The sequence below is a fragment of the Mytilus trossulus genome, chromosome 4 (genome assembly GCF_036588685.1).
Source record: "Mytilus trossulus isolate FHL-02 chromosome 4, PNRI_Mtr1.1.1.hap1, whole genome shotgun sequence".
Lineage (NCBI taxonomy): Eukaryota > Metazoa > Mollusca > Bivalvia > Mytilida > Mytilidae > Mytilus > Mytilus trossulus.
In genome coordinates, this window is record NC_086376.1 from 38477851 (window position 1) to 38619836 (window position 141986).

The 141986-nt window shown below is 31.5% G+C and overlaps 2 protein-coding genes across 2 annotated transcripts; both read left to right on the plus strand.

The window, feature by feature from the left end:
* The first annotated feature begins 20561 nt into the window (after window positions 1-20561).
* Window positions 20562-86710, plus strand: LOC134713908 (neuronal acetylcholine receptor subunit alpha-10-like). Its single transcript, XM_063575186.1, has 6 exons — window positions 20562-21003; window positions 74936-75123; window positions 80733-80777; window positions 83732-83844; window positions 84784-85319; window positions 85787-86710. Exons 1-6 carry the CDS (start codon window positions 20928-20930, stop codon window positions 86371-86373), a joined length of 1545 nt encoding a protein of 514 aa, XP_063431256.1. The 5' UTR covers window positions 20562-20927; the 3' UTR covers window positions 86374-86710.
* A 37520-nt stretch (window positions 86711-124230) lies between these two features.
* On the plus strand, window positions 124231-137402 carry LOC134716594 (neuronal acetylcholine receptor subunit alpha-10-like). Its single transcript, XM_063579606.1, has 6 exons — window positions 124231-124258; window positions 126442-126686; window positions 128623-128667; window positions 130099-130208; window positions 134913-135448; window positions 136798-137402. The coding sequence occupies exons 1-6, from the start codon at window positions 124231-124233 to the stop codon at window positions 137400-137402; spliced, it is 1569 nt and encodes a 522-aa protein (XP_063435676.1).
* The last annotated feature ends 4584 nt before the right edge of the window (window positions 137403-141986 follow it).

The window sequence follows — 141986 nt, forward strand, 5'->3', positions numbered from 1 at the left end:
AATGTCGCATTTTATTTGAATAGTAAGTACATTTGTAGGTTTTAAAATGTTCAAATATCGTAAATCCACTAAAACGTATGCAAGAGGTATAGAAGGTGGGGTGGGTGGGGTAGAGATCGCTCCAAAAAACGTCAACCCGGTCGTATTGTTGTGTAGGTGCAAGTAGAAGTCTGCAACCGGGTGCGGGATTTACTCGCTGTGTTGAAAACCCATTGGCGGCTGTGTTTTTCTTTTTTCTTTTTTTGTCGGGTTGTTGTCTCTTTAACACATATTCCCCGTTTCCATTCTCAATTTTGAATTAGGACACAAAAAACGAAACCCATGGAAACTTCAAAGCGAGACCGAACATGCAGGTTTTCAGTAATCATTGTACACGTACATGTAAATCAGTCGGTATAGTGTTAATGTAAGTAAGTAAATAGTAGGTAAATAGTTTATTATAGTGTCGTCATGATCCAATATACTTCATCATATACAATATAAAAATCTTTAAAACCATATAAGATCCCTGCCTTTAAGACATATGAGACATTTTCATCCTTTTTAAACCAAAAAAATATATACTATTATGTGATAGAAATATTTAAATAATAAAACTTAATATGCGCGCACAAAACGCAGCAATCGCAATTGATGATATTATCGTACCTTGGGAAAGTAAATGACGATTTCACGGTGGGCATGGTTGTCCTGCGAGAGAACTTTCTGTGCTGGTGATTCGGTCCTGACGGGTGCTGTTGATCAATGATTTTTTTTTAACGAAGACGAAAATGATGATTTTTGACGTTTTCACTCATAAAAAATGGGAGAAAACAGTTGAGATTTTTCAACTTTGTTTCTTATGGGTTCATATATAAACCATTAAAAAGTTTATCCTCTAAACTGTTTCAGTAAGCGTAACACAAAAATGCTCATTTTCAGAAAATCTCGAACTGAAAAATAAAACAAAAATGCTCATAGAGTCCACTTTCTATACCGCAATCCACACGACAAAACTGTTTTGTGAAAAAACATTACAATTTATTAAAACTTAGCATTTTCTCAATTTATTCATGTCCTGATACTGTGCTGGTGGGTACTGGCATTGTGCTGGTGGGTCCTGATACGGTACTGGTGATTTTGGATACGAAGTTGGTCATATTTGAAACAAATGTTACAAAATCAATAAAATTGGTCAGATAATTGTTGTCAATAGGATCTATGACTCCTATTTTAGCTCTTGTGCATCCATTTGGCTGTTTAATATGTGTTTTCAACTGATCGTAACTTGTATTACATAATTACATAAAAGGGCAACATCTTTTGTCCAATATCAGATAACAATATATAGTATCTAAAATAAGAATAGTTTTATTAAGATATTAAATGTCCCTTACTTGATGCTTCAACAATGATCAAAGCCCATGCCGCATATACATGTTTGTTAGCGCTCCGCATACCCGTCCACACTTCCAACCAACCAACCCTCCTCATTTCCTCCTTCATTGTTACAGTGGTGGTGCACCAACACAACAATTTATCACATAAAATAATAACACAAATTAAAGACACACATTATTGAACAACGAATGCTTGCAGGTACTGAAAGCTAGTTCAAAGCCGCATTTTCAACTAATAGATAAACCATCGTTTGTTTATGTGTTACATATTTGTTTTTCGTTATTTTTTTTTACATAAATAAGGCCGATAGTTTTCTCGTTTGAATTGTTTTTCATTGTCTTATCGAGGCTTTTTATAGCTGAATATGCGGTATGGGCCTTGCTCATTGTTGAAGCTTGTGCTTTCAACAGTTATTGTCATAGTTATTTTTACATAAGACTTGTAAAGGAATTAAGAAGGTACCAAGAAATATTTTACAGTTCAATTTAATGATCACGAATGGAAGGAAATAGTAGGAAGTTTACATAGTTCATAGTACAAAAACAATTGATAGTATTTTTTGGCGAAAGACTAATACGCTTCTTTGCATTATATAGAATAGCTCTTCTATAAAAGAATGCAAAACAAAAAAAACTTTGATTGACTTGCTTGCTACATGTATATTTGCTTGGATGTTTTCAAACAATAGATAGGCGGAGTTTCAATACTGGGATTTGATTGGTCAAATACAAACTGACAGGAATTGAAGTTAATGTTTATTGTCCAAACAAATTCTAGTATATAGTATACAGACTACTTACCTGTCGTTTACAAACATCCAAACAATCATAGCAAGCAATTTAATCAATGGTTTGCTTTGCATATATTTATAGAAGAGCTGTAAATTCTAAAAAAAAAATTCTTGTTGTCGTAGATGGTTAAATCCTCAACAAAATCTTAATAACTTTGTTGGAGCGAATAAAGGTTTTAAATAAAATTTTCGTGGACCTTTTAGCTTCCAACCTGACGAGGCATGTAAGTTGTTCGTATGCTGTTGTTCCTGACACACGGGAACTTTCACATTTCCATCTTCTTTTCTGAAATATTTTAACCAGCTCATACTTTACAGGATTGTTATTCTTATGACCGGACGAGAAGCATGCTAATTATTTGGACTATCATCTTTCTGACTTTAATTACTATATCTTTTAATTGTCATTATTAGCTCAAATATTCCTACACAATTATATTTTGGTTTAAACTGTATGTTTCTGCTAATCCGATAATGGACTTCGAATCTACGTGTCAAAGACAGTTTTAGCAGATTATCTGAACAATGGACAATAATTGCTTTATCCCTTATTACATGTATTTCTTTGTCATTCTGTTTTATATACTTCTTAGAAATAATTTATATTCAGTTTTGGATAGGTTCTTAAACCGTAAACACCGGACTCAATATTGTGACATCGTTTATATTCTTGTTGGATCGTTTATTAAATTGTTAAACTTTATGCCGACTTGAATCTTCAGTTTAATACCCAGCAAATAGTCTGGCTATACATGGTGTTTAGAGACTCGTGAGTGTTATCTTTTATAGATCAACACAAGATTCCGTTACCTCCGCAGCCAAGCGAAATTTCCCCAAGGACAAGTGACTAGTTTACCCCAGATTTATCATATTTCGGATGAACTATATTTGGACAGTACTATTAATACAATGGATTATTACGGATATTCCTTAAGACCAGAATGGATGTGGAATTATACGCCGTATCGCTTTTATCCAGAAAGAAGAGAGTTTATTAGAATGTGTGGAAAATGTAAAGGCAACATCCCAACGAAGGTTTGTGTGCCGCTAGAAATTCAAAATGCTTCAAATGTCAAAAACCAGGACATTTTGCACGACAGTGCTTCACTCGTGTTGGTCGAGTTAAAATTCATAAGAATGAACTGAAAACTGTTTCAATTTCGACACAAACAGAAAATTGTAACAATAAGAAATCTATTAAGAAAAAGGAAAGAGATTCTAAAAGACTTCAAGATTATTTTGATCGAAAACGGACACTTCAGGAACTTCCATTTAACAAAACCGGGAATACTGTCTTCATTTCAACTATCAATAGTGATTGTTTTCTAAGGGACCAAATTGAAACTTTAAAAACGCAATTGGAAGACGAAAATTTCATCTATTCGTCTACATTAATGGAATTGTCAAGAAAACTAGAAAATACTCGGAAGCTTCGAAGTACAATTAAAATTCGAGACGCTAAAATTATCGAACTGGAGTACACCGTACAAAGATATGAGAAAGGACACGACAAAATAACAGACTATATCACTGAGATAAAAGTAGAAAAAGAAAATTGGAAATTACAGTGTAGTGATGTTTCAGAAATGTACAATGCAGTTAGAAAAAGTGAACTTGATTTAAAGGCAACTTGCAAAAATTACGAACATGAACTAGAACAATTGAAAAACAACACTCGAACAAATTCAGGAAATTATCATCAAAAAAGGCGTAACTATCAATACCGTGGAAGACGATATCAGTTAAAATTCAAATCCCGTGGACGTGATTCTAGACGAGAGGGGCAAATATGACCGGACGAGAAGCATGCTAATTATTTGGACTATCATCTTTCTGACTTTAATTACTATATCTTTTAATTTTCATTATTAGCTCAAATATTCCTACACAATTATATTTTGGTTTAAACTGTATGTTTCTGCTAATCCGATAATGGACTTCGAATCTACGTGTCAAAGACAGTTTTAGCAGATTATCTGAACAATGGACAATAATTGCTTTATCCCTTATTACATGTATTTCTTTGTCATTCTGTTTTATATACTTCTTAGAAATAATTTATATTCAGTTTTGGATAGGTTCTTAAACCGTAAACACCGGACTCAATATTGTGACATCGTTTATATTCTTGTTGGATCGTTTATTAAATTGTTAAACTTTATGCCGACTTGAATCTTCAGTTTAATACCCAGCAAATAGTCTGGCTATACATGGTGTTTAGAGACGCGTGAGTGTTATCTTTTATAGATCAACACAAGATTCCGTTACCTCCGCAGTCAAGCGAAATTTCCCCAAGGACAAGTGACTAGTTTACCCCAGATTTATCATATTTCGGATGAACTATATTTGGACAGTACTATTAATACAATGGATTATTACGGATATTCCTTAAGACCAGAATGGATGTGGAATTATACGCCGTATCGCTTTTATCCAGAAAGAAGAGAGTTTATTAGAATGTGTGGAAAATGTGGAAAGCAACATCCCAACGAAGGTTTGTGTGCCGCTAGAAATTCAAAATGCTTCAAATGTCAAAAACCAGGACATTTTGCACGACAGTGCTTCACTCGTGTTGGTCGAGTTAAAATTCATAAGAATGAACTGAAAACTGTTTCAATTTCGACACAAACAGAAAATTGTAACAATAAGAAATCTATTAAGAAAAAGGAAAGAGATTCTAAAAGACTTCAAGATTATTTTGATCGAAAACGGACACTTCAGGAACTTCCATTTAACAAAACCGGGAATACTGTCTTCATTTCAACTATCAATAGTGATTGTTTTCTAAGGGACCAAATTGAAACTTTAAAAACGCAATTGGAAGACGAAAATTTCATCTATTCGTCTACATTAATGGAATTGTCAAGAAAACTAGAAAATACTCGGAAGCTTCGAAGTACAATTAAAATTCGAGACGCTAAAATTATCGAACTGGAGTACACCGTACAAAGATATGAGAAAGGACACGACAAAATAACAGACTATATCACTGAGATAAAAGTAGAAAAAGAAAATTGGAAATTACAGTGTAGTGATGTTTCAGAAATGTACAATGCAGTTAGAAAAAGTGAACTTGATTTAAAGGCAACTTGCAAAAATTACGAACATGAACTAGAACAATTGAAAAACAACACTCGAACAAATTCAGGAAATTATCATCAAAAAAGGCGTAACTATCAATACCGTGGAAGACGATATCAGTTAAAATTCAAATCCCGTGGACGTGATTCTAGACGAGAGGGGCAAATATGACCGGACGAGAAGCATGCTAATTATTTGGACTATCATCTTTCTGACTTTAATTACTATATCTTTTAATTTTCATTATTAGCTCAAATATTCCTACACAATTATATTTTGGTTTAAACTGTATGTTTCTGCTAATCCGATAATGGACTTCGAATCTACGTGTCAAAGACAGTTTTAGCAGATTATCTGAACAATGGACAATAATTGCTTTATCCCTTATTACATGTATTTCTTTGTCATTCTGTTTTATATACTTCTTAGAAATAATTTATATTCAGTTTTGGATAGGTTCTTAAACCGTAAACACCGGACTCAATATTGTGACATCGTTTATATTCTTGTTGGATCGTTTATTAAATTGTTAAACTTTATGCCGACTTGAATCTTCAGTTTAATATCCAGCAAATAGTCTGGCTATACATGGTGTTTAGAGACTCGTGAGTGTTATCTTTTATAGATCAACACAAGATTCCGTTACCTCCGCAGCCAAGCGAAATTTCCCCAAGGACAAGTGACTAGTTTACCCCAGATTTATCATATTTCGGATGAACTATATTTGGACAGTACTATTAATACAATGGATTATTACGGATATTCCTTAAAACCAGAATGGATGTGGAATTATACGCCGTATCGCTTTTATCCAGAAAGAAGAGAGTTTATTAGAATGTGTGGAAAATGTGGAAAGCAACATCCCAACGAAGGTTTGTGTGCCGCTAGAAATTCAAAATGCTTCAAATGTCAAAAACCAGGACATTTTGCACGACAGTGCTTCACTCGTGTTGGTCGAGTTAAAATTCATAAGAATGAACTGAAAACTGTTTCAATTTCGACACAAACAGAAAATTGTAACAATAAGAAATCTATTAAGAAAAAGGAAAGAGATTCTAAAAGACTTCAAGATTATTTTGATCGAAAACGGACACTTCAGGAACTTCCATTTAACAAAACCGGGAATACTGTCTTCATTTCAACTACCAATAGTGATTGTTTTCTAAGGAACCAAATTGAAACTTTAAAAACGCAATTGGAAGACGAAAATTTCATCTATTCGTCTACATTAATGGAATTGTCAAGAGAACTAGAAAATACTCGGAAGCTTCGAAGTACAATTAAAATTCGAGACGCTAAAATTATCGAACTGGAGAACACCGTACAAAGATATGAGAAAGGACACGATTAAATAACAGACTATATCACTGAGATAAAAGTAGAAAAAGAAAATTGGAAATTACAGTGTAGTGATGTTTCAGAAATGTACAATGCAGTTAGAAAAAGTGAACTTGATTTAAAGGCAACTTGCAAAAATTACGAACATGAACTAGAACAATTGAAAAACAACACTCGAACAAATTCAGGAAATTATCATCAAAAAAGGCGTAACTATCAATACCGTGGAAGACGATATTAGTTAAAATTCAAATCCCGTGGACGTGATTCTAGACGAGAGGGGCAAATATGACCGGACGAGAAGCATGCTAATTATTTGGACTATCATCTTTCTGACTTTAATTACTATATCTTTTAATTGTCATTATTAGCTCAAATATTCCTACACAATTATATTTTGGTTTAAACTGTATGTTTCTGCTAATCCGATAATGGACTTCGAATCTACGTGTCAAAGACAGTTTTAGCAGATCATCTGAACAATGGACAATAATTGCTTAATCCCTTATTACATGTATTTCTTTGTCATTCTGTTTTATATACTTCTTAGAAATAATTTATATTCAGTTTTGGATAGGTTCTTAAACCGTAAACACCGGACTCAATATTGTGACATCGTTTATATTCTTGTTGGATCGTTTATTAAATTATTAAACTTTACTCCGACTTGAATCTTCAGTTTAATACCCAGCAAATAGTCTGGCTATACACTAGTAAAAGGTGCAACCAATGAATTGAACACAAGTTAAAAATTCAACAATAATATATAATTCATACTATGTGTCAATTTGTTCGAAAAAAAGTCGACCCTGCTGCCTTTCATAACTTTATCCGTATACATATATTAATAGATTAACAAAAGGCTGCTACTGGTATTTTTGTATTAAAAATTATCTTACCTCCTTTACATTTCTAGGAATATGATTGGTTAAAATCGACCTCGTGGAGATCGTGTATATTCAATATTAGGTTAGTAGGGAGGCGGGGCTTATTTCAATATTAGGTTAGTAGTGAATTTGCGACTTAGGCACTGTTTGATTATTTCAAATATTGAAAGTTCTGTTTAATATTGTTATATCAAGGTTGTTTATCATAAATATTTATCGTTTACATTAGTTTTTTTTAGTGCATATCAATTGAAGAAGGTTCTTAAAATTGAACACCTGAACACTTTAATACAGAAATAAGGAGATGTGTTATGATAGCAAATAAGACATCTTTAGTCTAAATGCAACAAATAAAGATATGGAATTTACTGACCATGTATATATCATATTAGGTCACTAACACACTATGTAACTAATATTATTCGTTGTAACGAGAATATTTGTGGTGAATGGAAACTGTAAGGGTCAAAATCTTAAATTGCTTATAAATGTTGCTGGACCCAGTTTCGTTATCTGATCTGAATTTTCTGAAATGTGCAAGGTAGATAGACATTTTGTTTTTTTTTACTCGGTAAGTTTTGCCCTAATTGCTTGAACTTTTGCAATATTAAAGTCGATTTCAATGAGTGTGTAGACAAAGGTAATATCATTGATTGTTCACAAACAAATGTGTTTTAAGCTGATTAAAACATATGATTCAAACGCTCAGTAGGTCCTTTGTTCTATCTTTTTGCTCTCCATTTGTATGCAAAACCTTTAACATTTTTATTTTATGGGTTATTGTTGAAGGTCGTACGATGACGTATGGTTGTTAACACATACTTCCTTTGGTTTCTTATGGAAATTTGTCCATTAACAACAAACATACCACATCATCTTCTTTATATAAGTATTGTATAAATTACAACGTATTTTGGTGATCTTGCAAAATGATCGTAATCCCGAAAATCGTAAACACATTTTCTTATCTTAAAAGGGGGCAAGAAGGGTTCCATTAACACACTTTATAAACTTCCGTAATCTTCTAAGCTCTGACTTTTTTTTTAATTTGCTCATCGATTTCCCAAACTCTTAGACTAGATATAGAGCATTGACAAGGGCCTAATAGTATTTTTTCAAGGTATAATTTTCTGCTGTCTTTCAACAATTGACATTCTAGCAGATAATGAAATTCATCTCTTTTGTTACCAAGATTACCATGTTGACATAAACCAAAGTGTAATAAAGTGTCGTCAATCCAGCAAACGATCTAATAGTACATCCTAAAGTATGTACTAGTGGCCTCAGGCCGCATTTTTCGTATATCTTCACTATAAAGACAAAAAAAGTAAAAGTTATTTGGAAGTTCGTAAATTTGTACTTTTATCTATATATAAATAATCCAACAAAACAATCCGAACCCATTATCGAGTAACACGACTATAAATCATGTAACAAATACCCTCCTTCCTTTCTTTCTGTGGTTTTTTTTTCAGTTTGACAGAAAACAAATTTCAAAGCTTTAGAAATATCTAAAAGTGTTTTGAAGATATTGTTAAATTCAATATTGAAATCAGATTCTGATTTAACTTTTCCTGATTATGCAGTGGAACCAATCTGATACGGCTATTTGTAGAGTATTAAAATCGAAATATATCATTTTGTGTTTCCATTTATTAGATTAAAATATTGACAATATGAAATCATTCCTGAAGCGATGACTTCATGAGTAAATTGAAATTTTATTAGGTTCGTTAACTGTTACATCATACGTCATTGCATCCTGAAATCATTATTACTGGTGTAGAGTAATAGCATAGTAATGACAGCTGTATCAAAATTTAGTAATAATGGTTTCAGAAATCAAATATTCCACGTCAATGGTTATATAACTAAAGGATGATAACTGGCCTGATTTATAACAGAAGACAATTGTTATTTAGTTGAGGAAAATTTAAATTAAATGCCAAAACTGAACCTAGTTTGATTTAAATTGAATGTTATCGTAGATAATGATATATTTAGAAATGAAAAATGAAAATTTTAGAATGTATTCTCAAATAAACCTAGACACTTATTACTTTATTTGATTTGATACATAGTTTCAAGTTGATTGGATATTTGTTTCTGTCTTTTGTGCATTTAATTAGATTTTAAATCTTTGAAAGGTTTATCTTGTAAAAGAAAGAAGATGTTATGCCCATCTGAATTTGTGATTGCTGTCTTTTTTTTGTGAAGAAATCATTAATTTTTGTTATTGCTTTAACGAAAAAGTAACCAAGAAAAGCAGCAGAACAATACAAATATTCATAGCAAGGAAAGTTGGTCAGGTGACGTTAAAGAAAAAGAGTTAGTGAACACATAATTATCTCCCTTGATTTGTTTTTAACAGTTTCACCTTGGACAGCAGGCTCTACCTTATTGTATGATCTATTGATTTTTATAGAAATTAAGCAAACAGTGTGCTCCCTGTTTATTTTACAACACATTTTAAAATATTTTTATTAATCTGACTTTTGTTGCTGAATATTACTTCTTTTATCCCATTTCATTTGTCGATTAGAAAAACTTCTCAGATGATTGATTATTCAAACTCTACTCAACACTGCACGTGGCCTGTTCCAGTACCAAGTCAAGGATGTTGCTTTTGGATTTCGATAGTATATCGAATGTATTGTATTTAGTCCTTAATGTTTGGGGTAATTACAGATCTAAAATCAGATCTGGCTTAAGCGTATTCGCAGCTATTCTAGACCCAAGTCGAACTCTTCGTTTTATTCAAATAAAAACAACGAAAGTGATTGTGATTATTCAAAAACTCAATGCCTTAATTGATTGAAAGAAGAATGTGACTTAAACCATGATGGATTCTAAAATGTAGAAAGCCATTAATTCAGAAAACACCATCAATAAAGTTCTATTTACCTCTTTCTTCGAGACGGTGTTGTCTGTTTTATCAACCAAAAAGAAATAAAACATATTGTATTTGGTGTCTATGTCTGGTTATTATCTTATTTTTAATCAGAAAAGAATACTTTCAATCTAATACCAAACAGGCAAAAAAGATGATGTCATAGGCTGTTATCTCAACGTATAACAATATCAAAACTGAAATTGGCAACATTATTTATTTATTCAGCTGATCACTTCAAATTGTTTATTCATCTTAATTTAACAAATTTATTGTGTTTGCTGCTCAAATAGAAATAATTACACATTTATTTATTGACAACGTTACAAAATTTATAATGATTTACAAAATTATAAACGAATGAGTTCATGTAACACTAAAATCATATCACATGTTGAATGATCTTAGAACTGCTCAAATTATCATGCTTCGGTTACGCCAGACATTCTCTAAATTCCATTTTGTTTTATTGCTGTGAATATCAATATTTGTAGGGAAACTATAATCGTCGGTTCGTGGTAAGCGGAAATTACGACCTTAAAAATATGACATACGTAAAAATTATTGTTCTCTTTAACTGAACCAAATAAAACAACGTAATATCACTATATAAATCATGCAAAAGAAACCAACGAAAATAAAAGGATCTTCATGCAGTTACTTATGACTGCGATGTTACAATATAAAATGAATGAATACCATTTGTTTTTCTTAACGTATTCAATATTTAAACAGTTTTTGTTTCTTTCGTATCTATCAAATTTTATTTATATAATCTAGTTTTATCTCGTCACATATTCCTTTGCTTTTCGAATTAATGACCTCATCAGTAGTTGTCATAATATGTCATATTTTCAAATTTGTATTGTTAAAGACAAGATTTTTTGATAGTTTATGTTTGTTTTATTTTTCTTCTTCTTGGAATAGGTATTATACACTAAGACTTGAGAAATTGTATAAACAGTTGTAACTGATAAGTCAGTATTCACCTATCATTTCGAAGTATGTAAACACACCCTTGTTCTGTTTGAGTTGCTTTTGCTTCAATTGTCCTTTTCATGCTGTATTACTTGATGTATTAAGCATGTATTACTTACCCTGGATTCCAGTGCACTCAGTTCACATCGGTTTAAAGGGGCACTAGCTGTCAAATTCATGGTCACCAATTTGACTCAAATTCTCATATTTGATTAATAACAATGTAAAACATTTATCCAATCTATCAAACGTTTAAAATAAACAGTTTACAGAGCATGGGGTAGATGATATGTAGGTTCGTTTCGTGTGTATTTAAATCCAGACGCCATCTAATTAACTATCGATTTGACCTCAGATGACCATATAAGCGATGTAAACACAAATAAAGATATGAATAGGTTAAACCAGCACGTGCAATTGGATTTTTATAGGTCTGTTTGATTTGAATTTATAGATTAAAAATAGAAGTTACTCATTGTTTTTAACCGTATAAGAAATAATTTATGTGGATCGAATTAGTAATCAAATGATTTACCGTAGTTTCACTTTCATTGTTGACATTTTTTTTCTTTAAATAACCAGTTCACGTACAATGCATGCCTTGTCAGTCTCTAGCTAGGGGGTTAAGTTAAGTTCACATGAATACCGGTTAGAATGATGATGACGTTTTCACTTGCAAGTAAATCAGTCAAAAATTATGTATAAACGCTTATTTCAACAAAATTAAAGAAAATTGATTGCTAAAAGCAAATTATTATTTCATTATTCCAATTTAATTAATGATTAATCTAAAAAAAATAGATACTTAATTTTTTTATATATATCGTAGCTAGTGCTCCTTTAATGAAGGGGTCGTGTTGCTCATTGTTTAGTGGTCTGTCTATTTTAATGTTTACTGTTGAGTTTTTTGTGTCGTTTGTCGTTGTAGCCATGATATTTAAACTTGTGGTATTTGATTGTCCTCTTGATACATGTATATAAGATATTCTACTCTTAGCCCTTTTATTGATTCGCTCTAGAAATACACTACAATTTTCTATGTTAACCAGAACAATAAAATTTCATTTAATCCAACTCATGCATGCCTCCATTGCATTATCTTTTAAGCATTTTTTAGCTTTTTTAAATAACACTTTTGTTGAACCATTAACTTACTCAACAACAAAATAATGCAAATGCAACATACTAGGAAACAGACATTTAGATCAACTGGCTTCATCAGATTTATATTGTAAGTTCTTTATTACTGACCGCGTACGGATCCATAGAGGGTTAGTAAAATACATAGGGGTGACGCCGAAGTATTTTATTCATTCTTTTTGGTCCTGAGTAGTGAACCGTATAACACGTTTATCGCACCAGTGACTTTCTGTGGCGTTTTGTAGAAAAATAAACAGTTGCAACATTAATTAGTTTAAACATATTTTACTGTTAAAAAAAATTGATTAGTTTTTGAACTTAGTTCCGTCTTCTCTATACAGTAATTATAGATGACGTTAACATTAACAGAAGACGGGACTTCAAGAACCCCCAATTAAATTAACTAACTGTCTACGGTTCATTATTTCACCACGGGTAAATTATCACATTGTGATTTGTTTAACGCCGTCACGTGGTGACCCCCTGAGGATACGTAGGAGGTGAGTTTAATTAAAAGGCGTTAAACCATTGATAGAAACGGTTGTTAGAAATTTACAACTTTGTAACTTTATAAACGACGAGGTTCTCGTTGAAAAGGATATTTTATTAGGAATTTGTACAGAGAATTCGAGTAATTTCATTGTTAATGCAATAATACTTTATTTCAAATGGGCTATTTGGAAAATACGTAATAAATGCAAATTCGATAAACTTAAACTGAATGTGCAGTGAGTCCGTACAGGTTATGCTAAAAATGCACATGAAAAACGAATTAAAATTTCTTCTGCTACGCTCGGATATAAAGTATATATGCAAAACGAAAATTAAACTCTTTATCGAAAAAATTTAGGAAGATGTACTTAGTTCAACTGCTCTAAACAAAAGGTGTGTTCGATTCCATATATACCTATCTTATTGTATATTGTGTATAAAGTAGTGAACACTATGTTATTATAACAGAAAGAAAAAAAACAGTATCTTTTATTGTAATTATTATTTGAATCTATGTCTGTGCATATTAGTTACATAAGTAAACTACCACATATATTATCCTTCGTAATACATTAGTACTCACCACATGTGCTTTATCCTTTTTTATAATCCATATATATATATATATTAAAGAATACTTTCAAATTCTGTTCAATCACATCAAAATTCTTCAGTAAACAATAACTTACTTTCGCAATCAAATTTTAATGTATTTCCAGTTTAAATCAACACATGTTTTGTTCAGTGAACCGGATATACGATAGTGATGTTATACAGTGATCATATCAGGTGGGAAAATCAATTGTAATTAAATATTATTATGTATGTAAAACTATTGTATAAACTCATTTGATAATTTCCCTGGTCAAGTGAGGATGTTAAAAAACAGGGGCCCCTTAGTATGCAACCTGGGCTACTTAGGTATTTATATAACAGGAAATGATTGAATAAAATAATTGTTATCGTTAAAAAAAAAAAAAAAAAAAAAAAAAAAAAAACTTTTGTGAGAAAAAAAAAAAAAAAAAAAAAGGCGTTCATGACGTCACGTCAACTGGGTATGGTGACTTCATCTATTTGTGCTGTTGCCACTGTGTTTCTTCGTTTATTTTCTACTTACGCAGCAGAAAAAGGACCTCGAGCGATACATTCGTTATACGGTTGACTACTGACTCCCGTCGGACCATAGAGTGTGAATAAAATCAATAGACTCGGCCTGTGGCCACATCCCTATTGATTTTACTAACCCTCTATAGATTCGTAGGGGTCAATTGATGATGGAAGTGTTTAATGACATTGACTGGCTTTTCCGCCCTCGTACGGTCGGCTGGTTGTCGGAAGGCGTTTGGTGAGCTTTAACATATTTTGTTACGTCGAGTCAGGAACAGGTGAGGACGCCACATGTAGGCCGCCATCTTGGTTTTGGTGAGGTATTTTCCTTTGGTTGACTTTTTTTTTGGTTATAATTTTCTTCACAACGGCTTCTCTCAAGGCCAGTTTGGTCAGCTTGGCAGCCCGCTATTCTCGATGATTGAGTACTGGTAGATAAGTCTTGAACGTACAAATGTAGTTATAAAGGTGACAGGAAGCATTATCATGACCAAATTCGTGAGGCAGTGAAATGAAGGTCAATCACCTAACACCTCGGACGTCAATCAGTATAACAATCCCCCATCTACAATGATTTTTAGAGTGCATTTTAACGCGGGAATATACGCCAATAACAACGTTTACTGTACAGTGTTAGAGTGGTTTCTGTCATCTAAGTAGTAAGTCGTTGATCATCTTTAAAAAGTAAACCCTCATCGAAGATAGCGGGTAAAGGAGAGCTGGTCCAGCACGTCTGTTCAGCTGTAATGACTGAGACGTGACTAGATTGAATGAATAAACAGGGCGAGGGTGTCAGTAGCGAACCATGTAACTTATTATAGGGGTCACCACGTGACGGCGTTTAACCAATGACAACATGATAATTTACCCGCGGTACGATAATGGCACTGAGAACATTTATACAATTATGTACAACCAGCTTGCTTTTTTTTCTGACAAAGCATTTCTTCTTAAAATATTTGTAAAATGTATAATTGTATTGTGTTGGTATTTCTGTGATTTTTTGTTGTTATTTTTTTTAATTATTCAAGGAATGACTTTTTTTTTCTGTCTATGAAGAAATAACATAGAAAAAAATGGTGCACATTGGGTAATGCGCGTAGCGACTTATTTAACAGTGTGCCCCACATTTTTAATGTTATTTCGAATAGACCGAAAAAATATTACAGTCATTTCTTATAATTTAATTCTAAATTCCATTTTAAACCGTAGAAAACCATGAAAAAACGTCACGGTCACATGACTAAATTATGTCTATGGGCTCATTAGAAAATATTAACGTCAGCCAATCAGAAAACACGTTACATTGTGATCCATACTCACTGCGTAAGACTGTACTTAATCTGTGCTAAAACAGGCACATATGTGCATTGTTATACCTTTGTTAACTTGTGAAACAAGCAGTGCAGATAGTGAATTGCTGTACTTTGTGGTTATACATTGTTTTTAATGGTTGCCAACTTGTATTCCTTTGTTATATTCTGTGCAAGCCTTTACTTTTATTGTGATATACATTATTTTCGCTATTTTACGAAAGTTTCTTTTATCCCGTCTGAAGAGTACATACTCAATGAAATAATATAGAGATCTTGTTAGCCGTCATGTAGATATTAGTTTATATTTCAGAATTTACATAGAAAACTTGAATCACTTACAATTGCAGATCACCTGGATCCTCATCCATGTTTATTGGGATGTCACATCTTCACTTACCTTACGTCGAAGTGTGTATTTTTTTTATCTGCATGGAAAAGGATAATTCTTTGTTGATGGTTTATCCTTCTGATTTTGACGTTTCTTGTCTATGTTTAGATACCATCTATTATCTACCTGTGATTATTTTTAATGATGACAACCATGTATTGATCAAAAGAATAATGTTCACTCTTCTTTTCTACTTTCAAACGTATTTAAATCATAATAAAATGCTGGTTTGATTTACTGTATTTATTTGAGTTACTGTGTCTTGTTTTATCTTTTGTATTTTATTGAAGTTTGCATACTTGATATATTTTATCCGCCAAAAAGGCTTCGTATAAGGATGTACTCTATTCCAGAAAAAAAAACTGTAAAGGTTTCAACATATGTCTTATCAATATTACATATATAGATAGACATTATTTTTTATGTGTATCAATAAGTACAATAGCAGTGTATGTAAAGTGCGGATCCTAAAATATCATTTTTACTGTATATGCCATAAATGTCTAATGTAGAATGATAAATAAACAGACGAACTTTTTTTAATTTTTGAAGAAAATGAAGAAAATGAGTTAAAATGTATATGTTCAGAAATACATAATACTAATAAAACAAAGTAAGAGATGCGAGCGGGGTTTTATCGCGCATAAAGCCATCCAGCTGTGAAATATATACCAAAATAGGTGAATATTTATGACATTTCACGAACAGATCGTGCAGGTGCTTTATAACTAACAGGTAAGATGTTGTTGCAGTAAAAAATATTCATTTTAATACAATTAATAAAGTTGTATAACGTAGAATATGTTTTGTCATTCAGTTTCTTCATATTTAACTAAATTCCACTATTCCACATTTTTACTGTGGAGCGAATCATTAGTATTGTATATGCGGTGCATTTTCACTGTATAATATTTTTTTTTATCTATTACAGCTCATTTCTTTAAGCATGTAGAGCAAGACTTTAGTTGACTTGCTTGCTTTTCTTATATTTGATAATCATTATGATAACACCCAATTTAATTCAAATATTGAAAATACAGGTTAAACTATCATATGCCTATTCATATTGTTTAAAAATGTCAATCTCATTTACAAAGTTTGTATAAACAATTAAACGACTTGCTCAATCAATAGATAAAGTAAGAGAAAGATTTGATAAAATTAACTTACGGAGGAAAGTTTGGTTTTAAAACACTCTAATAAATTCAATAGAAATAACATTTATTTCAAATGTATTCCATTTAGTTTCTTATAAAGCGTATAGGGATCTTTATCCTTATTTTTTTTTATCCATTTCCATGACACTTCACCACTAATTACGTACATCTTGATAAAGATTGAACCTTTGTTTTCCCGTTTAAAAGGTTTTACACTGGATCCCTTTATAACTTGCTGTTCGGTGTGAGCCAAGACTCCATATTGAAGACCGTATTTTGACGTACAATGATCTACTTTTATAAATTGTGACTCGGATGGAGAGTTGTCTCATTGTCACATACGACATATATATATGGCTCAAAAACGAAACGAGACATGATAAAAAGGGATAAAAAAATCCACGCTACTTTTTTAATATATTTATAATGGGCTTAATATGAGTCAGAATAGAGTAAAATAGTGGGTCGCATTTGGGTATAAGCGTGACGCCGGATTGCCGATTTTTTGCAAGCGTGACAGGTGAAAGTCAAATGATTGTGTCGTGAAAAACGAGAAATGAAGTCTAGCGGGACACGGATAATTACAAAGATGAGAAAAGAGGGACGAAAGATACCAAAGGGACAGTCAAACTCGTAAATCTAAAACAAACTGACAACGCCATGGCTAAAAATGAAAAAAGACAAACAGAAAAACAATAGTACAACTGCATAGTATAAGCGGGATACGGGAATCTGACAAATCAATAAGCGGAATACGGGAATCTGCCAAAACAGTAAGCGGGATCCGGGATCAGAACCCCCCAATGAGACCCCCAGAATAAGATATTGTTGCATATTCATCCTATTATTATAGTCATGCCTTCAATAACAAATGTATCCGATGCATGCATTTTTTTTTATATTTTTGGTCCCTTTTTCAATTTTGTGGGGTCCAAATTTATAGACAAAAGTCCTTTAATATACTTATATAGATATTTGGGACTCGTTGACATGCTGAATCTAACCGTGTATCTAGTTTGGGGATTTGTTGCCTAGTTGCTGAAATAGCCCACATAGAGTTCCAAAGGGTCTAAAATCAACAAAAATGAGTTGTAGCAATCATTTCGTGTAGAATAACCCAAATGTGTATGGTATTACCTCTGCGGTAGTATCCATTCGCGGATCTAGAATTTTTCATTTTGAGAATCGCTTTTGTTACAAGTTTGAAAAGCTATATATTTGATGAAGAATGAATGAGGAGTTTGTATTTCAATTTGAAAATACATGTATCATAAATCCTAAAGTCATCAACTAAGTTTTTTCGTTTGTTGCAAGTGCATTTATCACATAATTCTACAATAAAAATTCCTCGCATCTTTGAAAATTCTACATTAATAATGACTGCACTAACAGTGATAATTCATCGCATCTATAGTTAAAATGGATCGCTTTCAATAATCGATATGCTATATCATGATGCTTTTATAACACGTATTTGAACTTTAATGCTATGTTTGTATATTATAAAGACATATCACAATGAAAATATGTTAAAACTTATCTTCAAATCACTTAACTTGATATTTTCAAAACATAAACAAATACAGTTTTCCCATGATCCTTTATTCTACAATAGACATACCCGCATATAACAGTAAAAATGAACTAGCTGGATTCGCACTTTATATACACTGATAGGAGGATTTAAAAAATATTAAAAAAAAAAGAAGATACTTGATCAAAGAAAGATTAAACGTTCACATCAAAAACAAAACTAACTAAGGGTTTTCTTTTTTATATAAGGAAACAGGAATACCCTTTGATGTTTATTTATATATATAACCAAGATGTTACAGTACTTTACATTTTGAACAGTCTATGAAAAAAATTCTAGGCCGAAACGTCGAACTTGTGCATTGTCTTCAAAATTGATAAAAGTAAACCAAACTCATTGTGCTTTCAAGTACCGATTATGGTTGGTCGAAAAATTATCTTCCGCTGACTAATGGGATAGTGTAAATTAATCTCCTTCGTGTAAGCCCATTAAAATCAGAATTTTTACCTGAAGTATTAACACTCTTTTTATCCTAACCTGTGTTTTTAACTTTGTTAGAATAGCTTTGTGTAAAGTGAACATAGCAACACTCGTTTCTATCTTTTAGAAGTGCTTTGGTATTGTTTCTTTGGTCTTATACTCGTTTGTACAAGTACATATATATGACTTTTTACAATGCTAGTAAGATATATTAATCATGAACTTGGATAATTGAAACTTGTTTTTAAAGTCACTGTGTGTCAATAAGGTTTCTGTATTATATCGTTGGGTGACTGTCTCTTCGGTGTACATCACACTTTTCTTTTTTGATATACATGTACTTCTTATACTACTTGTGTAATGAAAGATATGTGTGTGTTCAACTCAGTTATTTTATTGTTGGGTGACTGTCTCTTCGGTGTACATAACACTTCTCCTTTTATTGATGTACATGTACTTCTTACACTACTTGTGTAATGATTATTATTCACAAGTATTATTGTGGAAGATAGGCCCTTTTCAATTTGACGGCCGACTTAGTGTTGTCAGTGATTCAACTTTCCGAGTCAAGAACCTGTAAATAAATGGTTAGCATTGGTTGCTGTCCATCATATTTGTTTCCATTTATTACTTCCTCATAAAGTCAGGAACATTAGTGAATTGTAAATTAGTCTTTGAAAAATACAAAATAAAACATATAAGAGAAACAACAAAACAAAAAGCAGCAATCAACTCATTATGTGTACTTTTAAGACTTTATCATGTGTAAGAATCTATGAAATTAACAGTTGAACGTATTGTTATAATGGAAACACACTTAACTTCCAAGAAGATGCAGTAATGATTTAGATTTACAGACGTTACACGGGACAGACATTTTTTTAACTATTTTGTAATCTTAAACAACAAATTTACACACAATATAAATAACAGTCTGGTGTACATCGATTAATGGGGATCTTTGACATTCAGTGACATCATCATGAGCATGCACTTTTAAACCATACTTTCAAGTTTCATTTTATAATGAAAAATAAAAAAAAACAATCCTTACACAAAGTTTATAACTTTCATTTTTAACTTACATATCTTTTAAAATTCATCTATTGCTTTGTTTCAGATTTTTATTGAACATTTCATTTCAAACTTAAAGTACAATTATCATGTCATTTGTTTTATATACCCATGACTTACTATATAAAGAAACGCCCACCTTAACTAATGTGCATCACTTCTAAGATGCATCTGGAATAATAGTGTTTCATTTTAAACTCGTATTTGTTCTTTAATCCTTCGATTGTACAAATAAATGTTTCTTCAAAGGACTTGTGATGAAAAAGATAAAAGGATATATATCATCAGCTGTGAATGCTTTAAAACAAATCAAAAACGAAACTGTTAGACAGATAACAAATCTATATAAAAAAAGTTCAAAATATAGCCTGTCAATCGATCATGGAAACCAATGCACAGATTTAATCATCAATATAAAGAAAATCTCTATGCTAAATAATTTGAAATTTATTCCGAAATTTCATAATCATAAATAATAAATCATTAACATTTCGATATCGGAATTAACATTAATAAAAATGTTTAGCATCATACAATGTGAAAATGGTATCCAGGATTGATTTTCATGGCGGTAAATTGCACTTATTTTTTAATTAGCCAATATTCTACGAGAGAACTTTGATTCAGTCATTTACAAGACATAATCCAATCTAAAGACGGACTTTTATGAATTTGAAATATTATAGCTGCAATTATGTGTGTAACGATTGTGATGGGATTTATGATTTTATCAATAGTTTAGTCAGTATCTTCGGTAGTAATGTTATATGCAATCTTATTAAACCAGAATTTTGTCAAGTAAAAGATACTAGAATTGTGTTGAGTATAAAATACCAGATTTTTGTTAAGTAAGAAAGACGTTTAACGGTGATTATTATTTAGAAAAAAAACCAGTATGAAGTTTACGTTCCAAGATGTTGGATTTCTATGGCTTATTGTATGTGAAAGTCTGCAATGGTGTACAGTTTTTGGTAAGTATAGTTTATATACGTTTAATAATAACATTCTAGATTTTGCTTTCAAATGGAAAAGTATTCAGTAGAATTTACGTAAATTTGAAGTATATCAAAAATAGTATAAAGTTTCTCTCTAAGCGTCTTTTAGAAAAAAAGTTATGCGAATACCGTTTATATTTGAGGTCGTCATTCATAAGAAGTGAAGAAAGGACGATAAAATATCTTTAATACATGCTTTTTCCACCAAAAATATGGATAACATCACTAGGAATACTATGTTTATTGAGAAGGGGGAGGGGTGTCAAGTTGAAACTTGTATATATGTATATTTCCTACAATTGAATTACCATATTTTCAAATTTGATTGTTTTGTGAAAGAGAAATACACGAAGAAATTTAGATTTATGTCAGCACATTTAATCTATATTTTCCTTTGTAAGATTTGTTTTATATACGTATTGATTATGAATGGATTAAGGTTATGTACTTAAACTTGTTGATATCAAATACGATTAAAACATAATTGAGCATTGAAAAATAAAGTTTTAAGACGTATTTAACGTATATACAACCCAGATATACACATCTGTTCAAACAACTACAGTGTATTCCAATAAAGAAATTTAGAAAAACATATTTTTAAGAAACAGCCAATCGTTATCAATACACAGCTTGGTCTGCGTAATTAAAAAATACGAAACCAAATTTAATTTTCTTAAAAAATGTTTTAATAAAAAAAATCTATCATAAAAATAATGCCAGTTCTATTGAATTCAATATGATATGCGCTACATTTCGTTTATGTGTTTTTAAATAGTCAGTCCACACACCTATTAAATTAAATGCTTATTGCACGTATTGTCCTTTAATTTCAATTATTTAAGCTCTTGATTTTGTTTGCGCTCTTTATTTTGTCACTTGATTAGAATTAGAAATTAGCTATTAGGGTCTGTTGAAAACAAAACCTTACGTCAAAAGAGATGATTTCAGTCCCAATAGTGAAGCATTAGGAAGCTGAAATCATCACTTCGTAAATTGTACGAACGCCATTACGAGTAGGTTGACCGTTATGGAATATATGTTATATACTGGATGATGTCGGATGTGTTCATTGTGTCGTAAATGAAGTCCCGTTAATTCCCCTTTCACGACTGTGACCTTTATATAGCTACCGAATTAGACTTTTTACCTTTTATTTTATGACATTTTTACCTATTATGTCTGTTTGTTTTGTTCACGTATCATAATCAATATTATTAAATTAGATGCGATCGTCGTACAAGTGAGAAGTTGAGCGTTATAAAACCAGGTTTAATCCATCATTTTCTACATTTGAAAATGCCTGTACCAAAGCAGGAATATGACAGTTGTTGTCTATTCGTTTTTGATGTGTTTTGTCATTTGATTTTGCCATGTGATTAGTGACTTTCCGATTGAATTTTCCTCAGATATCAGTATTTTTGTGATTTTACTTTTTAGTAAGGCATCACATATGCATATTTGAAGAGAAATGTAGATTCTTAGTACATGTATTTTGCTTAATTCTGCTGACGATTTATTCTCTTCGTACCGATATTATATGTCTGTCAGAATCTTCTTCATTTTTTTTATTTACACTCCGATGCTGACAACGACCAAGGTTTGTATTTGGACAACCTTTTAAACGATAGGTTGAAGATACCAAGGTACTCTCAAAGATTGGTGACATTTAAAGGCCATATGGCTTAAAATAACAACAACAAAAGGGACAAAAAGACGAACACCATACAAAACAAAAAATAAAAACATAGAGACGGATCAACACGAACCCTAAAAATCAATGAATCATAATATAACAACTCATATAATAATAGAGCAGCTGGTCAATAGTTAGTTTTTACTACTGATTTATAATACGATATTCAATTGATTGAATGTTGGTTGCCTAACGTCCAGTGGGAAATACTTCGTCCAGTTTTAGGACAATATGATAATCAAAATGCCTGGGTTTATTAATACATAATTGTTGCTTACAAGCAAATTACTAGACTTAGTTTTTAAACTGTTACACTGAAGACAGTCATTCATAAGTTTTTCAGTCATTACAAACTCTAGTTGACTTTTATGTTATTTTTGTGTCCCCTTTTACTTTTTGTACAGTGGTATTTTTTATTGTTGTTGCCTAATTCCGACTCATTTCAATGTTATATTATCGGATTTTAAAGACAAATGTGTCCATAGTATACGGATGCTTCACTCGCACTACCACTTTCCTGTTCAGTGGACCATGAAATAGGGATAAAACATAACAATTTAAAAAAAATATCAAAGGGAAACATGGGAACTAAGTTTCAAGTTGACTGGACTTCAAGTTAATAAAAAAAAACACTTCTTTTTAATATTCAGCCTGAAGCGGGACAGACGGAGTGGACGAACGAGCTGTCCGAAGAACATAATGCCCTTAAATATGGCATTAAAATAACAACAACAAAAAAACCAAAAAAAAACCAGACAAATGATAACTTTTACTGAGTCGGTAGCTATTAATTTGAATTAAACATGTAAACTCTTATGGCTGCAATGCTTTTAATGATAAATTCCTCAATTTCTAGCAGCTCTTTTGTCTCAAATTAAAATGACGTGTCATTCATTGCATGTAAAATCATCACCTTATGGTGTAGTTCTTCAAAGAAATCAATATACTTTTAATTGCATGAACGAGACAACTGGAATTTCGAATCCGGTCCAAAACAGTTAATCAGGATTTCACAAACAGACACAATGTATCCTCCTTTTTAAATTTCATTAATTTTTTTTTCTTAAACTTTTGAGTCAAAAAGTGTTGTACAATAATTACCAGTCATTCAGCTTTCATTTGATACCAACATCACTAATGTTTTCTACATACTTTGAAAGTTACACCGGGATCCCATGTTTATAGGAACTATATGTACATCTTTCCGGAATGTGCTTATACATTTTCGGGGCTGATAGAATTAGTGGTGTAACACCTTATGTTCTCCACTGGTTAACATTTGTGCTGTAACTTATAATGAGTGACATTCACGGGATTGATTTTTTTGACTTTCATTACATGTCTGTTGTTTAATGATATTGTTACCGTAGAATTTATTTTTTCCTATATTTTTTTACGATTTTGTACAATAATTTCATATTAATTCTGATGGTTTAGAATTGGTTTTTTATTATTTTTGTCTAGCATTAAATTATTTCTTCACTAAAAAACAAAAATGTGAAAAGGTTTGATCAAATATGGATGGAGCGCACAGATAAACGAACATTCATACGTTAGTTTTAAATAACTCACACATGATGTTAAGAATTTTTTGTTTGCATCTACCGATATGAGAAAAAAGAGTTGTGTCTTATTCTTGAAAGATTTATGGGGGTAGAACTTGGTTCAGGGAGATAACTCTTTAATTCAGTGATTCGTTTATAAAGTCAAGTTTCATCAATGTATAAAGCATTTACCTGAAACAGATTGGGAATAATCTATGTAACCGAGAAGCTTAGAATATTTTGATGAAAATGATTGACATAAACGTACTGGTGATTTAAAGAGTTATTTCCTTCAACATTGGTCTACCTCCTTAATGAGAAGTATCGCATTGATAACTTTAGCTCCCGCAATTTTTTTTTCTTTCAAAGTAGCGATATTTAACGAAATTTCACAATATTTGTTTCGAAAAAAGTAAAATAACAAAAATACTGAACTCTGATGAAAATTTAAAACGGTAAGTCCCTTATCAAATGGTAACATCAAAAGCTCAAATACATCAAACGAATGGACAACAACTGTCATGTTCCTGACTTGGAACAGGCATTTTCAAATGTAGCAAATTGACATTTGTTAATCGAAATTTAACTGTGTCTTTAAGTTAATGTGTCTTCTTTATCAATCTAACAGATGTAGGATATCTACAGATTACTAAAGAAGTATTTATCAAAAGACATTATAACCATCAAACAAATTAAATTGTTAAACTAAATGTAGCTTTATTTTGGGTAAAAATGACTTAGTTCTCATAGGCTATATGCTTTGAGTCATATTACGTTTGAACATGAGATCGTTTCCTAATACACGTATGATGTTTACAAATAATTAAAAATCTAATTTTTTTTATATGGGGACGAAGTCCCCTATTACAGTAGAAAATTAAAAAAAAAAATCGGGAAAATTTCCCGAATTTTTCATTGTACTAATGAACTCAAAATCGTTCAAAAATTGTTTTTGTCAGGTTTTTGAATTTCCGGATCGGCGCAGAAATCTACTTCCGTTTCCGGACTTGTTTACATGAGACTTTGAATAAAATGTATACTTATCAGTCTAAGAAAGGAACTAATACTAATTCATTTAAAAGAAAATGTTTGTTATTTAAAAAACGTTACCTGATGACACCGTCTCTTTGTTTACATTGAAAATGCCGTCATAACTTAAATAACGTCACAACTAAACTCCCTAACAACAGAACCAAAATCGGAAACGTTGCGGTATTTCCGTTTCTCTTTTTAACATTGTTGATTTAAAAACAAAAATCATAGACTTCGTCCCCATTCACAGGTAATTCCTGCCTCATATTATTTTTTTCAATAATTTGATAAGATACAAAAATCTCAGGAAATTTTATCTCTGCAGCTTCGACATATATCATGGAAAAAAACCTCAACAAAAATTCACTAAACTACTTCTGGTTACAACATTCGAAAATGTGGTAGTTTTGCCATTAAGACAACTTTCTACAAGAATCCAAAAGACACAGAAATTTACAACTATAATAGGTCATCGAACGGCCTTCAACATAAACAAAACCCATACCGCATAGTCAGCTATAAAAGGCCCGAAATGACTAATGTTAAACAATAACTGTTTCAGATAGTTCATTTAAAATACAAAATATATATTTCACTTTAAATCCTTGGCTTGGGAAATCAATTCAATTCCGTTAAAAAAAACCATTAATATTTAATGTTTCTTCTTGACAATAATAAAAGCAGAAGGATCGACAAACATCATTGTTTATGATGAAACATCATCTGTGTTTTTGGGTGGTTGATGTTGTTGATTCAGAGTCAATAGAATGATTCCGATTAATACCTTACAAATTCAAATCATATTAAATAGAAGTAAAACCATTCTCTCTCTACAATGAATTATTTCCAACTTTTTTCCAATGTTGCGTGTAGAGATTTTCGATATGCTACTAAAATATAATTTTTATATCTTTTCGTAGATGAAATTTGTCAAAGAAATGGAGGGCAAGAATTTTGAGAAATACCTCATGCAAAAGGTTTCATTCATTGTTTGTTTGTAAATATATTTATTTGCTTTACATATTGCTTTATACTTGTAGATATAAATTTTAATAAAAGAAATAGTCACCCAAATAAAATTTATATTTGCATAAAGTTGATTTCTTATTGTATACAATAATTATTCGGCTCACGAATATATTGGCTAAATAAAAGGCAACAGTAGTATACCGTTGGTCAAAAGTCATGAATCGATTGAGAGAAATTTAGTTGGCAAATTTCATGTGGGATGAGAACGAAGGGTGAAGTTCGAATCTCCATATGGAATTTACTGACCCCATATATATCGTATTAGGTTACTAGCAAACTGTGTAACCAATTCATCCTACCGACTATCTTAAAATTTAGTTAAGTCTTCAATACTTAGTATTAAGGACCTACTTTTATTGATTTAAACAAAAACAAATACCAACAATAATAACTTGTTAGCTTTAAATGTATTTATTTTTAAACTTCAATCGTTCATCATCAACTTCTTCGTCTGTTAAAACGTTTCAAATTGTTCATTACAGATACTTCCATTATTTTTTAAAAGGAGCGTAACACCACTAAACGTGTATTGAAATAAGCCCCGGCTAATAACCCCATATGGCATATACAGGGTCTTCAATGCTCAGTTATGTTAAAATATGGATAACATGTCTTTCTTTAGGTCTACTAACATATTCTGAAGGTAGGCGTACAAATGGAGTGTATCCGATTTATCAGTGTATATTCGTAGATAATATTAATAAGAACTATTGCATTTGGCGCTTGAAGTCAATATTCTTTTGAATATATACTTTAATTATTGCAATATGCATTGTGTTTAAATGTAATATCAGTATTTAGCTCTAACATAATCTTAAATCAATCCTAATTCTAACTTACTTTTGAAATGTAGTTTTTCATATATGACATCATTGTTGTGCTGTTTCAGAAATTTCATAAATTCAATGTGACGTAATTTTTGTGCCTTTTCGCCATCGTATGTGATGTCATTTTTATGATTTATTGCGTTGAGGCCTGGACTGAGTCGGATGTGTCTATTCTGTGTTGGTCTTAGCGTTATGTATTCGGGTTTAGTTTTCTGTAATTAGTTAATACTTCAGTTTTATCATGGTTATCTCTTTTATATTCATTTGATAAAATTTACTGTTTGCAATAGCATAAATTGTTCTAAATAATAAGGATGTTCTTATTCCAAGCATAAAAACATAGCCGTAAATTTCACAACCTTTTTCAACTTTTGATCTTCAGTGCTGTACACCTTTTTACTCTTTTTTTTCACTTTTTGATCTTTTATATCTGGACGTCACTGGTGAGTCTTGTGTGGACGAGGCGCGTTTTTGGCGTATTGAATTTTAAACCTGATGCTTTTTGTTATCTATAAATCATGTGTTTCTTTGTCTTATATGTTCTCCTATTTATTTGTATTGTAGAACTGTAATAATATGTTGTAATTTCAATGTTATATTTAACATGGCCATTAAAGTGCGAGGTTTGGCATGCCAAAAAGCCGGGTTCAACCCACCATTTTTTCCCATTTAAAAATGTCCTGTACCAAGTCAGGAAGATGGCCATCGTTACATTATTCATGTATTTGGTTTTGATGTTATATTTGTTATTCTCGTGGGATTTTGTCTGATGCTTGGTCCGTTTCTCTGTGTGTTACATTTCAGATTTCAGTGTTGTGTCGTTGTCCTCCTTTTATATTCAATGCATTTCCCTAGGTTTTAGTTTGTTACACCGATTTTGTTTTTTGTGCATGGATTTATGAGTTTTGAACAGCGTTATACTACTAGTTCATTTTCCATCGAACAAATATACAGGTTAAGTATTTCGTCATACACATGTCTACCTTCAAATGTTTTTTGGTTAAGCTATTGAAATGTTTACGCTGGTTTAAAACCAAAACAAATTGCTTTAAAAATGAACCACAATTCTGAAAACAGAGGAAAATACATAAACAAAGACAAATAACCCAAATAAGAAAAATATTGGGCAGACATAACACAATCCCGTAGAATAAATAGAACATTAAACACTAGAATTTCTACAATCTACACAGAAGATAATTCAGATCCCGAAAAAGGATATGAAGCAAACTGAAAAGTTCTTTGTGTTTATATTGTACCTTATGTAAAGACACATGAAAGATAACTTAAAAAAAATATTTAAAAGAATATGTTTTTTACCCTCTCATTTCAAAGTACAATCTATCTCATTAATGGGGTCAACCGTGTTCACACACATACATTACTGATATTATTTGTTTACCATTTCAGTCATATATGCTACAAAATACCAAGACAATGAATATCCTGTTGATTTTTCGGACACTATTCCCAAACGACAATTTCACTTTGCTTTGAACCTATATTGCATAAGTTCTAATCAAAAATCTTGTTTTAAACAAGTCTATAGAATAACAAAATAATACATCGTGGTGGTCATCATAAAGTCACTGGGGAACATTTATGTAAAACTGGACTGTATGATTAAAGCTGTTGTAATGATTAGGACATAGGAATTTTGATCACGCTGCTCGCCCATTTATATCAATACCCCGGAGATTCAAACACAATTACGGTAAAAAATAATGAGGGATTTATTTCATCTCACTCTGATTGTTTTTGGTGTTAATGACTTATTTGAGAAAGTTGTAATAAAGCCATTAGGTGATCGAAAGGAATATTGACTAGAAAAGGCGTCTACAGCAAACCTGATCACTTACCTTGTTTTTACTGAACACAGAAGATTAACTTCCATAAAGAAATTTCCATAAACACAACGGGGCATTGCCGGCTCATCTGCATATTTGAAAAAAATAAAATTGTTCATAAGATTTACAAATATTCTGTCCGCAGTGAAAAACCTAGGTCTTCAGAAATACTGTGAAACTGTTTAATCGTCTGGTGGTATTTATCCATGTGTGGATTCGAAAAAAAGATTGGTACTTATTTATCAGGTGATTGTATTATTGTGCTATGGTCTTTTTTTGTGTATTCTGGTATTTTATATTTCTTTACGGACTTTGTCTAATGCCATTTTATTTTTAATTTCTTTAATTATCATACTAAAAAATAATGGTGATCGCTTTCTGTATCCGAGGAATCTAACACCGGTATACTACTGTTACCTGTACTTATCCACCGGATCGGAATATCTAATGGTTGACATACCTTAGCTGTATTTGGCAAAACCTTTAGGAACTTTTATTCTCAATGATCTTCAACTTCGTACCTTATTTGGCATTTTAAACTTTTTTGAATTCGAGCGTCACTGGTGAGTCTTTTGTAGACGAAACGCGCGTCTGGCGTATATACTAAATTTAGTCCTGGTATCTATGATGAGTTTATTTTCGTCCTCGAGAAATCTTTCAGTTCGGCAGCCTAACAACATTAAAACAAGTAGAATCGATTTATGACTTTTGAACAGCGGTATATTACTGTTGCCTTTATTAGATTCTTACACATTTTTGACCGCTTCACACCTATATTTGACATTCTCACCTATTATGTCTATTTGCTTTGTTCACACATTTTTGTCAATAAAATGGAATTTTATGCGGTTGTCATACAATTGAGAGGTTCATCTTACTTTTAATCCAGGATTAATCCCTCATTTTCTTCATAAGGCAATACCTTTACCTATTCAAGAATTTGACTGTTGTCTTTCATTCGTTTAATGTGGTTAAGCTTTTGATATTTTCCGTTTGATGATAGACTTTCCGTTTTGAATTTTCCTTGTAGTGAGGTGTTTTTGTTATTTTTGTTTTACACAGCAATTGCAAGAAATGCTCTTTAACCTCGTTCTTTACTTTGTTTTGATTCAAACGTCAATGATCAGTCTGTTGAAGACAAAACGCGTGTCTGGAGTAGAAAATTTGAATCCTACTATGAACAGTTTATTAAGCGTAAAATACAACAATGTTTGTTTCATAGGAAAGAGTTTGATCAATGTGAACTGCTTGACCAGAACAGTTATCCTCCATATGTTAAGCTTATCACGACAATATCTAAATTACAATGACTTAAATTCAAGTTGTTTGATTCATTGTTGATTTGTTCTTGTCCTTGACAATTTTTAACCCTTTCAAATCGTAACAAATTTTGCAGATTAATTCAGGATAAATTATCCTTTGAAATACAAATCATATGCGATCTTCTGGAGGATACAATGTGAACAGTGTCACCCTGACGGCACTTGTGTAGCTGTGATAAAATTAATTTTGTTATTTTATATTTAAGAAGCAAGTATTGAGCGAATTCAGTATAATAAAGACGAGCTTTTGGACATAAAAGTTGTGACCAAAATTGCCTAGTAAGCAAACCCACCGTCTGTTCCTACTTACTAGATGTTTTATTTACAATCTATATAATAAATATTTCAGTATCTTATTTCTGTTGAGTTGAAAAAAAACGCCGGTGAAAAAAAATCCAGATTGATGCAAATTTGAAAATTATAAATCAATTTGGACACTTCCTTAATGAAATGCGCATCGTTGCATTTCAAAACAAACTTTGTTGCTGTGTCTTTCCCTATGTTTTTCTTGAAAAAATATTACATCTATTTATGATAAAATGGACGATCGTTGTCACCGTTTATACATCTGTCACATATTTATGACCCCTTATATTATATTTGTTCGCGTTTTCTAGTATATACTTGATGTTGCTGAGACAAAATTGGAGATTTTGTTATATGAACAATAAGTTTAGATATTCGTTTATTAGATTTGGACATTCTTTATTAAATAAGTACAATTCGTGGACAGTTCTTGACGTCAACGATCTAGGTAATTATTTTTTGTGGACACTGTTGTCATATTACGATCCAAATTGATGATATAAAAAGGCATGCGATATAAATGGGAAAAGAACCACGTATCCATGATGATGACTTTATACGTTTACCTAGTTTGTATTGATTTTTTTATATGAATTGACTGACGAAATACGTTTCTGACCCTCAAATCTCTTGCACTCCGTACTTTCATTGGCCTTTTTACTTCTAATTTTGGAGCCACCAATGAGTGACCACATTAAATCTAGCTGTTCTAATATATGCTTTGCTGTTATTGTTTGGTTCGACCTAAATTTCTGTATAATAAAAGGAGATGTTTAAATATATGTCAATGAAATATCAAAATAACCAAAAGACATATAAAGAGCAACACCCATTTTTGGATGACAGACATATATATATACAATAGTATTAGATACATAGTGTGCGTATGAACTAATACGGTATATATGGGGTCAGTAAATTCCATATGAGGTACGAGCAGAGCTTGAATCCCCTTATGGAATTTACTGACCCCATATATACCGTATTACGTTACTAGCACACTATGTAACGAATTTATCTTATCAAATTTAGACCAGTGATCTACCGAAATTAGCAAGTCGTCAACACTGTTAGCATTAAGCAACTGCTTATATTGATCCTACAAACACAGATGCCAACAATAACAACTTGTTAGGTTTAAATGTGTTTATGAATTTATTTCAATCTTATTCATCAATTTCTTCGTCGTCTGTTCAAACCTTTAAAAAACATTCTCAGCACCGTTTTGTTTTTATAAAGGGACGCAAAACCACTACGAACCGTGTATGAAAAAAGCTCCGCCTCCTTTCTAACCTTATATGGAATTTACATGGACGTAACGCCACTACTTACCGTGTATGAAATTAGACAGCCTTCCTACTGACTTAATATGAAATATACACGGTCTCCACGCGGACGCTTTTCGCCAATCTTATTCCTAGAAAAGTAAAGGAGGTTAGATAAGTTAATATATTGGTCGTCCCGTGTTTACAATATTGAGGAATACATTAACTGGAAAATGTGAATAAAATAATACTGGATAATTGCCGGAATATAGTCGGTTCCATGATGTCTGTTATCCTCTATTGAGTTATGAAACAGTGATAGTAAAAACTCAGCATTGTTTAAATGCAGTATAATAAGAAATGATTTTGTATTGGTAGATTAGAAAAAAACACGTCTGTAAGCTTAACTTCAATTTGAAAAGAAAGACAACGGGAAAATGACATTTACATGCAGAGAATTACCAGGTGCATGACTTTTTTCTGCACTCAAACTATTATTTATAACCTTCAATCGATTTCCCATTGCCAATTGTTCTTTAATTTGTTGAGATTGTTTATTAATGAGGCGAAATAGTGATATATGTTACTTATCTTTTGATTTGTTTTTACGATAGTTAATGCAGTGTAGACGTCTTATTTTGAATCTGCAGGCAAAAGTCTATATATTACTTCATCTTTGCACGAGTTAAAAATATATTTTCATTTGAACTTTTCAAGTGAGAGAAATTACGTTTTTTTTTTGTTCACTTCAACATAAATGCATTTGCTTTCTTATCATTTCGTAAATATTTTAAACTGATCCGTCGAGTAGTTTTAAATTCATAATCTTCTTTAACAATACATATATTGATTCTCAATTGTTAAATGTTGACTTTTAACTCGGATCTAATACCTTCTTATAAAACATTAGAGTCACTTCATAGATTACATTAGCGCCATATTAGTTGTGCGTTAATACAATCAGCTTTGAAAATCCTTCCGGCAGCTGTCAAGATGTAAAAACAAAACATCTTCCGTTCCTTTGATACTCTCCGAAGATCTAATCTGCAATATTGATTCATCCAGATTGATACAATTACCAATGTTTGATCAAAGTCCGGGTTAATATTGCTTGGAGAATTCTGGTGTTGCTGGTTGATTTGCTCTGGTGCAATTTTCGGTTATTTTGATAATTCATATCATTCTTTTTATTTACTACAATAATTGATAAAGAATCATATACTTTCGTTTTACTTGCATTTGGAGATAAAAATATTTTCTATTGTAAAATAATTTTTGTTTAATGGTAAATATTATTTTGAAATTTTAGACATAATTTGATTTAGTAAGACAAAACTGATAATTATTTTGTAAACAGGGTTAGAGTTTGTAAGAAAGGTAAATCATTATCTAATAAAGTTGATGCGGCTTTTTATTCACCATTTTTTTCCATTCCATTATTGCTTTACAATAAACAAAAAATGTTCGTGTTGTAGAGTTTGATCAAAATATATTGTTGTATGCGTTTGTTTTGTTTTCCTCTGTCTAGAATTAGTCAACTGCTTTTGCAGATAGGATTTTGATATACATGTATTTATGGTTTAGGATTCTTTTGAGTAAACCCTGATTAGTAGGAGAAATCAACTCCAAAAACCACATCAATCAGTATCTACTCGATTTACCTTCATAGAAAAAACTTAATAAAACATTTTGAAAGTCAAGGACGTATAAATCCATCGAAACGTTAGAAGTTGTGTCATCAACACGGATCTCAAACGCAGAACCAATGTTAGATTTTGTCGACTTTATCTGAGGGAGTTGAAATATATATTTCTTGTAAATTCATTAACTTGTCAATGGGGAAATAAGGGGGACTTGTTGTATTTGAAAGCATTCTCTCCTTTACGTGCTTCATTTCATTGACACATTACTTGTGCATTAAAGATTTCTAAATATATAAACTAGTGTTGCCAACGATTAAAGGGTTAACCGTCGGAAGGATCGAATATCGAATACCAGAAAGCTACCGGTCAACCGGACCTTTTTTTATTTTATTTTTTAATTTTGATAGATTTGATATAAATGTGAATTGAAATTTTAAAATGATCGACGTGCTAATTGGTAGAACAATTGTGCAGTAAATTGATTGGCATTGTTTACCTTTGAAAAGATACCAATTTTATAAAATTAATTAGCACAGCTTGCTAATGTCTGCTAGGGCAAACCCTTCAGGTAAGATAATTGGAATGAATGTATTTACAGAAAAAAGATGATTTCTTTACGATTACTTTCATAATCTCACATTAATTCAAATATTGTGAAGACCTACACTCAAATATGCCATCTTTATCGTACCAGGCAGAATCATTTCATAAACAAAGGAGCGACTAAAAATAAAGTAAATTGGTCGAAAGATTACGCAAGTAACATGATATTTAAAACTGTTCGATTTGACAACACTAATAGAAACATATAAATGAAAGCTCCTGTATTGGATATTCGACTTTCAAAAAGTAATGCCTGAAACCAGAGCTGAAATATAAGACCATCTGACTCTTTTGAGATTGCCTTGTTTCAGGGTAAAGCAATTTGATAACACATTATTAACAGTCTGCATCAAAAGGTGTAAGCGTATCTGATTTTATTCAATAATGCGTTATGATGATTCACTTCAACTTCATACCGACACAAAAGATTTTTTTGCATGACGCGAAAAACCATCGATGATTTAATTTTCTCTAAATCATCTGTGACTATATATAGCTATCAAAAGTAAAATCAGTCGAAACATATAAATTCTTCTACATCAGGGAAAAGATATTCTTATCAGCATTTAGCACTATTTTAGGACTTTTTTAGCTTTGAATTTTGTATTATGTCTTTATTGATTTGGCTTGAATATTTTTATGAGGATAGCGTCATTGGTGAGACTTATGAACTTATTATAATCGTTATATATGTTATGGCTTTAAACATCTGTAGGTCTATAGTCATGCTAGTAGACGTTCAGTCCCCAGTAGCCTCATTTTGTTTAGTTTCTTTTGTTACTTATTCTGAAATCAGACTCGGACTTTTTGTAAACTGTATTTTACTGTGCGTATTGTTTTGTGTTTGTTTTTTTTCTACATTGGCTAGAGGTAAAGGGGTAGGGTTTAGATCCAAAAAAAAAAAACATGTTTAATGCCGCGAAATTTTTGCGTCTGTCCCAAGTGAGGAGCATCTGGCTTTTGTTAGTCTTGTATGATTTTTTGTTATTCTAGTTTATTGCATATATGTGTGAGTTTAGTAGGACGTCCATTATCACTGAACTAGTATACAGTTTTGTTTATGAGCCAGCTGTAGCACCGCCTCCAGGTGAGGATTTTTTTTCTACATTGAATACCCATTAGTGGCCTTCGGCTTTTATCTGCTTTTTGGTGGTTGTTGTCTCTTTGACACATTCCATTCTCAATGTTATTCACATCTTGATGTACTGACATGTGCTAGCATTTTCGGTAAATATACGGTCTACTTCTTAACTGTAAGAATACTTTGAAACCCTTATGTCTTCGAACACTTAAGTCTAGATGTCATCTAGATGTCACTAACTAGTACTCACAGTATGTTTTGAAATGTAAGTTTATTGTTCTTTTCAATTTCGTTATTGGTTATGATTTTTAACTGACTGAAATCGAATGTCACATGTATTAACGAAACAACATTTTATGGATGCATTCATTTAATATATTATGTTATTGTGTTAGAACTAGCTTATGAAACTCCTTGATGCGAAGTGGACGTGTTTTGTCTGTTTAAGGGGAATTTGGTTCCAATTCCTTGAATTTTCACATTGTTTATTAAACTTTCCATTCAACAAGTGTAATAAGAATGACCGACTGATATCGACACTACACAAATTGTACAGTCAGCATGAAATTACAAACAACTAACATAATATTTTATTGGTCTTATTTCTTTGATACTAGTCGAATCTGTAATTTTACCAATTGTGACCTTTTACAGTTGAGTGTCAATCAATATGATGGGTTGTGCATATTTAGCAGGAGACATTGAAACTCTTCAACTTTTACTGTCTTTGATTTAAAAATCTGTTTCCCTTATGATCTGAAATCAATTTACAGGCAATTTATTTTCTTCTTCTTAAATGATCTTCAAAAACATGTGTCCTTTCTATGTGACGTCATCAGGCATGATCGCTTTTGTTCATGCCGTCACAATGGAATATTTACAGGAAAGCAAGGAAATTCGACATCATAATCTAACTTTGACCAATGATGAACTGTGATCAAACGAACCACACCTTGATTATATATAGATTCCACAACTGCAACAAGTGTTTTACGATATTTCTCCACTCTAGAGATTTAATTTTAATATTTAAAGCGCGAGGATTGACAAGGATTTTTGTGGATCAAATCAGTCAATCAAATTATTTACCTTTGTTTCACTTTCAATTCTGACATTCTTTTTCTTTAAATATCCGTACACGGACAATACATGCGTTATTCTGTCTCTTTCTCTTTCTACAGGGATAAATTGGAGTTCACATGCAAACAGGTTTAACGATGTTGAGTTTTTCACTTGCAAGTGAATAATTCATTACCAATTTTTATTAACTTAATTTGACAAAATTGAACCATTTTAGCTGCTAATTTTTTTTTATTATATCACTATTTCACTTTCATTAATGATTGAACAAAAAAATCATACTAAAAATTTGTAATACACCTCGTAGCTAGTGCCCCTTTAAGAGTAGAGAAATATTGCATTACACGAGTTACAGAGTTGGAATCTGTTTTTCTTATGATATCCTACCTTTTCATAGATTTGAGGAAAGTGTGTTCTTTTGATGTGACGTCAGCAGGCATGTCGCTTTTTTTCATGACGGTCACAATAATAAAATTGAGAAGAAAACAAGAACATTTAACGTCACAATAAGAAAATTCAGAAGAATTCAAGAAAAATCAACGTAACAATTGAATTTCAACCAATCATTTCCCATATTTTTCACTAGTGAGGAGAAATATTTTTCTCACGCCGGTCAGGTAATGAAAAAATAATCAATCTGTTAGGAAAAGGATAAATCGTGTAAAAATTAATAAAATTCGAGAAAGAATAAATATTATTAGCCTACTAGTATTTGATAAATCTAATCAAAAGTATGGAGTTATATTTGTCCTTTAGAAAATATACTGCATAGATAACTGATTACAGAACACGTTCTTGGTTTTTTTCGACACCCGTGTAGATATTATAAGATTCTTGATCGCTATATGATGTAAATGAAAATTCAATGCTATTAAGATATGTATCTGAATTTTGGTTTCAAGCGAATTTGCCTTTTTAGCCATCGCTTGTGGTACATTTATTTAATATATGCTGACTATGCTTTCATCTTGTCAATACTGATCAAGTTCTTATTGAACACGTTGTGAAAAATATCAAATAATGGAATCCAAAATTTAACATATTACCCGTTGTAATCTCTGAATAATATCATTTCAAATATTCTTTGATCAGAAAAAGCTAACGGTATAGAGTCTTACGGTTCGCTTTGAAATATTGTGATTTAAACGACATGGTCGTCTTTGATTTACATCTTAAGATGACATATAAATACAAATTATTGTCGTATCTAAAAGGATTTTTGATTGAAAAAAATCAAGTAAATCTGACATGTCTTTACAAAAACAACGGTGAAAAAGTGTCAATGAACTTTAAATAAACGCATTGTTCAACAATTACGTCTGCCAGAAAACTTATTTTATGGTCAATGGCAAGTATGAACTTAATTCAAAAAAAACATTTTAATTTGTACTCCTTCATCATTTTTTATTGTATTTATGGACATACTAACCGGTTGTGTATGCACACAGCAATTTTTAATACTACGAACAAGTATGAATAACGACATTGACTCTCCGTGAAGGTCTCGCACATATAAAGACTATGGTTTTCGCTTTTGTGGACATTTTGTTTATATTTTATTTTGAACAATCTTATTTTCAACATAAGGTTTTTAATGAGATTGAAAACAAAGATACAAAGATATGTCGATAAATAAAACAATCAAATTAAGATTGAATCTAGATCTTAAGTTATGCCTGACCAAACCAGAAAGCAACATAACGTTCTGTTATTCGTTTTAAACTTAATGACATTCAATACCTTTTAAGTTAAAATTATAATTATAAGGTCTAATTTGAGGAAGAAAAATAAAACAGATGGGGAATAGTAATCAGGGACAAAATTCCTTAATGACAATCACACCATATTAGAACTCTATAATACGTTATAATAACTCAGCTACAATATCAGATATATCGCAAGTTATCGATGGCATTTGTGTCCTGGAAGGTTTCGCGAGGTTTCGTATACTTTTACTCCTGTGCTTAAACAGTCTTACTTTTTGGGCATTTTCATTTGAAGGTTACTTGTTCTTTTATATCATATGCATTTATATTTTCTATTGAGCCCATATGTATATATAGATTCTTACATTGATACCAGTGGATTATCGGATTTATCCAATCGAGATAGTTAAATTATCAATTTTAAAGTCCGAGACGCCTCGGCGAGGACTTTAAAATTCATAATTTAACTATCGAGATTGGATAAATCCGATAATCCACGAGTAACTATGTAAGAATCTGTTTCTCTAATGATTTAAAAGACATTTTCTTTTTTTGTTAACCGAAAGTCCCTTTCGAGTGCCTTTCATATTGTATGAAGTTGTCAATTTCATTAACACCTGTTATCAAATTTTGATTCACCCAGTTAGCTAAAAAGGTCATGACCCTTAAAATCTTCCAATGATCTTTTGAGATCACCAGCAACCACACGTTGATTAAATTTTTTTATACAATGGGTTCGGAAAGGGATCAATTTCTATAGAATTAGAGAATCTGAATTATTGACAGCACATCAAATCTTGTAAAAAAAACCTGGAACAGTTTGAACTGCTGTATTTGGGTCTCGACATCCGTGACGTCTATGGAAATATATATTATGTGTTTCAAATACCTTGTACATTTTTTTATTCTATTTTATAGTTCGTGTCTATGTTTGATTCATTGTTGTCTGTTGTAAGTCTGTGTTCAGTTATTTCGTTGTTTTCATAGTTGGTGTGTCCTCGGTTTAAGTTGTAACCCGGATTTTTTTTGTCTCAATATATTGATGTCTTTATTTACTATAAAAAATCATAACGTTTGTATAGTAAACAACCCCAATTTTTTGGTTTGGTATAAATGCAGATTTCAAAAAACAATGAAACGAACTTGCAAAATGAAATCAAGGATATTTTTCAGTATCGTATACTCGGTACACAGTAAAATCAAATAATATTATCAAAACAACATTTAGAACTCGAAATATGTTTTGATAGCTGGGTATTCATGTAAAATATTATTACAAAACTACCACTAATTTATTCAACAAAATTATTGCAAATTCAGTTCTCTGATTGTCTGCTTAATGGATTTTTTTAGGCTTTAATATTATGAATTTTAATGTGCGGATTAATAATACCACTTTCCTTAGAGTATAGAAATAAATCCTAGACTAATTGTGAGTTAACAATTCTCTGTTTGTCTAGCTGTTGGAGGTGGGTTTTTTTCCTATTTGTTCCAACGATTATAAAAATAATCTATCATGTTTTATAATGGTTATCCATCATACATGCTTTAATTTCTCATATTGATTTTATTTAGTTACAGCTTTATTGTTAGTTTGTGTTTGGACACAATCAAAATGTTTGTTACTTAATTAGAGAGATCAGAATGATAGATCGTAATGTTTCATCAATCGAAACTATCTAGTAACAGGGTTAATGAAGTTAAACTCACCTTATGATTGCATTGTTTGGATGTAAACAAATACGAAACAACACGTAATGTTTCTGTTTATTTTCCCCACTATGTACATGACGAGATCCAAAAGGTTAACAAAATATATTCAAATGAATCTTAGAGTATAAATTGAACAAAACCAAATTCCATTTATGAAAAAAAAAACTTTATGTTTATTATTTAAACACCAAACAATATATAATCGTATCTGTATTCCGTTTTTACACATGCACATTAATATTTGTATTGATATACTATTCAAAATAACTTATACATTGAATCGTTAAGTAAAAGTGTTATTTGAGCGCTATCCCGTCCTTAGTGTGTGTAGTGTAATATATGTGTTGATTACTTATTGTTTCACCATTAACGCAGTAGAGATAAACATCAATGATACAATAATTTAACGACACAGCAATAAAAAAAAATATCTGAAGAGCATGATAGTATTCAATAATAGAAAGAAGTCTATTCAATAAACCTAACTCCTAATTCTTTACGAGTTTTAAGAATTTGCGAATCAATCAAATAGAGCTAAAAAATAATAAAAGAGGAAATGTACCAAAGTGACAGTCAAACTCATAAATCGAAAATAAACTGACAAAACCATGGCTAAAAATGAAAAAGACAAACAGACAAACAATACTACACATGACACAACATAGAAAACTATAAAATAAACAACACGAACCCCACCAAAAACTAGTGGTGATCTCAGGTGCTCCGGAAGGGTAAGCAGATCTTGCTCAAGATGTGGCACCCGTCGTATTTCTTATGTGATAACAAATCCGGTAAATAGTCTAATTTGGTAGGTCACATTCATGGAAGGGAAGGGGATTGTAGTTACGACGTGAGGAATATATCCGATATTATTTGTGAAACGGTTATTCCATTACGATCAACCAACTCGTGATGGCGTCCGTAAAATTAACGAAGGGATGATTTCAACATCACCATTTGAAACTCTTGGTTTAATAGCTTCCTTGTGAGCAGCAACCATCTATCAAGAAAATCATGAAAGTAAATGCAAGCACGGGAATGTCGTATCAATTGGAAGATTTATATCAGATATAATAAAATACGAGACAACTACTTTTTTTAGTTTTGAATTGGTTTTCTGTTAAGTTTTTTGACGGGCACCAACCTTTCCTTTTTTTAATTTGACATAAACAACGTTTTCTTAATTAATAAAACAAGGTTCTGTCCACCATTCTTACCTAGTCAGGAAAATGACCATTGTTATATTATACTAGTAGGTTTTTTTCTATGTGTTTTACATTAAAGTGTTGTGTTTCTGATGTGTCATAGTTCTCATCTTATATTAGATGTGTTTGTCTCAGTTTTCGTTTGTAACCAGGATTTGTTTTTTTATCAATCGATTTATGAATTTCGAACAGCGGTATATACTACTGTTGCCTTTGTCTATATAGTCATTTTTATAAATTTACTGTTTGCAAAAGTATGCGTTATTCTAAATACTGAGTATGTTCTTATCCCAGGCAGAAAACCTATGCCGCATAAGCCACATCTTTTTGTCACTTTTAGTCTCTAATGCTCTTCAAATTTGTTTTTTTTTACTTTCGAGCTTTATTTTTCATCTGAGCGTCACTGATATGTCTTGTGTAAACGAAACGTGCGTCAGGCATATTAAATTATAATCCTTGTACATTTTGATAGCTATCATTTGCGTGTTTCTCTGTTCTCATTGTTTTAATCACTTATTTGTATTGATGTCTTGTCATTTAATGTTGTAATTTATTGTTATTTTAAACATTGTCATAAAAGTGGGATGTTTGTCTTTTCACAAAATCAGGTTCATCCCAACATTTCTTTCTTAAAATGTCCTGTATAAGGTCAGGACCATTGCCATTTCTATATTTTAGTTCGTTTCTCTGTGTGTTCATTTTTGTTTTTCTGTTGTTCATAGTTCTCCTCTTATATTTGATGTGTTTCCCTCAGTTTTAGTTTGTAACTCGGATTTTTTTTTTCACAATCGATTTATGAAATTCGAACAGCGGAATATACTACTATTGCCTTTATCTATGTCTGCAGATTTTAGTTTGAGGTAAAACAGGATTTAAATTTGAGATAAAGCTCTAATTGTAGTTTGTGTTTGTTCACAATCTAAATATGGTTGTTACTAAATAAGAGAGATCAGATGTATCGTATTGTTTTATCAGTCGAATCTCTCTGACAGAAGTTATACTCAACTTATTATTGCATTGTTTAGATGTACACAGTTACGAATCAACACGTCATAGTTATATCGGTATTTATTATAATGTGTACATAAAAGACTCAAAAGGTTGGTAACATATATTCATACTAAACTCTTATGGTGTACTGTTATACCACTTTCCCAGGTTAGGGGAGGGTTGGGATCCCGCTAACATGTTTAACCCCGCCACGTTATTCATGTCTGTCCCAAGTCAGGAGCCTGTAATTCAGTAGACGTTTGTTTATGTGTTACATTTTTTTTTCGTTCATTTTTTTTACATAAATAAGGCAGTTGGTTTTCTCGTTTGAATTGTTTTACTTTGTCTTATCGGGACCTCTTATAGCTGACTATGCGGTATGAGCTTTGCTCATGGTTGAAGGCCGAACGATGACCTATAGTTGTTAATGTTTGTGGTATTTTGGTCTTTTGTGGATAGTTGTCTCATTGGCAATCATACCACATCTTCTTTTTTATTTTAATAAGTGTATGAACAAAACCAAAATATATTATCTTAGAAAGAGCTTTATATTTATCATTATTGAACAACAAATTGTTGATTATCAAATCGTGTTTCCTGACTTCCAACATATACACTATCTAAACAGGGTAGTACAGTATCCAATAATGTAAAGAAGCATTTCAATATAACTACAAATCCGTCACGAGTTTTTAAGATCAGCCGATGTATTAAATAGAGCAATTAAACGCCAATTCTAAAATTGACCTTGAATATTACAATACAACACGAGACAATCACTGACGAGGCTTTTGGCTTGATATTTGAATTGGTTTTGGAGTGAAGGTATTTTTGCGGATACCAACCTTTCCTGTTTTAATTTACATTTAACATAAACAACGTTTTGTTAATTAATAAAGGCTTATGTCTGAAGGCTTCAGTTTGATGTGTTAAGATACCGGATTTAAATTTGAATAATCCGGGCCGTATGAATTGCATTTGTGATAATGTTCAATCGAACGCAAGGAACAATTAGGTTTGTCAGTCACAATACAACATATATTGACAATGTATCAAATGGGATCCAAAATATTAACAGGTTGAACTGAAACCAAAAAAGTCATCGAGTGCCTTATTACACAAATTATTGGCTTCTCTATTTCTTCCCTCTAGCCAAGACGACATTGGTTATTAATTACGTTAGACGTTGTGAAGATACTTGCGACATGAATAGGCCGAAACTGAAGACGATATGAATCCTCACGTGTAATGAACAATTAAGAACAGTATCAAGCCATGCATTATATCGTTTGATACTACACCGATTTTAACATCTCTTTTTACGCCTTATTGCTTCCTTTCCATATTACAGAATCAATCAAATAACAATTGCTCCGTAAAGATCGGGCAAAGTTGATGTCAATTGGTGATAGGTATTCAATAATGTGTCCGTTTAAATGCTAGGGCTGTCACGTGATCTGACACATTTCATATCATGACTTGCAGGCATTTGGCTGCGTATTTTTTGAATATATAATGGAGTATTATTGGCATTGTAAAACTTCTTTGAGAGAAAGGCGTCATATTTTTATTTGTATTGTAATTTGTACTGAATATAAGCTATTCAGGAGCTTTGAGAAGTGCCAATTGTATCCCAAGAGAAGATGGAAATTTACAATTCGTTGTACAGAGAGATATCGGAATAAATTGAAATATCATTTTCATATAAGTAAGAATATATTGAATAAAGTAGCATTACGTTTTGAGAAGTGGGGCGGTTCGGTCTATGCATCTATTGCTGTCTTTGATGCAGTCAGGGTTACATGTAACTATTTAAATAGAACGTTTGATACATGCTTTGCTTCGACTCTAACGCACAATTTTGTCTTTAAATTTGTACATATTTTTTAAGGTTAGCTATTGTAAAATCCTTTTATCTGAATTGAGGCGAATAGATTTACAGTGAAAGTCGGTTGTATACTTCAATCTATTCCGAAAGAGTCGATTTCAGCCTTCCAATGGGGAATTATAAATTTCTTTTATATGTTTTCATCATAGGAAAACCTGCACCCAGTTTATTTAAATTATGTAACGTAACAGATATATCGTTTTCACTTTTGTATGAACATTTTTACTGTCAGATGATAACTGATTTGAAAACTATAGTAGTAGATCATGGGGTAGCTATTAAATATGTTGTATAGACGTTATTAGTATTGTCGTCATATTTTTGCTTCTTCACGTTCAATTTAAGATTTAAAAAATTTAATTTGAATTTTTGTTGTAGTTACAGTTCAGGTACATCCTTTAGCTATTTTTTCAATCTTTCAGACCGGTTTTGATTTCCATTATATCATATCTCGTATAATTAGAAATTATAAGGTATTAGTAAAAGTTTCAAGAATATTATTCTATAGATGACATAATTTTAATCACATTTCATAGAACTTCCACAAGGGAATCGGTCTTTAATAGATTTATTTTTTTACTGATAAAAAAATAGATTTTATATAACATGATGATGTGGTCTTATTTAAGAGTTCAACGCAATACATAATGAATATTATAGAGCACTATTAAATATCAAATGTTCATTGGTCAGACAAAGCAAATGTGATTGTGCTTTTACAATAGACATCATCAGTAATACATAGGGGAAATACCAACAAAACCTCATCAAATATATATACCAAGCTTATAATTTTAAACACCATAAACATGTTTCATTTAGAAAAGCCACATCTTTTTTTTATAACCAGTGACGCTCGAATTTAAAACATTATAGGTCAAATAAAGTACAAAGTTGAAGAGCCTTTCGTAATCCGATCACTACATCAACATGACTAGGTTTTCAATACTAAATAAATTATTTGTATTTATAAAAATGAAAAAGGGACAAAAATGATTAGCTTAAATATAATGTTTACTTTAAAGTATCGTTTAATTAGTTTGGTTACGGACTTAGAGTTTTGAATTTTGTCTGGAGTTCGTTTTTTTTTTTGTTATTTAACTTTTACTGATGGAATACAAATTACAAATGTCATTTTTTTTTATAGATTGATTAATATTTTGCAAGTTTTATATTTATTCATTTATGGTTACACTATATATCAGTACATAGAAGAATTGAAAATTGTGTTGCATGTAGCGCAGAATTCGTTTACCAAGATCACTTGAGATCAAGCCGGTTTTAATCTGGATTTGTGTTGCTCCGTCTTCCTTTTGATTTTTGTTATAAGTGTATTCTTTTATTTATTTTTATCATTTAGTTTTTCCCATTTTAATTTTATTTTGACTAATGACTATGAATGTCCCTTTGGTATTTTTAGCGTCTCTAATGTTGACTCATATCATAGAAGTTTTGTTATCAGTGCCAAATAATATCGGAAAAGTTTACTATCAGTACGAACAATTGTTCATGTTTTCATTTAGTACTACAAAATTAAAAAAAAAGCATATCACGTGAGTTACAGATATTCGAAGATTTTGGTTTTGGTAGGACTAAATTGGTGTTGAAGAGTAGTACGCTTTTGATTTGAAATAATAAGAACTGAATGAAATCTATTGTACATGTGTTGCTTTTAATGCTTTCTCGTTAGGGTTATTGCTAAAGATACATATATTCTATGTTTACAAATGCGTTTTGTTACCATTAGTTTTCCTTATGCAAATAGGTAATATAAAGACAACAGTAGTACACCGCTGTTCAATATTATTTAATCGATCTAACTGAAACAAGTACCAAACCTGCTTGCTATTTCCGCATCTGCAGGTTAAGTGTTTCAATTGATATAATAAACATTAAGAAATTTGGTCCTCAGTGCTCTTCAACTTCGTACTTTATTTGGCCTTTTTAACATTTTTTTTATTCGAGCGTCACTGATTAGTCTTTTGTAGACAAAACGCGCGTCTGGCGTAAATGTGAAATGTCAATCCTGGTTTCTATGATGAGGTTATCTTTAGATAACAAAACATCTTTTCGATCATTTATGAATTTGATACTTGCAATTCTACATTCATTCATAATAAACACTTTTGCTTTGATTTACAATCACTGTTGACATTTTTAGCCATGGCTTTGTTAGTTTGTTTCAGATGTATGAGTTGGCTGTCCCTTTGGTATCTTTCGTCCCTCTTTTAAGGTATACATAAATTACTGTGTGTTCTTTGGGTGGAAAGAGAAGAAGTCTACTATGAATTACACATTGTTCAAAAATAAAATATGGATAACATTAACAATGATACTCTTACTATCACGAACTGGTGGTTAGTTGCAATGTTTTAGTGTATCAACTGAAAGAACACACATTTGTATGTTAAAGTTAATATAAATGTCATATTTTAAATTCTAAACGCCTTCCAACTGATGTATTAAAGTGTGCATTAGTTTAAAGATAATTTATTGTTCAAATCAAATGAATTAGAACAGTGCATTGTTTATGTGAGAACCGAAAAATACATAATTTGCTGGATGTTTTCAATGACATTGACTGACTGGTAAGCCCCCGCACGTTCGGATTGGTACCCGAAGGCGTTTTGTAAGCATACATTTGTAACATATTTTGTCCTTAATTAATGATATACATGTATGACTGCGTAATTATACATACTATACAGTTATATGAATACATCTCAGCCAGATGTAGATCAAGAGCTTTTGATGCTGGTATATTGATATTTTACCTTGATTTTTGTTTTTAGTGGATTAATAAGACTTGAACATCAATAAACTACTGTTGCAATTGTTGAGCATTCTTGCATCGTATATAAGTTGTGCAATTATAACCAATGCTTATCATACAAAGACTCGACTACGTGATCGTACCTTTAGCAGATAAATACTTTATATATTGTTGCATCGTAATATAATATTTTCAACAGAAAGAAATAAAAAGTTAGCGTGAAATAAATTCTAATATTGCTCTAGTGCAATAAATCTTCAAAATTAACGACGTCATCAACGACAAAATCTTAGTTTAAACCAGTTTTTACTTTCAAATATTATATTGCTATACAATAAGAGGGTTATTGTATGCATATTGGGGTATATTGTCCCTCGTAGAACATATAAAGCCTTTGATAAAGTTTTGCATGAAGGCTTATTTTATAAATAAAGAAAAGTTGTTGTTAGTTATCTGTTTAAAATGTTGTTAAAGATATATATAGTAAAACTTTATTGTCAGTGAAAATTGACCCTAAATATGTAACTGACACTTTTTCATCTTTTATAGGGGTGAGACAGGGAGATATTTTAAGTCCCATCTTTTTCAACATTTTTGTAAATAATATTCCAGATATATTTGATGAGGATTGCTTTCCAGTTAAACTAAATAATACAAAACTCAATTGTCTGATGTATGCAGAAAATCTAATTTTGCTTTCGTAAACTACTAGAGGTCTACATATACAAGAATGTCTTGATAAACTACAGATTTAATGCAATAATTGGGGACTGGAAGTTAATATAACTAAATCAAAAAGATATAATTTTTAGCAATTCTGGTAGACTTCTTTCTACTTAATTTCATTTAAATAATACCCCTCGAACGAACACAGAAAATTATATCTACTTGGGTGTCAAATTGAGTATTAATGGCAAATTTACAGATCCCCAACACGAAATGTATATTAAAGGCCTAAAGGCCTTATTTAAACTTTAAAAAAAGTTTCTCAGGTCATAAACCAAAAATAAAAACTCTCTTTCATGCTTTTGACCATACAGTAAAATCAGTCTTAATGTATGGCAGAGAAATATAGGGTGACATTAACTTTCACAAACTAAACAATCAAGGGGATAACTATTTCAAAAAACTATGTTGAGACCTGGCAGTAGAGAAGGTTCATTTAAGCTTTTGTAAATTTATACTTTGATCAAGTAAAACAGCAACAAATATTGCATATATGGGTGAACTGGGCAGATATCCTCTATTTTTGGAGGTTTGATTAAATATGCTTAAAGACTATATACGTTTAAAAAATCCGATGATTTATTATTAAAAAAGGCTTTCAACCTCTCAAAATATATAAATGATGAGCAGAAAAGAGGTGGTATACCAGTATTCAAACTTTATTTAAATACTTTTGCACCAATGAAACTTATGCACTTTATTTAAAGGTAATTTAAAAAAGACTATTTATGTAAAAAGATGCAATCAAAATATGATTTAATATGGAGCTAAATAATGATTTAGAGGCAATAAACTATACGGTAACAAGCTTAGAATGTATAAACTTTTCAAAAGCAGATTTTGCTTAGAAAATTGGCTTTTCCAGGAAAATTTTAGATATAGAAATTACTTAAAAAATACCTTTTTGTTCAATAAACTGAATGTACCTTTTTCCTTTGTAATACTGGTTATTTCAAGCATTTCTGTCAAGTTTTGTCATAATCAGTTCAATAGTATGAGAAAAATCTGTATAACGAAAGACGATATCTACAGCTTTTCGAGCAAATTTTTTTTCGACAAATCCAAACCATACTGCATCAAGTTAGAATCAATGTGGACCAATAAATGATCAAATATCTATCTTATCTGCCTACAAACAGTTGACAATGATACACAAGATGATTTTAGGAAGATAAAATACCACTAATAAACCTCTTTGTCTTCTTTATAAGGTCTCTTGGGGTCAATTTATACCTCACATTTTCTCAAAATTTCAACTTTTCAGGCCAATAAATAAAATGATTGGGGTTACTTTCACTCATTTATGGTAGAAATGTTATAAGAAATGAGTAATTGAAGCATTTTAGCAGAATGAACAACTCCTTACTGTCTCCAAGGAGGTTTCAATAAGTTCTTACATAAAAATTAAATTTACGCCGCGTTCCAAAGAGAGACATAAAAGGCTTCTCTTTTAGTGAATAACTTGTCGGTACAACATTAAAAATAATTTCATCTACTTATAACTATATATTTATTTAAGTATAACAAAATCAACGGTACCAATTTTCTTGCACCAGATGCGCATTTCGACAAAATATGGCTCTTCAGTGATGCTCGTGGCCAAAATATTTGAAATCCAAAGCTTATATAAAAGATGATAAGCTATAATCCAAAGGGTCCAAAAAGTATAGTCAAATTCGTAAAAGGAATCAGAGCTTTCTAATATTTTGTAACAGCAAATTTTAATAACACAAAAAATCCGTACTGGGCTGGGATACCCTCGGGGACTAATAGTCCACCAGCAGAGGTTATTCCTATAACCTAGGAAAATGTTATATCATAGCAAAATATAAGAAATAAGGAGAAAAAGCCCCCCCCCCCAAGAAAAATAAATATATGCACTTAGTATGGCTTTTTCTGTCAACTGAATATTCATGGTACAGTCCTATTTCAAGACAATTTTCTCATAAATGTGTTTTGGAGACTCAATTCACTCAGAATATTTCATTTTTTGTATTATTTCACTTAAATAGCAAGAAATTTTAACACATGCGATTACTCACAAGTCCATAGGTGCATGTACAGCTTCCCATATTAGGTGTGAACCATCATTGATTTTCCCATATTAGTCTTTGTTAAATTTGCACTTTTCACAAATTGTGCAGAATTTATCTTTGTTTCAAATAAAGAAATACTTGGCATGAGTAAAGTTTTATCCTGTCCAGTTCTATAGAAAAGGTTTCACATAACATTTTATTGCATATAAAAAAATAACCATCATTGGAAGTTAACCTATCAAATTTCTCCCCTTATTCTATCTGTGTACAAGGTTTAGTCACCATGTAACCTCAAGATTACAAAATTTTCTATAGAAATCACAAATAAAACATAATGGTGTTTTGAAATACCCAAGACATATGTTTATGACACAGAAATAGTTTTACTGCAATAAAAATGTAGGATTAATTACCTACAACGGTCAAATTCAAGGGAATATTTTTTTTAACCTACTTTCGTATGCAACCGGATGTGACGTACCATGATTTGGTGGTATTACACCTTAACGAAATTCCGTATCAGTGCTCACGATTAAGATATTTAGAGAGGAATGTACAAAAATCTTACAGTGTCAGAACGTATCTGTAAATTGTGTGGTACTGAGGTTGAAGATGAAATTCATTTTCTTCTTCAGTGCCACAAACTTTTAAATATTTGTTTCAACTTTTTAAATGAAATAAAACAACGGGTTAAAAATTTGAGAGGTTAAGATATTGAATCACAATTTATTTGTCTAAGTCCTCTGGAGACTTTTTCATACTCAAGAATTATTGTGAAACACTGTGCTTGTTGTATTCTTCTACTTGTCTTAATAATTTATTTTTTTTAAACATTGTGTCTGAATCATATTGAATCACTTGTAATCATTTGTATGTAATTTATGTTGATTGTTCCGCTCCCTGTGGGCGCTTTGATTAGCAATAAAATAGATTTATTATTTATTATTATTATTATATTGCACTCGCAAGCTCGTGCAATATAAAATTCTACTCTGGACAATATTTCCCAATATTCATGCAATAACCCTATACTATTAATTAACTACATTATGTAAATTGTTATTGGACTTAAAATGATGAACACTACCTATGCAATATAAGGTGTAAACTCGGCAAATACAGAATAACTCGGCCAATGGAGATTTTTTTCTGTATTGGCCAAGTTTTTCTATATTGGCCGAGTTGACACAAGTGCAGGATTTTGGAACGTCTCTAGTTTTCCACGGAAGTCACGATAAAAACAAACTAAAAGTAAACAGTTGTTTTAAAGACGCAGATGCCATTTAGTCAACTTAAACATGCTGAAAATGTCAGTATGGCATACATTTCAGGCTATAGACGGTCACATTCATTTTAAAAGTAGTTTGAAAGCAGACGATAGAACTATTTCAGGTTTGGGGAACAAGTAGATTATCACAAAGTTCATTTCTTGACGACCTCATAATTTCACGATGGTACACATCGATTTTATAATTAGTTTTAGCAGAACACATGCAATGGCAGTACCTTTCCAATTACTATTTATGTCTAAATTTAAGTTGTAACACTTTATAGTGACTGAAAAAGGTAGAAAAATTCATTGGATGAGAAAATACTGAAGACACATGGAAACAGTACCAGATCATTATGTATTGCATCTGCAATAAAAAGAAACAAACTGAGATAGGGGAATTTCCACTTCAAGGTAAAAATATTTATCTCTTTGAAATGAAATTAAAAAAAAATGTAACACTGTAGTTAATTAATAAAGATACTATTACGTGTATTTCTGTATCTTTGTTATCTGTCCTCGGCCTGCTGTATACTGATATACTTACGTAATTATATCATAATTTTCATTCAACATTCTGTTAAATATTCCAGGCTTCTTTTGCAAAGTATTTACAAACCTGTTTAACGATTTAAAAGCTACACACCGCTAATTTAACTTCAATTAAAAAATGGAAGCCGTAGATAACAACCTACGGAAATCTCATAATACAATTGTCAAACTAAAACAGCTGATGCAATATAACAAGTTATCCATATAGATTCAGCAGGTCAAATACCAAAGTTTATCTTTAATCTTCATTGTTTTATCATGTCAACCGCCTCTGTAACCTTGTGATAGCTTCTACGGCTCAAGTGTACATGTACCATAGGTCGCCTTGATTATACCATGATTAAACCACTTCTAAAGTATATCACAGGTCGCGATTATTATACAATGACTCGTATATACCATTAAATGGGATTATTATACCACGTCTCGTCTATATTATAGGACACCATTATTATTCCACTTTAGCGTATAACATAAAACGCCTTAATTATATCACGTATCGTGCTTACAAAATGACTCGTTTACTATATAACATATCGTGTGTACTTTAGAACGCGATTATTATAAAAGTGACCTACCGATTAGACTATTAACACGATGAATGTCACATGGGATCAGGATCTACTTTCCCTTCCTGTGTTGGTGTTGCTTATGCTTAAATTCTTTATGTTGTGTCTTGTGTACTATTATTTGTCTGTTTTCTTTTACTTTTTTTAGCAATGGTTTTGTCAGTTTATTTTGATCCATAAGTATAAATGTTTCTATGGTATTTTTTGCTTCTCTTTTAAACCACGTGTCGTGTTTACCATAGGACGCGATTGTCAAACACGACTGGAAACTAAAAACTATTATTTATTTTTGGATTTTTTTTGTGAGTATACACATAATAATCTAAATATTCATTATTTAGAATAAATAAGACCGTTAGTTTTCTCGTTTAAATTGTTGTCATTTTAGGGCTTTTTATAGCTGACTATGTGGTATGGCTTTGCTCATTGTTGAAGGTCATACGATGACCTATAGCTGTTAATTTCTGTCATGTTGGTCTCTTTTGGAGAGTTGTGTCATTGGCAATCATACTCCATCTTCTTTTTTATAAATGTGTTGGTGTAGATTGTAGAGTTAGATTCATATTATGACTTAATAAAATTAATGGTACCTATTTTCTTGCACCAAATGCGCATTTCGACAATACATGTCTCTTCAGTGAAGCTCGTGGCCAAAATATTTGAAATCCAAAGCTTATATAAAAGATGAAGAGGTATAATCCAAAAGGTCCAAAAAGTATAGCCAAATCCGTGAAAGGAATCAGAGCTTTGCATGAGGGAGATACATTCCTTATATAATTTATAATAATTTCTAATATTTTGTAACAGAAAATTTTAATAACACAAAAATTCCGTATGCTTAAAGCTATGATCGCAGTCAGCATGCATTTAACATTTGCTGCATGATATGCATATCAATAAGTTGATAACTAAACTAATTCGCATCATATACTTTTTCGAATCCAAGATTCAAGTATAAGTTGAAGGGTTACAAAAATGTACAAACTGTTCTTAACTGATATTGTAGTCCATGTTTGATCCATTAATTGGAACAATACTTCTAACTAATGCACAGAAAAACACAAAATATAGAAATATAGATAAGTATGTTTTACATGTACTACATTGTATGCTTCTTTTTTTAAATTTTAGTTTCTTGTGTACAATTTGGAAATTAGTATGGCGTTCATTATCACTGAACTAATATATATTTGTTTAGGGGCCAGCTGAAGGACGCCTCCGGGTGCGGGAATTTCTCGCTACATTGAATACCTGTTGGTGACCTTCTGCTGTTGTTTTTTTTTTATTTGGTCGGGTTGTTGTCTCTTTGACACATTCCCCATTTCCATTCTCAATTTTATTTAGAAAATAAACCAAATTTGACATTCATAACAATCAAGACACAACACATCTATTATGTGTTGTAACATTCCTATATTTTATTGTTTTGTATCAATCTTTGAAAGAGTGTGTATTGAAAAATGATGGTGCATTAAAATAACTTCATTGAAGAAGCTATTATTAAGACATCGGTAAGGCACATTTTTAACAAATAATAAGTTTGCTTCAAACAAAGTTTACTTCAATAATAAATCAATTGAAAACTGCAAGATGAGTTTTCATGCTTACAAAAAAGAATAAAATTGAATATGGAAATGGGTAATGTGTCATAGAAAAAACAACAGCAGAAGGTCACCAACAGGTCTTCAATGTAGCGAGAAATTTCCACACCCGGAGGCGTCCTTCAGCTGGCCCCTAAACAAATATATACTAGTTCAGTGATAATGAACGCCATACTAATTTCCAAATTGTACACAAGAACCTGAAATTTAAAAAAAATACAAGACTAACAAAAGCCAGAGGCTCCTGACTTGGGACAGGCGCAAAAATGCGGCGGGGTTAAACATGTGTATGAGATCTCAACCCTCCCTCTTTACCTCTAGCCAATATAGAAAAGTAAATGCATAACAATACGCACATTTAAAACTTTTACGCATATTTACGCACATGTGAACAACTTTTACTTATATAATTTTGTCAATATATATATATGATACATCAGCTATTTCCACTATATTGGTAGCTAAATATGTTCCGTTTAAGGTCAGATCATCAAAAATGTTCATTAAAGTAATTCAAGTGGCTCGCGGGTCTTAATGATTTTTTTTAATTAATAAAGGATTTCGCTGTATTTTCTTTAAATGAAATTTATCTGATACTTAATAGAAAAGTGAAATATAAAAACATGGGGTCACCGTTCATTTACGCTCACAATCTGCCTTCGGGAGAAGCATACATTTTTGTAAAGGTACCTATTTTCTGTTTAACTAATAGGAAATGATGTAATATCGAAATAAAAAAAGAAATCGCTCAAAGTTTACAATAGTTTAGTTTAAGTACAGCTGATTTGAAAATTATAATATAGGTCACCGATGAGTTAAAAAAATATTTCAATTATAATGCAAAAAAATGATTTTTTTTGCACCAAAGGGAGATAATTTGAAACTATCTAAATTTTAAAAGTTACCTGAGGCCAAAACGAATTGATATTTTTTGAATGATTTGTGTACCACATGATAAAGTAACAACTGCTTAAGGTACTACATAAAATTTGTAGTGACAATAAATGTTTATTTTTTTCCCCTAAAATTTGTATACCCCCGAGCATCCTTAAATGGTTTAATTTGATTTTTTACAAGTTCATGCTTTGTTCAAATATGCAGATATTTAATTTCTGCAAGCAGATTGAATGATAGATTTATAACCTCGTTAGTATTGCGTGATTGTGTTCAATAAAACAAATTAATATTGCAATATTTTCATTTCATTCGGAAACGGAGCGGTTGTCCTTAAAATGCAAAAGGACAACAAGCACTGCTTTAATTACCTTATAAGGTGTTAGATTCCAAACGATTATAATAAACATGTTTTTGTTATTTTTTCTTTTTTTAATTAAATACGATAGAATACTACAAAAAAACAAAAGAACATGTTTTGGTAAAATAAATTGGCATTTTATATATTGTTATTGGGGAAAAATTCAGTGAAACAGAAACAAAATATGAATGATAGCCGTGTTAATGCTTTAATTTATCACTTATATGTCAAGGGAAAGAGTGGTATTAGTTCGACAGGAACATTTTATGATTGATCATCATATATAGTTTGTATCAATACTCTGCGTGTCCTACATCTAAAACGTAGGCATTTGACTATACGTACGTTACTTGAAGGTATAATGAAAGGATATTTCTAAATACCTATTAAACTATTTACTATAATGTATATGTATAGATTATAAAATGCCCTTTTCCATATTGGCCCTGGTATCACCCCGAATCTCAAATATCGGCCTAAAGGCTGTATCCGAGGGATGATACCAGTGCCAATATGGAAAAGTCATTTTATAATTTATTTATTACATATTTAAGTTTTGCAGAAAAGATAAAAACAAGTTCATTTGTAACAATGTAATTAATCATAACAGGTGAATCTTTTTTTATCTTATCACAAAGCAATTACAAAATCAGTAAGGATGCAATGACGTCATGTCATTTGGAATCAGGGCACAATAACCAATATGCTCTTCTTTGCCCCGGGTAATTTAGAGGTTATTACATATGCTCAACCCAACGTATTTGTAACAAATATGTGATAATTATAGATTATTACATGGCATTTTCCATATGGCTCTGGTATCAGCCCTAGACTCCCATATCAAGCCAGAGGGCTTTAGCCCGAGGACTTGATAGGGGTCGTGGGCTGATACCATGGACCATGTGGAAAATGACATGTAATAATCTATTTATCACTTATTTTCAAGCAGGTGAAAACAAATAGCTTACACCAAATTATGTTTAATATTTAACGAAAAAAATAAATAAATGTATCACTGAGTTAAAAAAAAAGTTCGTATCACAGTAGGTTAACAACGTTTTGTGAAAAGTTTCAGAAAAAATTAACAATAAATATATTAATTCTAAAAATTGAAAATATTAAACGACTTTAAAGTGTTACATTACAAATGTTAAAAAAAACTTAAGAAGAATCCTATATCGCTACTCATTCCAGTGTGGCGTCAAAATATTTATTTTACGGGAACTTTTATGATTTTGACTGTTGATTTCTACTTTTTTCTTCTACAGCACATTTGTAACTTTCTAAATTTCTTTTCATTGTGTTCAACCTGTTTACAAATAGCCTTTGATTGACAGGTTACCGGAAATTAAACTCGGGGGCTTGATATGGATTTCGAGGGCTGATATCGATATCGGCCCTGAGGGCTGATACCAATCTTGACTTCCGGCTATTATTGGCCATGCAAAAACGTACATATCAGTACAAAATATGTGATAAAAACTCTTATTAACCGATGGTATTCATATTTATAAAACTAGATATATGCAATTGTATGTATTGTCATTTGCAAAAAATGATATCTGCAAATTCAAAACTGGTTTCCCTTTGCAGTAACAGATCATTAGAAACATGTCTACTTTTTTTTAAATTTGAGCACAAATTGACGAATAGATACAAACATTAATAAAAGATACTGTTTTTGGACACTAGAACTTTGGAAGAATTGTACTTTAGCAAATTAATCTTACTATGTCACAATGAACAGGAGAAGCTAGATAAGGACATTGCTCTATAGAAATGTCTTAAGTGCATATCAACAAATAATTATATATTAACAAACATTGGGATAAAGGACTAAGGTCAAATCAATCATACAAATGAATTTTAATCATCAGAATTTTTTTTACATCAATTTAATGATTAGTTATTAAATAAACACAGTCTTTGACAGCCCTCTAGTTTCAAACGTAAAGATCACTATCTATAATTAGAAATTTTTAATTGATGTTTATATTAATGTTTCATGTTCTGTCCGACTCGGCTTCTGTTAAAATCATTATTTATTTAGGTGGACGATAAACATTTTATTACTAGATTTATGATGTCTGTGGTAGAGACGGCAATGTTTTCTTAACCGTCTCATGACTTGGTGCACGTGTTAAATTTTCAATCTTTGTCAGGTTTATTCAGTCAGTTGCATTGATAAGATAGTAACAGTATAGAAGTGCAAACAATTCAAATCAATATTATTTGGTTATTTCATAACTTTTAACAACTTCTTAAAAATGCCGCCAGTTCGTAAAAAGCGTGTTTCCAGTAAGAAAAGTAAGAAAAGTGACACACCAGTTGTACAGAATTCTAATACAGAATTGACACTTGACGAAGTTAAAGGAAAACTAAGAAAGCAAGGCATCAGGGCTCCATCAACTTTCACAAAAGAGCAGTTATTGGAACTATTAAATGAGAATTCAGGACAGGATAATACAGTTATGCCCGAAATTCCAGCATTAACTCAACTTACCACCAGTTTAAACAACATGGAGCAAACTGTTCAAAATCAAGGAACTTTAATTCAGTCGCTATTAGTTAGAGAATCAAATAGCATTAGTCAACCTGCATTCGTGAGTGATATAAATAATGGATTACATCATGATACAGGATCTTATCACACTACCAAGGTTTCCTCAGGCATGTTTCCGCATGTTCAAGCAGTGGCACCGAACGTTCGGAAGCAGATTTTAGAAGGCAAGTACATTAATCTGGCTACCCTTCTTAACAATCAAGAAAACGTACAAGATTACAAAACCGTTGACGAATCTGACGGGTCCGTATTGTTAATCAAACATCGAGATCCCCGCCTCCAAAGAAACTTGTCTATACAAGAGTTTCTAGAAGCTTTTAATATTTACAAAAATATTATCTGTGAAAAGCAAGACCGACGAATCGAATTCGATATGTATATTCAAGATATCATTGATATCTCTGCAAGATATAAAGGTCCCGTTTTCTACGAGTATCACAAGGCTTTCGCAAATAAGGTAGCTGCTATCAAACTGACCCATGGTAAAGTTGTAGATTGGTCCATCAGAGACGAAAAACTCTATTCATCCATCACAAGTGGACAAATAATTAAAGAATGTGAAACATGCGGTAGTCTTGGGCATCTCACAGCTGTTTGTCAAACGTTACCAAGCTTTGGTCAATCGAATAATCGACCCAAACCAACTTATAATCAAACTCATTTTCAGAAATCACAAGTTGGGAGTAACGATCGTGTTGATTCCAATACAGATATACGAGGACGCCCTGTTCTTTTCTTTCGTGGTCGGGAAGTGTGTAACAATTTCTTATCAGGAAAATGTTTCAAGGGGACAAAATGTTCATTCGCCCATGTTAATACTAGATCATCTACTGGTGCTACTCCGAACAATAGGCCGTCACAAGAACAATCGCAGGCCAAGAATTGACTAGTGTCTACGCCTATTGATATCGATCAACTTGAATTTGAACTTACACATTATCCAGATAAAAATTTTGTTTTTAATTTAATTAATGGACTTCGATATGGTTTTGACACAGGCATAAACGTACTACCAAGTAAATCTTTGGAATGAAAGAATTTATTGTCTACCAAGAAATTTCCCGATGATGTTACGAAACTGGTAGATGACGAACTTCGTAAAGGATACCTTATTGGACCATTTACAAAACCTCCGTTTGATACTTATAGAATTAGTCCGATAGGTATTGTTGAAGGAAAATATTCAAAAAAGAAAAGATTAATTCTAGACCTCTCGGCTCCTCACAACAATGGTGAGCATCACAGCATCAACGATTTGATAAATAAGGAAGACTATTCATTAACCTACGTAAGAATTGACGACGCTATAAATATAATTAAGTCATTAGGAATTAAAAGTCAATTATGTAAGTGTGACGTAACCGATGCATTCAAATTAATACCTGTACATAATTCTTTATGGCGATTTTATGGATTAAAATGGAATGACATGTACTATTTTTATACTCGTTTAGCATTTGGTTGCCGTTCAAGTCCCAAGATATTCGATACATTATCAGTGGCAATATGTTGGATCTTACAAAATAATTACGGTTTGCGGCACGTGTTACATTTGTTAGACGATTTTCTCCTGATTAACAATCCTTACGTAGATGCTACAAGGAATATGAACACAATGTTATATGTATTTAATAGTTTAAAGATTCCTCTCAGCGCTCATAAAACAGTTGGTCCATCTACTTCATTAGAATATCTCGGCATAATTCTCGATTCAATGCATATGATTGCTAAATTACCTGATGAGAAGCTTGTTAGAATTAAGGATATTTTATACAGCTATCTTAATAGACGTTCATGTACTAAGCGTGAAATGTTAAGTTTATTGGGTCATCTCAATTATGCATGTAAAGTAATTATACCAGGGAGATCGTTTGTGTCGTATTTATTGACATTAGCACACTCCGTTAAAGAACTTTATCATCACGTTACAATTACAAAGGGATGTAGAGATGACATGGCAATGTGGTTTAAATTCCTAAGTCAGTGGAATGGTATATCATTTTTTATCAGCGATAACGTTATTAATGCGTCCGATTTTCATTTATTTACGGATGCTTCATCAACAATCGGATACGGAGGTTATTTTAGGAAAAGGTGGTTTCAAGGAAGTTGGCCCGACGATTTTATTCGGCCCGATAAGGAGTCTTTCTCAATGGCTTACTTAGAATTGTATCCGATTGTTATATCTGCTATTTTATGGGGGCATGAATGGTCTACTAAACGCATTCTTTTTCATTGTGATAATATGTCTAGTGTGTACATAATTAATAAGGGTCGTTCAAAGTGTAACGTAATTATGAATCTTGTTCGCCGTTTAACTTGGTGTGCGGCTAAATTTAATTTTGTTGTACATGCTGTACATGTACCAGGGAAAGAAAATAACATAGCAGATGCTCTTTCTCGTTACCAGATGAAGCGGTTTCGACAATTGGCTCCAGAAGCTTCGCCAAATCCATGCACCTGCCCTCCTCATTCCGAAATTGTGTGGAGTTAGACCAAGCAGTCGACAGCTTATGGAATAAAAGTATCAACGTGAATACCCGCAATGTTTATTCAACAGGATATAAATGTTTTATTCAATTTTGTGGCAATCATATCACTGGATTCAACTCAAGGACTTTCAATATGTCTAAAGTTTCGGAAGATTTATTGATCTATTTCGTGGCCCATTGCCAATCAGTGTTAAAACTGAAATATTCAACAATCAAATTATATCTCGCTGGAGTTCGTTTTCATGGAGTTAATTTTGATAATGTGAACCCACTTTGTGATAAATTTGGTCATACATACCAACGCTTGCAAAATGTGTTAAATGGAGTTAAAAAATCTGAGAGTAAGCCATTACGACAAAAGTTACCAATAACGTTTAAAATTTTACAGGAAATAGTAACTTGTTTGCAATGTGGATTTTTCAATCATGACTATATGGATTTAACATTTCAAACAGCGTGTGTTCTGGCATTTTATGGTTTTCTGAGATGCAATGAGTTTACATGTAGAACTGTGTTTGATCCAGATTCAAATTTATGCGTTTCTGACATAAATTTCGTTTCAGAATGCGAAGTAACTGTTAATTTAAAAGCTACAAAGACAGATATATTCCGACAAGGTATTATAATTTCCTTGTTCAAGATAGAGGGCGTCGTTTGTCCGTATAAATTGCTATCCCAGCTGATGAGTGTAAGATTAAACCTAAACGCAAAGCAGAATGATTCGTTTCTCGTTGAAGAAACCGGAAAACCACTTTCCCGGAACTATTTTATAAGCAAGCTGAAAACAATACTCATAGCATTAGGATATAGTGACAAGGATTATAGCGGACATTCTTTTCGATCAGGTGCGGCCACAAGTGCTAGTTCTCAAGGTATTGAGGACAGCATGATACAAACACTGGGACGTTGGAAATCAGATTGTTTTAAACGTTACATTAGAACTTCCAAATTGGATATTAAATCCGCGCTGGAAAAGATTAAATGACAAGATACAATGCCGAAAACGTTTTTTACCATCGGTTATAACTTTGTAATTTGTCCTCCATCCTAGCCTTGTGTCTTTTCTTCTCACGTTGATCTCAATATTGTGGTTAAGGATTTTTATATTGACATTAATTTTTCTCTAGATCAACTTTAATTTTAACAAGACACAAGGCTTCATCAGGCACAACATCTTCAATCTTTTGGGGTTACTCAATATGCAACTTGGGCAGGCAACATAACGTTACATATTTCGTTTTGGGCTATGATATTTTATTTTGGCCAAATATAATATCGTTTCCCCAAAACATTTCTGAGTAGTTAGGGTGCCTACGTGCCTTAACGAGGAATAGTCTCATCTTGATTGCTCAACAGCTCTATTTCACGTCGGTCTATGCCCACAAAGATTTACTCTTATGCGGTACCACGTGGAAAATCAAGTAAGGCTATACCGCTCGGGAACGGCTTGCTAAAGTACTCTGAGACAAGTAGACTGGTAGTCGTACACACACGTGTATGCAAATACCCCTATGGTGACGCATTTCTGTCAAAGATATGTGGCTAGCTCAGGTACAGTATTTTAGCGGCAAATTATCCTTAATTATCTGAGAACACACTATCATTTTATGTACATACTGTGTGTTTTGTGTCAACTGCAGGTAGCATGTAATTTGTTTTGTTCTTGATTTACAATATGACAGAACTGAGTGAATTACATGATACTAGAGAAAAAATATCCTCAAGCATTCACACAGTGTGCCGCGCACACTGCTCGGATAGTTAAGTATAATGTTGGCGTCAGTTAGTTTACATTCATCGCTTTTTATTCACTGACGCCAAGGAAGTTTTCTGTAACATAACGTGTTGCCCTTTAAGCCCAAATATTTGTATAATAAAAATAATTATTTTATTATGTTTTATATTCTTTCAGTACTCAAACAATCAGACTGGGTATCTTGAAATACTTCCTGCTGGACGTTTACAGGCTTTATATCAACAATAACTACTTTCGTAATTATGGTATATTGTCTGTGATCGTTCTTATAGACGGTCATTAAAAGCTATCAATTATCTGCGGTCAAGGTTAATTTATATGTATTTGTACATCTCTAATCATTGTTCACGCCTGTAATTCTCTTATCAAAGGTCTATTAAGGTCAACGCATTGAGGTTTTATTAGTTAATTGGCTTTGGTCTGCTGTGTCGGTATTAACTTTGGATCATACGCTTGATGTGTATTTATTATGTTTGAAACATGTTGTATAAATTAGAAATTTTTAATTGATGTTTATATTAATGTTTCATGTTCTGTCCGACTCGGCTTCTGTTAAAATCATTATTTATTTAGGTGGACGATAAACATTTTATTACTAGATTTATGATGTCTGTGGTAGAGACGGCAATGTTTTCTTAACCGTCTCATGACTTGGTGCACGTGTTAAATTTTCAATCTTTGTCAGGTTTATTCAGTCAGTTGCATTGATAAGATAGTAACAGTATAGAAGTGCAAACAATTCAAATCAACCCTCCAGCCGCCCCAACACCGCCGATTTTTATGAAGATGTTGTGCCTTTATGGTTCACGTTATGTTACTATAATAAATGATCAGGCCAGACATTTATGAACATTTTCTGAGTAGTTAGGGTGCCTACGTGCCTTAACGAGGAATAGTCTCATCTTGATTGCTCAACAGCTCTATTTCACGTCGGTCTATGCCCACAAAGATTTACTCTTATGCGGTACCACGTGGAAAATCAAGTAAGGCTATACCGCTCGGGAACGGCTTGCTAAAGTACTCTGAGACAAGTAGACTGGTAGTCGTACACACACGTGTATGCAAATACCCCTATGGTGACGCATTTCTGTCAAAGATATGTGGCTAGCTCAGGCACAGTATTTTAGCGGCAAATTATCCTTAATTATCTGAGAACACACTATCATTTTATGTACATACTGTGTGTTTTGTGTCAACTGCAGGTAGCATGTAATTTGTTTTGTTCTTGATTTACAATATGACAGAACTGAGTGAATTACATGATACTAGAGAAAAAATATCCTCAAGCATTCACACAGTGTGCCGCGCACACTGCTCGGATAGTTAAGTATAATGTTGGCGTCAGTTAGTTTACATTCATCGCTTTTTATTCACTGACGCCAAGGAAGTTTTCTGTAACATAACGTGTTGCCCTTTAAGCCCAAATATTTGTATAATAAAAATAATTATTTTATTATGTTTTATATTCTTTCAGTACTCAAACAATCAGACTGGGTATCTTGAAATACTTCCTGCTGGACGTTTACAGGCTTTATATCAACAATAACTACTTTCGTAATTATGGTATATTGTCTGTGATCGTTCTTATAGACGGTCATTAAAAGCTATCAATTATCTGCGGTCAAGGTTAATTTATATGTATTTGTACATCTCTAATCATTGTTCACGCCTGTAATTCTCTTATCAAAGGTCTATTAAGGTCAACGCATTGAGGTTTTATTAGTTAATTGGCTTTGGTCTGCTGTGTCGGTATTAACTTTGGATCATACGCTTGATGTGTATTTATTATGTTTGAAACATGTTGTATAAAAGGTTATTTTGAATACAACTAAATGTTAGTATTTTACTTAGCGTTAGTGTCTTGTTTTCTTCCCGTTCGCTAATCATATACTGAACACAAAGAGTTTAGTACAAAATAGATTGAAATAAAAAATGTATAACACCATAAAGAAACACAAAGGGTTATAACGTGTATTGTAATATTTTATTCGCGATTAAAATCAAAAGCTGTCATCTGTAAAAATGGGAACATCAGAGATATACACTATCTTTTCAAAATATGTCATAAGAATTTGTTTACCCTGATTAATATAATTTCATTAGTATTCAAGATTAACATTATTTTCAATTAAAAAAAAAACATATTGGATATTTTGTAAAATCTAGTACTGCAGGACATCTCTAATCATAACTGGTCAGTTCTTATTTGAAAAGAAAAGACAAATATTTACTCCTTAAGATTATTGGTTAAGACTGATTTTCTAAATCATTTGAAATAAATACGAAACAAGTAAAATCACAAAAATACTGAACTTCGAGGAAAATCAATTCGGAAAGTCCATAATCACATGGCAAAATCAAATAATAAAACGAAACATATGACAAAAATATCTTTAAAAAAACATTTTTATTTTTTCATGTGTCTTAAATCAGGAGCCAGTAGGTCAGAAGCCGTTAGTTGTTTGCCAGATTAGGATTTTTTTGTTTGAAGGATAGATCCAGTCGTGTTTTTTTCTATGTCGTCTGTCTGCTTAGTATTCCCGTATAGAACTGAAATACCAAGTTTAAATTTGCATTGCTATACGACGTGTTCGGTACGTTATTTTGTACATCCAACATTAATGTATTTTATTATTGATGTTTGTGTTATGGTAACGGTTGGATAATGTTTTATGTCTTATCGTTTGTATTGCAAGTTGTTATAAAATTGACTTTCAATATCATCATTGTCATGCAAATATTTGGACTGATATAACATAATTGCCTGAAGTTCGATATTGCATGTTTGGCACGTAAGTTCGTCACTGTTTGTAATGTCCTAGTGTGTCCTTTGTTGAGGAAAGATGGTCGTTGTTGTGTAACGGTATGCAGGTTGTATCGATCATTTTATTATTTATTTGTACGTTTCTGTGTGATGAGTGTGTTAACGTTTTAATTCAATCACGTGGTTTTATCATTTTAGAGATAAATTTGTTTACCATTGTCATTTAGGAAGGAGGTTGGGCTAGAATTGACAACAGCGTCAATTCACCCTATTTTTTTTTAAATGTCATATACCAAGTCAGGAATAGTGCAGCTGTTATCAAATAGTTCCATAACAATTCAGATTGACGTTTGTTTTTGTTTCACGTCTGTGTTTCTGTTGTTCAGTTGTTTTCCTCTTATAGTTGAAATCTTTCCCTCGGTTTTGGTTTGTAACCCGAATTCGTTTTCTCACAATTGATTTATGATTTTTGAACACCGAAATAATATGGCTGCTTTTATTTCTCCTTTTCATTGTCTCACTTTCAACCATGGTGATTACCTAAATCTAAGTCTATACAATATATCAACCTTATAATTATACCTACAAATAGTCAACACCTTCTAACTTTAATATCAAATTACTTAAAAATTTGGTATGTTTGCATCATCTTAAATATAGTCATCATGTAAATCTTACTCTACTATACAAGATCTGTCTCCATTGTCATTTTGATAGGTTGACATGCATTTGTATATAATAATCCTCGAAGATACTGACCCATTCTTTTTACATTATATCTTTATGCTAAATGATAGACAGAAACCTATAATTTACTTTTTTCTGAATCAATATTAATATTCTACACGAATCAATATTCAAACTTATTCCTACATACTAGCTGTTTTAGCTATTTCTTATGAATTATTTTACTCCTTTTTCAACACAATCACTTAAGTTTACCATGTCATAAAATATTATTTTATGATGTTTCTTACATTCCGGAGGCAACATGTCTATTTCATTTTAAATGTGATGCTGTTAGTTTCGTGCTGTATCTAAGAATATTTACACAATCGGAAATTAAAGCTCTTAAATTATCATTGTTCAGACGAATCACTTATAGGTTAATTAAATAGTTGGCATTGGAGAAATGTAGCGTTTTAAACCCTGGTGATTTACTGTAAACACACAACAGGTTCAAAAGTACATGTAGTACTATGTTCTGCTTCTTCCGATACTTATATATTTTATTGTTTGTTATTTTTACCTTTCCTAACGTAATGTTAAGTTTCCTTTTAAAAGTTTGGTCTATAGATTTTTATTGGATGGTTTTTGTACAAGATTTAATATCTGATCTGAACGAAATGTAATATGAAAGGCTTTATTGGATAGTTACCCATTTTAGTTAAAACATCTGCACCGGCGGAGTCAGACGAAAATTTGTCGAAACAAAATATACCTATCAAACCTGTCACCATGACAATGTGTTCCTTTATCAAAATGGAAATTAAGTTTGCTATAAATGACTTCAAAACAATGGTCCCCCAAGTTGGAATCAAATTGACCATGATGACCTAAATACAATATTTCTCCCAAATTTGTTTCAAACTGATTAGATGACATAATTGCAATATTCCTTCCAAGTTAGGTTCAAATGACCATTTAGTTTCAAATTCATAATCAAAAAGGTGAAAAGATAACAAACGACAAAGGTTTAAAGATAGACCAAGAAATGGCAATTTATATGTTAAAAAGTTAAATAAAAAAAGTAAGCTTCATTTCTTTTTACATGTTATTTGTCTGTTGAATGATTTAAATAAATTTCATTTTCGAATTATTGCCAACGACTTACGCATTCAGACAAATTACTAATCAATTTCAATGTTGAAATCTTCATAGGCGTCATGTAACATACAGTCTTGACAATGATAAACATAAAAATTATTCACTGACTTTACAAATGTGTAGATGTATCAAATCTTCTTTCGATTTATATGAATATATAAAATGTATGAAAAACTAGTACGCTCTATTTTTGGTAATCACGTCATAATTTAACGACAAAATATAGACGAAAATACTGACAATCGATTCATGATACCATTCTTGTATATCAATTTATTCTAAAACGAATAGTTTTGATAATTTTAGTATCCATAATTCATAAGAAATGTTTTTAATGATTCAAAAGCAAAATCAATCTGACTGCAATAAATATAAAGCAAGTCATAACTAACTAATGCATTATACCAACATCTCGCATTTAAGTCCAGAGCAGAATACTTTTCATGAACCGTAGCATACTTTGTGGATAAAGATAAGACAACATATCATTTTTTTTTTTGGCAAATTGAGGAAAAAAAAACATTCAACAATATTAAGTTTCCATCATTACGCAAACGCTTTCGTATTATTTTTTTTTATAGTACTGAATGATGTGTTGAATTAAAATAAAATAAAATATGGGCACACATGAAAGTAAATTTTTTCTCATATGAATATAACTGTTAGATCGTACGCAAGTCAGTTAAGAGAATGTAAATGTTAAAAGACAGAACTAAGCTCAACCTAAAGGGTATATTTCCTTATAAAAATTGTAGCGTGTCTGTCTAAAAGAAATGTAGAAAAGAGCTTAAGAAACACAACATTTTAAATTTTCTTATATTTTTTTTTTTTGTCCTAATCCTTATAGGAAAGCTTTATGCCCGCGTCACACTGGCCCGATTTTTATATACGATGCACACCGGAATGCAAAAATTGTAAGTTCGTACAAAGTTGGTCCCGATCTCGTCAAAATACCAAAAAGTGACCGGATCAAGTACGATGAATAACGAAGTCTATATGATAGTGCCGAAGTTATATACGATAGCAAAAGATGGACATACGAAGGTTAAACGAAGACGGGTATTTAAGCTTCATATATCAGCCGAAGCCTACACGATGGATCACGATGACGGCGAGATGGCCATACGATGTCTTAAAGACGTCGTGTACAGCTTAGGATGCATTTAAATTCTGCCATGCATGGCGGGTAATCGATCTTTTTGTCTGATTCTTATAAAACTTAGTTTATCATCCCCTCGTCTACTACATGTAAGTTGCGTGTAGATAAAATTGTTATGGACACTCTAGAACCAAAATATTCAAAATTTGGTATGGTGTTACTCGTTAAGAATATCTTAAGCGCTATTGACTTTAAAGATCAAAGGTCAAGGTCACAGCGGCAGTTGTTATACAAGGCAATATCACCCTTGTGGACATTCTAAAACCAATATGCTTCAAAAGATTTTAACCACATTTGGTATATTATTCATCCTTGTAATGATTTGACATTTTTTACGTTCAAGGCCAAAGGTCAAGGTCATGCATATGGACTTGTTTTTTCTCCATGAAATAGCATTATTCACATGAAATTGGTTGCTCATTTTTTAACTTGCTGGTTCTTAAGACAATATTAAAGGTATTTCCAGTAACTGAATGTTTTGGTTGATTTCTAAAAAAAAAGTTTAGGTATCAAATATGCGTATTCAATTTACCATTTTCTGCATGTGTCATATAAAAATATAGTGTCTATATTTGTCCCTAATATGTTACATACGAGGGGATGCCACGCTCGGCATTGTCATGTTTGAACTGTAAAATGTGTGCACTAGTCTGAATAATCACCCATATATATGCCCATGTTTACTGATCTATCTTAAAGGTAAGGTAATGGGTTCGTTGATCCCTTTTATTCAAAAGGAGCTCTTTCCAGGCGAATATCATAATAATATAGACAAAAAGAAGGATGTGGGGAGAACAACAAATGCGGTAAAATATGACATATAGAACACAAAATGGTTATGGAGTATACATTCGTGTGACAACAACTCATACGATACATAAAAAATCAGAATAATGAAGAAACAGTTGATTTCCCTATATACGTGTACCTGCAGTGTTGTGAAAGCGTTTCTGCTTTTCATTATGTTACTTGATATGAAAAATTATTATGTTACTTGATATGAAAAATTATTATGTTACTTGATATGAAAAATTATTATGTTACTTGATATGAAAAATTGACAAAAAATAATATTTTACTTGTAAAAGTAAATATTGAGCCTGTAATAGCTGCTCTTCTTGTTCCATTTGAATTAATAGCAACAAAGCTGTCGCCTTTCTTGTTCTCATAGAATCAAATAATATGAGCTCCGTGTTTTGTGAACGTCTTTCTTAACTTTCGTTTTAGACTGACCAGTGCATATCGCGCATGGCACTTTAAATGTATTTTAGCGCGAAAATTAACTTACATTTAGCTGGATTGATTGCCGTCGTAGTTTCATCTTGTCGTCTTCGTACTTTTATTCGATGGCAACACGACGGGATTACGAGGTCTTCACGAAGTTGCCATCGTAAGACATTCGGGAGGCTTCGTGATTCATTCGTGTACACATCGTAATGTCAAAACTACCCGATGGAAACGAATGAAACACGAATGCAATACGATGTTCAAAGATGCCTTCCCGGTGACATTACGATGGTGAGGATGGTGATACGAACCCAATACGAACCCTCAACATCGGACGCACCTTAGAGGAATTTTCAACATGTTAAAAAATTTAGAACCCTTCCCGAAGTTGTCCCCGAAGGCTAGAAAAAGAGGCCGATGGTTTTACGATGGTTAAGCTGGGGTCACACATTCACGATTTTTACTACCGTCCTTGACAGGACCATTTCCGATTAAAATTTATTATAAGTCTGATCAAGATCCTGTGAATCGTGGATGGAAATTCAAACTTAAATTAAAATTTGTAAAAAAAAAATTTGATCACGAACAATCAGATAGCTATATATATATATAGTGTTCAGGAAGCGTCGAGTCGATATTCAACCGTTTCTTAGCGAATTAGTCCCGATAATCCCGTTCTGAATCCGCTTCTTTTCCGATTTGTATTTTTCGCCAGGTAAAATTGGACCGAGTCTGTCACGACTGCGTCCCGACTCTACCGAATGTAACCCGACAGATATCAGACAGTGACCAGACAGTGAACCGATGCTGACGGAAGTTATCCGTTCGAAAACTGTCGGCATATTCGGGATGATCAAGTACTGTCGGAACGTAATCCTTTCACGGTCCGCTCTATCGCATTGCAAACGGCTTTGTCTGGTCTTAGTCGTATTGTATTCTGTAATTGTCGGGACTCTGACGTGGAGCTAGATCATTCCCGTTCCACAGGACACCGTCCAGAATACACAAGACATTGTTCGGAATTCGATCCGATACAGCAGAATCTGTCACGACATAGCCACGATTGTAATCCGACTAGACAAAATCGGCTGAGTTGCCCCGAATGTTACGGGACGCACCTAACTGTCGGGGTGCTTTGCGGAACTATTCGTACCCTTCCCGACCCGTAGGAATCTGTTACGAACTAAAACGACTGCGTTTAGACAATGATAGGACATATCAGATCATTGAGGATACTGATCCGAGTTTTTCAGTTTTCGTGTCGTATTGCTGTCTGATCTCAAGCGGGAGCAATAATCGGCAATGTAAGAATCCCGCATTAAAGACGGCACTACGAATAGCCCGATCTGAATACGATCAGTCCCGATTTTAAAAATTTCCATAATCGTGTTGTCATCGGCGTAAAAATCGGGACAGTGTGACGCGGGCATTAGTATTGCTTCATATCATTAAAGAGAAGAACGAAATGATTTGGTCATCTGACACTTATTTATATCTCTTCACCATATAAAAAAATAATAGGTCGGCCTGAATCCTTGCGGTACAATTCATTTAGTTGTTGTATACGTTTCCCACGGGAAAAGTATCAACATGATCAGTATTTGAAGGCCTACGCAGAAAATATCTTATCAAGTTCAAATATTTTCCAGAATCATTACTACTATACCTGCTGATCAAATATAAGAATTGATGATGTAATAATGGGTAGAAGGAGAACTTTAAGCTTTTAAGACACATGTTCTTTCTTGAGTTTTCGATAGTTTTCACTACAACATGATTAATGTTAAATCTTGTATTAAGATTCTACAATTGCTATACTACTGCCTTAATATATATAAATTTGATTTTGGCAAAGCATTGGGAAAACGCTTGATTTAGTAGTATATCATTGTGAACTGCAATACATAAAAGCTAATCCAAGTTTAAGATAAAACATTTTTATTTGATTTTTTTCGGAATCGTCGAGGTTTCTTACAATGATTACGATCCAATGCATTTAATACCCCAGAAGATACTATATAAGTGAAGTACAAAGGAAGCAAGTTAAATTTGCACTTTATTTTTAGAACTTATTGTAGATATAGAAATATATCTTTCGCCCCTCTTTTCTCATGCAAAGATAAGCTCCTAGTCCAGTTGCGGCCATCCTGAACGTTTTAATAGTAATGGGTTTTTTTCAAATATTTAGGTCTCGGGAATCACTTAAAAGATTTTGACAATAATTGTAAAACGCATATCTTGTGCAGTATACTGTAACCTGTTATCTAGACTTAACATGGTTTGATATCAATTCGACCATTTTGATTTCTTTCTTTTTTCTACTCATGATTTTTAAAAAGATTGCCATGTATTTAGTGCCTTTGTTTCTTGTACAAATTATTAACAATTAAAAGTTCAATGATTAAAGGGTTCTGGGGTTCCAAATATACACGCAAATGCATGTAATTATCTACACCTAATGGATTGACGTAAGACTAAAGCCATGATTAGCTTTAAAAAAAAGTGTATATCCAAATAACGATTTTTAGCTCTTATAAGCAGTCATAGTGACATCTTGAGGTAATTCTGTGTTATATTGTCGAAACATTAAATAATTTTACGTCATAGACTTTATTGTCAGAAAAGTCTGTATTTCATTTACACTTACGGTGTAACAATAAAACTTTTATGGTTAAATACCATTTAATAGTATACTTTGACAAATTATGACTAAGATGGGTAGTTGTCTCATTGACAGCTCGTACCATATCTTCTTACTTCGATGTATATATTTATATATATATTGAAATACGTCAAAATGTTACATTCGGGATTTATACTTTATAGCTGCCAACTTTAGTATATAAAAGATTAAAGACCACACACACACGTCACTAGGGCGCTAGTGAGTAAAGAACCGACACATCGTGTTGTTTAGCCATTTGTGATGGTGACCGTAAAATGTATGCAGTGCTGATTCAATCATTATTCTTAATAACTCTTTGAAAGAAACTTCTTGTTAATGAAGTCAGAATATGTGAATATAAACCAGCGCAATTTATTAATTGAGACTTGTAACGCTCTACTTTGGAGAAGAGGATTGAATGCGCATCTGATGCAGAACTATTGGAATCTTTAATGGTATAGCAGCTGAGAAATGGGAAGTTGACAATTGTAAAATTTAAATTCATCCCGTTTTATATAGATTGTAGTCTGAAGTATATTAATGTTTACGTTTCTATTTTATGAATACAAAAAAACGTTGAAGACCTTGACGAAACCAAACAATAAAACATTTGTTGTTATGCTAAAGGTTTATCCCTGATTGCATCTGTTTAATTTATTCAGTACTTATAGAATTCCGAGCAATACAGAGATTTGTATATTGTATAGACGTTTTCATGATGAAGACGATATGTTGATCTGAGGTATAGATATCTTTAAGTTTTCCTTGTAATTTATATTTGCTGTCTGGTTGTCGTAGAACGATTTTCAATAAATGGCTGACAGTTGAAAATATCATTATATGTATATGATTGAAATTATGTTAGACTATTCAGGTTATAAAGTGTGTTTCGTGATCAATCTATCAAAACGTGTCTCGCATTTACGTTATATTTCCGTTTTAAGCCAAGATTTGGCCTTTTGTAACTATTTTGGGACACACCATGAAACATAAATAACCAAATGGAAGCTAAAAAGGAAAGAACTGACATTTATATTTGTTGCATACATCTATGTATAAATATTTTATATTCTGTTCTGTAGCTCTATTTTTATTGACGTGTTATAATATCGACACCTAGAAATTTAATTATCTTAAAGTAGCATGATTAATAAAAAGTATAATAAAAACGAAATTAAACTGTTCCTAAAAAAGTCGATTGTGCTTAGAATAATTGCTGATATACTATCGTTGTCTTTAGTTCACTGCTGTTCCTAATTTCCTTACATTTTTACCTATTATATCTTTTTATTTTGCTCACACATTGGGGATGTTATAATGGAAATATATCCGATTGTCAAACAAGTGAAATACCGTTGGTTGTCCTGTTTGAATGGTTTTACACTAGCCATATATTTGGGTCCTTTAAAGCTTGCTGTTCAGTGTGAATAAAGGTTCCGTGATGAGGGTAGTACTTTGACCAATAACGGTTTACTTTTGTAAAATGTGAATTTATTGGAGAGTTGACTCATTGGCAATCATAACACATTTTCTCATGTCTGTTTAATACAAGTTGAAATTCATGCCATGAAACATCACTCAATATATCTAGGACATAAAGAGATTAAAAAGCTGCATATTAACCGATGAGACGTTATAAACTAAGGAGGAATTAACCACAAACAAATGAGTTCATTCTTACGTCGTACATGTAAAATACCTGTAAAAAAATAATATATTTATATCGACGTAAAAAGGGGTCGTCGGATAAAAAGATGTCAATTTTTAATGATATAAGTTAAATGCAGATTTTTTATGAACATATCTAGCAAAATAAAGTGTTTTGTTAGTTTCAAGTTTCGTAATCCAGTTTCATTGCTATACAAATTAAGATACACATATTTATATCTATATAATATATAAAGTGACTGAATAAATAGTCAAAGATTAATCTTACAGGGCGATGGATTATGTAATATGATTATGTACACAACAAGATATAATATATAACAAAGTGTACAACATCGCTATATATATAAAACACACAAAATTACAAATATAAATTGTCGACGTTGACACTTGACAAACATCTTTAAATAATAATATATTACATCAATAAGCTATTTACTGAACTAATACTTAAATATATAAAAATATAATTATATATTAAATTGATACTGACTTTCAATCCTGAAACGCGAAGTGTGATTTACATTGTATCAATATGTAGGTATCTGCCAGAAAATATTTAGTTTTATTATAGAACGTTGCTACGTAAATATGGAATGTTCATTATTGTAATACTTACAGAAAGCTATGTATATCGTCGACAATTTTAATATGAAACAGAAAAAAGACTTGTTATTTGAAATTTGAGGCATTTTGGAGACCTTACAATAACAATAACAATTACATTTATTATTAAGATTTCATTTGGAATATATGCAATTGCACGTCAATGTATTTACGATGTACTACAGAATAGTTGTAACAAATATGTATTAATAATGTTAAATCTAAAAAAAAATTATCCCGGGCATAGATTACCACAGCCGTATTTGGCACAACTTTTATGGATTTTGGATTCTCAATGCTCTTCAACTGTCTGGGTTTATAAATATTTTGTTATGAGCGTCACTGATGAGTCTTACGTAGACGAAACGTGCGTTTGGCGTACTATATTATAATTCTGGTACCTTTTATAACAACATATGTCAAATGCAAGTGACATTATTAAATCCTTTGATATTGTAATTTCTTTATATTATAGTTTTTCAATCTTCAAAATTATCTTTTTTGCCCTATTTTCATCGATTCGGTTATAAAAGATGACTTGTATAGGTATTTTTCCAGATTTCAAAAATTGCGAGTAAAATGAGACTTACTGTATTTATGAAAAATCTGCCCATTTGGATAATGGGACTAGAAATATAGAGCATCATTTTATTGACAAACTTAATTATGCATTGTCGTAGGAACACCTCGGCTTTAATACTGACAAACTATTTCATATTCTTACATAATTCCTGTCGTTTATGTAGATATGCCAGACAATTGCAAACAAAGGGATTTGATTAATCGGTTTTTAATTACCAGAACCATAAAAAGATAAAAGTTTTAAAATGACTTACTTCATAAACGCTGCAATAATAATTATATACTATATCATGTTCCAGTTTTTGTTTTTATTCGTTCTGCAGTTGTATTTTTTCTTCTTTCTTACTATCTGAAACTAGCATTTGTTTTTATGCCTGCTTCCTGTCAATATTAAATAGATTTATTGATGTTTATTGTCGATGAAAAACAACAACGAATTGTGGAAAATTATACATTTCAAAAATGGATATGATTTAGATCATCTTTGCACTTGCTGTTCGAAAATTTACCTCAGTTTCATATCAACGTATCAATTTGTTTGTTGTTGGTTTTTTTTATAACAATAAGTTTTTAATGAAACACATCGAATATATACATTATATTTCCCCTCGTCGTCGAAAAAATGCTATGCTTTTGATTATAAAAAAATATTATTAAAATTGATATAAACCATTTACAAAGAACTGTTTTATCTTATCTTATCTTGTCTCATCTTTTTTCCAAAAACAAGAGTTTGATATAAGTGTTACTTTCATGTATAAAGAAAAATAGTTATTGACGTTTTACAAATGCACTGCCTCAAAAGTCAAAATTACTTTAGAAAAAAAACATATTTTAACGGTTTTCCTTCATTGTATTTATTCAGATTATAGTTATAAAAACCTGTATGTTATCTAGATCTATTGATCGAGAAGATATCAGAGTATCCATATAAAAAACCACATTTTTTTAATAAGTTACAATGTAAACAGGGTATTCCTATTAAAGTCAAGTTAATCATTATAAAATCTTAGTACACTTATATTTATCTATTTTAACAGCTGATGACATGTACGCCAATAGCTACTTTTTAAAACAGAACCAGATAGCACCCGAGGATATGACCGAAGAACAAAGATTATTATATAGACTTCTACGTAATTACGACCGATCATCACGGCCCGTGTACCAGGCTACAACACCAGTTATCATTAGATTAGGCATATCACTAACACAAGTCTTAGATGTGGTAAGTTTATCTTATCTATATGTACACACAGTTGGATAAATGTATCTTTAAAATTAAAAAGTTAGAAGTGTGACGATAACAAATGAAACTAATACCCTTAACTAACAAACAACAAGAAAATTAACAATAGTAGGACTTTATACCACCTTCAATTTGTATTTAGATTCTGCCACACATTCATTAATTAGTTTATCTCTAATTATGAACACGGGTACGAACTTATGATTTAACGAGATTTATATAAAAAAAAGATGGTTGCAAAAATTATAAAAATTCTATCTCGTTTATAAATTAAATTCCACAGCCATGTTTTTAAACTACAGATTTACAGATTTAAACTATTAAACAATTATATCATTATAAAACTTCAGCTTACAGTATCTTCTGAACCATTTTTTTTATAGAAACTTCTAAAAAAATCGTCATGTGTACTTTAAACTCAAATGCTTCTAGTAAATGCATTTTTAGCTCTCTTTTTCAAACTTTGAAATTACTAGAATTAACTAGTTTTAATTGTTGGTATTATTTGTTTTAAACAATAACACAATAATGAATAATTTTATGAGGCGTAAACAAGTGAAAAACTCTTTGAATGAATCGAATTAATTACGCGCTTATGATGACTGTTTGACCTTTTTCACGACACTCATACACAATTATGTTCAATATAATGTTGTCTAATAAATAAAATAGATCGAATGGCCTTTGGAAAAAAAAATTGCATATTGATGTGCTGCATATCTTCAAAAGCTTTCTTTAAGGAAAAGGGTAAATATTCTAGAATGCTTATTTGAAGTGTAATGAGATGATCATATCGACAAGCAGTTGAAATACCTACTACCAAGTCGATAGTCTTTGATTCCAAACCTTATATAGAAATGTTGTCCTGGAGTAAGTTAACAGTTTAATAACCCCATCACAGTTCTAGAAAAACTTGCAAATCGTTATTTTCATTACAAACCCAGACTTGCTGTCAATTGAAGGAAATACGCTTTTGTTTGAATTTTCCAAAAACAATTTGATTGAATCATAAAAACGTTTGTTTGATAGAAATCAGTAAGAGTGTAATGTAGAGAGGAGAGAGTGTTGAAATAACACCAACTTAACCATTAAATAAACTATTTACAACATCAAAAGAGATTTTACGCTAAAAAAATTAAATCATTCTATTTCAATAATTTATTTCAAAATTCCATAGGATATTCCTTAGAAGTAGGCAAGATACTAAACCAGTTTAAAATACCGATTTGATTTTTAAAGAAAAATATACTCATGAAATAGTTTTATAACAAATTAGTCAATTTATAACATACATAATTTTATATATTCTGCGAGTAAACTTCCAAATGATCCTAATTACTGCAAAACATTGATATAAGAATCAATTGTCTGTTTATGAATAACAGCTGTCTTTTATGAGTCTGTAATATGCGTCAGGAAAAATATGTGTCGTCTGCAAACTAACTTATCTTTGTTACATAATGACATTATGTTCTCACTTGCAATTATTCTAATGTGAAATGTAAATTTACTGTTCATTTGATTTAGAGAGTTTCCGGAAACATTTGCGTTATTAAAGGCTAATTATGTTGTCCTATTCCGGTTCAATGCTAATGAACGCCATTAATATATTTATTTTGTTCACTGTGTAATTGCCCATAAACAAAGTGAAAAAGCATCCATCAAAGTATATTCTGCTTTTTTATTCTGATTAATTATATTGAAGAAAAAGGATTTGTTTTGATAAGCCTCTGACTTTTGCTAGTCTTGTATGTTTTTTAATTTTAGTTCATTTATATGTTTTGGAGATTACTTGGGTGTACATTTTTATTGAAGTCATAGTAGTCTTTTTATTTATGGCCAGATGAGGCACGCCTTCAGGTGCAGGATTTTCTTGCTGTGTTGACGACACATTGGTGGCCTTCGACTGTTTACTGCTCTTTACTCGGGTTACAGTCTCTTTGATTCGTTCTCTATTTATATTCTCAATTTTGTAAATGAATTGATATATCGTGACAGTTTCATGTATCCATAATTATTTAAAACAAAAGGTAATAGAGATTAAAAACAGGATAATCTTGGAATCTGAATTTCTTTTTAAATGGATGACAACAATCATATTTCATATTTCAGAGAAGTCTCTTTAAATTGTTCGACATATTAAGAATTCTGTTTCTCAGGAATTGTTCAGAACTGTATTCTCCCATTGGTCTTCAAATTAATATTTTATTTTGCCTTTTAAATTTCTTGATTCGAGCGTCACTCGAGTTTCCTTTTTCAAACGGTATGAGCGTTTGGCTAACAAAATGATCAACTTTATAGTAAGACATATAAAGTAATAAAAATAATACATAGTAATATAATTAATTCGCCCAATTTGTTTTTTGGCCTCAGATAAATTTTGAACGGTCCCGTATTTTTCGTAACTCTGATACAATTATGTTTATTACGCACTTGCAATTACCAAGGTTTGCCTTTTTAAAAATACTTATCATCCCGATTATAATTTGTATTAACATTATAAAAGTATTACAAATGTAGCTCTGTCCATGTCAGACTTGAGGTAATTGTAATTGTAATTGTTAATCAGCTGTAATTGATTACAATTTTTCAAGTAATCATTGTTGTCATTAATCAGCAAAAACTCTGATTACATGTAATTTAATTTAATCAATTACTTCTGAAAATACCCTGTAATCCTGATTACTTTATGATTACAATCTGATTACAATGTGAAAAAAATCTTAAACTGTGTTTATTTTCAATAAATGAACCTTTTTGTTATTCTTCTTTAATAATTATTCAACATGTTAAGATAGTTTGGTTTACTTTATAAAGCATGTTAATTGTTTTGTTTACTTCTGTAAAAAAATAAACTGTTACAGTATTGAGACATACAATACAATAATATGTCTTCCTTATTAAAAGATATTGTGCATATATTCACAATTTGAATATGTACATATATCTATTTGATGATAACTGTTATTTTAAAGTTATACTTTTCTCTAACCCTGAATTATAATCTTTTGCTAATCTTGTGAGTTTTGACAACTTTGAATTGAAAGGTAGGAAGACAATAAATGTTTGTTTTTATTGCAATTACCAAATGAGTATAGCTGTAGGACAATATATATAAAATAAAAGATTAATTAGACAAGTGAAAAATTATCTAGTCAGCACAAACTAAATCAAAAGTTGGACACATATCTGGTTTAAAAAGCAAATTTCTGTATGTATTTGGACTGGACATGTAAAATGCAATGATTTTAGTACTTGTATTTTGTTTACAATGTGAATCACAATTCCATTAAAATGTTACATAGTTTTTAATTGGTAACTTTATTTCCTCATATTTTAACCTCCATAACCTACACGTTGAAATACATATAAAGTCTGGAATAGGTTAGAAGACAAACAGCGTACTTTTATAAAGTTCTACATCTACATCTACATACTACTTCGTAACTTCAATATGTTGAAAATTACAAGAAAGCACATACTAAACATATTTGCAATGTTGTTATATTCAATTGAAGTCAAAATAATTCAGAGATCAATGATGATAACGTTTAATGGGTCTTATTTTTGAGATATTGAGATAAGACGTAGCACGGTACTTGTCTATCCCAAATTCATGTATTTGTTTTTTATGTTATATTTGTTATTCTCGTGGTGTTTTGTCTGATGCTTGGTCCGTTTCTGTGCGTGTTGCGTTTCGGTGTTGTGTCGTTGTTCTCCTCTTATATTTAATGCGTTTCCCTCGGTTTTAGTTTGTTACCCCGATTTTGTTTTTTGTCCATGAATTTATGAGTTTTGAACAGCGGTATACTACTGTTGCCTTTATTCATAACCAGTGACACAATGTTCGTGTATGTATGTACAGTGAACTTTTGTGGTTTATTCAATAGTTGAATTTTGCAGTTAACATTTGATAATATAACAAACAAAATCCTTTCTAAAAATGATATAGTTACAATGTATATTAAACATTTATTTTTTTTAAATTCATTATAATCATATGTAATCATGTTTACTTTGCCAATGTAATTATTAATGTAATCAGACACTTTCAGCAATGATGTAATCGTTAATTTAATTTAATCGTACAAAAGACAAAGTAATTGTAATTTAATCAACTACATTGAAAGTAATCGGACCCATCTCTGGTCCATGTTGCTACGGCCCGTCCTGCTGAAAAATACTGTAAAGTCTCTTTTTTTTCAATTATTTTAATTGTTTTACATTATCATATCGGAGCCTTTTATAGCTAACTATGCAGTAAGGGCTTTGCTTATTGTTGAAAGCTGTACGTTGTTAATTTCTGTATCATTTTGATCTCTGGGGGAGATGTTTTTCATTGGCAATTTTACCACATCTTCTTTATTTAGATCATGTAAAATCCGGGTTCAACATAGTTTTCGGCTAATCATCTTAAAAGAATAACGAACTAGAACAACAATACTGCTCATTTAGCTATAAAAAACAGGTTTAATCCACCCTTTTCTGGTATATAAATTGCTTGTACCAAGTCAAGAATATGACAGTTGTTATCCATTTGTTTGAGCTTTTGACTATGCCATTTAATTTTCAATGGAGTTCGGAATTTTGTTATTTGACGTTTTACAATTTTCTGTCCCAAGACGACATAGATAAACAAACCGGTTTCTAACTGAATGTGATTCGTATGGTTTCGTAAACAGTAATAGAAAGATTATTTGTTTACTTTAGAAGTTTATTAATATGCAAAAACAATGCATACAATCTTAAGCCATACGTATATTTACATTAAGAAAAGATTATGCAGTGCATTTAGGTAACAGCCCCCAATACAAGTTTCCCTATTTAAAACAAATCTCACAAACTCCTAAAGGTTGAAATTACTTCTTAGACTAGAGGTAATAGTAGAAAGTTGAACAACTTCAAAACAGTGTTGTTTTTTTCTTTCCCTTAATTTTTCTTGAAATTATAGAATTGTGTTTTGAAGCAGCAGGTCTCGATACAGGACAGGAAGCTAATTGTATCATATAGTAAATAAAGTATACCAGAATGGTTCGGTGGTTTGATTATTAGGGACTAAATAACCATTATGCCAGGTTGTATGGTCACTAATGTTCATATCCACTCATTGTAAGGCAGTAATGAAGGGTAATTTAGAGTTCATAGTATTAATTTAGTTCTATAAGTATGGAGATTTAAGTAATGCGATATTTGTTTTAATAGCATGCTGTCTGTGGTTTAACGTTGTTGATATTATGTTCAAGGAAAGGTCATCAATTTAACAGGACACCAGTAGACATCGTCTAGTACAAAAACAAATGTGTATCAAGGAATTATATCGTTTGAAGCTGTTATAGTTTTTATATCACGTTGTAGGCATATATTTATCTTGCTTTTGAAATAAAGTATTATTATTATTATCCTCAATTTTGTACATACATGTACGAAAATGTCTTTACCATGTAAGGAATGGTTGTTATCCATTCGTTTGAAATGTATGGGCTTTTTTGCCAATTGATTATGGTATTTTGGTTCTAAATTTTCGAGGGAGTTCAGCAATTGAGTTATTTAACGTTTTCATGGTTTACCTTGTTTTTTTTTATTTGTAGGATGAAAAGAATCAAGTACTTACAACAAATATTTGGCTAGATCAGGTGAGTAAATTCTGTAAATAAGCTTACTTTTGATTAATTCACTTTCGCAACTTTCACGATTAGAAAAAATATACAAATATAAATCGTCAAGTGTATATCAAACCTGAACCATTACCTATAGAAACACACAACGAAAGTTAAAAATAATCATATATAATACACAAACTAAATCGATTTACAGATATTCAAATCGTATTAGTACGGCAAGACAAAACGAAAAAGTGTAAATAAAAGCAAGAACTGTAGTAATCGCATTTTTCAAATAAAAAATAAGATTGTTGCGTGGACTAGGCAAGTACTTTATACAAAAAACAATCATATCTTTTTTATTAACCAATGTGTTGGTAATTATAAGTAATATGACCATTGAAGTAAATGGATGGTAAACCTGTTTATTCTAAGAATTCAATATCCTTATATGGGTTAAAATCTTTAATTGTTTTTATATAGGCGGTAATGGTAACGTTTTTTCCTCTAGCTCAGTCCATATCGTAAACTTTGATATGTATGATAGCTCGTTTCGAAGCTGTAACATTTTCACAAATGTGGTTAAATTTTCGGGGTACGAAGTGAGTTACTTTTCCATAAATTAGCAAACCCCGAACATCCTTTGGTGATGCGGCTCTTTGTGGTAAAATATCCCCTTTTTAACATAATACGTTATTTGAAAATTTAATACTTTGAACACATTCAATAGCTCCATAGTTTTTACACATTTATTCTATGTTCCTCTACTTTCCTAATCGCCACAAATAATAAAGTTCAGTCATTTGTTAGAAATAGAAACATGTCCAATATCACTACACTGAGATTTTTTCTTTAGAAGTGACTTTTGATTTCCTCATTTCGAGGCGCATGAGGGATGTTGTTCCATATATTAGAAAACTCTTTAAATAGCATGTCTTTTTCTAAATTAATGATGCAGGTTAATAAAATCGGCTCGCAAGATTTTTTATAGAAAAAGTTCAAATGCATTGTTAAAAATATTATAAAGTGGTTTTTCATAGAACTTTTACAGACGAAAATATGTTGCTATGGAAGAGCTGATATTATTTTGTATTTGAAATAACATGGTTGTTCTCTTTAGTAGTATCGATAAAAGCGCTGATATAAACTTATCATTGTTTTACTTCATTTTATTCTATGGTTTATTTGTAATAGCACCAGCATGTGCTTCTAAACTAGGAATACATACATGTTGCAAGAGACACTTATGTTATTGATTTCGTATACAATTTCTAAAATGTATTAATATTGTATAAAGAACATTGTAATACTGCTGCTATATGCTTAATTCTAATTGATGATTTGAATGTTTACTCTATGAATGAGGTGTTTTGATATAAATTATGTATGTTTCATTGTATAGCGAAGGTTTTATTTTACACAAGATGTGTATGTTCAATTTTTGAATAAAAGAGTGAAATAAGAATACCGAACTCCATTGAAGTGTAAATTCATAAAAACTCACAAAATCAAACGCATTCAATCGATCGGACCAGCTAAAACAACTGCTTGATGCATATTAATGACTTGTGTTCCGGGAGAACAAGGATGTTTTTAAACAAACATAATAGATAAGACAAAACTAAAACGATGTAATGATAACAGAACATTTAAAAAAAAAATAACTATGAAACAGAGTCGAATGATATTAAAGAGGATGAAAATTCTTAGTCTTAAATAAACCTTCAACTTTATTTAAAAAAATTATCAAAAGACAAACCACAGTATACAAAACACTATATATAAATTCAAAAAAGAGCAACACAGATTCCACTTCAAATAATGATGATGCAGAAGGGTGCGCAGATCATGCTCCATCTTAGGCAGGAGCGTTGCTCATTTAATTGTTAATCCGCCATTATCCGTCTTATTCCGTACGTCATTTTCGATGGTAAAAAGAAGGGACATGCAAATAAAGGCAACAGTAGTATACCGCTGTTCAAAAATCATAAATCCATGGACAAAAAAACAAAATCGGGATACCAAACTAAAACCTAGGGAAACACATTAAATATAAGAGAACAACGACATAACACCGAAACGTAACACACACAGAAACGGACCAAGCATCAGACAAAACACCACGAGAATAACAAATATAACATGAAAACCAAATACATGACTCTGGGATAGACAAGTACTGTGCCACGTCTTATCTCAATATCTCAAAAATAAGAGAAAACACAAACGACTAACGTTAAAATGCAACACACACATAAACAAACAATAATATAACAATGGCCATCTTCCTGACTTGGTACAGGACACTTTTAAAGGGGAATAAAAGTGGTGGGTTGAACCTGGTTGCAAAAATGAAACAAACAAAATAACACTGATTTTCCCATACACTTGAAGTTATAGTTGTATAACTACTTGTCTGAAAAAGAAAATAAGGAAAAAAAACATTAAGTGTTAATAATATATACAATCTCTCTTAAGATTATCCAAGTTGTAAGTGGGGTCATGTAAATAATGCTTAGGTTTAATGAGTGTTTTGTTTTTAGGACTTTTTGTTGTCTTTAATGTTCCTATATATCTTCTGTTTAAACATAGTAAGACCTAATTAGCAGCAAAATGAAAAATGGCGGAAACTTGCATATATTTTCAGGATTGTCTCTTTAAAACGATGTCTAAATAAATAACGCCAGTTAATATATTGAGTTCCAGGTTAAGATTAAATAGCATCAAATTACATCCTCATGTGTCTACAGAATCATTCAAATAAATCACAGTAAGCCTTGTATCAGTCTCTAGTCTGCATAACAAGTACCAAACAAATCATTCTTCGTGTCAAACCTATTGATTAATACAATGGAAGGTAAGATCGACTTTAAACTGATACATTCTAAAAGTCATCTTATTAGAATGGGTAAAAACTGACTACAGAAATGTAAAGGCGGTAATAAATACTAAAAAAAAATTAGTTTAATGTTCTTATGTTTTTCCAGGAATGGTTGGACCATAAACTAAGATGGGATAACGATACTGAATTCAAACACATCAAAATACTTCGAATACCATGTGACTTAATATGGCTGCCTGATATTATTTTGTACAATAGGTGAGTTTTTGGTTGTTTCATCCCACCTTATGGGAATATTGTACTTGTTGTTGATTAGGACTGGTAAATGGATGAAAACCTTGTCTTGATATCAGAATGGTTTTCAGCTTTGGTTTTTTTTAATATTGTAACATAATGAGCCCAATATGTATAAACAAATGTGATTTGAACGTATTTATTTTGTTTTGGTCAAACAAAATCACTCCATGAGCAGTTCCAATGATACGTCCGCTTCTCCTGCTGTGAATCAAACATCATCCATCCAAATATTTGCTTAATATAATTGTTGCGATTTGTAATAGAACACATGATAAACATACAGATTGGACTGTAATACTGGTTTCTGGAGATCTAAATCCACAGACATATGATGCTTGTGAGATTAGACATAGAAATATGGTACCAGTCACGTTTTTAACCAACTCGTGATGGTGACTGTAAATTTTATATTGTTTTGATTTAGTCGTTCGTGCTGGATCAGTTTTAATGTACGGAGCAAACAACCAAAACTGTATTTTTTTTCAAAGTTTTGTTTTAATAAATATTCTTTAAAATATACGGTTGTACTAGTTATTTTAAGTTCAGTACTTATACTGTAGTTTCATTTCATTTTTGCAATATTTCATATTTAATGAACCTTATAAAAAAATCTAAACACAGAACACAAACTCAAACGATTCCAAATACGCTAAGCTTTGACAAACAGTTACACATTTTGTTATGATTTAGGGTATTAACCCTAAAACAGTTCAACAAATGTCACGACTGATTTTTTTTTATTCACGTTTGGTTTATTCATTTGTTTGATTGGGGACTTTCTGTTTCAATTTTCTTGTTTTTTGGTTATTTTACATTTTGCATGCCAAGACACGTTGCTTATGTACCGTATTTAATGCATAATAAATAGTTAAGACTAATGCAGCATGTTATCTTTTCCAGTGTTGACAGTCATAGCAAAGGTTATATGAAAAGTTTAGCAATGGTGGGAAGTGATGGCAATGTTTTCTGGCCACCAATTGTACGCATGCGTAGTTCATGTAAAATGGATATCACGTATTTTCCTTTTGATGACCAGATATGCACATTAAAACTTGGTTCATGGGCCTATGATGGATTTCAAGTAGATGTTACTAATCGGACTTTGGACGTAGATCTTACTAATTACGTTGACAATGGCGAATGGACATTGATAGATACTAAAGCAGTACGTAATGTTAAAGTATATCCGTGTTGTCCAGAACCATTTCCTGATGTTACGTTTTATCTACACCTACGAAGACGTGTATTATATTATGCGTTTAATGTTATTATTCCATGTGTGTTGTTGTCACTGTTGACATTAACAGGGTTTCTGCTGCCTCCCGAATCAGGGGAAAAGGTTACCCTAGGATTGACTGTACTATTGGCGTTTTCCGTCTTCATGCTTTTAATTGCGGAAAATATGCCACCTACTTCCGAATATATACCGCTAATAGGTAAGCAATGTCTTTATTTGTTTTTCTGATAAGATACATCAGTCAGTACCAATACATGATGGCCATTCTTTAATGGAAAGTTTTGTAAGTCATGTCAATGATAAGTTTTCCTCGTGTTGTGATATATGTTTGTGCATATCAATTTTTAAAAGAAATGGCGAACTGTTAACATTATTAGATTACCATGTGAGGTTTACAATTTGGCTTTCAGAAATTTCTATCGATAATGGCTTTGCTATTACAAAACACCTGATTGATAGTTAGTGAAAGATAGACTTAATTGAATATATTACAACATAATCAATCACATGTATGTTTAGTAAAAGGTCAAATAAAACACAATGAAAATAGAAAGATATACAATTTCAAAGACGTAACACCACCTGTGAGTTACTGGCTTTGAACTTTGATGCTCTGCTTTGCTTTGTGGTCTTAACTAACCAAATAAATCTTACTTTGTTTTCCAGGAATATACCTTACTGTGATTATGTCAATGAGTGGATTGTCGGTTGTATTCTCTGTGTTTGTGTTAAATATTCATCATCGAGGAGCACTTGCTAAAGGTCCACCTTCAGTTATCAAGACATTTGCGAGGCTTACTGCTAAAATACTTTGTATGAATATCCGTTTGGACAATCAAATGAATTTTAGTCATGCAACAAACTATACTCCAGAACGCAACTTTATGTACCCATCTCATGAAAGCGATGCTTTAATCCAAAATGACATAGGTCGCCATGGCCACACAAATATAAATCACGTTGATTTAAATGACGTCACCAACGAAACATTAACAGACGTCATGAATCAAAATGTGAATATAAATAACACTAACGTTTATAAATCTACCTTTGATAAAGAACTTCTGACATACTTTAAACAAGTCATGCATATTCATGATAATTCAATAAATGAAAGAAGAGCTATCCATGAATGGCAGGAAGTAGCGAGAGTAGTAGACAGATTAAGCTTTTGTGTTTTTCTTGCCATCACCGGAACATCGACCATTGTCTTACTTGTGATAAGTCCAATGACTAAAAATATTCAATTGTAACACCAGCTGTACATTGGACCGTCTTTACTGTAATAAACGTATTTGTAATAAATATTAATCTTCATAATGTTCATCTCCAACCGTTTAAAGTTTAAACTGACCAAACATGTGGTGTGCACACAGTCAAGAAGATTTTTTTTGGCGATTTTATTTTTATGGCTCTTTATTTGTTAATTCTATATAAAAAAAAAGAATTTTGAATTGGTCATTCAAAAACAAGAATTCATCAAATTATAAAGGTGGAATACACGCACAATCAACTAAAGGCACTTTCAAAATAATGGCAACATGCAAATGTGTAAGTATGAATTCTTCATGGTCTGTATCACAAGAAACACATCGGGGTTTTAATTATAAACTAGTTCTATTAAGTTATAACACAACTATCTTCAATAAATGCTAACGTACACTGGTGCTGTTATTTATTTTCTTTCTACAATTGACAATATCTAAGTTCCTGTTATGGATTTATTGATGGTCATTCCAAGGATTTTGCCGTATGAATGGTCGAGACAATTTGGCATTGTTCAGCTGACAAAATGCGTGTTAATGAAGACAATTCCCAGGTTGTTAAGCGCTGGTTAACGCTACACACCAAAAAATATTGATTTTTGATAACGAGCCAATTTATTTTCAATTATATACAAAATAAGTCTGATTAAACAATAGAATCTAAATTAAAAAGGTTAACGATCGTAATTTCGCAATTTATTTGTAATCACATAAGCAACACGACGGGTGCCGCATGTGGAGCAGGATCTGCTTACCCTTCCGGAGCACCTGAGATCACCCCTAGTTTTTGGTGGGGTTCGTGTTGTTTATTCTTTAGTTTTCTATGTTGTGTCATGTGTACTATTGTCTTTCTGTTTGTCTTTTTCATTTTTAGCCATGGCGTTGTCAGTTTGTTTTAGATTTACGAGTTTGACTGTTTCTTTGGTGTCTTTCGTCCCTCTTTTATGGAGATAATTACTGAATATGAAGAAAAAAAAACTAAGATGTTTATCGAATTTTAACGCAATGTAGGTTTAGATTCTAACAAAATGAACAAAATGCATATTACAAGAAACTTTTCAATCTACAGTTGAAATGTTTTCTATCAAAACATTTTATGAATGTCCCTTCTTTGGTCAAGCTAACTAAAAGAGAGCAAAAGGGTAAAAGATACCAAAGGTACATTCAAACTCATAAGAAATTTTACTAATATACAAACAATAATACAAAAAAACACTATATAAAATACTACACACTGAGCAACACAAATCCCAACACAAACTGTTTTTTTAGGTGCCTATGGAAGACAACGCAAGTCCTGCCTCCCACGTTGCATCCGTCGTGGCTCATGTTAGTACTAACACGGTAATAAGTCTAATTCGATGACAATCAATAAAGTAGTAACTGTAGGACCATATCCGTATCATCTGTGAAAAATAGTCCCGCAATACCTCATATTGTATGCTAAGTTGCTGTGTATGAGATCTCCAATGTAGCAACTAACCAACATTTAAACCAATCTTGCTTTGTTTCATGTAAATGATATGCATATTTAGAGCTTTTATAATTACGACTTATTTGCGAGTCAAACCCTCCATTAACAGTGGAAATGTCGTTAATGGTATTTTTGTTTGTTCTTCATTGGTATAGTTTGTGGTTGTGTCATTTTACGCATGTTATAAAATAACAAAACAAAGTAAAAATACCAAAACTTTACCGAACTCCGAGGGAAATTCCAAATTGAAAGTCCGTTACCAATTAGCTAAATCAAAAGCTCAAACACATCAAACGAATTGATAACACCTACCCGTATTCCTGATTTGGTACAGAGATTGTTTCAAACATTCAAATTTTTAATTTGGACAAAAAACAAATTGAGCTTGTAAGGTTATCAATGTTGTCTTATGTCATATATCAATTTGTTTGATAATTTGGTGTTGATGGTATTCTTTGATAGTTTCTAAAAACAGACATGCAAAAACATCAACGAAAAACATATACCTTTCCAAGATAGCCTGATAGTTATAGGAATATTTAATATGAGTGCCAATGAGACAACTAACCATCCAAATAACAATAAACAATTATAGGTCAATGTTTGCACCGCGATTAAACGTTTTAATGGTGCCAAATCTTCTCCCTTTTACTGAGACAATAGTATCACATCACATAATAGAAAAACACACGATAACATACTAATTGGAAGGCTTAACTCACTCAAAAAACGATGATTAACACACTATGAACGAATAAATTTGAGATGCGATACTTGAATGCATATACATAGTTAATAAAGTTATTAGGAATAAATATTTAAGGTCAAAGTTAAATAAACAAGTTTGTTTATGCTCCACGTGTTCATTGGGTTAAAACAATCTCACATGCACAAAACTGCAAAGATCGCTACTAACACAAACGAAATTTAATTGAAACCGATTAAATACATGTTCTATAGAGGCCACACAGTATTTTTAAACACAGACTGACAGAACCATTTTTAATGGATTACTGTTTCTGTTACGCCTACATCCCTGGTTGTTGAAATATGTATTTGCATTTTCAAAACTGACGTAATTCGTTGGATCGTTCGTTTAAAATTCGTTCTTGGGTTTAAGCCTCGCCATTTCATTGTACTGGCAATTGATACTAGCAACAATTGGACAATATACTATGAGGACATATTCTTATTTGAATGTTTATTTATCAATCACTATGATTCAACTATTATATTATATTTTATTTCGGTAGATAGAACTGCATGGTTTAATTAAGTTTACTACTGTTTCCTTTATTTAGAAAAAAGAACATCTAATTTAGTTCGTTAAATGTTTTATTCAAAAGCCTTAAAATACGCCATTTGAATATGATGACAACATAATTTGTTCAATGGCAAACATATCGTCAAAGATAACCGTATCCTTCCTGTCACTAATGTTAATGGTTAAAACGTTCCGAATAATCAATCAACTAACTCCTATCACTGTCTTACGTCCTTTTCGAAATACAAAACAAAACGAAAGCTTGAAAAAAACCCGAATAAAACACAAACAAACAGGCTGCTAAAACAAACACATAAATTGTTATAATAAGAGTAAACACCTCCATTCTTCCCCCCTCCAATGAGAGTGGAATATCATGTGCTCTAGAAGGTTATATTAAATATTAAATTCGTAACGATGTTTTGAATACACAAATATTTCCTCGATGAAGATTTGTAACGACTGACGTCAACACATGGAATATCCCAGGATATAAAATATAGATAGTCGACCTTCCCGTGAATAAAACAAGTGTCTGTGTTTAAAATGGACAATGCATATTTCTGAAAAAATGTCTAAAACGTGTGCACGTGACGTTATAGAATAGAACATAGTTCTGAGAACAGTTCACAAATTTCCGGCTAGATATAGATTGTGGGTTTACATATTTGGACAAATGAGCACAAAACTGTATTTGTCGACATTGTAATTGTCCCATGCTATACATGCGTTAAACGTCATGCTTAACTTCACAGGATTAAATTGTCACAACAAGGAACAGAACACATTTGATAATTTGGGAAAACACGACTGTTTTATCATCTAACGAAATAATACTAGGGAAATATGTCGCTTATAGAAGAGATACAGACACATAATGACCGCACAACTTTCTAGTTTTGATTTTGATTGTACTTTCAAGCTCTGTTTTGCAATAATAAAAAAACGAAAATATAAAGTATGCAACTTTTTGAAGACATTTAAAGGGATGAGTTCGAAGTTCGATGTGTTAAGAAGATGGACATTATTTCAAGTTTTTTGGTAGTAATCATTTTTTCTATGATCTAACAGATACGATGATTAAATCCATGCTATGAATTAATTCATAGTTAACCGTGTTAATGCAAGTATAATTCCCTCCTCCCTTGAAACAGACTTTTATGAAAAGTAAAGTGCTTTTTTTAATACTTTATAGATACAATACTAAATTAAGGAATCGTTCAACGTTTTCTTCGGTAAAACTTAGTTATTGCTCACAATCAAGGTTGAAGCTTACATTGTACATAAAATTTCTGAACCAGTTATTTCTCTCATCAACTCATCTTCGTTTCAATTAGATGTATGTAGTAATTAATTGATACTAATGAACTTTAAAATATGAGTTCTTTGATCATTCAAATTTTCGAATTAATACTGCTTTTACATCTCACGTAACTTCATTAATTTCATATGAATAAAGGGAATATGTGAGATAGACATCAATGAGACAAAACAGAACACCGCAATAAAAATCAAAGACATATCTAAGATACGGTCTTCGACAAAAAATATACGAATTGACAAGCTCTTAATCAAGTTTATAAATGATTCTAACAAAATGAATTTGTTGACATACATTCTAAGTGCATAAAAAGAAGTTGTAATGATCGACATAATACAATTATCTATGCTGATTGGCTTTATTGTGGTTTCGTACTTTGTAAAACGGGTGCCAGTTTAGATGTGGATGGGGTCTTCGCTTTGAAATTATAAATTCCCCCACCTTAGTAGCAATATACCAGCTTCACCTGCATATGGGATATATATTTTCCAACTTATTCAATATTCAAGAGCTTGCATCTTCTACTCAGACTTTGTAAAACGTCATCAGTGTCTGAGTAGAAAGTTGATGAACCATTAGTATGTTAAAGAACGTCTCGTCTTTTTTCTGAAAAAAAAATTCATGGGAAGGTACCAAGACCTTGTTGATAAATATCCCGTATCAACTTCACAAAAAATACATGATGGTTTTGGTGTAAAGATTTTGCGTACTGATGTTGTTTATCATCTTAACAACGTGTTTTATTGATCTTTCATTTGTCTTTGTTCTATTGTTAATATTACTTTCACTGTTGGATTGTTTTATGTGATATCCATTTAACGTGACTTGGTACTTATACATCATGTCAATGTGTTTGTATTGTCTTTCATTTTTTGCTGGTGTATTTTATATATGCGACTTTTTGTATTTCTTTGGTTCTGATTGCGTAACTCTGTACTTTAAATGATCCCGTCAGTATGATATTGTTCTATTTTATGTCATTTTGATATCTTTATTATGAATTACAAAATACGTTGAACCATAAACGTCAAAATCATTCAATCGCGTAGTGGTATTAACTATTTGTTGATTCTTATAAATTCTATATAACTTTTGGACTATTTTAAATCTCGGTCTATTTCTGAAATTTATTTTACATACTTTTGATTTTTTTACCCTGTATTCTGACATTGCCTATGTGAAATTTTAAAATTGTTTGTATGTGCATTGAACGACTAATATATTTGACGTATAACATTTTCTTAGGTCAGACACACAAATCAATGAATGTGTTTGTAGATAGATGATTTTGTGTTCTGTTCATTGTTTCTTTTAAAATTGTTACACGATGATGACAGCTGTACCCATATTTTGATTATTTAATTTATTGTGTCTGTTTAGTTTACGCATCATTGTAAATATAACGGAATTTGATAAGACTGTCATCAAAGCTATAAAACCAGGTTCAATCCACCATTTTCTACAGTTCATGTCTGTATCATGTCTAAATATGACATTTCTTGTCCATTCGTTTTTTAATGTGTTTTGTTATTTGATTTTGCCATGTGATTATGGACTTTCCGAATTGATTTTCCTCTAAGTTCAGGTTTTTTTTGTGATTTTACTTTTTGTAACATAAACGTTTTCTATGTATTTGAAAACAAAGCATAGTTCTCGCCATTATTCTAATTTTCCAAATCTTTACCAACTCATACATCATATTGCCTTTTTTATCATAAATTTTGATACTAAAAGTTCCAGTTGTAAGCTTTATTTCATAGATATAGGAAGATGTGGTGTGAGTGCCAATGAGACAACTCTCCATCCAAATAACAATTTAAAAATTAAACCATTATAGGTTAAAGTACGGCCTTCAACACGGAGCCTTGGCTCACACCGAACAACAAGCTATAAAGGGCCCCAAAATTACTAGTGTAAAACCATTCAAACGGGAAAACCAACGGTCTAATCTATATAAACAAAACGAGAAACGAGAAACACGTATATATTACATAAACAAACGACAACTACTGTACATCAGATTAGTGCGTTTAATCCATTCAGAATTGCTTATATATATTTTTTTATTTAAAAGATCGTACAATACTGTCATGGTTTTCCCTTTTCTTATTTCATAAAAAATAACATACGAATTAATTCGATCAACGATGAACTATCATAAGAAGGTTTTGCCTATTCTAATAAACGAAAACATTCTAAAGTAACAATCTTTTTTCTAATACTGTCATATCAGTGAAACTTGTATATCTTGTTTTAAATTACATGTTGCCTATTTTTGGCAGAACGCACACTGGATGTTTTGATAATCATTTAAAGTTGAGGTTATATACTTACAAATCATCAAATAATGTAACTAAAGGGTATTAATGGGAAAGAAAATATTCCTCTTAAATAAGAAAATTATATTGCATATATACAACACATTAGGTGGTCTCACAGATAAGGGAAAAGACTTTGAAAACAATCAGTTTATTTTTAATTCACAAATACTTGCGGGTTAGAGCTTGATAATAGGTTCGTTCCATGTTGTTTTCATTGGTTTAAAAATAAAAGATAAATCGTTTTGCTATATTTTTTCATGATAGAAATCGAGCAGGACAGGGTCTGGTTTAACGGTGTAATTAAACAACAAGACGGCGATACAACCAATCCCACACATCATAGATGTCGACATATGTTTACAAAAATAGATGCACGTTTATGCAAATTCAAAAGGAACCCCAATTCAAAATATTTCCAGTCTTCTTACGCATTTATCAAAAGAGTAAATTGTGTTTCCTATGCGCATCATTGATAATCATTATATGTAATAATTTGCCTATTTTGTATATTTTGTTGTTTGTGTTGCATTGTGGTTTTTGATTTTTGTTGCACTTCAGTATTTCTTTAGTTTCCCTGTTTTCCCTTAATAGTTGATTTGTTATCTCAGTTTTAGTTCTAGCCCGGATTTGATTCCTTCAATCGATTTATAACTTTTTGAACAGCGGTATAATTCTGTTGCTTTCATTTATGAACGTTTGATTTCATCGTTATTGTTTTCACGATTATTTCCTTCAGCCATATCTTACAACGGATTTAATATAAACCCCTTCAACGGTGTTGAAAGAATTTTTAACTTCAAGTGAAAAGAGTGGTTTAGTTTGAACATATTTTATTGTTCAAAATGACAAAAGGACTAGACACAAGTTTTTGAACTTCGTAACATCTTCTCCAAAACAACTAAAAAATATACACATTAGTTAATTAACACATTAAATATGTCATATCAAAAAATATTTTAAGCATACAGACATGACAAAAGGACACAGGAAGGAGCGAATCAATGGATTTCAATCCAGTGCATTTTCAACAGTAAAATGAAACACAAACACACCAAATTGTTTGTGTGGAATTATCTATGCGCTGATCCTTTCTTATATCGACATAACTTTAATAAGTGTGTGGGTTTCTCACAATAATGCGTGGGATCTAAACATAATATACAAGTTTAAGAAGAGGACGTTAACTACATAATTGTAAGCATAGATTATGGGTCCTCATTTCGGTTTCCTCAACATAATGTTAATATACATACTGAACAGAAAAAAATAGACATTCCACTTTAACTTATTTTTAGATTCCATGTAACCACATCAGTAATTCAAAACTACCTTTTGACTTAACCATAACACGAAGGTTCTTCATCTATGTTTGACATCATGAATGTTGCGAGTATCATTCACGGCATGATTTATTTACGTTCGAAACATTAACTCTGTCATAAATTACACAGGTTGCATAATTTACGTGAAAAATTTCATCAAATTAGATTTGAGATTCGACCTGAAATTATATGAATTTTATGTGCTAAAGTTTTGCGAAAGCATCACACAAATCATTATTATTTCTCTAGACTTGTTTATTTAATATTGCAATAACTCACGCCTTCACTATTACTTGCTTATTATTTCGTTGGATGCGTAAATTTCACGTCAGTACATTGAGAAAATTGATATAAACCTTAATTGGATTGTTTTCTTCAATAAAACTTGAATGCATGTAATATATGATAAGAATGGCTATATGCACTTTATGCTGCAGATATTTTAAAACTTTTACAAGTACATTGAGAGCTTTGATTTACATTTTGAATTTGTGTAAGTTAAAAAAAAAAATTGATTTATAGAGTTATATAATATTGACTCTGAATATTCTAAATGTCGGACTGCTTTTTAATTTGCATAAACATGCGCTGAAACTGTAACTTGGCTTTTATATATTTTGAATTGTCTTATTTAAAAGGTAACTGTATCGCTTTCTCATTGTTTAATTCCAAAGTCTCCTTTATTTCACAGTTAGTTAAACATTTTCTAACTTTATTATGAATAGAAGATTTAAGAAACAGTAATTTTTATAGTATAAATAAAATATATATCCATTAAAAATCCACAATAAAATAACTCTGATAATCAAATCCCTTTTAATCGGTCAAAGAGACAAGCACTTAATTTTATACAAACCAAAAATGTAATAATACACTACTTTTTTGTACCAAAAAGATTTAGCATCGAAACATATATAAACAAAGTATTTATAATAGACCAGTTTTAATAATTGAGATTGAAAAAGCCTCTATTTATATTTTTATGTTTTATTGTAGGTCAAGAGTTTGTTGAAAGTTAATCAGAATGCCTACAACCGCACATTAAGATTATGTATATGATAGAGTGGGAAAATAAATTGATAAAGTGAAAAGTAATAACATATATTGAACACATTCTTGTCGTATAGATTGCCCCCGTCACACTTAAGTAAAACCATGACGCATTCAGTACACGCAAGTTAAATGAACAAATCTAAAAAAAGTAATAAAGAATATGTCACATTAATCCAGACAAAACTGCACAGTTTCAGTAAATATTCAAATAACATTCAAATGAAATTAAGTTGAAAGTAATGAGTTTTAGTGCTAAGTCTGTTCGTTGTAAGGAAGATAACTACTATCTCTTTGCTTGTAATTGTTATCAAAAGATTATTGTGCTGTCATGCATATAAGTGTAGTTTTTGAAAGTGTTCGGCTTGTATTGTACATTCTTGTTATGATACATGAAGGTAAAAAGGTGAGAGTGCCCGGCTTGAACTGTATGCATGTTGTAATACATGTTGGTAGAAAGTACGAAAGTTCTCGGCTTGCATTGTAATCGTATTGCAATACATTTGGGTGATAACGTTTTGGGTCTCTGGCATGCACTGTATTCTGGTGGCGATATGTGAGGATGTTTACTTTAAATGTGTCTGTCTATCTTGCACTACATGCAATATTTTAAGTATAGTAGTATTATTTTCAAATAATGAAAATGGTTTTGATAGGAAATTTACGCAATGTCATTTCATGATCATCTTTACACTTCTAAAATTAGTCTTAAGGTATTTCACAATTACTGTACATTGAGTCATATACAATCAACAGTCTGTCTTTAAAATATATTTGCATGTCTCGAGAGGTTCCTATCGACTGTAATTGTTCTAAAATTCGGTTATGTACAACAGCTAACACCCTTTTCAAATCATTTGATCTATCGACTTTCAATCAATGCAAAAGAAAAACCCATGTTGGAATAGCGGAAGCTATATGTACTTTCAATTTGGAGTTGGAATCTAGTGATGTAATTCAAATTCAACAATCGTAAATAATTAAAAATGTTCTAATCAATTGAAATGTTTTACAGGATTTTGTTTGCAGTCAGAAGTTTTCAAAGCAAGTTATGTCATCTGAGTAAGGTGCATTTTTTTATAATCACATCATTTTCTTTGATTTTGAATTCTTTAATACGCTGTAGCTTTAAGAAACATATCCTCTGTCAGATATATGCGTAGGCTTATATTACATAGTTAATGGTGGAGTAATAAAACAAACAATTGATCTTACTTCATGCTAAATATTAGCCTAATGCATTTTGTTGATGATTTAATGCAAACTGTCAGAAGACAAATAGATATAAAACCATTGTTCCTGCTAACGTTCTTGAATTATTTAATTTTGTTCACAAACATCTTATATCCTTCTTTTCTAAATTTTATGTTGCTTCTAATTAGATGTTTGTCAAATTGTATATTCACTAGGTTATGGGAGTATAAGTGGTCAACTAGCCTGATAAGAAATTTTAATAGACTAGTGCCTTTTAAATTTCTATAGAACATCTCTGGTATGGTTTCATTAACTTTAAATTGACAGTATTATTCATTTATAGTAAGAGAGGGACGAAAGATACCAAAGAGACAGTCAAACTCATTAATAGAAAAGAAATGACAAAAAAAAGTAGGTATAATCAAAGTTATTGTTCAAGCAAAAATTGTGTCTCGTTCAAGTGTTATATCAAAAAGTGAAATCACACAAATACTTAACTCCGAGAAAAATTCAAAAAGGAAAGTCCCTTATCTACTGGCAAAATCAAGAGCTTAAACACATCAAACAAATTGGTAACAACTGTCATATTCCTGACTTGGTACATACATGTTCTTATGTAGAAAATTGTTAATTACAACGGATTTCAAAGCTACCAAAACCTCTCGATTGTATGACAGTCGCATTAAATTCTATTATAATGACAACGATGTGTGAACATAATAAACAGACATAATAGGTAATATTGTCAAATATAGGGGTACAGCAGTCAACATTGTGTTAAAATATTTATCATTACAAACAAAGAAATATGTAACATAGAACCACAAAATATACTTTTGCAAACGACACTTTGAAAATTATAAAAAAAAACATATAACGAAATGTGAGATGAATAGAATTTAGTTTAATACCTATGAAGTCTTCTGCATTTCACAAAATTACTATATACAATAATTATATGATGAACATGCAAGTAAACAGTTTATACAATATGATACGATGACGATAACTGCCTTTATAAGTACCAATTCCGATTTATGAAGGTTCAAAATGTTTGTCTAATCTTTCGTGTGGAAAATTGGATATGTTGTTCATTCGAGACTTCCAAGTTTCCCAAAATTAACAGTTTTGTATTAAAAAGAAAGTTATTGAAAACTATACAAGAATATTCAAGAAGGTTTTTCTCTACATGGAGTTTACATTGGACAAACAAAAAGGTAATAATGAAGATGCTCAATATCTAACACCCATTGTCAGGCAAGGTTCATTCATAATGTGGGCTCGAAAAAGGTCATAGTTATAAATAGAGCGGAACAACGTAATTAAGTTAGTAGGGATATTAGTTAAGTATATAGTTTACAAAACATTCAACATCGATCAAGTGGTTAATACTATTACTAAATCGGTAACGTTGCTTGTGAACTATAAGTAACCTACAATTCATCAGTATTGGGTCGATCAGTAACTTTCTCGGCAAAGTTATTATACTTTAAGCTGTTTTGTGTTTTGTGGTATATCACAAGTATAACACGAAATACATAACGAAATCTTATGATTGTTTACTTTTTAAACTATTATGACCAGGTAATTGGTCACCTCTGTCATATTTATTAGTTTCGGGGAAAACTAGTGGTATATTAAATAAAGTTCAAGTTTCTGGAAAGTTTACATATCTATTCCACATTCATATATTTTTATCATTGATATAACTGAATAACAACATAAAAACGAAAACAAATTCATGAGACAGATTTTTATGCGGAAAATGAACCAATCAAATAATTTAAATTTGCGTTTTGTCGAAACCAGTGACTACGGATCAAAAACGTGTTTCGTGTGAGTTTGTCAAGAATGACTTACACTTAGTGTCAATTGATCTATATACTCTGTTGCACAATTTTTAATCATATAGACGGCTATAAATCTTTGATAATTCATGCAAATGAAAGGATTATAGTTAAGTGTAAAATACTAGTAACTTTTGAATAGCGTCTGTTCAATAAACTATTGAATTATTAAAACGCAATGACGGCTCTGAATGATAATAAAAAGCATGAATTATAAAAAAAAATATACAAAATCCAAAGTGAACTTTGAATGAACAATTTTCAGCTCATATTATCGTTTCTTGATTAATAAATTAATTAAGAAGTCAAATGACTTGAACTTATACCCAAAAAACTTTGGAAACACAAGGAAATGTGTTGTTGGTTTTTTTTTTAGTCAGTACTGGTATAATTTTTAGTATCGGTAAAACTAACATTATTCTAAAAGAATTCTTAATGTCATCCTTACATAACAAATACAGTAATATATATTACACATTGGAAAGATATTACTGACATCTCCAAGTAAGACTCCAAATGTATTTTGACCGAATTATCACACATTTCTTCTCCCCCGAGTTATGACTTTACAGAAAAATTGATTTCTATAAATTGCAAAATGCACCCAAGCTTTCAGAAAATTCATTTCCTTCTATAAGAAATCCTTTTAACATTCAGAAGCTTTGCCTCTCAACATTATCTGAATGATTGAGTTATCTGGCGGATTATCAGTTCCTGATTACGTTATCAATCATAACACCATTTCTTCTATCGACACTTTCTAATTTAAACTAGAAACGTGTTTCATCATATTTTATGTTAATTTTACGGCTTTTTGAACTTTTGAATGACGAGTGTTAATTCAAATCGATTATCAGTTTAACTATGGACACGAAGTATCATTGTGCTATGCAGTTCAAAGTGTGTATATCGGTTATGAGATATGATGACGGTTGCAATGTACAAGAGTAGCCCCCTTTTGTCAACAAAAATATATAGTTTTCTAAGATGGCATTTTAAATCATGGGGGCAAAGATGTCAAATTAATGGTGTATCAACTAAATAATCATGATGAAACTTTATCAGAAATCTAGAAATAACCAAAACTATGGAGAGAAAAATAGACTACAAAATCTGACATGTAAATAACGATTTACAAACAAAAATAAGCAATGGCTAACAACACATGGTTTAGATAACTGAACTTAATACAGGCACAGCATTGAAATGTAGAGGAGTTATAATTGCAGTCGAGTTGGTCCTCAACTTGTTTGGTGTTTCTCGTCCCATTTACATATTAAGTATTTTTAGATATCAATACAGTCTTGTTGAAACACGTAAATATTTATCATTGGACGAGGCATACAATTTAACATTTATAGTATAATCATACGCAAAGTATTGTCTGTTTTGCTGAAGTACTAGTACTAAACATTATTGTTTAGGTGCCAGCTGAATACCGTTTCGGGAGCACGATTTTTTTCGTTGCGTTAATGACATTTTGAAGGTAGTGAGTTCATTTCTGGTCCTTTGATTTTCTTGGGAAACAGTATTCGTCTTTTATCTAGTACATCTGAAGAGGTCCAGCAAATGACATTATTAAAACAAATGATGCCATAAATAAAAAAAAGAAATCATTCATTATAAGTTTTTAAAGAAAATGCGAAATCATATTCTTCATGTTCTTCTATCGATATGATTCCTTTGGGAAATTGCAATTTGTTAATACCTAACAGTGTTATTTGAATGAATATGTCTCAAGACATTCTGGAAAAAAGTAAAGGTTATTTAGAAACATTTTTTATCTTATTTAAAACTCGCCTTGAATAATTGTATGTAGCTAAAAGACAGTTCCCAAATTACAGGTTCTATTAAGTTATGTAAGTACTGCACTAATGAATAAACAAATACCAATATCTTGACAAAGTATTAAACATCTGCCATCTGTTGGGTAATATATTGTAAGATGGCTGCTGAAAACATAGATTGTCAACTGGAACTAGATGATTATCTAAATCATTTCACACCAGCTTTGTAAGAGATATTGTTTGTTGATGGACAGATTCTCAATAATATGACTTTTCTAAATTGATTTCTGAAATTAATCAGTGACATATTTGTTTTTCCATTCTTCTAGCTCCATTGACAAAGAAGCTTGGTTGACAAACCTGAAATGAGATTTACAAAAATCAGATAAAATTGAAAATTTTACACATTAATGTGTGTTTTTCGAAGATATTTTTTTGGATATTTTGAATACTTGCAAGATGTTTTGTTCCTATTGCTCATTTGTAATACTAACTTTATTAAATTGAGGCAATAGAAATTTAACGATGTGTTATTCTCTAGATCTGAGGGCAACAATAATGAGAACAATAATTGTAACAAACACAAATCGAGGGAATCGGATGAATTCGAGGGAACCTAAAGGTTTGCAAAAAGCTATTTCGATACAATGAAACAAATGCACAACATTGGTTTACAACATTTGCAATGTAATTTAGGTTGCCAGGTTGTAAGTTGCTGATTTATTTTGTTTAAAGGAACTGAAATCTAGTGAACAGGAATTATTGATCAATTTGTTAGGTACTTTTGTTCAAATACGGATCAATTCTGAAGCACTGAATTTTGTTTAACTATATGTGATAAATCTTTTAAAAGCAAACACTGGAGGTCCTATACTATTCTCTTTGGAGATTTTAAATCCGACTTGTTCGTTTATTGTCACAAAGACATATCTACCGGTAATTGTAGAATGTCGCAAAAGAATTAACACTTCTTGTCTAAGGTCACCGGAAATCTGTTACTTAATCCTAGAAAGTTCCTTAGCTCTAGCTCTAGGTGTATGGCTAATTTGACACAAATGTTAACAGTTTTAAGCAATCTAGATCATTGTGGAAATCATTTATATTAAACTTGCATATGATAAAGAAATCAAATACAATCCCGAGCTAAATTTAATTGCAGCACATGAACTGTAAACGAATTAGATATTTGTACACGGAAGTTATTAGAGGACTACAATTAAAAATGTTTATTCAGGAATGTAAAACATGATCGACTATATTACGTCAGTTTGATGTATTTTAAAATTAGAGAACACAAATATTTTAAATACAAACGAACAAATAGCATAATAATTTTAAATGGAACATGTTACAGAGTTAACATCCATATATAAGGGTTAAAGGTTGAACGTGCTCAATCATTTCACTCAACAAGGTTTTCGTCATTCCATCGTTCAGAAACGTAGATGAATTCAAACATGATCAGATAAATTCGCAATCACCATCAAAACGGACCTCGGCATCCTAGATTTTGACATACTTTCTCGATAAATAGAAAATTAAATAATTAGAATTGACAATTTGCTCATAAATGCGAAGAATCCTGGACACCTCGAATGAAACTGTTAGAAAACTTTTTTTTAATTTAAGCGTAAATAAGAACAGTAAATATGACACCGTCATCATTTACGATAAAACTATGTCATACCAGAAATCAGACATTTTAAAGGTACAGTGTAAATCAAAAGCAAGACTACGAAATCCTTCAACGTAGAAGCTAGTTTTGATGAAATTGGGATGAGTTGTACTTTTAAACCAGTTAGCATTGTGTGATAAAAAAAAGCAAATTTTATGTGGCCAGTTCATACAATAGTGGTTTTAATATCTCAAGTGAGGAAAGAACATGTAACTTATGTACCATTGGTACTGGAGATGAATTCCATATTTTGTGTATATGAAAAATGAAAATTTTGTGTTATTAAGAAACAAGTACATACATATGTACTACACAGCTCGCCCTAGAGCATTATCAAGTTTGAAGGTTTACTGTCTTATTGTTACACGGAAGGATACAAAAAGCTATCCGTGTTCATCAGAAAAGTTGATGTGCTTCTTTGATTATGTCATATCTATTCATATGTTGTATATCTCTCTTATAAATATTCACATTGTTTAATTCTAATGAACTGTTTGTATTGATTTTAAAATATTTTTCATCGTTCTTCTATCATGTTATTAGCATATATTGTATTTCACATTTGACCTCATGTTGCACGTTTATATGTCTCTGAGTGTTTTCTCATAAATCGTAAAATCATACTTAAGAAAAAGGGTAAAATCCCGTTGAATTTAGTATTGCCAACTTGACCCGCTTATGAAATAGTGTAAAATCCCAAAAGTCTGTCAACTCACCACACAGACGAAAAATTGTTTAATCTCGATGAATCTAGTCTTACAAACTTGCCCATATTATGCATATCGATGAATACGCTGTACTGCTGAAATACCAATAGAAAAAAATACTATTTGTATTACTTATAAAACAAATTAATATGTGATTTGAAAATGTTATAGAATAAAAAAAAATTAAAAAGTATCCTATTCCCATCAGTTAACAAAAAAGGAAATTGTGGTATAAGTGCAAATGTGACAACTCTCCATCCATGGCACACTGTGTATACAAAGTAAACAATTATAGCAAGCTATAAAAGCCCCAAAAACTATAAGTGTAAAAAATGAAAAAACGACAACCACTGCACAAAAGGTTCCTGACTTCGAATAGGTTCAAGGAAATGCAAATTTAAAACAAAAATATCTGGTTGCCCGACTGTGTTCTCTAGTTTGTCTGTTCAGTTTATATATAATGTTTCAGATTTGATCGACTAAGAACTAGCACATTGAATAGAACTACAAATGTTTATCTTCGAAGACTGCCTGACATTTGATTTGTTTACACATCAATGTCAATTAATGAAATGTTATGCGACTGTCATACAATCAAGAGATTTTTTGGCTTTCTAAACAACCTGGTTGAACCCACCATTATCGATATAGTCAAAATGCGTGTACAAAGTTAGGAATATGAAAATTATTATCAATTCATTTTATGTGTTTGAACGTTTGGTTTTGCCATTTGATTAGGGAATTTACTTTATGATTTTTTTCTTATAGTTCGGTATTTTAATTATTTTACTTTACAGCTCTACCTGGGTTTTTTTGTTTGTTCCATTGAGTTGCAGTTTATTTCTTTTACCCAACATTAAATCCGTTTTATTCCAACTTAAATAAAAGTTGTTTTAAGCATCTGATTTCTGGAAGAGATATTACAAACTCAATTAGGCATCAACAAACTACCATCATTCCATTTCATCAAACAACTGATGTGTCGAAGAAAATGATTAATTTAATGTTTAACGTTCAGTAGCAAGTACATATTCATGACGGGTAAAAATAGTTGACCTTGCTTTAAACATTACTAACTGCTATTTTCTTTTCCACGGTTGAAACACTTTACCCTACCAGACTGCAAACATTTTAAATGTATGAATTTCTGTGCAATTTTGATGCATATAAGACAATTACAATCTTCAAACACATTTTAGAAAAATCTACTGGGGAACTAAATATATATCTTTATATTTATGATAAAAAAAAATATTAGATTTATATAGAAAAACAAAAACAAAAATCGCCATGTTTAAATTTTAATCTGGTGTTAATTGTTGGGGTATGTCCACTTTTTGTGATTAATAATTTAAAAAAAAATAATTCATTGTAATTCATATTGATAACTTTAATTTTCACACATCGAAAATACTGAATATCAAGCAAATATAATACCGCAGGGATAACGGAAGGTAACACGGTATTTAAAAAAATATTGTATTATTGGTAATTGATCACAGCTTACAAATTATTTAATAGAAAGTGGAAAATATACTCATAACTTTGATGAAAAGCTGTGCAACTAATTGTGATGAAAATTGATTATAAATTGAAGAAAACTGCGAAATATATATAGATATAAATAGGTTTTTAGAAATATTACCACCATCGATTTTCTATTATAAAGCGAAAAAAAGAGAGTATAGTGTGTTAATGGCCACTTGGAGTTAAACATCAACTGAAGACGTAATATCCTAAATATTGGATCGAAGGCTTTATTACAATCATGGTGAATATGTACTTTATAGAATACTACTCTGTCTGTTTTATCTTTAATTGTCATCAGATTGATAAAGACAATTGAAATTCAACTAACGTAGCTGTCGTGACGACATCTAATAATCCACAAAAGTTGACTGTGTTTGGAAAATGCAGATATAATAGAAAGATAAATGACACAATGGACACATATCAGGTGACAAGTTTTGTCTTCATTCTTCAATGTTCGGTATTTGGTAAGTAATATTTTGCGTATTTACACATATCTTTGTCCTTCAAATGCTCTAGCTAATATTATCATATAATGAAAGTTATCATACTGCTGTGTAACAGCTAATAATATCTTTTTTTGAGATATTTTTCAAAGTTACACATTATTTCTGTTATCATAATATTTAAAAAAAACTGGTAATTAAATTTTGCAAATACAGAATGTGGTGGGGTCAAAATTTGTTGTCTTCTATTATTTAATTTTAACCTCTTTATCTTTTGGTATGTTGTTATCGTCATATTACTAAATAATGATCTATTTAACATAATTTGAAGAAAGTGTTATTGACGAAAGGCAATTAATGATGCATATTATTTTTAAATAATTTGAAACCTCGCAAATTTTATCTACAATATCTGAGTCTTGTTACATGTAAACGAACGAACAACACATGGTGAGTTTCTTAAAATATGCAATTATATTATTTGAATCAATAGTATTTCTTTTCTATATTAAGTCACTAGTATAGTTACTCCTCTCTACATGCTGGTGTGGCTGACGCAAAATGTTTTCTAAGATACACTCCCCCCTTTTATGTTGATGTGATTGTGCCAAGCCAGAAATCAGGCAAGTGATTGTCTTTGGTGTAACCCCTAAGTCATTAGGGTTAGAGGTATGAATGTCACAAATCATTCCGCTCGACAATGATTGTTTATTTTTCTTATACCCCTCCTCGCATGCTAACACGTTCGACCCAATTTCGGAATATCACCAGTTAATATCTTTTGTTTAACTTCTTTTCACATTCTGGTGTGCCTGCCCTAAGTTAGTAACCTTACCAGTGATAGTCTTTATTGGTACACTTTTCAACATGCTTGTCTGTCTGCAACAATTCAGGAATCTCGGTGGTGATTTTCTTGTTTTCATTCCTCCTCATTTTGTCAACCCCGACAAGCAGATTTTGTGCCTTCCACAAGTTTGGAAGTTTGATATAAATATTGTCTTTAATCAAAACAACTTCCATTTGTTGGTGCATATGCCATATATCAGGAAAAAGTTTGCCATTTTTTTTCCACGACAGACTTGTCCAAGTCAGGAAACTAACCTTGATTGTCTCTTGTTTAACCCTTCAATGTGCTGGTGTGCATATCCCCAAGCAATATATGGACATTTTAATTTTACTTTACTATTACAATACTGTCAATAATTACTGATGGACTGTCCATATATAAAGACAACAGTAGTATACTGCTGTTGAAAAGTCGATTAAGAGGAAACAAATCCAGGTTACAAACAACTAAAACCGAGGAAAACACATCAAATATACGAGGAAAACAACAGAACAACAGAAACTGAGGTGGAACAAAAACAAACGCCAATTCAACATATATTTTCTACACAAAAAGATAGCTGTGCCAAGTCAGGAGTATGACAGTTGTTATACATTTGGTTGTTGTGTTTGAGCTTTTGATAATGTCATTTGATTAGGGAATTTTTGTTTTGAATTTTCGTCGGAGTTCAATGTTATGTGATTTCACATATATCTAGAAACGACCAATTTGATATTCCCAGTTTATAAACATTGAACTTGAATTGTGACAACAGGTTCTATGGCTCACAACATTTAAAAATTGCAGAATCTCCCGAAAGCAAAATTTAACAGTATACTATAGTTCAAGCGTCACTGATGAGTCTTTTGTAGACGAAACGCGCGTCTGGCGAATATACAAAATTGAGTCCTGGTAACTATGATGAGTTTATTAACCTCATCTGGAGGAATTACTCTTAAAATCCTCCATAACCAATATTTCACAAAACAATGAAGCAAACCATGTACTACATATGTACTTTGAATTCATAGTTTTTTTAGTTTAAAGTCAGTATAGTCGTTATACTTTAATAAAGATACCAGGTAAAATCATTGGCTTCGGTTCATTATCATTTCTAGTGTTTCTGATATTATTTGTAACAATGATTTGTAAAATATAATGTTCGTAAAAATAAAGCGGTTATTTTTCTATTCTAAATCGTTTTACTTTTATTGTCAAGTAAGTAAGTAGGTATATCATTTGGCATAGCGACATGTGTAGCAATTTCATGATAGAATACAATAGATGATTTAATTTACAATCAGCCCGTTGGACAACTAAGTCACTTTAACTTAATGTTCATATTTTAAATAAGCAATGTGAGATTTATACTTGTAAACAGAAAAAAATAAATCGAAATATTTGGTAGTTTGACTTTGATAAAGTGTCGTCAAATTAGCAAATGAACTATTATCAATTAGTTTACTATCAAAGTTTAATGATTCCAATAAAAAGTGTCTAAAGTTATCGTTAGCTATACAAGACAACAAGAAAATTTTCGACAGATCCGTCATCGCATAAAGTGCAATATTTTCCAACAGGAGCCTTATTTCCAAACCGCACAGTCGATTCGAATAGGTAGTATATCACAGCGAAGTAGTGTCACAACTGAACGTTCTTGTTTATTGATAAATAAAAAAGAAGATGTGGTATGATTTCCAATGAAACAACAATGTTCATTTATACGTTAAGTTCAGGAGTTTCTGTGTTGATACTTTTAGGATGCCAAAGAGCAGAACAAACTTTTTACTAAAAGGGAGGTAAAAAAAATAGCAAAGTGATATTCAAACTCAGTTAAAATGATTACAGCGTAATGAGTATTTATTTTTATCATTGCTTATGTCGAATTTGTTTTTGTTGTCAAAACGTAAGTACAAATCAGTTAGGTGTCTTTCGTGTTTGTATAAGGTTTTTCGCGCCTCCTTAGATTAGGAGGAGGGATTAGTACTAGTGCCAGCAAACTTTTTTGCCTCACATGAAAAAGTATATGCTGGTCCGCAAACAGGAGCCTTTAATTCAGTTGTTTGTCGTTTGATGCTGTATACCACATCTGTTTTACGATTATTGTTTTGTGCATACATCAGGTCGTTTGTTTTCTCGTTAGAATTGTATTTTCGGGGCCTGTTATTTCTATATTTATGACATGTACTAGGTGTATCGCAGTTTATGTTTACTGTATTAATTTGCTTTAAATTCATTTAATTGGTCTCGCTCAGTTTTGTTTTGCTTGTTTAATTTTTTTTATTTCAATTCGTCAAAATATAATTTTTGAAAAACTTTTGCATTGGATGGATTTATTCTTCATTTTTTGTCTTTTGTCTTTTTCTTTTACTTTTATTGGTGATTTCCTTAATTTATTTATTTTGTTTGGGTTTTTTTTATTAATTATTTCTGTTGCTTAACACATGTAACATGACTTTTTTTCTATCTGACGAAATGTCCGAAAGCACTCTGTGTTGTATCAGATTACGTTCCAAGTTGGCGTCTACTGTGTATATATTCTAAGTTCAATATTATCAAATACATTCTTTTATCCCTGTTTTTTTTTTAATTATTCCATCTCTCCAGTTTGTTGTATAAAGTGTTACCTCCATTTAATATTTCTTGCACGATCTTAAACGTTTCAGCTGTGGAATAAAAAAACAAAGACGTCAAACTATTTCATTTTCATCTTAGGAAACACGTAATTCCATTTTCTGAACGAATTAAACACTTCATTTGAAACTTTCGTTATATAATTTTAGCTCTTTGCTGAAACTGAATATTTGTCGGTCTAACTATTTGTACTATCAAATACTTGCAGATCAAAATCATGCTTTTGCATTTAGTATTTGAAAAGAAATAAAAATGTCTTTCACTTGGAAATCCATTTGATTAATTGAATATGAATAGTAGAAGTATCAAGTTGGCTGTAACACACTGACAAATAACTTGATGTCTGTAATGTTACTAATGTTTCTATTTCTTCTGGGGATACAAATTAATCATCAATTAATTCAGTTTATCATCAATCATTTTGATTTGTGGTGAGAATGCACAATGCTTATATGATACTGTCGTGGTATTCAATGATTAGGAAAGATGCTATGTCTGGAATAAGTATTGGATATCAACAGATTAACATGGTGTTCGAGTTAATCGTGTGTGTATCAATAGACGTTTAAAAGTATAAAAGACAAAATGCTAGATTAAAAGAATGATCCATAGATTGAAAAGAACGTGATATAAATAAAGGTTAGGATCAAAAGAAGTGGGATGAAGGTTATTCTGTATGAGTAGAATAACAAAAAAGTATTGTCAGATGTTACTGTCATGTTAGTACACAACACTGAACATAAGTTAACTCAGTAGTTCAGTATCAAATTTTGAAAAACTTCTTAATATTAAAAATGCTTAAACAACACAATGCGTTGCAAAATTTGTAATTACTTTAACTGCATCGTCATGCAAACGTTTTATGTTTCCACGACTGTTGATCTCCCTTTTCTTCTTGTTTTATTTCTATCGTAAAGTTTATAAACATTTTGCTATTTGTTTAGTATACAACAACTATAAAAAAAAAAAAAAACATTTTGTCATTTTGATTGGATATCTTGACAATTGGCAATTGTTTTATTCTATAAACGTCCGTATAGTACAATTGTGGTATTCATGACGACAACGAATAAAATAGTATTTGCAGATAATTATTAACAAAACATCGCATTCTTTGAGAACACCCAAGTTAACCATGTTGACCCAAGATTTGGATGGGATTCGTGTTGATCATGTGGTGTTTTCTATTTGAATTTTGGGGTCTGTCGTTTGATTGTCTTTTCCCATTTTATTATGCAGTTGTCCTTAGTTTCTATTGTTTTGTTTACATTGTTTACAATCGTCATGAATCTTCTGCATACAATCACAATTCATGAGGACATTTTTACAATGTATATCAAACCACATATTTATTATAAATAATAATCTTTTTTCAACAAACGCTTTTTATTAAATAGAAGACATTAACTTGAAAAAAAATTATCACTAGTTTATCATGTATGAGCTGTTAGAAATTTTAATCCCCTGGTATCTATGATGAATTTATTTACTTGTTTCATCATCGTTTATATTTATAGAATATCATTGATAGGCCTATATCGAATACACAGTGCACAATCAGGACTGTCAAATATTATGTCTTCAACCAAGTTCTATAATAAGCATTATTTAACAGAAAACAATATTACTTTGGCAATTGATAAAATATGCCTTTCTTATAGTTCCAAATGGTGAAGTCGAAATCATCCCTTCGTAAATTTTACGGACGCCATCACGAGTTGGTTGACCGTTACGGAATAACCGTTTCATAAATGATATCGGATATGTTCCTTACGTCGTAACTACAATCCCCTTCCCTTTTATGAATGTGACCTACCGAATTAGACTATTTATCGGATTTGTAATCACATAAGCAATACGACGGGTGCCATATGTGGAGCAGGATCTGCTTACCCTTCCGGAGCACCTGAGATCGCCCCTAGTTTTTGGTTGGGTTCGTGTTGTTTATTCTTTAGTTTTCTATGTTGTGTCATGTTTACTATTGTTTTTCTGTTTGTCTTTTTCATTTTTAGCCATGTCGTTGTCAGTTTGTTTTAGATTTATGAGTTTGACTGTCCCTTTGGTATCTTTCGTCCCTCTTTTATAGGGCTTTGGATGAACCAAGACAACAAAAAATAAGAGTTGATAAATATGGCGATGCTCCTTTCTCTATTTACATGAACAGATACAACAATTGTTCTAACTTATATCAAAATGTTCAACAATGAGTCAACCTTACATATAAGATACAGTTTTATGAAATTCATGCACGTTAATGTATTATAACTTTATGCATAAATGAAACATGTGTTTGTCTGAAAACAATTTTTCTGAAAGTGTATTCATAATCATTTAATATTTTGTCTTAATATCTATGTGCATTTTTATGATAATGGAGCAATCCGATTAAAGGCAATAGAAAATAAACACGCTGTTTTGAATCAAGTTTAAAAATACATGGTATCAAAATGTATAGCTTTCTTAAACGTTGTTTTGCAGAAGTACATTTTGGAGAAAATTACTTTCAACTTTTTATCCTGTTAAATGTATTTTCTGTTGGCATCACCATGACCTCGGAATTAAATTCTACTTCATGTGGTAAATCGTTCATCATGTCTCTTTTCTAGTTTAGAGAACAGTAATGTAAGTAAGTTAGACATTAAAGTTCTTGCGTAAAAAGAAGAAATGATTAATTTCAGTTATATTGGAAAACCATAAAACTATTGTTTAATCAAGCGAACTTGTGGTTTCACGAATGCACACTAATAATGCTTAATTCCTTAAGGTCACCCTCCATTATACTAATTATGTGTCTTTGTAAAACATGATCAATATTAGCTGATTTCTCAGACAACAGTTGACAGTAAATAAAAACCAGAAAAAAAAACATTTTATATTCTCCCTTTCAGACAAATATATGGTTTTGTTGTTGTGTGTGACCTACTTAAACAGTCATCAATTGACTATTTACTTCAGTTTACAATTAATTATTTTGTTTTTTATACTTTTTGGCGTATGTATGTTGTAATACACATTATATCCCAGTAAACTATTCCAGTTGCAGAATACAGTGTAATTATAGGTCTGCATTTACAGACTGTTTTAGCCCTGACAACAGGCTTGATAATATAAGTAGACCTGTTCTGGTCGGTCTATAAAAACAACCTACACCAACAATCTATCCGACAGGTATGGTTTTACTTGTGCTGAGGACTGCAGCCTTTAATATCAAACCATGGACAGGGACTGCTTTTTGTGACAAAGCTTTACAATCCAGACATTTATTGTTTTTCATAAATGAATAAAATGACTTTTTATATATACATGTACCTCAATGATACAGCAACTCAACTACAACAACCAACAAAAGATATTTAAGGGGTAACAAAAAATCCTGAACTTGAGACATATTTATATACAATATGCCGAGATCTAACGATTTTTTGATTAAAACGATAACCTCTGTATCAAGTGAGATTACATTTATATTATGCTGATTAAGATTCCTTTTTCAGTGAATTATTATCCGTTTAAAATTTTATAAATATTATCGACATCTCTTATTTGCATTTGTTGCTAATAATTTGTTTTCGTAAATTGCATAAATTCATTTCACGATTAACATTGATTGCTTCAATTTTGCACGAACCGACATAATATTTGTAACTATTCTTTGGTTAGTCCAATTCAAAATATACAAATCACATTTAGTGTTTTGAACAAATGATTGATAAATGACATCTCACCTCAACTCAATTAAAAACAATTGTATGGCAGCTAATCAAACACAACTTTGTCGTTTGTATGTAAATGACTCCCGCGAACTTCATAAACTGATTCCTTATATGAATATTTAACATACGACATGGAAAAACATGTTAAACAGTACTTGTGTGTTCTTCGATATAAATAAAGGCAAGAGTACAATATTAGACCGCTCTTTGAAATTCATAAACTGATTGAGAAAAAAAAATCCCGGTTAAAACAAACTAAAACTGAGAGAAACACATGTTAACATTTTGAATATAGTTTCTAAAATTGTTCGTAAAAATCGTTCTCATGGACGCAGAAAAAATTGCAATCAAGGAAAATTTCGAACCAACCATACAAATATTTCGGACCTAATTTCTATTTCAAAAAACAACGGCAGACATTATCTGTTAACCAACCTTTGTTCCTTACCGTAAATTAAATAAAATTTTAGAGGATTGCAACACAATTTCATATTACAGTCCTAAGTATGAAATTGTTCAAATTATAATGGCATATTCTTATTCTAAACTGTTTCCAAAAATTAATCGCCCTGAAGATCATAAAAAACATTTTACAAAAATAAAGTATGTCAATTAAGGTTTTGATTTTGTAAATATTGCCGGTATTTTTAACGACCATTCTGTTAAAGACCAAATTCCTGGATATTTTGATAATACTGAACTCCCTCTCATTTGTTATATTCACAAGAAATCTACCCGGAAATTTGTGTTTAATTATAGCCAATTGTGTAAAGATGTCAATATCATTGAAAATACACTAATGCCGTGTAATTGCAGAAATTCTGAATGCACCTATGGCCCCGTTTCCCTTGTCATAACAGGAGACATTAACATCGTTCGCGACCGAGAGTTAAACTCATTCCTCAGTAAAGGACCTAAAAGACGCCATGGCCAAAAATGAAAAAGACAAACAGACAAACAAAAGTACACATGACACAACATAGAAAACCAAAGAATAAACAACACGAACCCCACCAAAAACTAGGGGTGATCTCAGGTGCTCTGGAAGGGTAAGCAGATCCTGCTCCACATGTGGTACCCGTCGTGTTGCTTATGTGACTAATATCGTCCCCCGTCAACTATTAATTGGAATGAGTGTCGTAATATCATTCACGACTCACTATGTACCTACTATTTGAAATGGGTAAAACGGGAAAAAGCTGACAAAAAACCTTGGACTCTTTTTTTAAATCAGTAATGAAGATAGTTGATATTCGAATACAAAATTTTTAAGAACATTTGACGAATATGATATATAGAGGTTCTGCAAAAAGAAATTACGATTTCACCAACATTCCAACTGACTTCATTTTCAGAAAACGACATATTTAACAGGCACAAACTGTTAGCTACTTCTTTACAAGCAGAACCAAATACAATAAAAGTCCCAACTATGTACACATGCACTGGCTTCCGAAGCTACATAAAAAACCTTACAAATATAGATTTATTTCATCTTCCAGCCATTGTTCCACTACTAAATTGTCTGTTTAACTTACAAGTACACTTGGTAAAACTGATAATAAATTGTTCAAATAAGACCTTTAAAAATAGTGGAATTATTTACTTTTGGAGTGTCAAAAACTCGTTGGAAGTACTTGATAAATTGCATGCATATATTGGTTATTTTAAATCTGTTCAAAGTTTTGATTTTTCTACTTTATATACCAATTTGCCTAATATTCTTATTAAGAAAAAAAACACATCCCTAATTAACTGGGAATTTAAAAAGTCAGAATGCGAGCACATATCTTCAAACTCTTTTAAGTAAGTTTTTAGTAGCAATAAACAAAAGAACTATGTCAATTGGACATGCTTTGATACTATATATACGCTTGCATTTTTACTTGATAATATTTTAGTTCGCACTGGAGATTCCGTATATCGTCAAGCTTTTGGAATTCCAATGGGGACTTACTGTGCACCACTCATTGCGGACCTGTTTTGTATTGTTGTGAGTTACAATTTATGACTGAAATTAGCAAAGACCAATCAAAACAACATTTGATACAAAAAAATTACAATACTTTTAGATATTTGGATGATATATTGGCTCTCAATAATGACGACTTCAGTATGTATACTAAAGCAATTTATCCTGTTGAACAAAATTACTACACCAGGGTTTTCGATATCACAAACTGGTCAAAACATTTACTAAATTTTATCACCGGTATAAGAAAATAATTCGTAAATATAACTCAACATGCAGACATCTTATACGTTCAGGTATTTCACATCCAGTTTTTTATGAAAATATTCTTTATAAAGAATAAAGATGTCAGCATTCACCTCAGAAACTAACAAAGCTTTTAAATCGACTTATTAAAAAGGGATATAGTTACGATACTGTTGTCAGGTCATTAAAGATTGCATATATGTTTGCTTTAATATTGATTTACTTAAAGGGTCTTTGCATAGAACTAAACACATTTATTTCTAAAAAGCAGTTGTTGGTATGACACGGTTTATGTTCTTCTCATATATTTTATGATAGTATGATACTAAACCCCTAACGGGAGGGATTGTGCCTGATATTTATACAATGAAGACATAAATCTTTCAATCAGTTCAATTGAGGTCTGAAGCTGGCATGTCAGTTAACTGCTAGTAGTCTGCTGTTATTGGTGTATTATTGTCATTTTATTTGTTTTCTTTTGTTACATCTTTTGACATCGGACTCGGACTTCTCTTGAACTGAATTTAAATGTGCGTCTTGTTATGCGTTTACTTTTCTACATTGGCTAGAAATAGGGGGAGGGTGGAAATCTCATAAACATATCTAACCCCGCCCCAATTTGGCGCCTTTCTCAAGTCAGGAGCCTCTGGCCTTTGTTCGTCTTGTATGACTTTTAATTTTAGTTTCTTGTGTATAATTTGGAGTGTAGTTTGTCCATTATCACTGTACTATATTTACATATTTTTAGGGGCCAGCTAAAGGACACCTACGAGTGCGGGAATTCTCGCTACATTGAAGACCCATTGGTGGCCTTCGGCTGTTGTCTGCTCTATGGTCGGGTTGTTGTCGCTTTGACACATTTACCATTTTCTTTCTCAATTTTATACATCAAATATAAAAGGAGAAGTATGACACAACAGAAACACAACACTAAATTGAAACACACACAGAAACGAACAATAAAATAACTATGGCCATTTTCCTGACTTGGTACGGGACATTTTAAGAAAAAAATGGTGGGTTGAACCTGGTTTTGTGGCTAGCTAATTCAAACCTCCCGTTTCTATGGCAATGTTAAATATAACATTGAAATGACAACTTTACATGACAGGACTACAATACAAATAAATGGAAGAACATTTAGTACAGAGAAACATACAAATAATAGCTATCAAAAGGTGGCTGATTTTGTGTTGTGATTACCAAAACAATAATAGCCGCTGAAGGCAGTTTTTCATATATGGCTTATACTCTTAGAACACGGAATACTGGATAATATATGATATACTTAACGTTTTGGAAATGTGTTTCCCAATCGCAAACAGCTAAACATAATCAAGTCAATAATCAGTGGTATTCAGATATTAGTTAAAAATATAAATGTGATGTGAAGTCAGCGTAACTAGAACAGTAACTCAATAATAAAAGTTAACTTGACATATAATAACAATTCCGTACACCGTATAACAGGTTCTTAATTTTCTTATGCCAAATTATGTTATACATATTGCCGCACGTCTAGACAAGTTATGAACACCTTTTTACATAGGATCTGTTATTTAGTGAAATTAATAAACATGCATTATGTTCCTTTCTTAATTGTCTGGAAAATATGTTTCAATTCAAAACTTGAACTGATGAAGCCAGTTTCTAAGTTCGAATCACGTGCAATGCACTGACACCTTTGTATATCATTATCAATGGATGTGTCACCTAAAACTGCCTGTAAACAATGCGAAAATTATTGTCAGAAAGTCAACCAATTCTGTTAAGCATTTTTTTAAAGTTTTTTTTAACCTTTTGATTTTGTCACATGTATTACAATGTGTTTTAGCAATTAAGTGCAATTTAGTGCTGCAAATGTTTGTCTGCAGTCGATTCGTTGACATTTCAGTATACGGAAAACATTTTTGACATGAATCTGTGCGCCATTCGTCGACTTGATTATTAGGTGACGTTGCGGTCGTTAATTTGTCTCGTAAATGACGTCGCAAAGTCAATCTTTTTAAATGTTGCGTTGTGTCTACATACAGATCTGGTCATGGAAAGCGCTTAATAGATTGACAAAAAAAAATTCTTAAAACTATTCTCAATTTCAGTGCTTAGTCTCGGCAATATGGAGATTCAATATTGTTTTTATGATTCAAGATTGGGTATGGATTAAAAGAATTGTATTACGAAAAAAAATCATTTAAAAATCAGTTATGGGTTTCAAATTCAGTTTCGATAATTCCTAAATGCCATTTGTATAAAAAGAAGACAACAAGGCTAAAAGGCTTTAAAGATACGTCAGATTCGTGCTTCGTCTTTTAGAACTTTTCATTTATGCTTGAATGGAAAAACATTTTGAAAACGAATTCAAACCGCACCAATTGATGATGATGATGAACATTTCAAGTCAACAATTACAAAAAGTTGCAAGGGATATCAAAGGCTGGGTAGAAAAAAAAACGAAAAGTTTCTAATCGATCGATTCATTTGTTATGACATATATTGTCAAATTTTGTTTTTCTTTCCGTTCAGATTTGATCAAATTATCTGTTTAATTCTTTAAATCGATATGCACATGTGTTAAATAATGATATAGTTTACGGTTTGTTTCGTCTGACCTTTCTCTTTTTCTTTAATGGAATAAAACTCCCGTTACACTTTTAAATAAGATATACATATTATACACATATATATTTGGCTAGATGAAGAACTATACGAGAAACGTTACAGTACCAAAATTTAACAGAGTACCCAATTTGCACCTAATCAATAAAAATCTCTGCCGAAATCTTACAAGTTTTCTTTGAGACTAAAATAGTTCGTATTTTTATGAATTGATGTCTTTCAACAAAGGAAAATATATTTGCATTTAAACAAAATGCTCACAGTATAAATCAAATTTAATCAACAGATGAAACATTCACTGGAAATATTAATTTACGAAAACTTCGCCATGCAATGTTCACTAAAAGTCACCTTTTAAAATTAGTAAATTAAACATGTTACACCTGTCCTAAGTCAGGAATCTGATGTACAGTAGTTGTCGTTTGTTTATGCAATATATACGTGTTTCTCGTTTCTCGTTTTGTTTATATAGATTAGACCGTTGGTTTTCCCGTTTGAATGGTTTTACACTAGTAATTTTGGGGCCCTTTATAGCTTGTTGTTCGGTGTGAGCCAAGACTCCGTGTTGAAGGCCGTACTTTAACCTATAATGGTTTACTTTTTAAATTGTTATTTGGATGGATAGTTGTCTCATTGGCACTAACACCACATCTTCCTATATCTATATACAAGCATTTATTTCTTTAAAAAAGATAGTTAACATAAACTAATGTCAAATTGTTCTAAATATTTGAAGAAATAAAACAAAACAGCTGTTATTTGATTTTAATTAAGGATGTGAATTGAAGCACGGATGCAATTTGGATACTCCTCATTACATAGTCAGGGATAGTTTGAAGATCGTTCGAACTTATTTTTCTATGCTTCAATATGAATTGGTGGAACCATATTGTATATTATGACACATCTACAAAATAAACATGTATTGAAACTTTTGTCTGGATCAAAAGTAAACGTAGGTAAAAAGTATGTCAAAAAAGTGCAATATAAGTACCGTTACGTTATATATAAATAAATAAAGGCAACAGTAGTATACTGGTGTTCAAATTCATAATGATAACTTTATCTACGTGTTTATTTTCATCTTTAATGCTCTTAAGAAAAAGCAACATCCTGTAGAACATTTCACAATAACACTGAGCAATATGAACATTACACTGGCATCTACCTTTATAATTGAGGACGATATTTAGTTTATAAATTATATTATCTTTCATCACCAGTTCGGTTGTTTGTGACATTAAAACATATTATTTGTATTTTGTAGACGTTTTTATTTTGGATTTTAAGAAAGAAATTTAAACTCAATGTTACCTTTTTGGATATTAAAAAGCAATTCTAGAAAAGTCAAGGTTAGGAAATGATAAAGTATACGAGTCAATAGCTTGGTAACCAAACATGATTCATGACATATAATACAAGACACCAAAGACAAATGTTGGATATTTAACATTATAAACATCGAATAATGCACGAGATAAAGTTAAAGTCCATTTAAGAGTTCAGAGGCGGATTTAGAGCCCCCCTCCATTTTCTATGAAAAAAGTGGTTGATTATATAAGGTATCACTGGAGCTGGCCCCCTCGTCAACCGTAAGTAGGCCCTCACTTATGAAAAATTCTGGATCCGCCACTGGAGTTTAACCTTTACATAACATCTTTCAGCACATTGAGAGCTATACATAAATCAATATGATCAAAATATTTAATTGTTTCCTAAAGGGAGATATTATCCCTTAATAATGAGTTTTTACCTATGTATGAGAACATTATAGTGAAAGGAAAGAATATTTCCTGTCAACGAGGTGAAAATATTAAACAGAGTGTTTTCGAAAGAGAAGTTTAACTCATTTCACGTGTATACAAAGTGTACGTACTGCGCTCTTTGGAGACTTCGTTTATTTTAAATTCTGATCAAATCAGAGACCAACTCCAAGTGCTTAGAAAGGGTAGTCTAATATAATGAAAAAATGAATGTATCATGATTATTCTTTCTTGAAGTTTAGGAACAATATTTCACGGCAAACAATGCTTTAAAACTCCATTAAAACTCAAATTAAAGGTGCTGTTGATAACGGTCAAGGTCAAGGCATTTAAAATTCCTGTTGTATTAATATTCATCTAAAAAATGTCAAATACATGAGATTCTTCCAACATTAATAAAGCGACCGTTATATATGTTAAGATTAGTCTTCCGGGTCAGAACTTGTTATTGATTTAAACAAAAACGTCCGAAGACAGTCATTGAGATCAAATACCTAGTATATGGTTAAGAATAATTAAGAGATAACTTGATAGTATTCTTTTGTCTTCAGATCATATTTTGTCTGATGTTGAGTGCCTAAAGAGGAAGTGAATTCGTTTTCACATCATTGGAAAGTTTAAATGGAATACTTAAAAGTTTATTTTTTTTAGTCCTACCACATCCTGATTGTTTGAATAGGTAGCACAATAACTCTGATGAAGCGCTAAAACTTTATTAGTTTCCCTTAATTTCAGTCTTTGATTGAATCTAGTTATTTCTGGTTCTGCCCAGTTTGTTTGTCTCAGGAAAATAGGCGATTTCATGTTGAAAGATGATATCAATTTAAAGGCTCACATTCGGTCAACATTTCTAAAACTCTTTGTTTGTATTTATACATTTGTAGGGAATTTAATACGACGAAACCCTATAACTTATTATGGCATATAATATATCGCTAAGCAAATAGCTCAATTCGATAAATATCAGAAGTGTGGGAAGCGCTGTCCTTATTTCTGAAAGAATCTTTTGTAAAACATTATTGAACAATAACATGGGGCCTTTAACTACATTTTTAACGTGCATTTAAGTATTACTATAGATGCAATGCTTTGAACGGATAAATATTCATTATTCTGGGTATCAGACATATAAAGTTTTTCACTATTTGGTAAATAACACTAATGTTCAGGTTTACAAGGCAATATAAAACTTATCTTTAATCTAAGACTGTGTTTTCATACATCATGTTGGTTGTGCAAATCTAACTAGAATTAATCTAATAATACACGACGTCATTTTCAACAAACAATAAGGGGACAAGGAATACTTTGATGAATGCACATAAACCGTCCCAACATGCCTTACTAAAAAAAGAAACGTAATAATGGTGTCAATGAGTAAAATTATATGTTTGATGTAAATTTACATACATGACATATACACTGAATCACTGAAATTCTCTGACAATACTGAAGTTCAAGCTGTTTTATATCATAATAAAATTGAGAATGGAAATGGGGAATGTGTCAAAGAGCCAACAACCCGACCAAATCAAAAACAACAGCAGAAGGTCACCAACAGGTCTTCAATGTAGCGAGAAATTCCTGCACCCGGAGGCGTCCTTCAGCTGGCCCATAAACAAATATATACTAGTTCAGTGATAATGAACGCCATACTAATTTCCAAATTGTACACAAGAAACTAATATAAAAATAATACAAGACTAACAAAGGCCAGAGGCTCCTGACTTGGGACAGGCGCAAAAATGCGGCGGGGTTAAACATGTTTGTGAGATCTCAACCCTCCCCCTATACCTCTAACCAATGTAGAAAAATAAACGCATAACAATACGCACATTAAAATTCAGTTCAAGAGAAGTCCGAGTCTGATGTCAGAAGATGTAACCAAAGAAAATAAACAAAATGACAATAATACATAAATAACAACAGACTACTAGCAGTTTACTGACATGCCCGCTCCAGACTTCAATTAAACTGACTGAAAGATTGTGGTTTCATCATATGAACATCAGGCACAATCCTTCCCGTTAGGGGTTTAGTATCATACCATCATAACATATATGAGAAGAACATAACCCGTGTCATGCCAACAACTGTTTTTAGAATAAATGTCTTTAGTTCCGACGCAAAGACCTTATCAGTGACTCAATATTAACGCCAAAATATGCAATCTTTAATGACTTGACAACAGTATCGTAATTATATCCCTTCTTAATCAGTCTATTTAAAGGTTTTGTAAGTTTCTGAGGTGAATACTGACACCTTTTGTGCTTTATAAAGAATATTTCCATAAAAAATTGGATGTGAAATACCTGAACGTATAAAAAGTCTGCATGTTGAGCTATATTTACGAATGATGTCTTTAAACCGATGATAAAATTTAGTAAAAGTTTTGACTAGTTTGTGATATCGAAAACCCTGGTGTAACATACATATATAATCAGCATTTTATATCATTTTAGTGATAATAACTTTAAATTAACGAATATGAACTGGAAAAGTCAAATAACATTTGCAGTACCGATCTCTAATGATTTTAAATAATTGCGTTTGTCTTGTTATCATAGCAGTTTGACATTATTTATTTTTGTGCAATAAAAGCATTCAGAGAATGTTATTGTTACTTTTTTATTAGATGTTTATGCATCTGCGGTCCCATCTATCAATGATCATTTAATGTAGATTAACAGATTATCATTACAGTCAGCTTTCTGATTCTTTAAATCACTTTCTTAAGTCATTTCCAGTTATACATCTATTACTTTTCGTTGCACTACAATTGGTTTCACTAACTTACTTGATCAATCATAGATGTCAACCTGCGATAAATGTCAACAAATGGACGTATTTTTTTCTGCAAATTGCCTCGTCTCAAAAAATGATAGAGCGTGGTCTTGATAGTTCTGCTTGGCCTGACAATCGTCATATCTAACAATAAATATTCTTAGCCATACAAGGCAAATATCTGTATTTATGAAATAGAATCTATAAGACGGTTTTTTAACCTCTCTTAAACTTAAAAAATATGTAGTTTTTTGTCATTTAAAAGTCTGAACATATACAAAACATTTTCCTTCGTCAAATGGTCATAGTTCAATTTTCATGCATTTTCTACAGTTTTGTTTTGGGGAATATATATTTGGACGTTTTTAAAGGCTAGAACATACAAAAATTACCCGAGAAACCATAAATGTCTTTTTGGTCAGTGGGGATGCATATATTCAAGGACAATTAACCTTGCTAACACTACTTATCTTATGGCTTATTGATTTAATGCAATAAGGTTTGCTATCAATCTCATGGTTAGTTGTCCTATTATAAATTTCATTTGACACCGCTGTGTTATCTTCATATAAGGTTCAATTCTAGAGGTATTATAGATATATCTTTTAAAAAATATGTTGCCTGATCTGTTGCAAATTGAGTCAGTTTCTATACTGTAAATTCAGAAATTATTGCGAGGTTTTTAGCATTGCTAAAAATGCAACAGGGTTATGGTCGCAATAATTTAAACTCATATTTTGACATTTTTGATATGAATTAAACAGGACTTTTCTCAATGTAAACAATAAATATCGCATGTAAGTCCAAAATGACAAAATCGCCATAATATATGTACGCAATAACTTCTGAATGTGTATTCATTGGGTGGTGGCAATAAAAAGAAAAATGCTAATAATGTAAGGTAAAATGTATCAAGGTAGAAAAACTAATGATCATTGCATCAAACTAGAAGTGTGTGAATTGCTGGAGTGGTTACAAATATATTAATGTATGAAAAAAATAATTTCCGACAAATGTAATAACATAACTCTCTAGTAATTTTTCAGATATTCCAATTTATGATATTCTTAATTTTCTTTTATTATCTTAGCGTAGTTGATTGATACAAGTCAAAGAGTCAAGCCTAATTCAGAATAAATTTGTAAATAATAACGACATTGGTAGCCTGGTGTTGTCGTTTCATTAATCAGATTGGTATGGGGTGATTGATTAGCCGTTTTAATAAAACAGTAAATCTACAATATCGATGTGGTTATGCCATATAATGTATAGGCTGGTTCTGGTGATTTGATTAAATTACATAATACCATTTTGTTAGACATTTGTGTTCTAATATGTTTAAAAACATGCTTAATTCTTTATTAAATGGTTAAATGAAAATTACTTATTTTCCAAACAGTTATATCAGGTTTGTTGTCAGTTGATAAATTTGTTTTCGCTCACTTTTTTATAACGTCCATTAAATGCAGAAATTTTGTTTCTGAGTATTTTTTTGGTAATCAGTACAAAAGCAAGAAGATTTGTATAATACATACAGTCATCAACAACAGATATAACCGTTAAGTTTATGAAAAATGTCACGCTACAAATCGTCTTAAAAATGAAATAAACGAAACCAATTCAATCAAAGTCCTGCCATCAATCCAAATTTCAAATAATACAAAATTTTAGATATAACACAACCAAGAACAAAATGTCTCCAAAGCACGAAATAATTAACCAATAACAAACATACGTGAAGTTGTTCCTTTTTCTGTTGAGCTGAATTTTCTATATTAAGATAGAGTTAGGATGAAGTATACTGTAATAAGTAGTTATCAAAAGTACCAGGATTATACCTTTCGTTTTTGCTTTATCTACAGAACAATTGCTTCATAAATGTGTTAAATCATTTAAGAATGGCTTGAAACGTGCCTGTTTTTACTTTTGTGATTACCCGCAGATGGATCATATTTTTTTGCAAATACAAATACATGAAATTGAATGTATGGGGTATTCTGATGTTTTATCAACATTTTTCTATCGGTACCCATGCAAAACTGGCACATCTAATACACTTTTGTATCTACTTATACTTTGCTTTTTATGGGTTATACTTTGATCTCTCTTTTATCAAAATTTTATACTACCAGATTTAAGTGTGTTGCCTAAAAAAATACTTTACATGAAAGACATAAAATATATATATATTTATGTATTACTGAAAAATTATTACACCAGGGTTTTCGATATCACAAACTAGTCAAAACATTTACTAAATTTTATCATCGGTATAAAGACATCATTCGTAAATATAGCTCAACATGCAGACTTCTTATACGTTCAGGTATTTCACATCCAATTTTTTATGGAAATATTCTTTATAAAGCACAAAGGTGTCAGTATTCACCTCAGAAACTTACAAAACCTTTGAATAGACTTATTAAGAAAGGATATAATTATCATACTGTTGTCAAGTCATTGAAGATTGCATATTTTGGCGTTAATATTTAGTCACTGATAAGCTCTATGCGTCGGAACTAAACACATTTTTTCTAAAAACAGTTGTTGGCATAACACGGGTTATGTTCTTCTCATATATTTTATGATGGTATGATACTAAACCCCTAACGGGAAGGATTGTGCCTGATGTTCATATGATGAAATCATAATCTTTCAGTCAGTTTAATTGAAGTCTGGAGCTGGCATGTCAGTTAACTGCTAGTAGTCTGTTGTTATTTATGTATTATTGTCATTTTGTTTATCTTCTTTGGTTACATCTTCTGACATCAGACTCGGACTTCTCTTGAACTGAATTTTAATGTGCGTATTGGTATGCGTTTATTTTTCTACATTGGTTAGAGGTATAGAGGGAGGGTTAAGATCTCACAAACGTGTTTAACCCCGCCGCATTTTTGCGCCTGTCCCAAATCAGGAGCCTCTGGCCTTTGTTAGTCTTGTATTATTTTAATTTTAGTTTCTTGTGTACAATTTGGAAATTAGTATGGCATTCATTATCACTGAACTAGTATATATTTGTTTAGGGGCCAGCTGAAGGACGCCTCCGGGTGCGGGAATTTCTCGCTACATTGAAGACCTGTTGGTGACCTTCTGCTGTTGTTTTTTTATTTGGTCGGGTTGTTGTCTCTTTGACACATTCCCCATTTCCATTCTCAATTTTGTATATATATATACTATCAAAATACAAGAATTTGATTAAAATGTTTCATATATAATGTTGCACAAACAAACTCAAAATTCCAGGATCAAAGACCCGTTGAAGCAAATCTCCACTGGATTTATGCTATTCGGATCAAATTTCAATAATAATCACTAAGCAATGTTTTGTGTATGTGACCAATAAATGGGAAGCAATGATGCAGAATCTTGCCACCAATTCAGGCTAGTAAGCTTTAAAATTTGAGAATTAAAACAGTTCTGATCAAGATTAAGTTTCTCGTTTAAATCGTTATAACGACTTATGTTAAATAATGTTTATACCACGTTGAACGTTGAAGGCGGTAAGGTCATGTCGTTGATACAAATCAGAATAAAGAAACTGAATGGATGTATCAATGCCCATGCAACGTCAATCATTAAAGACCAAAATGTTGCAAAACACTTAACCTACCTCCATGACAAATAGGTTGTTGTCCCAGCAAATAAAGCCCCAAACAACATCGTTTTTGTGTGTAAACTCATTACATTAACTGCTTGATAAAAGAATTAGGTATTGACAATTCACTTGGAAACTCAACATATACCCTCACGACACTTACAAAGGGGAAATCCTGGATAATCCTAGGTCTTTTCTATGTTCCTTTGGATTTGAACCAAAGATGAAGAACTGGATCTCCCATCACTGTATTAAATACCTGAACTACATAAGTGTCCTTAAAGACAACGGTATATTGCTGTCTTCCAAGTGCTCCACCAAACCTCTTTCTAAATCAGTAACATCTATTTTATCACCAATCAAAGACGGACTTCAAAGTTATTGTAAAGCTGCCTATTCTAGAGGTGGAGTGAATCAGATGTGGATACTTAAAAATTCCAAAAATCTTTTAGAGTACATACAATCTTACTCTCTTTCATCTTGTAATGGTATTAGAAGATTTGTCTACATATTACACAAGTATTCCACATTCCAAACTAAAAGACAAAATGAAAGAGTTGGTATTGCTTTGTTTCATAAAAAAGAATGGCCAACGTAGATACAAGTATCTTGTCTTAGGGAGGGATAAATCCTTATTTGTAAAGGATCACTCTGATTCAAACAAAAAATTCTCTGAAACTGACAATATCAAGATGCTTGATTTCTCGATTGACAACATCTTTGTTACGTTCGGAGAACGTCTTTTTCAACAGATTGTCGGCATTTCAATGGGAACAAATTGTGACCCTCTACTTACCGACTGGTTTCTTTATTATTATGAGGCTGGCAATTTACAGGAACGTCTTAGAAAGAAAAATAAGAAGTTAGCGACATCCTTTTACACTACTTCCCGCTATATAGATGATGTTATTTCACTCAATATTTCAAAATTTAATGACTATGTGGAACGCATCTATCCCATCGAACTAGAGATATAGGATGCAACAGATACAGTTAAGTCGGCCTCATATCTTGACTTACATCTAGAAATTGACAATGAGGTTCTTTACGACAAAAGAGATGATTTCAGCTTTCCAATTGTTAACTTTCCATTTCTAAGTAACAACATTCGAGCAGCACCTGCATACGAGGTATATATTTCTCATTGATCCGATATTCCCGTTCTTGCATTTTCTATCCTGATTTTCTTGATAGAGGGTTGCTGCTCACAAGCAAGCTATTAAACCAAGAGTTCCAAATAGTGGAGTTGAAATCATCACTTTTTACGGACACCATCACGAGTTGGTTGACCGTTATGGAATAACCGTTTCACAAATGATATCGGATATGTTCCTTGCGTCGTAACTACAATCCCCTTCCGTTTCATGAATGTGACCTACCGAATTAGACTATTTACCGGATTTGTTTTCACATAAGCAACACGACGGGTGCCACATGTGGAACAGGATTTGCTTACCTTTCCGGTGCACCTGAGATCATCCCTAGTTTTGGGTGGGGTTCGTTTTTCTTTCTCTTTAGTTTTCTATGTTGTGTCATGTGTACTATTGTTTGTCTGTTTGTCTTTTTATTTTTAGCCATGCCGTTGACAGTTTATTTTCGATTTATGAGTTTGACTGTCCTTCTGGTATCTTTCGTACCTCTTTTGAAGTACAACTTAGTAGTCATAACGACTTAGAATTTAAAAACAAACTGGCGCTCTTCGGTATAAAAATTATCTCGAACAACTCATTGAAGATGAAATGAATTTTCATATAGTATCAACATTCCTATCTGTTCAGAAATGTTCAGCTTTTAAATAAGATATTATATTTACAGAAATTGTCATATAATATCAACATTCCTATCTGTTCAGAAATGTTCAGCTTTTAAATAAGATTTATTATATTTTACAGAAATTGTCATATAATATCAACATTCCTATCTGTTCAGAAATGTTCAGCTTGTAAATAAAAATTATTATATTTTACAGCTGACAACATACACACAGATCTTTCACCAATAGGAGGGAGTCCTTACTTCAATGTGTCTTATAAAGTACATAATCAACCGTCAAAAGTATTTCATGGACAACCATATAATATGACATATCCTGACGAACAAAGACTAATGAATTATATACTAAAAGGATATGAAAAATCTGTTCGACCTGTGCGGAATGCATCAACAGCAGTTAAAATCAAAATGGGTTTAACAATGACCCAAATATTTGATATGGTAAGTTTTAACAATCTATATATTAGTAATAATACAATGGAACGACGATACAATGTTCAGTGAAACAGTCTGAGTAAGCAATGAGGCACAACGCTGTACGAATGAATAAAGCTCTTATATTGTCTAGTTTTCCACAATGTTTGTTGTTTACCTTAAGTTGATATATATCTTCTAAATGGATTGTGTGGTATGTATATCGGCAAACTGCTGTTGTCTCTAATTTACCATTTGCAACTCGATTGAGTAATTCAGGATCCGTTTAATCATGGATGATGTATATTAAAGAAAGAGATTAATTTTAATCTGTGCATTGATTAAAATACATGTTGGATGAATATTTTCAGAAAATGAGATTTAACAATAATCAATCTTCTAGTCTGAAGAAAGTGAAGCATTAGAATTGCATTTTTCAAATAAGCAAAAACCCGAATAATAATGTCACCTATAAGTGAAAATTGTTTACAATGTTTTCCGTTCTGACCACATCATCCGTTGTTTTATTATCATTGAATATTGAGTAAAGAAATCAATTGTAAAAGATAGGCGAAAGATTTAGAAGAGGTAAAAATATTACACCTAAGTGTCTGAGTTGTACGTGACATTATTCTATGTCATATATACAGATGTCTACTGTATAGTCATATTGTGTTGATGCATTCGCAATGTCTTTTTACTCAGTTAAAATGAGTTTTCGTCTCAAACATGAGTGTATTTAGTTTATTTTGCACTTTAGTAAAAAAAAAAGTCAGTCTTTTGTTTCGGTGTCCATATCCATTTTTTTATTAATATGTATCTTTTTGTAATACTATAAGGAATCAAAGCGATGACACTTTTTTTGTTCCACCCAAAAAATCCAAAGTTAAGGGATTGATAAACCTTGGATTTCTAGAGGGTATTGCTATTTTCAAACATACAATATCTTCTTATTGTCATAAAGATAAACCAAACACAAATTACCAAGACCAAATACAGATAACTTAGAAACACAATACAAACAGAATCCTCACTATTTGTTTGCCGGGTTTGTTTTGTTTTTTTGTTTTTTTTATGTTGGAGTTTTTTATGCTGAAGTGTAAACTTTGTTTATGGGCGCTCAAACCTCCCTAAAAGTAAGAGTTTCTTCTCTTTCAACCGAAGTTGGTCATGGATTATATTTACTGTCTGTAGTTTAGCGTTGGTAATTTAAATATTTTGTTTTTCACTTTTTCTCTAAGCTTTGAAAAACAGAACAGCTCGCTGAAAGTATATCAAAACAACATTTGTCATGTCCCTTAAATTTATTACGTTCATGTCAATCATCAATATGATTTCAGTGTATAACTTAAAGAAGAATGTCGATGTTGTGGCCATAAATGGTAAATAAAACTGGACGTCGGTCAAAACATACTATGTTATCAGTTATTCTAATTAAGAAATAATTCTTTCATGCCATGCTCTATGCTCATTTTAACATGGGTAGGCATTATATTTGTTAATATCTTAATACCGACCGTTAGCGAGGTATTAAATGTTTACAAATATAATGCCTACCCATGTTAAAATGAGCATAGAGCATGGCATGATAGAATTATTTCGATTCTAATAGGAATATTTTGAACTTTTGCACTTCGAAGCGGACCTATAGTAGACACTCGAAATGTCGCCATTTTGATTTGATGAACAATAACGTTATAGAAAAATCAACAGTTTATCAATAATAAATGAAGAGAAACATTTAAATTTACTTTTAGAACGTTTTTATTTAATTTCCTAGCGAGCAACACCGCTAAAATGGCCATTTTGATCTCTGGCCATGTTCAAAATTCATCTGACGTTGCAAATTCAATTGTGACGTCAATCACGTGCAGCCCATGTTCTATTCAAATTAGAACATGGCTTTGTACCTAAAGCTAAAGAAGAACGTCATATTAGAATATAAAACAATTTTTATTTTCAGGATGAAAAGAATCAAGTTTTAGTTACCAACGTTTGGCTTGACCAGGTAATATTCTGTTTTACTTTGGTTTAGATATGTTATTTAAAGGTCTTTTTTCATGAGTTTTAATCGAAAAAAGTGTCTTCTTAATATCAACTTTAAAAATTGTTCCACAAACTATGAAATAGAGGTTTTTATATGGGTGATGATGCTAAATGAACGACAGTTTCTAAGTGTTTATTTACTGATGTTAAAAGCAAGTTTCGACGTATCAACAAAAAAATAACAAAAATACGATTACACACAACTAATGCCAGGATGTGAGGAAAGTGTCATAAAAAAGCATGATATTTCTGTAAAACGAAAACAACTCGTTATAGTTTGTATACGTTCGACGAGCTTTCTGAATTCGCCTTCATTAGGAACAATCAATGCCCAATATTTAGAAGCCAATGATGTTTGAGAAGTTATATCAAGGAGAGCATAAGGAAATATGAATAATAAGATGGTGGTGTTAACATATCTATAATACTAAAATTACGAAGTCCAATTTTTCAGCCGTCATCACGTAAAAACGACAAATCAAAGAATTCAACTTTATATATCACTAATATAGTACAAAGGTGTAGATTAAAAATTACACCACTCCAGGCCCTTTTGTTTTCCACGTAATTAATATTGCCAATAATTAAGAAGTTCTGGGTCGAGTCCGATACCGATACCAATAGTATATTCACCTGTTAATGTACCTATTACCTAATCTGTACGTTCCGCATCTGACAGGCGCACCACCAAACGGTGTATTCAGGGTTAATATGCTATATACACGGGTCATAATCACAGGGTTGACACTACTAAATTGTCAAATAGCTACTTATTGTAGTATTTTAATCAGTAAGACTTTCTAAGATAACAAGACTAAAAATGAGGAACAGTTTTCAATTTGTTAGTAGGCATACATGACGTAAAACAGCGAATCAAAGAATTCATCTTTATTTATAACTAATATAGGACAATGTTGTTGATTAAAAAATACTCCATTCCAGGACCTTTTGTTTTCCAAATAATTAATATTACCAATAATTAATAAGTTCCAGTTCGACGGGTTCAAACAGAAAGATTTGAAATCAGGAAAAACTGTGTATCTTATAATCGGCATGACTTTAACAGATGACAATACTAATACTAAAATAAGGCTTGCGCATTGTTATATACCTTAATTCAGTCACGGACCCGCGTAATATCACGGGTGTGTTCTAGTATTAACTAAGACATCAACATAATATTCAAAATACACAGAAATGTAATGATTCCAGTATAAACAGCTTGTCAGAACAATGAATTAAAAAAAAATATTTGTAAATAATCAAATGTTAACTTATGATAACAATCATAAAAACAAAAATACAAGTTATAATAATGATAATAATAATGATGACTTAATGTAATCATGATAAGTAATGGTAATAAGAATCGCTATTGATATTTATATTCTAGGAGTGGATGGATGAATTTTTACGATGGCCGCCTGCTGAATTTAATAATATAACGACTCTCCGCATACCATGTGATAAAATATGGCTTCCAGATATTGTTTTGTACAACAAGTAAGCTTAATTGTAGAACATTCCACTATAATAGCACCTGCGTATGGAATATGTATTTCCCTGTTGCTGTATTGTCCAAAATGCAAATCGTAGAACTGTATTAACAAAGAGTTGCTTCCAGCAAATAGGCAACTGAATTAAAGTTTCTTGGGGGAAAAAATTGATGGACTCTACGGAACATCAGTTTAAGAAAAAAAACATGATATTTTTATCACCACGATCTCAATCATCTTTTACTCCTTATCTCGATAATACCTAATGTGTGCTATAATGACCCAATAATAAATTAGTAGTACCATGATCCAAACCAATGGGGAAAAACCACGTTTGGAATAGACAATGCTTAACCATTCGATACACATAAGTTTGAGCTTAATGTTTGTATAGGAGTCATACTGCTTTTTTCTGTGTTATGTTCAATGCCATTTCAAATGATGTTTCAACTTCCGTGTTTCTTTGATTGGTTACTATAGTGTGTGTTATTTTTTCGAAGCAAATAGGTTATATTATTAGAGTAAGACCAATTGATACATTGAAAACAAAAAGTCGAAAGGAACCAAGAGGATATTCAAAATTCATTAGTGGATATTAATTGGGTCTCTTCTCGGGGGAATCACCAGCCCAGTTTCAAATTATATGTGTTGACATGAGAAATCAGATTTTTTCGAAATAATTAGGATTTTCTTCCCAAGGAATAGATTATTCAAAATGTATTTACCAAAATCTTTCAGAATTTTAAATGCTCAATGTTTTTCAATTTAGTACTTTATTTGACATTTTAACTTTTTGAATCGAGCCATTGCTGAGACTATTTGTAGACGAAACGCACGCCTTACAGCATCTCAATCCTAGTGTATATGATGAGTTTATTTACAACGAATTTTCAAAAAAGAAACACGACGAAAAGACAAACGAGTTCCTGCTATACTTGTCGCACCATCTTGTTCGTTTGAAAGTTATATAGTCAAATGGTATGCGGTTCCTTTGCATTCGTACGGAAATTATTCTGTTTGATTTATACGTTCTGGATTTCGGTAATGAGACTTAACTTGATAATTAACAAGTGCAAATATACACCCTAAAGATATCATGCAAAGGGACATTCAAAATAAAATGACATCGTCATGGCAAAAAATGAAAATTACAAATAGACAAAAACATTATATACAAACACAACATAGAAAAAATGAAGACTGAGCTATCAATTTCCCACCAAAAAGGTGTTTCCCCTACAAAGACCAGAACCTAATATTGACAGTCGTATTTAAAAACAAGTTCAACTTATCAAATACATATATTTGGCTTTTAGCGTTTCGAATGAATTTATAAAGTCAATACAGGAAGTCGATTCGGATGCATACACTTCAAACGTGTTATTTTCTTTTTTATACCACTGGGTAGATACAACTGTTCTGGACTAGTAGCCCCCAAAGGTATCATCGAGTCAATGCATAGCTAGTGTTTCGCAACTTACATGATCTATAAGTAAGAAGGGCCGCACGGGTCATAATCCGTTTTGTTACACGTACGTGTAACAGGTCGTTCGCGTACCCAATAGCTACAAACAGTTGCGTTTAATTTTCTAGAGTACGTGAAAAAAACAAGTTACGTGAACGTACCTGTTACTCGTATATCTAGCGTCCGTGTATCAAAAGAAATTATGACCAGAACAGCCCTCCATATTATGACAACATTTTCTAAATTGTCTGGTAATAAATACATGTATATAAGCTATTCAGAAGCTTTATCCTTTGACCCCTCCCCAAACAAAGTTAACCACAGATAGATCATTTTCAGTCCCCTTCATGTCAAAGAGGTGTTTAACTTGTTTCGGTTTTTATACATCTTGGCGTTTAAATATTTGGCTTTGAGTATTTGATGAAGATAAATCCGAACCGATAAACACCTTACAATTATAAAGCGTTATTTTACTTTATTAATAATTCATGTATATATATATAGATTTGGTGTCACGATATCACAGTAGCATGGGTTCGAATCCCGGCGAGGGAAGAACCAAAAATTTGCGAAAGCAAATTTACAGATCTAACATTGTTGGGTTGATGTTTAGACGAGTTGTATATATATATAAAAGTTTCCATCTATCACCTTAGAATCTCCTCGAGTTTGAAGATGAATATTTGATTGCGTTGGAAGGATGACTGTTTACAATTTATTACTTAAGACTATATATTTTACAGATACAGCATTTAAAAACTTTTCTTTTTGGTATAACTTATCTAATCTGACGGATATCACGTCTTTTTCTGTATATAAATGTCACAAAACTCTCTATAAGAAATGAATACATTGAATCATTAATGAAATATACAGTCTTTTATTAGTATAAGATATGATAAAATGGAAACACCTATATTTGTAATTAGATATTAGTGTATATAAAAAAAGAAGATGTGGTATGATTGCCAATGAGACAACTCTTCCCAAGAGACCAAATGACACAGACATTAACTGTAGGTGACCACACGGCCTTCGACAATGAGCAAAGCCCATACCACATACTCAGCAGTTTATTTATTTTCATGTGGCGGGGTTCCTTATGATAAAATTACCACTATTCTCAAGTAAGTGCCATTGAAAAAAATATTTCTAATCTTAGTTTGGTTTTAAAATACATTGTCATATTGTGTATTTGGTACGAAATGCTTATACTTTTAAAATTACTTCACTAGAATATTTTAAATTGATTGCCATGAAACATTTCCTTTTATCTCAGAACAAAGCTTACAAAAACAAGTTCATTCATTACAATTCACCTCCGCAGTTGATAGATACACGGAAACAAAGATATCCCATAATAAACTTAATCAAATGATGGATGATTAAATGGCTTTTTCAGTTTTCATTGGACATTTTAAATACTGAAATCAAAATTACGGTCGACAGATCTACAGACAAACTCAGACATTTAATCAATAGAATAAATCACCTTTGATTTATCCCAAAGAGGAAAACATCTAGAAAACTCTTCTATATGCAGATATTGAGTGTAAATAGATAAATCTTTGGTAAATACTTAACGGGATTGAAACCTAATAGTCCAATTGTTAATCATATAAAGAAAGATTTATTTTATTGAAGAAATTGTTTATAATGTGAATTGGTAGATTAAACCAGGGACTTAATGATATAAAAGAAAGAAAATTCACATCTTGTATGAAATCCTTTTGAGTCGGAACAATGCAGTTTAATTCTAACTTTAATATTTTTTTGTTATTCATGATGAGTGCTTATTTCTTTTAAGATAATTAACAGTTACGCAATAAATATTGAGGTTCTTGTGCTTTCGATGTCGAATAGTTGTAAAGTGATGAACATTGAGTTGTTAATGTTTGTGTCATTTCGGTATTTTGTGGATAGTTGTCTCATTGGCAATCATACCACATCTTCTTTTTTATATTCAGCATTATTCTCAAATCTGTCTAAAACCGGTACTATGTGGTAGGTTCAAACCGATGCTATGCAATGTCGTAAACAAACACATGTTGAAACCGGTGCTTTATATGGTCTTATAAAAGCAGGCCTAAACCGATTCTAAGAAATGTCTAAAACAAGTAGGCTCAGAGTGGTCTACCAATTGTCATAAACAAGCAGACAGTAGACTCAAACCGGTTCTATTAAGTGTCTTAAACAAGCAGGTTTAAACCGGAAATAAGAAGTAGGTATAAGAAGAATGTGGTATGTGTTGCAAAGATATAACTCTCCATTCAAGTCACAATTTATAAAAGTAAACCATTATAGGTCAAAGCAAGGTATTCATCATCAACAAGGAGGCTTGGCTCACACCGAACAGCAAGCTATAAAGGGCACACCAAATCAGGCTCAAATAGTTGATATGGAGTGTCTTAAACATGCAGTCGAGTGATATTCTATGATTTATCTAAGATCTATCTGTTGCTTTAGTTGTAAGCATTTGTGTCATCAGTTGATTTAAATTAATATTTCTAAATAATACACTTTGCAAGATTTTCAAATAAAACATCAAGTTTCAAACTAATATTGCTTTTTTCAGTATTAAACCTGAAACAATCCTTCACTTTAATATACAGAGAGCTATTCTCCAGATATTTTTGTTTAAATTCGTTTTGATGTGTAACATTGAAAAATCAATTGATTCTAAACTTCATTGTATATCTGAAACAGATGAATTGGGAATTTAAAAAAAAAACGGGGAAAAAAACACGACAAACAGGAAACGTGATTTCAAATCCTATAAGTTATATTTGTGAATCTGGAGGCTGTCTATATAAATTTTTACATTCATTTCCCAAGCATTTATAAATATTCAACGGTTGAAAGAAAAGGAAAAAAATATTTAAAAACCCTCTTATTTTAACGACAACTACCGAAGAAACTAAAAACAATTATATGTACGTTTAATGTTGAATTAGTTTTGGCAGAATTACGACAGCTTACATAGCACTCTGTTTAATAAAACTTTACTTACATTTTAAACTCCTCTTAAGCAATTATGCAAATTAACCAATTTTTTTATTTCCGTTTAAGTTTAAGTATATATAATGAATGACACTTTATTGTTTCGCGTACAATGTTCGAAATCAGATATGCACCCTTGTTAAAATATTTGAGAGAGTTGATTCAACGACTTTCCTGCTGATATGTTTTTTCTCTCTTCCATATTTATGATAGTTTAGCATAACATATAGTCTTTTATTCTTACAGTGCCGCAGAATACACTGACGGTTTAATGTCTGCTAACGCTATGGTCAAGCCTAATGGTGAAGTATTCTGGCCAGTCCCAGCAAAATTACAAAGTTCATGTAAGGTTGACGTGACTTACTTCCCTTTTGATGAACAAAGATGTAAATTAAAATTTGGTTCATGGACGTACGATGGCTTCCAAGTTGATATCTTGAACAGAACTTCTGAAGTTGATTTAGATAATTACGTTATTAATGGCGAATGGGAATTGTTAAGTATAACAATAAAAAGAAACGTAGTTACTTACCAATGTTGTCCAGAACCGTTTCCGGACGTTACATTCTACATCCATATCCGGAGACGAACCTTATATTATATGTATAATGTAGTATTTCCATGTATAATGATGTCAGCACTGACGTTACTGGTGTTTTGTCTTCCACCAGATTCGGGAGAGAAAATAGCGCTTGGAATTACAGTTTTATTAGCCTTTTCTGTTTTTATGTTAGCAGTAGCTGAAAATCTGCCGGAAACATCCGAATTCGTTCCATTAATAAGTAAGTAATTAATGCACCCTTAAGAGAGTCCTTCCGGTTAAATTTATCTGAAGCGTAAAGTGAGGGTTTTTTATCGCAAGTTCTGACATGACAGTATAACAAAATTTTACATGAAAGTGAAAATTGTTATTATTTTTTACATAGTACGTTTTCAAAGGGGAGGTTTGAACGGAAATGATAAAGTCTTCATAAACATTAATATACTGAAACTTAATTCATATTGTAACACACGCGTTCAATAGTCCAATATGTACTACCTATTTTCTGTTATAAACGATTTTGAAAAACGAAACATGATAATGAAAATAAAGCAAGTGAACTCAAAAAGAAATTATATAATAAAGGAAAAGAAATACACACCATTATTTTTCAAATAGCATTTATGTGTTAGTTTTGCATCTTTTCTGAATCTTAAATTACAATTTTCATAGAGATGTGTTCAAATATAGCGTTAATTTCAATTCGTATACATGCAAATAGTTTATCACAACTTGATATTTCTTCTCCTTAAATTTACTTTCGATATAATTAGTTCCAATTTGATTTTATCATCCTAATTAAAACATGTCAGGCAATTTTATAGCTTTTTATTGGTAATAGATTGTCATTCTGTTTCCAAAGCCAAAATAGAGACGTGAAATTTCATAATATAGTGGGAAATATAGTCTTTTGCACTAATGGAAACATTTTATCAGACATTCAGCATTACATTGGTAATTAACATGGACAGATTGAGTATTATTGCATGATAAAAAAAGAAGTTGTTAGAACATTTATTGGCCTATGCAAGATTGGAAAACATTTATTTAGCTATTTTGAGGTTGTGATGAAATCGAACTTTTTTCTAAGAAAGTCTATGATATTCAATATAGACAAACGTTTCGTGTTTGCTCTTAGACCATGTATTTATAAGATGTGTAGATGACACTAAATGTGCTGATCAGTTAAATATTTTTAGGGTTTTTTAATCAAGCGCTATACATTGTAAACATGAATTTATTTTTAAAAAACTTCCAAACAAAATAATTTGACGTAAATACTATGACGATTTGTCTCCCAATTTTTCGATCATAAAAAGTAGTTTTGATGTCACACAGTTGATTTTAAAAATTCTTATATTTTTAAATACGAACAACACAACAGGAGGCAATGATGAAGAATTTTGTTCAGAATTATCTGTGTTCATCAAATTTTATAGTAGTTCATGCTGCTCTATATCAGTGGAAAACATATTTTGTTTTTGTCTTTATTTACTGACTTTTCTTTATTCAAGATTTCGATACTTGCTTACTTACTTTTTGAAAAATGGCAATGCAATATTGATTGATATAATGTCTATTTCATTTCAGGCGTCTATTTGACAATAGTTATGTCCCTTACTTCTATTTCCGTGATTATGACGGTATTAGTGTTAAATCTCCATCATAGAGGACCTAACCGACAGGAAATTCCATTGTGGATGAGAAGAATTGTTCTTGGAAAATTAAGACAGTTTTTCTGTATAAATAATTCGAGTTCATCGTTAGTTACAACAAATGAGACGAAGTTTCTACGAAGTATGTCCTTGAAAATGACTCTTGACAACATCGCGCAAGAGTTACAAAATGAAATGCAAATGGAAAACGGAATGGCAGATACAATTGTCACTGATAATCAAGGAACCAGTATACACTCACCACGTGACGTCAGATTCAATTCATTACAAAACGAAAATCTTAAACGGAGTCGCACGAAATCAAATCGAGGTCATTCATATTCGCGCATAAATGACGAAATCTTACAGTCTCTCCGTAGTGTGATAGACAAACACGAGCGCGAGGACCATGACTATGAAATAATACAAGATTGGAGAAGGGTTGCACAAGTTGTAGACCGGATTCTGTTCTGGGTATTTTTCCTTGGAACTTTAATATCAACTATAATTGTTTTGGTTATATGTCCTACTTTTCGATAATACATATATTTGTGATTTGTTCAATATGATATTTGTGATTTTGAAACTTAAACGAATTATTGTAAAATCGTTCCGATTGATATCAAAATATGATATATTTTTTTCGGGGAAATGCCAAAATTATTTTTATATATATGATTTCTCTGTGTGTAGCAATTTTGATTAATCTTTTCAACAATGTTCATTATTTTTTTCAATAACATGAAATCATAAAATCAGAGTTTCATTATGAATTAGTTATTTGTTTTTTTTACTGTATTTGAAGTAAGATTTATTTTTGGTGTTTTATGTTATCGTACTTAGATAGGTCCAGACTTATACTGCCGAAGAAACCGTTTACATTGGAAAACGTTGTGCACATGTAAATGTATATGAATAATGTTACAAACATATACGTAACTATGTTCGTTGCTGTTTAAACAATCTGGAAAATACAATTTATATATATATGTACGTACAATTAATTTTTGTCAAAAGCAAGCCCAATTATATACCCACATATCTATCACTGACGACTTGTTTATTCAGTGAATTCGGCGCATGAATTCTTTTCTGGTACACATTGAATGATTATACTTATTATTTACCGGTACTAATGAAATAAGTTGTATTACTGCCAATCTACTGGTTAGGATACTAGAACAAACAAGTGTAACAGGAGTTAATAAAAATTTAACTTGTTAACTTATAATAAAAGACAAATTTGTCAGTTGACATTATATTGCATGAGTTAACTATAAAACAGAAGGTGTGGTATGATTGCCAATGAGACAACCCCACACAATAGACCAAAATGACACAGAAATAACAACTATATATCACGGCCTTCAGCAATGAACAAAGCCGATACTGCATAGTGAGCCATAAAACAATTCAAACGAGAAAACTAACGACCTTATTTATATAAAAAAAAAATGAATTGTTAAATATTCATACACATTACGAGATCGGTTGTAGTTATTAACAACGCTGAAATAACTTCTCCTTGTGACTGAAAAACATGAAAATAAAAAATGTTTTTAAATTGAATTGTAAGCAAACAAATGAGCCATGACATTACATTCATCATAAAATAGAAGTAAGAGTGGAAACGGGGAATTTGTCAGAGACAACAACCCCACCAAACAGCAGAAGACAGTGTAAAACAACCAAAGGTATATAAAGGAGCAAGAACATTCCGGACCCGGAAGAGGACCTCAACTGACCTCTAAACAACAGAGGTTACTAGTTGAGCAAAATTGATTGCTTTGTCTTACCTCATAACGTTTATTAATTTTGTCTCTCATCGCAAAACAACTAACTTAAAAACCATTTCTTATCATGCGCTTGTCCTTCACTCTGCGTATTGGTTTCGTTTAATACTTAATATTGAATGTATTTAAAGATATTATTTCAGTTAGTTTACTCATGTTTTGTTAATACGTAGCACGTTTGACTATTATGTGAGGGAAATTCTTAGCACTATTGCAGGAAGTTATATAAAATTGACATTATCGGCCTATATGTTATTATAGCTTTTTTGTGATCTTTCAGAAATTTTGTCAAAGTGTATATGCCTTGGGAACTTAACGCTTCACACATGTATGTTTTTGGATGAATTTTGTGAATTGGTAAAACATAGGAAACGTTATAAATCTGTCGTTGAATTAAATAGTGTATATTTACTTGTGTTGCTTTGGTTTTTAGTTATAACAGTGCACATATATCAGGTACTAGCACCATTAAGTCATGCTAAATTACTGAAATCTTCACAATTCTAGCATTTTAGTTAAATTTCAGACGGTTTTCGTGTGAAACGAAAGTTGCCGCATTCGTGTTCATCCTTGATATTAAAGAGTAAGTTGTATGATATGATAATATAGGGTTATTGCATGAATATTGGGGAATATTGTCCCGAGTAGAATTTTATATTGCACGAGCTTGCGAGTGCAATATATGTTCTACGAGGGACAATATTCCCAAATATTCATGCAATAACCCTTTTATTGTATAGCAATATAATATTTGAAAGTAAATCATGGTTTAAACTGAGGTTTTGTCGTTGATGACGTCATGAATTTTGAAGATTTATTGCACTAGTGCAATAATAGAATTTATTGCACGCTAACTTTTGGTTACTTTCTATGGGGAATATTATATTGCTATACAATAATACATAATATATATAAAGACTGAGGATGAACACGGATGCGGCCACTTTCATTTTTGACGAATATCATCTGAAAAGTGACATTTTTCGGCATATTTGGTAGAATTTTCATATTTGAGCTTGAATCGGGTCGTTTTTAATGACAAAATCAGGTAAAATCTTTCACAGAAAGTCATTTATTTAAATGAAATAGACATTTAAGTGTTTAAAAAGTGGTTAAAATCTGTTGTCAGATGAACCTGAAATTTGAGGCCAAAATCGGTCCTTACCAGACCTATTCCTTTTATCGATTTGCCTTAACGGAATAACAAACGGCTATATTTTATATCGTTGGAAAGAGAAGAACAAGTCTCATCGAAGTAGCATTGTCGTCGTTGTCTGCCGTGGTCACGTTTTTTTTTTTAAATCAGGGTTAAAGGTCAAAGCAAAAAATCGAGAAAAATGCACAGTCACATTTAGATAGCTTGTTTCTCCTACAAATATGCGTTTTGAGCAAAATAAAAACAACGAATTTATAGAAAAATATCTTTAGTTTCTACATTTAGAACTTGTTTTATATTTTTATCGCCAAAAATGACTTCAGATTGACTTTTTTGCATAAAGGGTGCAAATTTAAAATTTTCAAAAAGCTGTTAAATAACAGTGTCCTTGACCTATTTCAATTTCTAAATTTGATTTTTTTTGTATTCAATTCGGTACAAGTACCATCTAAAGATGTTTTTAAGATCTTAACTTTAATCATTTGTCGAAAAACTAATTGTGATTTTCACGTCTTTTGATAGTGAGGTGTTCGTCAATTTCTAGGAAAAAATCCACTTTCTGTTATTGGGTGTTAAAGAGTAAATATAAATGATTTGTTTCGAAATTAACGTTGAATTTGGTTGAATATAAAGCTCTATGTATAGCTTTGCATTACAGAAGTACAAATTACTGCAAACAGAGAAAAAGGGGGAGGGGTAAAAGTTTTGAAAACAAAACTTGTGATTAGAAACAGGTAAAACACTCTATCCTACATATACAGATGACCAACTGAGCAACAATTGGCTATAATGTTTATAAGTATTTCAAAAATATAATAAGGGAGACTCTGAGGGTTATATACAGCATCGGTGTATTTTACCAAAGGAACATTTTTTAAAAAAACTTATAAAATGAAGACAATGCAGACTTCAGTATGGCAAAAACACGAAAAAGAAATGCAAACAGAAAATTATGATCATGGCTAGTTTTACCTACACTACATTCAATATGGTCTCCTGTAGTTCCCCGACCAACGTCAAAGAACAGATAGTAGTTTTTATTATTATTTCTTTTAATACATATCTTTCCCCACTAGATAGATTATTATTATATTTCCCACGATTTCAAAATTGAGTAGATGTTTTATTTATTATTAAGAAAATATTATGGACTGCGTTTTTTTCATTCGATAGCTAACCGGAATGATTTATAAGATACTTATACAGAAAAATGAAATCTTATACATCGTCATCTTCGTCGTCATCAATGTGTCTAACTACAACCACACGAGTATTTACATTTTGACATATGTCATTTGCCTGACATGGACATACATCTATACATGATAGATTTTGTTCGAAGCAAATGCAACCCTTTGAAAACACAGAATTGGAATTTTGTTCGAAGCAAATGCAACCCTTTGAAAATTCAGAATTCCCCTTACAAGTAGAAACTAAATCTTGCAGCAATTCAGATGACATATGACCTTCGAGATAGAAAGGAACAAGTCATTGTCCATTCTGAAGAGGAGAATGTTAAGGTAGTTCTGCTACATGGGAAGACATCAAATTTACGTCTGGAGTGAAACTCTTCAATGATTACATATTGTTTGTAAGTAGATTCGCAAGTTTGACAAGGGAGAAATTTTAAATTGTAGCCAGTTTTACGCTCAAATTGTTTAGGTCACAGTGATCTTTTTTTAGTTTTGACCCGAGATCATTCAACCTGACAACAAGATCTCGATCTGCATCTATATGTTCAGCGAAGTCACAATAAGAAAGGTTTGACAAATCGGTAAAATCATCTGGGCTGTCCTGCAACCAGACTAAAAAACAGTGCGCTTACTGATCTTTAACAGGGTCCAATAAGTTGTATCGCATCATATAACAGCATGGTAGAAAGTTACAGATGGCAAACCCGAGACTATTACATATTTCGTGGACAGGTATACAGTAGTGGTCGTTTGTTTATGTAACTTATACGTGTTTCTCAATTTTTTTTATATCGATTAGACCGTTGGTTTTCCCGTTTGAATGATTTTACACTAGTAATGTTTGGGCCCTTTATAGCTTGTTGTTCGGTGTGAGCCAAGGCTCCGTGTTGAAGGCCGTACATTGACCTATAATGGTTAACTTTTTAAATTGTTATTTGGATGAAGAGTTGTCTCATTGGCACCCACACCACATCTTCCTATA

Bases quoted from the DNA above. Each gene is read 5' to 3' on its own strand.
- LOC134713908 (XM_063575186.1), top strand. From the start codon at position 20,928: ATGAAGTTTACGTTCCAAGATGTTGGATTTCTATGGCTTATTGTATGT. The intron at 80,778-83,731 runs GTGAGTAAATTC...ATGTTTTTCCAG, and splicing joins CAAATATTTGGCTAGATCAG to GAATGGTTGGACCATAAACT. The intron at 85,320-85,786 runs GTAAGCAATGTC...TTTGTTTTCCAG, and splicing joins CGAATATATACCGCTAATAG to GAATATACCTTACTGTGATT.
- LOC134716594 (XM_063579606.1), top strand. From the start codon at position 124,231: ATGATGCAGAATCTTGCCACCAATTCAG. The intron at 128,668-130,098 runs GTAATATTCTGT...TTTATATTCTAG, and splicing joins CCAACGTTTGGCTTGACCAG to GAGTGGATGGATGAATTTTT. The intron at 135,449-136,797 runs GTAAGTAATTAA...ATTTCATTTCAG, and splicing joins CGAATTCGTTCCATTAATAA to GCGTCTATTTGACAATAGTT.